This window comes from Lagenorhynchus albirostris, chromosome 8 (assembly GCF_949774975.1).
Source record: "Lagenorhynchus albirostris chromosome 8, mLagAlb1.1, whole genome shotgun sequence".
NCBI lineage: Eukaryota > Metazoa > Chordata > Mammalia > Artiodactyla > Delphinidae > Lagenorhynchus > Lagenorhynchus albirostris.
In genome coordinates, this window is record NC_083102.1 from 49,200,556 (window position 1) to 49,344,734 (window position 144,179).

The window sequence follows — 144,179 nt, forward strand, 5'->3', positions numbered from 1 at the left end:
TCAATGAATTTGATAGAGTAGCAGGATACAAAATTAATGCACAGAAATTTCTTGCATTCCTATACACTAATGATGAAAACTCTGCAAGAGAAATTAAGGAAACACTCCCATTTACCACTGCAACAAAAAGAATAAAATACCTAGGAATAAACCTACCAAAGGAGACAAAAGACCTGTATGCAGAAAACTATAAAACACTGAAGAAAGAAATTAAAGATGATACTAACAGATGGAGAGATATACCATGTTCTTGGATTGGAAGAATCAACATTGTGAAAATGACTATACTACCCAAAGCAATCTACAGATTCAGTGCAATCCCTATCAAACTACCAATGGCATTTTTCACAGATCTAGAAAAAATTTCAATTTGTATGGAAACACAAAAGACCCCGAATAGCCAAAGCAATATTGAGAAAGAAAAATGGAGCTGGAGGAATCAGGTTCCGGACTTCAGACTATACTACAAAGCTACAGTAATCAAGACAGAATGGTACTGGCACAAAAACAGAAATACAGATCAATGGAACAGGATAGAAAGCCCAGAGATAAACCCACGCATATATAGTCATCTTATTTTTGATAAAGGAAGCAAGAATATATGGTGGAGAAAAGACAGCCTCTTCAACAAGTGGTGCTGGGAAAACTGGACAGCTACATGTAAAAGAATGAAATTAGAACACTCCCTAACGCCATACACAAAAATAAGCTCAAAATGGATTAAACACCTAAATGTAAGGCCAGACACTATAAAACTCTTAGAGGAAAACACAGGCAGAACACTCTATGACATAAATCACAGCAAGATCCTTTTTACCCACCTGCTAAAGAAATGGAAATAAAAACAAAAATAAACAAATGGGACCTAATGAAACATCAAAGCCTTTGCACAGCAAAGGAAAACATAAACAAGACGAAAAGACAACCCTCAGAATGGGAGAAAATATTTGCAAATGAAGCAACTGACAAAGGATTAATCTCCAAAATTTACAAGCAGCTCATGAAGCTCAATATCAAAAAAAACCAAACAACCCAATCCAGAAATGGGCAGAAGACCTAAATACACATTTCTCCAATGAAGATATACAGATTGCCAACAAACACATGAAAGGATGCTCAACATCACTAATCATTAGAGAAATGCAAATCAAAACTACAATGAGGTATCACCTCACACCAGTCAGAATGGCCATCATCAAAAAATCTAGAAACAATAAATGCTGGAGAGGGTATGGAGAAAAGGGAACCCTCTTGCACTGTTGGTGGGAATGTAAATCGATACAGCCACTATGGAGAACAGTATGGAGGTTCCTTAAAAAACTAAAAACAGAACTACCATACGACCCAGCAATCCCACTACTGGGCATATACCCTGAGAAAACCATAATTCAAAAAGAGTCATGTACCACAATGTTCATTACAGCTCTATTTACAATTGCCAGGACATGGAAGCAACCTAAGTGTCCATCAACAGATGAATGGATAAAGAAGATGTGGCACATATATACAATGGAATATTGCTCAGCGAGAAAAAGAAACAGAATTGAGTTACTGTAGTGAGGTGGATGGTGGACCTAGAAACTGTCATACAGAGTGAAGTAAGTCATAAAGAGAAAAACAAATACTGTATGCAAAAAAAAAAATGATTCTGAAGAACCTAGGGGCAGGACAGGTATAAAGACGCAGAAGCAGAGAATGGACTTGAGGACATGGGGAGGGGGAAGGGTAAGCTGGGACGAAGTAAGAGAGTGGCATGGACATATATACACTACCTAATGTAAAATAGACAGCTAGTGGGAAGCAGCTGCATGGCACAGGGAGATCAGCTCGGTCCTTTGTAACCACCTAGAGGGGTGGGATAGGGAGGATGGGAGGGAGACACAAGAGGGAGGAGATATGGGGATATATGTATGTGTATAGCTGATTCACTTTGTTATAAAGCAGAAACTAACACACCATTGTAAAGGGATTATACTCCAATAAAGGTGTAACAAACAAATAAATAAATAAAATTAATTAAAAAAAAAAAAAGAAGGGGCCTACGTAGGACAGTAATTCATCCCTGACTCTGGAACTGCTCCTTATTAAACTGTGGCTGGCGCTGGGAGGGCGGGGCGGGTCAGAGATAAAATGCAGTCCTCGCCCTCCGGGGACTACTGCCTGAAGAGAAGATGGGTGGACAACGATGCAGCACAGGGGGATGGGTGCTTCCAGAAAGGCATGTGCGAATATGAGGCAGGTCCTGCCCAGAAAACACTGCAAGTGTCCCTGCCCTGTAGAGGGTGTTGTCAGAGTGGACATCTGCACTGGGAGGCATTTCATCAGAGTCCTGAAAAGGAGAAATTAGCCAAGCAAGAAGGCATAGGAGGGGAAATGAAAAGACCCTTCCAAGTACCGGGAACACGCAGTGATTTCATCAGCACCTCACACCTGCCCTCAGGTTGTATTATTATCTTCATGTGGTAAATGAAGAAACAAACTCCAAAAGTTAAGGGACCTGCCCCAAGTCACTCATCTTTAGGCAGTAAGCCTAAGATTTAAACTTAGCACCATACTCCCTGACTCTTTACAGAACCTAGTCTCAGAAGGGGATTCCTTCTCATTTGGTGATGTCCACACATCCCTCACACCTTGGCCTCAGGAACACTTAGGATGAACACAAGTGTCCCTTAACCATTCTGGGAAGGAATCCAAAGTATTATAGATTCAAAAGATCATAAAATTTTTATTGTCTTCTTGGATACGGTTTTAAAAAACAGTATCTCACACACACACACACACACACACACACACACACACACACTCTCTCTCTCTCTCTCTCTCTCTCTCTCTCTCTCTCACTCACTGTATATCAACATATGAAAGGCACTGAGAAGTCCTGCAGAAATAATGTAATAGACCATGAAAACCTCCGCCCTCTCTTTCTTCTTTCCTTCCTTCTTCCTTCCTTTCTTTCTTTCTTTCTCTTTCTTTCTTTCTTTCTTTCTTTCTTTCTTTCTTTCTTTCTTTCTTTCTTTCTTTCTTTCTTTCTTTCTTTCTTTCTTCTTTCTTTCTTTCCTTTCTTTCTTTCTTTCTATAACCCTTATTAACACCTTTAAAGACATTCTGTATTGTCTTCTTATTGTAGTGGTGAGGAAACTGCAGTCTACAGAGGGTGGGAGCTGCCTTTGGGTATATGTTAGTGGCATAGACAGAACCCCGTTCACTAGACTTCCCTCCTGTCAACACCCTCTAGGCTAAATCACACTTCAAAGTGTCCATTCCATACCTCCAATATATAAACAGTACATACAGCAATAAGCTGATAACCTTGTAATTGTCAACTTACAAATTACCCTTTTAAAAAAATACAAAGAAATCCCTAGGTGAGAGCTGAGATAGTGTATACAAATTTGAAGTGTGTTTATATACACTATTAATCGCCCTTGTCAAGGTTTATACTAGTTATCCAAGTCTTGCTGATATCAATTGTTTATCTTCACAGACTTCCCACTGAAATAATAATACCAATAACAACTACTAGCTCTTTTTTTGCTCTCAACGTGAAGGAAAACATTAATATACTGATGCAAATTTCCAGTGTTTATGCATGCGCTTAAATGGAACCAAAGCTGAAGAAATCACACCTTAACAAGATAATCACAAAACAAACCTTTGTACCAAGCACTTCATTGCTAGATCATATTCCATTATCACTAAAAAAAAAAAAAAAAAATTCTTTACTTTGGAATTTGGTTGGAATCAAGACAGCAAAAAAAGTGGGAGAGGAGATTGGAAATCCTTTCGTTTTTGCAAAGATTCACATTGTAACAATATTTCTTATATTAAAATTAAAGTTGTTTGGAAAATTTTTAAAGTAATATACAAATTTAAAAACACATTTCAAGAGCAGTCAGTATCCAACTTTGAATAGTATTTATGAATATTCTAGTATGAATAACATACTAGAAAAGGTCAACTGGGCTTTATGTCTAAAAAGTTAAATATGCAGTGCTTGTATTCTGCATTAGCAGATGGAGGCAAATGATACCCTGAAAATGCTTTAAACGTGCAACTTTGCTTATCTTCCTGTATTAATGATCCTTATGGCAGTTGTTATATTAACCTTATCACGTTGCACAGTAATTGGGGAAACCTATTGTGAAAGAAAGGAAAAGAAAAAGCATTTAGTTTAATCTTCGAACTTTTTTCCAACCTAGCATTTTTCTGATTATCAAAGAGGGTGAAAATGAAAGTTAGATTTTTAATGGATTTTCTTAAAATCTCAAAGAAGAAACTAGAGAGTTCCAAATGGGTGATTCATTAAACATCGTATTCTGTGAAAAGGACACAAATTAGATTATCGACGAACTGCTCATTATGTGAATTCTGGGTTTCATGAGGTCCACGAAGGGGCTCTGACTAGGAGACAGTCAGTGGCTCCTGAGAAAGCCAGTTTCTCCTTCAGGGCTCTGAATCGCTCATTTGTGGATATGATATTCAGAAAATGCCATTTGCCCCTCATAAGACTTCTATGTCCTTCTGCATCCATTTCTGTGTGCACACAGAGGAAATTCAAAGGCTCCATCTTTTAATCCCTTCTAACTTTGACAACTATACTAAACCTGACCCTGAGACCCTTCTACCTTCACCTGCTCTCAAGGTGCTTGAGAAACCAGCTAACTTTATGATTGAAATTAATGTTTTCATTCAACTGCAGATGCTTGTGCTCAGTACACATGCCAGCAGTGTGAGCACCAGCCCCTTCCGCTCCTTCAGCCAGGTAATATGCTTTTGCCTTTTTTTTTTTTCTTACTTTTTTTTTTTTTCCCATTATCCTTTTAATACAGAGCAGGGCTACTGATTACAAAGAGGCAGTTTGACTCCAGCAATAGGTCTTCTTCACTAATCCTCACTGTCATGGAAATTCCAGCTGCTACAAGAATAAGAGGCTCAATCCATATTTGCCAGCTCTAATATGAAATCTGTCAGAACCCAAATTAATGAGTTCCAAATTCCTTACATCACGATAACAGGTTAAGACTGGTCAATTAATTACATAAATCCTTCCCGATTCATTGTGCATTTGCAGCCCAGATTGTGTCTTACATTACTCCATGACACAAGGCCTTTTGGCTCCTGTTGTTCTGCAGAAAGGCCCCATTTAAGTGGAGGCTGCCTGCCACAGCAAAATGTTAAATGTCACACGTTAAATTTGCACTTTTCTGTAATTGCTTTTGTTAAAAAAAAAAAAAAATTAAACTACAGCACAGGGCTCCCAGTACACCACTATGCAGAGGGCTGGGATTGTACTGAATGGATCCCAGGGCAGGCAAGCTATCTTTTACAGTTTACACAGGTCTGAGAGTTTACAGTCTCCTTTGTACCTGGTGCCCAGTAGGCAGCGGAGCCCAGAACGTGCACGTTTGTGCAAATAAACCAAAGCTTCCCTAAGATCTGCGGCAACAAAAGCATATATTCAGAAGATTCTTTTCCTTATGAAAGGATTGCAATAGGATTCTTTAGCCAGTTTCCCTTTTGTTTACCAGTAAAAGTATTAGATATATAAAACACTGTTGATCTACTCACCTTTTCAGGACCATATATTGTACAAATATATACTTGTGCAGGTCTTTGTGTAGGCTTTGCTATTTGTATTTGTAACTGGCACACACCTACAGAGGGAGAATAATTGAGGATTAAGATCTCAAAGGACTTCAAAAATTATCCGGGCCTTATCCTTCTTAAAACATCAAAATGCACCTGGAATCACAACTAGTTAGATTTAGACCTAGAACTATAGGCGTCCAGTGCCATCTCTCTTCACCACACTACATTTCCTGATGGAGTGGACTTTTTAAGTACCTAGGTACTCTGTATCCAATGGAACCTGTTCCGGTTGTGTTTCCTGCATCATCCTTTTGAGGGCTGGGTGTTCGGCGAATACACAAGCGAGCAGATGATGCTCCCAAGCACCGACGGAAAGCTGTGTGAAGCGTGGGTTCGTTCCACTTGGGAGCCCTAACACCACGCCACCACACAGACAGCTAGCCAGACCCCAGGCGACGCGTTCTGCCGCGGACCGCCGGGCCACCATGCTGGCCCAGCAGCGCCCCCCTCTGTCCTCCCGCAGCCTTGCATCGGGTCGCCACTGGCCGCGCGCTTTTTTCCTGGGTAAAGGAAGCTCGGCCTCTGGGCTCCAGGCCTGATGGGGTGAGGGACTTCTCCCTCCCTATACGTCCCCCACCCTCCCACATACACACATTAAACCCTGACCCAGGGCCGTTTCTGGACCCAGAGGCACGCGCTTCTTCCCCGGCGAGCAAGTCCCGACACCAAGCGTCGTCGGTCCCCTCCCTTCCCAGACAGATTAACGGGTTAACGCGACGGCGCGCCCACCCGCAGGTTTTATTTAGGGTTCTGGGGAGACTAGAGAAGAAAGGGGTCGACTAATGTGTGCGGTGCGTGCGCAGATAAAACCTTCGCAACGCGTGGGCTTGGCCCCAGCCCCGCCGCGACCCCGGGACGCTCCGGGGCCGCTCTAGGCCTGAACCACACCCACGCCGGCGGCGCGTCGTCGCCCCTTCTCGGGCCGGGCGGCGGGGCGGAGGCCGCAGTGCCGCGCGAGCATCTGCAGAACAAAGACTCGGGTCCAGCCCTAGACTGAGAACGGCCGCCGCCGTCTCCCCGGCCCGGCCGCCCTGACCCAGCCAAGCCCGAAACCCACCCGAGCGGCGGGGGCCGGCTCCACGCGCGCTGCCAAACCAGCGGGGACCCGGAGACGACTGAACCCGGAGGCCCCAGGGGGTCATCGGTATTCAAAGCTCCCTCCTGCACCAAACCCACCACCCCAGGCCCCTCTGCATTATTTTATTTATTTTTTTCAAGCCGCCAAGCTGTCACTCTAACCCTGGGAAGGGGGCCTCGCGGTGCCCACGTTCGAGGCAGGTGGGCAGGGGAGGGAGCGCTGCAGGTCGGTGCTGTAAATCCTGTCTCTTTGCGGTTGTTGTTCCCACTCACCACCCGCTGCCCCCCTCCACCCGGGTTTCCCCCCCGTTTCTTTCCGCCGCGCAGTTGCTATGGGTTACCAGGGCGGTTGCCATGGGTTACCGGACCGAGGCCGACTGGCTCGCTACCTGCCACGCAGTCGCCGCCGCCGCCGGAGGCTGAGCGGCCAGGGCGGGAGGCAGCGGGAGCGCGCGTGTGCGGGCCGCATCGCGGGGAGTGTGCGCGAGCCGGCCGGGCGCTGCAGCCAACAGGCGGCCCGGGTGCAGCCGCGGGAGCGCCGCCGCCGGTGGGGTGGGGGGCAGAGCTATAAAGAAGGCCCAGAGGTAAGAAACAAGCAAAAACAACCGCAAGTTATGCCCGTGCTGTGCCTCTAGCGGCAAAGACAAGCGGTGTGGGGCTTTGGATGCGTCTACACTTCTCGTCGGGGGAGAAAGGGTATTTTCCTCTTTGGCATAAACCATTTGCATAGTCTCTTTAGACCAGAGTTTAAATTCCTTAGAAAACTGTAGCTTAATTTTTTTTCTCGTTTCCTATCTTTTGAAAACCAGTCTTTGGAATTTTGAAGAAAGAGAAAAGGGTCACTACCAGAGTTTGCGCAGCTAAAATAGTGTCCAATGCACTGTTCATAACAATGATCTAGAAAAGTTTCCAGCAAGAGTGAAGAGCAATTGTGCCTGACTTAAAGGAACAATGGTGACTCGTTTGTGAGCTGCATATGGCAAAGAATAGAGCCAAAATCCTTTGTAAATACTTCAAACTTAAAGAAATTGTTGCTTATTTACGTCCTAAACTTTTTGAACTCCATTCTACTAAAATGTATTAATTTCTTATGACCTTTATGTGCAAAGGAAATTGTATCTATGCTTTGACTGTCAAACTGCAATAACTAATTTCAGACAGCTTTGTGTATTTGAAAATATGTGTATATATTATATATACAATAAAGATCTATATTCCAAACAAAAGCAGAAAATTGTATTGAAATAAATTGTTCCTACACTGAAAAGATGCTGCATTGTATTCATAGGATACCAACTAAGTGATTTAAATATTAAGAGGAAAACTATTTAGAAATAGAATAAACTTTTGTTATTTTTATCTTAAAATTTTAGAGGCCTTTCATGGAAAAGGGTCTTCAATTATAGCTGAAATACTGAAAACCTTATTTGTACCACAGTAGCTCAATAATGATGACTCCTTAAGGCACCAAAAAACATAAACTGAGTTCAAAACAACATTCAGTTTACTGTTGGGATATAATGGTAATTGTGGCTAGGATAAATGAATTTGTTTAAATTCTTAAGAGCCATGAAAGAAATTTTATTTTTTTTACCAGACTATAGTAAGGTTATTGCGTATCACTTGTTTGTATTTAATTACTTAGTAAAATGTGAACTAGGCTTAAAAAGCTCCTGCAAGATATTTAATATCTTAAGGGACATAACTAAAGATTAACATTCCTGTTTTTCCTTAGTAATTTTTAAAACTTGAAATTTTAATTTTAAGAAAGAATTTAAATCACTTTCTTCCAAGTGAGACTTTAAAAGAAGCCCTAAGTAACAGGTATTGACTTTCATTGTTGACACCTTTGGGTTATATATAAAACCAGTTCTCAAACAGAACACATAAACTATCTTTATAGGTGAATAAGTGTGCCCTTTAAGAATTAGCCAGGGAAATACAGTTTTTTGTATGTAAATCATAAAGCAACCAGGATTAGAATTCTTTAAATTTGTTACATTTAAAATAGTTTTAAATAAACGTCTATGCTATTTAGTTATTTAAGTAATTGTTTTCTTTTTCTAAAGAAAGCTTTATAAAAATATGGCGGAGAAAAATAAGAGACTTGAACAAAACAAGAAAGCCATTGGGGGCTGAAGTTCATTTAAATATTTCAGCTGCAGGAAATCAGTTTAAAGAAGCCAGTGCTTAGATATCAAAACAACCAAACCAAGGCTAAACCTTAAATGTACACAACTACGGTGAATATGAAACCAAATTTTACCAAAATTATTCATTAAAAATTACTAATCATTCAAAACACACTGAATTTAGATCTAAGACAGAAGAAATATATTCTCTTGTATAAAATAAGCGATCCAACAAACTGAAGTTGATTTTTTTCATGTTTAATGTGAAAATGAAGATCTCATGAAGTTTACATATCACAGTATTAGGCATTACTTAATATCAATTTTGATAGCTATAGTTACATCATCTGAAAATCACATGACGATTGGTGGCACGTTATATGCTTTTCAAAACTGCAGTAAAACAGAAATAACGTGAATGCAAATACGTATTGCCAAGGACCTAGGGATCACACTCAAATGACTGGATGGCTAACTTTACATGTTAGCGAGATAAAAAGAAACTGCTAAATCTTTTTTTCCCCCGTATTAAAATAATGAGTCTTAGATGACAAAGTAACAAGATCCAAGATACCTTAAATCAAAATATTTACGAAAAGTTCAATAATGTTTTAGAGCAAACAAAAAACAAAAAGGCGAAATTAAGGAGATCATTCGTATTCTAAATTTAATTTTTTCTGTTGGTTCTTAGTTACAAGCATTTCAAAGACTCTTTAAATAATACTTTTAAACTCCTAGTTAAAATAAAATGAGGTGAGGTAATATTTAATTAAAGCAACAAGTTATACCAGTTATGTAAAAATATCTTCCTGTTAATTTCAGAGACATTTTGTACCATTCAACCAGGAAGAAACTTGAACAATTATCTCAAGAAAATGCTGCTTTATCTGAAATTTGAAGTTCAATGTACTTTATCTAAGACATTTAATCTTTGGGCCACTAAAAAAAGAAAAAAAAAGACATTTAATTACTGCTTCATAAAATAAGCATTTATAGATGCTCAGGCAAATGCCTTTAAAGAAAGGACTTTTTAAAAATGAATAATTAATTCTGAAATTAGCAAGTTCATATCCTTTTCTAAATTATGGGAATATTTGTTGGCAAAATTTATTAATTTTTATAAGATCCTACTTTTAACTTAAAAAAGTAACAAGCAACTGTCACTGACACTGAAAGGTATCTAGTGATAAGAAATTGCACATTAAGTCAGAAAATAAATCATGAACCTATAATTCTAATTACACACAGATAATGAAAACAAATGGTTTGTTTCCAGAAACCATGTGTTAAAGCTGATTTTGGACAATGAAAATGTATTTCTGAATCTATATATTGCAAATATAAGCAAAATGACTAGTGCTATTTCTGGGCTTTTTCTCTAAGATGTAAACATAATTTTAATGTCTCTCTATTCATAAGATACATTTTCCATTTACGTGTGAAATAGAATACTGGAAAGGTTAAACACTCTTAAAACATTTCAATCAACCACCCCAAAAGTAAGTGTTTTCCCAGTGCAGGGGAGGTACCCACAGAATTCCAGCCGCCTGTCTGAGAGAGGCATTCTGGTCTGTGCCGAAAGTCTTCCTAGCGGCTAAGACCATACCTGCTGGGTTTATGCTAACACTGCCCCAGTGGTACAAGAAGGAATGCTCTATCTGGATTTCAAATGCTACCTATTTACCTATCTTTTAAAATACAATAAAGCCAACTAGGTTTTTTTAAACATATAAATCATTTCATTTGAGGGCAGGATCTTGTTTTACCAATAGCGTGCGCCTATCAAGGAGAAGACTGCATTCACTGGCTTTTAGCTTTTTACAGAAGCTTAGCCAAAATAGGACAACATAAAAATACCACTAATAAACAACACAACATCTTTACGAATTTAAATACTTAATATGACAGTGAGCTTTAGTTAAGAATATATTATTAGCAAGCTTTCTGCTCTACGACTAGACACAGTTTGCTATTCCTAAAATGGTAACATTAGAATTATTTTTCAGGATTCCTGCAGAGCTGTGCTCATTTTACATCCGTGTGAACTGCTGTCATCACTACTATGTCCAACCCCGGAGGATGAACTGGAAAAGAAGAGAGGGGGAAAATAATAAAAAGAGGAAATTGGTTTTCACAACACACTCAAAGCCTGAGTAACAGAGGAGAACTTTAATTATCTCCAGTCACAGAGAGAGACAGGAAATTTGGACTTTTAATTAGCCATTTGGAGTGCAGTTGGATATTTTTTTAGCTAGATAATTTAAACGCGAATAATTCAAGTCTGACTAAATGAAAGTCACATAATCAGAATGCAGATAATTGAATTTCTACTGCATTCATTAATTCAGTGTGGAGGTGTGTGTGAAGACTACTATGATGAGCTGTCACAGCTCAATAAAATCTCAGTCAATTAATTTTTTCATTATCTTAGTATTACATCAACAAAAAAGTGGAGTGTGTGTATATATCTATACACACGCATATGTGCACAAGGTGTTATATAAATACGTATACATTAAATCAAAATGCAAGGAAATACCTTTCTGAATCATAATCTATATCATTTTCTTTTTTTCCTTCTTCTTCTTCTTCAGGGAAACGTCTGTTCATCAAGGCAAACTTGTGAATTGCTTCTTCTACGGAGTACTTAGTCTGCCCGGAAACACATGCCTCGATGTCTTCTGAATTCAGATGGCTTTGCAGGAAGAGGTGAAGGCTGCTATCTGAAAGCAGAAGTGCATTCTGTAGGACCCTACGTAAAAGAAAAAAGGAGACATGACCAGTGGACGGGGATGGACAATTATAGGGTGGGAAAGAGAAAAACATTAGAAATATGCCACTGAAGTAATTTCTCTACTATGGCAAACTTGGCATCAATTACGACTCTGCCTATTAAAGGGATGAAAGCATATGTTAACTTTTATTCGATGATTTGGAAATTTAGGTGAGTAAAAACATGAAGCTAATAGTTAAGAACATCTGTTAAAAGAATAACTTCAAGGACATTTCTTCAATTTAACCATCTGTTATGACCATGTGGATTAATTATGGAAATATTTTGCTTAGATAGTCACAGGAATTTATTCTGCTTTTAAAAAATTTACTGCCAACCAGCATGTCAATTCTGTGATCTTTATTGGCTAGGCTGTCATAAAACATCAAAACTTTCAACAACTATTAAAAACTATATTGAAAAGTCAATAGATTTCTCAGCATGTCTTACATTTTCAGACTTTACAAGGATGCTTATATACACGTTCACAAGGGCTCAGTTGAGAGGTGGCTTTTTTGAATACTTAAGATTGACTAGAAATTTCTACAAAATCTTCAGCAGCACTACGTATCTATTTTAAAATGAGTCCCTAAATAAAATTGCTCCCAGCCAATTTTACCATATATGTAATTAAAGTATGATAATTTTGTAATAAGTACATACTAGCCTTCCCACACGCAAGATCAAAGTTTACAAAGAGAATACAAATTTCAGCAGGTGCATCAGAACTGCATGGAGAATGAAAAACTGCCCTGTAGCAGAATCTGCACGTGCTCAAATTCATATTAGCGGTGAATGTGTCTTTTTCTGAAATGCATGTCAAAGAATACCCTTATATTTAAATAAAAACTGGTTTTCTCTTTTTAGCAAAGATTTTGATGTAGGATAATTTAGTCTCTATTAATAGCTCGATAATGATATAACACAGACACTAAGACCAGATATAGGGGACAAAACTGAAACACTGAAACCGAAGTATAATTCTGTCCAACATGGGATTTTTTTCATATAGAGATCTACAAAAAACAGAGTATGTATTTCATACCAAACGAAACTTACTTTATATTCTGCATTTTTTAAACAAGTAATTAGATAAGTAAATCTCTTTTGGCCATTCATATTAATTTACTTAAAATCCAAGGTCACTGGAGTATTTCCTTCTCTTCCATATAAAACAGAATTATTTCTTCAAGAAGGCAAGCGTCTAAAAATGCACAGGATCAAAACCAAAATCTAGCTGTCCTCTTTGCTTCAAATAGGCTTACAAATGTAGTTTGAGAAATACTCTTTACTGACCTACTAAAAGGAAAAGGAAAACCTTCGTGCCTTTTTAAAAGGCAAAGTCTCAAGCAAAGCAGTTAAATATTTACACTCCCTCCATGTCCTCTGCCCTGGGTGCCCTCAGAAGATGACCATATCACATGATAAAGATTAATTTACCAAGTATAAGGAGTAAAGTAATAAATCCCTTTTATTACTCTTTGAGATTTATTTTCTACCTTTATAAATGTTTACGACTCTTGTTTTGAATGCTTCAAATCAAGAGAAGATTTATATAGCAACGAGCCATTAATATTACCTTGCATTTGCTGTGAAGTTTGAACGGAGTGTTTCCTGTGTCCTTTGTCAGTGGTTTCCTGCCAGCGATGTTACAAGTAACTGTTCATAGGATTATACTTACTGCTTTGTTTCTGCTGGAAATGTATTTTCTTTATAAAATAATGGGTAATCTTTAAAACTGATTTTAGATGGTTTGAGGCATTACACCACAAAAGTAATGAGCGCTAATGCCAATGATATTGGACACAAATTCATTTTAGCTTTATTTCATGTCTAAAGCAATTCTACTGAGCCTTGAACTGGTCACACACTGTTATTAACTTGCTAGTAACCTAACACATGGGTACAGCAAACAAAAGTGATCAGAGTCGAGGTTGATCTGCACCTCAAGGCTACTGTCCTTTTTCTTGAGCTATAATTCAATTTCCAATTTTACTGTGCATCAGACTCATTTCCCAGTGTTTTCTTTTCTGCTTAATACTGCCATCTGGAGGACACACAGGTGAACAGCCAGAGGGAGCCCGGCACACCCAGCTCACAATTCTGAACTGGGAGAAGGATGTTCAGGGAACATCTGAACACCCACACAGGCCCTGAGTTCAAAAACATGTGCCAGGCACAGTTTAGGTTTTTTGAATGGCTTCTGTCTGATTGGCTAAATTTATGTCACCGTACTCCATGGGTATGAGTTTTAAATAAGCAAAAGTACTTTTTTATTGTATTTAGGATTTTTATTTGCAGTCCAGTATTTCATTCCAAAATTAAAAATACAAAATTTTTAGAGTGTTTTCCCATCTGGTTCAGTGAGCATAATTAGTTCATTAGTAATTAGTTCATAAGTAATATCTGGTTTAGTATATATCAGAGAGTGTTGTGACTGCCATCATAATATTAAACCTTATTTTACCTTAGTCATACTTGTGCCACATTTTCCACCAACAAATCTAACAGCAGAAAATCAACTTCAAACTTAATATAAAGAGTATTTAGTAAAACAGTCAATAAAATGTCATCTTTATAAGCCTCCATAAAAATAAATGTATACAATTTTCAGGTCTTTATAAAAGGAACAATAAATAGCCTCTAGAATTTTAAAGGAATTTCTGAAAGGATATTTACAACACAAGTCAAAAGTTATTCCTTTCTCCATACCAACTTTTAAAACAGGTTTTTAAAGCAAAACCTGTTTTTCCTTGAGCTGAAAATCTGGTTTTCCTCAACGTGATTTTATTAGGTGTATTATATATTGGTTCAGCTGAGAATATATATAGCTATGCAAAACCTAACTAAGGATGCCCTGAGTCTACTGAACCCAATATAATGATATGTATACACATCTGTATAGCGTGTGGAAGGTTAGCAGTTTGATGTAGGAAAAAAAAATTAATTCAGCCTGTTTACCTCTTACCATGAGAAAAAAATAAAACCTACAAATCTTCATTGAAGACACTCATGATCTGTGCTGTGGTGCCCTCTATTGAACACAAAGACTTATAAAAATTGTGTGTGTGTGTGTGTGTGTGTGTGTGTGTGTGTGTGTGTGTGTAAAACTAGCTGTAGTGTTTGCATGGTATCCTTTTGCAAAAAAAATTTTTTATTCAATTCCTTAATTTTTTAAGAAATACAAAACTGTAATACAAAAGTCTACATTGTAAGGTACATGTAGTTATATTAATGGGGTGGATTCAGTAAAGAAGGAAAGCTGGCTCCCATCTGTGATAGCAATCAAATGTAAAAAGTTAGTAGGAATGCCAATTTCATAGTTAGAAACTTACCAACAGAATTTATCATTTAGTCTATAACTTCTTTTTTCACAACTATTAGTAAAAGTGATTTACAATTTAAAAGTAACCGGGGGGCGGGGGGAGACCCAAAAGGGAGAGTATAGCCAAGATTGAGGAAAAATGAATATATTTGAAAAATCTCACAATCAATACTGACCAAATTTAGCTAGCATTTAAGAGTTCTAATTATAAACCTGCCAGTTCCTGGGATTAATATAGTGCCTCTACCTTTCTTATAATTTCCTTGTCTATAAAACTGAGATGAAACCTGACTCCTAACATGGTAAGTATTGAGATAAAATATGTAAAAAGCTAAACATAGCCAGTGTTCAATAAAATAGTATAAATTACTCTTATTTGATATCCTGGCAAAGAAACAACTTTCTAATTCCTCTATGAAGAGTGGCCTGGATATGTACTTTGCTATTAATTATGCATTACTTCACAAATGACCTTAAAATGGAAAAATATATATTTGTATTACAGACATACATGTATGCACAGTGACAGCAGCATTTTGGTTTCAAAGGGTTTGAACATATATAGCGCTCTTAGTTCATAACTTCAAAACTTACCTAAAAACCAAGTTTTAAAAGTACCTGCTAAAAATCTACAACACAGGCATGTTTCACATTTTAATGCTGTGGTGTTTCCCTCTCAAGTTCCGAAAGCGCTCTACAAGCAAGGTACAGGCTACTAACGGTGGCCCTACTTAATGGGTAACCATCAGGGCCTCAGAGGACAGCAAGGTGGAGTCAGGACACAGATGGCTGGCTGAGTTGCACGTCACATCCAGTTTGCCAAAGTGGGCTTAGGCTGGGGTGACAGAGGGGGTGTACCCGGGGCAAAGACATGCGAGGTTGCTATTTCTACACAAACTAGACAAAGAACATGAAGACTATGCATCAGAATCTGAGGGGCACAAAAAGGAAGGTGGCGAGGATTGGAAGGGTCACAGTAGTCAGGGCATTTAGGTCAGGACTGAATCCAACCGTGTGGTATTAGACTCCTTACTTCTTTCAGGTTCAAACCACGTGGAAGCACCAGCTTTCATTTTTAACGTGAAACTCATCACTTGGAGACTAATGTTCACAGACCATAATGGAACAAATAACATCACAAGAGAACTTGGTGTCCGTTTCATGATTTGACTTCTGCATGGTAATCCAGATCCAATTTTAATGAATCTAGCCATCCCTGGTACATAGATAGTTGCTTCCCACTAGAATGGAAGCTTCAAGAGGTCAAGGATATGTGTCCATCTTGTGCAGTCCTATATCCCCAGTACCCAGCCTGGTCCAAAGCAGTCACTTAATAAATAGGTTTGCAGAGTCCTTTCCAAGCCATCCTCTGAATGACTTAACTACCCACGAGGTCGGCAATACATATGTTACATTATTGCATTCTTTCTAGCAAACCAAGGCTCACAGGAATGAGGTGACTTTTCCAAGGTCGAAGAGTCAGAAAACACTCAGGAGCCAAGATTCACAGGAGACCTGGAACCCAGTTCCTCAAGCCCCTGACCCACGACACTTTCCATTATGACCTCTGCATCAGATTCAACCAGCTAACTGCGAAACGACACAGCACGCCCAAACAACCTAGAGTAACTAAGCACAACCTCTCTGCAGCCCAGTGACTCTCACTCTGGCATGAATCTGGTTGACCAACTGTGCAAGGAAAGGTCATGTTTAAAACAATGAAGTGATTCCTGGTCGAAAAACACATGCCCTGCACTTAACCAGCAACATAAATATAGAGACACAGACTGTCCTTTGATCTCAAATAAGGAGATTTCTCTACCAAAAACATGTAGCTCCCCAACGCTTCTGGAAACTGCAGGATCTGACTAGCTCTGTCCAGGTCTCACTGGCGATGGCCAGTCTGCAGCTTCCCTGAGCAGCATCTGGAGTGACAAGCCACTCTGCAAACTTGGCTGCGGGGACCACGTCTTAAGGGAGAGGCCATTAGCCACCTGGGTCCCATACAGACAATTAAAATTGGAGCTATCCCCAAAGGGAAAGGGCAGAAGAAATTTGACTGGGTCTTTGTCATGCCTATGATACCCCAAAGAACACCAGTGTGAGGTTTTCTGAGAACTTGGCTCGGTTAATCCATTCTTCTGGTCTCTTGTCATTTTTATTCCTCTGCCTTCTTTTTCTCTTCCGACCCTCCCTCAATTTATAATCTTGGATGTTTCTGTATGTCTCCATGACCCCCTCAAAGGAAAAGCATGATATCAATCTAATAGAAATAAATGTTAATATTCATGTGGATACTTAATACCCAAACCCTTGATGAGTGAGCCATGTGGGGAGAGGGCAGTATATTATTTCAGGCTAGCTCAAAGTTACTGTGTAGGAAACTCAAAAGGAGACGGCTTCAGATCCTGAAGCTAGTAGAAAAAGACAGTTCAGGAGACTGGGCCCCGCCACTAACTAGTGGTCATAGGACTCATCCTCATCCTATTTCCTTATCTACAAAATAGCAAAATAGCAAAATTAGCTCAAAGCTATTTCATTTAAGTGCATTAAAATAATGGCCGATACTTGGCTACCACACATTATATGTCAGTCTGTTGTGAGTGCTTTACATTCGTTAACTGATTTAATCCTCTCGACAACCTTATGAAGTAGATACTATTATTACCCCATTTTATAGATGGGCAAACACAGGCACAGAGGAGGTAAAAGACTTGCCCAAGTCCCCAGCTAATAAGTAGCAGAAGCAGGATTTGAACCCAGGCAGTCTGGCCATAGGGTCTGTGTGCAAACCACTGTGTTGTCCCGTGGGATAGGTAGGTATTCCAGCATTCCAAAAAGAGGGGAATTATAGCAGTGTGAATTCAAGTCACTTTCACTGCAGTACCAACCATCACCAAGTACCCCAGAGTTAATAACCCACTGAGACTATTCAAACACCAATTAATACTCCCTTATAAACATTCTCTCCAAAGAGTATCATTAAGCTATTCATTTAGAGGAGCTCAGAAGGGTATTAGCAGCCCATCGTACAGCTGACTTTGGTCTGTTGATCCTAAATGTTGTAAATAAAGAGAATTTCTAAGAAGTGCCTTTTTAATAAGGCACATTTGTTTCCTGGCAAATTTTACTCTTGTCAGCTAAACTCCCAAGCAATTTGGCTCTGCTTTATAGCTTAAGGGAGTATATATTTATTATCTGATTCAATTAGTTTATTGTTTTCTTTCTGGAAAGTTTGGTCCCGGATATGCACTGTGTGATGTGAGCCACAAGATGGTGCTCTAATATAGGAGATGAACTACTGAGCGTCCCTCCAGAGCAGATCACTAGCATTTTAGAAACAGAAACATTCTCCCCGACTTGATCACAGGACACTCAACTCTTGCAAAGCACTGTGCTCATATCTCCCGTCTGGCTGCAAACGTTTCTGCACACTTACTTTCGGAGGAAATCTTCCAAACCCTGACGGCGTTGATCTACATGCTGGCGATTGTTCATGTTGAAAAATAGGTTTTTAGATGGAAGTTCTGGCAGTTGTCTTATGAGAAAGAAAAAAAAATGCTTTTAATCATCCAATTAAGGTGGTTTCGTTACAGAAATCCCTCAAGATGAAAGCAAACTGTGCATGATAATTATCACACAACTATTATATACATGTTATATGGTTACATTATATAATAAGGGTGTGAGAAAATCAATTAACTTAAACAAAAAAAAACATTTTTGAGGACTTCCATGGTCAATACTCATACAAGTCGGTATAATTCAAGTGACAAATTTTGAATTCAGATGCAGTAGTCAAAAAAAACTAACTAAAGCTATATATTGCGATCAAGAAGAAAGCCTACGAAATCCTTCGTATTTTATATATCTTAATACACGTCAAATTTTTAATTGAAGTATAGTTGATTTACAATACTGTGTTAGTTTCAGGTGTTTTCCATTGTTTTTCAGATTGTTTTCCATTATAGGTTATTACAAGATATTGAATATATTTCCCTGTGCTATACAGTAAACCACTGTTGTTTATTTTATATATAGCGGCATGTCAAATTTTAAAATATTGAATATAATAATAAGGTCCCTCAATATACTCTTTAAATCACTTACACCAGTAATGCATTACTTTGGAGTCTCTGCCTCAGCCACACAAATTCTCTATATCTTCTTCGTACACAGGATGTTTTCATTGTAAAACACATGCTATTGGTCTGTTTAAAGAAAACAAAAAATATAAGCCTCACTTGAGGAAAAAATGCTTTTCTTATATCTATAACTCCCTATATGCCCCCCAATATTCATCTAAAGTAGGATTTTAAAAATCAAAAATACATTTGCATTTATGCAAGACTCAAATAGTGCACATAACCCACCAATATAGCATCCATGAAGACAGCTGGGGTGACATAAATGAGCAGTGTTGTCCTGGGGCAAGGCATGACCCTGCCCTTCCCTGAGTCCTGAAGTAGCTTCCTGCTCACCTATTAGCACTCCCTTCAGAGACAAATCATAAACATTAAACAAATCCTGAAGAATAAATGACCAATAAGAGCTCAGGGTCATCCACTGCATTCAACCCCATCCATCCATCCGTGGAGAAGCCTTTGGGGATTAGAAACACCTTCTCTTGGTCCTTCACATGACATCGCAGAAGCTGTTGTGTCCTTGATATGGCCATCGCCGCAGATCACACAAATCACCCAGAATCCTGAAATCACTTTTAAACAAGAGTTCAGCATTTCCCTTCTCTACTTAGATGTGCAAGGAAGCGTGATCAAGTAAAAAGAGACATGTGGTGCACAGGACGAGTATGTGCATGGAGGACCCAAATTCTAGTCCTGGCTCTGCTGTAAGGCAAGTCACTTCAACTCCAGTTCCCTGAATGGTAAAATGGGGATGAAATAGTACATCCCAATTTCACAGGGTTGTTGTTATTAGGATTGATAATATGCACATGGCAAATGTTATCTCTTAATAGTATTATTAGTTACTGGACATTGGTTTCCTTCCAGCTACCTTAAGGCAAACTTAGAAAAAGCCACCCTCAGAGTCCCTACCCAAAGCAAAACAGCAATGCTTCTCCTTTGGGTAAACACAAGGCTGGTAAATATGTGTGTTTCTCCTTTCTGTAAAACCAGAGACTGGCTTATTTGTCTGTTGGTTTTGTAAGAAGATCTCTATTCTACCTATTAATTTCAAAATTCTATTTTATAATCTTTACACTGCCAAATGGGAAATTGTTTTGCCCCCAAGATTTATATCATTTCAAAAACTGTTATCGGGCTTCCCTGGTGGCGCAGTGGTTGAGAGTCCGCCTGCCGATGCAGGGGATGCGGGTTCATGTCCCAGTCCGGGAAGATCCCACATGCCGCGGAGCGGCTGGGCCCGTGGGCCATGGCTGCTGAGCCTGTGCGTCCGGAGCCTGTGCTCCGCAACGGGAGAGGCCACAACAGTGAGAGAGGCCCACATACCGCAAAAAAAAAAAAAAAAAAAAAAAAAACAACAAAAAAAAAACTGTTATCAACCTACCACTTAATAAGCACCCAGCCACTGTTTTCCTTGGAAAGTGTCAGGGATGGTGTACATTAGTTCCTAACCGTTCCCATGAAATGTATGGCACAGTTCCTGGTATTCCTGAACTTCCTAAAATTCAAAGAACCTCAGGATGCAGAGAGGTTAAGAGACTTGCCCCCAAAAAACTTATTGGCCTAAATCCTGTCATGGACGATATGGCAGAAAAAGCACTGGATGGAGTCTGTGGCACAATACTAACGTTGTGGGACTGGTGGCGCAGTGGTTGAGAATCCGCCTGCCAGTGCAGGGGACACAGGTTCGAGCCCTGGTCCGGGAAGATCCCACATGCCGCGGAGCAACTAAGCCCGTGTGCCACAACTACTGAGCCTGTGGTCTAGAGCTCACGAGCCACAACTACTGAGCCCGCGTGCCACAGCTACCAAAGCCCGCGTGCCTAGAGCCTGTGCTCTGCAACAAGAGAAGCCACCGCAATGAGAAACCTGCACACTGCAACGAAGAGTAGGCCCCGTTCCCCGCAACCAGAGAAAGCCTGCACACAGCAACAAAGACCCAACACAGCCATAAATAAATAAGTAAAATAAATTTATTAAAAAAATAATAATAATGTTGTGTGTGTGGATTTCAAAGCACACCAGGGCCTCCCTCTAACGTGACCCTTAGGGACTCAGGCAGCAGGCCGTTTACTCCAGAATTCGTGCCCTAACAAGGCCTGGGTGAGTATCCTCTCAGTGCTCTCTCCCCAGAGAGGACCAGGCCACTGCAGGGCCTCTTGAACCTCAGGCAGAGGTGGAGTTCAGTTCAACTGCCTTTCATTTCTCTGCTCAGAATCACTGTGCATGCAATAACTGGAGATCCATCTGGTGCTTACACCAGACAAAGGTCTATCTATAAGTCCTTCATTTGCAGGACAAGCTCAGGAGAGGATATATGAAGGACCACCCACCTTGACAGTCCACTAGTTTAAAATTCCAAGTAAATGCTACAACTTCGGAGTTGCCTGGTATCATTTCCCTTGAGGTTAATTTAAGTGCGTTAAACACCAGCTTCTCTACCTGCAAAGCTCTATGGGTACAGCATCTAAATGAGGGTAACAAGAACTCTCCAGTCTCCCCACCCATTCCTAATCGTACAACAATAGGTAGAAGCCTCTTCAGGATCAGGCTACACTGAGATCACTAATTTATCAAGTTCCTCTACTAGTTGCTTGCTTCTGCTATCTATCAAGCCAAGAACATTTATTCCTTGTCAATTTATAAGCATCTCAGAGAAACACCAGAGCCGCCACCAAATAACATGTGTGGAACCCATTATTTCTGGTTTTAGATGGACATTTCTGAATTCACATCATATTATTTATGTAGAAGAGAAGGATCTATACTTTCATTAACTCCCTGAAGATAATTAAATTTCATACCTACTATAAAGTGTGTCATAAGGACCCACAAATTTTTTAGAGGGAGTCAAAAGGCAACTAAAGAATTTCATTTCATTTTCAAATGCTTAGTCTTACATACTTGTGTTATAATTTTCCACATAGAATGCATATCTGGTGTGACCTCAGGAGTAAAACGAAAACAAAATCCAAATACAAGGCGTACCCTGGCCATGGGCTTCAACACAATCATCAAAGAAAACAGTTCTGAGTTTTTACTTTATTTTCCAAGTTGGGGAACTTTGAAAGAAAAAAGGGAAGAAAGGAGAAAAAAGAGAAGTTTTGTGGGTAGTATCTGGGTACCCAATATACCAATGTAGCTATTAACAATGTGAAGATCAAAGGATGGCTAAATTTTATCTCACCTGTTCTATACAGAGTCACAGATAAAATCTGAGCCCAGTTCTATGCTCTCAAGAAAAGTCTGGACTAAATTACACAAAAGAAGTGACTATCTTCATGATCAAGGGCCAATAAACTATATACACCTGTGGGCCAAATCCAGCCGCCACCTGTCTTCACTAATAAATTTTTATTGGAACACAATTACACTCATTCATTTATGTATTGTTTATGGCTACTTTCACCCTACAACAACAGAGCTGAGTAATTTTGAGAGTCTGTATGGCCCACAAAGCCAAAGATATTTACTACCTGGCCTTTTACAGAAAAAGATTGCTGACCCTCATTCAAGATAATCAGAGGAGGCGACACACCACACAACACTGTTCAAGAGATTATGATACAGTACTATTTCCAAGTAAAGTAAATCATTTCTAGTTATTTACTTATCTTAATTACTCAGAATTGAGACTAAGGCAAAATAATTCCATATATTCATTTCCTACTTTCCTGTTCTACATATAAAACACTGCACATCTCTTTTCCAGAGAACACTACGTCCTCTCAAAACCTAAGATTTATCAGGCAATATAGTCTCCAGAAATATGCTATAACAGATCATAAAGAAATACCATTAATGAGCTATAAAAACTCTTTCTGAATTTTAGATGTATTCACATCTTCATACATGAAGGCAATAAATATTAAAATATTAACAAAGGTACAATAAGGAATTCAAATAAACAACTTTAGGAACCATCGTACTACTTCATTTAAGAGACAAGCACTAATTGTAATCATTCAAATTCAGTTCTTTGAATTAGAAAATTTTTTATAAATTTCAATTATAAGTATATCACAGTATCCCATCAAATGTATACTACCTAAAAATTACTGTGATTTCTATGGACTACTGACGGCATACTTACATGAATACATATCTCATAGTCAATATAAGAATGCCAGAAGTCCTCCTTCTGAATCCTAGGATCTCGAACCCAAACACTTACAAATTCCTGTAAAGGCATCACAAGCAAAGAAATAGGTTTCAGAATGGCAAGTAGGGCTAAGAAGGGCTGAGAGAGATGACTGTACAAGAACAAAACTGAAATAAACTTTAACCGATGTGGTTGTAATCCTTTAAAAAACAAGAAGTTAATGAATCAAGCACCACAGGAAGTCTAAAAAAGCGCTGTTACCACAAATGGAATTTTTACAATAACGCAAAACCGAGCTGGGTGCACTTTTGGATAGTTTTACAGGTTATGTGAAGACAATAAGAACAGATACTCTAAAACTGATTTTTAATTTTGCATCATGAAAAATAGGTTCACATTTTTATCCAGTTGTAAAAGTGGTCATTTCTTACTTTCTTCATTTCTCTGAATTAAAACTATAGGCCCTGCCTGCTAAATCACTTGCTAGAACACAAGAAAGAGTGACAAAGGCCATGCGAAAAGCAAGCAAGGAGAGCTGAAAATGACGTTGTGTGTGCACCCCAACTTCCTGAGAATAAGCACTACTAACTTAGTAACAGAAAGATGAGCGCCTTTGACACCCTCTTCTATTTTTAAAATATACCTTCCCGTGTAGTTAATCATTTCATCTTCATAACAACCTCATGTTATAGATAAGAGTTAGAAAAGTTAAAAAAAATACAAAGTAGATCATTTTGTTCCTTTTTAAAGATAGTAAGAACAGGAAATGGGGGTAAAATTTCAAATACAATATTTTTTAAAGTGCTCTTCATTAAATCAGCTTAATTTTAAAATATGAAAACGTACAACAAAAAAAGTGTTATGTTTGGCACAACAATTCATTGCTAACTGAATTTCATTTTAAATATTTTAACTTTTTGTTTTGAAAAAAGACTTCAGGGCTGAAATTTTAGGCATTCCTTACTGCTTTGCTTTGGCACATCTGAAAAGCAGGCCGTCAGCGCTCTACAGCAGCAGAAGAAAAAAGATCATGAGGTTTTCTGGACAGAGCACCTCCATTCTGTTATGCAGATAATAAAATGAGAATTTTTCAGGACAGAGGATTAAGAGAGAAGGAGAAAAATAGTCCACATTCCCTTAAATCGCTTTTGCCACCTATCAAGTTCACCTTCTAAAGTAATGCTTTGCTCTTGCATTGGACACTTCTGCCCCACTGCTTGCCCTCAGTATATATACAGGGATGATGAGTTAATGTTCCAAAAAGTCTTATCTTAAAATCTTTTCATTATGTATTTTTAAAGTCATTTAGAAGACAGACAATAAAAACAAGACAACAATATAACAATACTCTAAACGTTTTGGCCATTTTTTCTTAAAAGCGTATTCTAAATTATGAGAGGGACTGTAAAGACAATTGTTAGTAAGAAGCCCTCTTACATATAGTGTGATTGGGTCAGGGTAAAGTAGATCCTGCCCAGAGGTGGAAATGAAACAGAACCCAGGCACCCTGCCCTTAGTGCGTGTGTGTGCGTGTGTGTGCGTGTGTGTGTGTGTCTGTGTGTAACTCATTTTCCCAGAGTGCTTTTCACACATCCATAGTTCTTAGAAAGAGTGAATCAATCACCAATGAATCAATGACAAATAGGTCAGGAATAGGAGAGAAGACCAGAATCCAGGGTAGACCACATCTAACCCTCCAAATGCCCCCAGCACACTCAGGGCAAGGGAGAATGTTGACAAGGGCTGACAAGGTTATCCTACCCCCGTTAAGCCAGCCTAAGGGAGAAGGCTGCTAGTCATCAGGTCACATGTAAGCCACACTCCCTCCCAGGGTGCTGGCAGTTCCACTTTTCCACTGGAGAGGCAGAAGTTCTTGAATATCCCACAGGGGAAATTAAATATTTCCAACAGCTCAATGTTCCATATTAACAGTAGAAGATATGCACCTGTTACTGAAATAGTGGGCCTCCACTCAGGTAAAACAAAAATGAAAAGACAAAGAAATGCATTTGTCAATTTTCTACAAACCTGTCATTTAAAAAAAGGTTTCTGAACTAAAATTATAAAGTCCACAATTACCACAGCATCACAGACCCCTTGAACACTCAACATATTACTAATTGAAGATGGTAGTAATGACAAATAGTTCTCAAAAAAATCAGGACTTTTTCCCCTGTATCTGTTCGCTACTGTCTAACTACTGACATCTACACTTTGAGTAACATGTCCCTTTTCATGGAAAGAGCACTGAAATTGTGGTCACAAGACCAGGGGTAAATTCTGATTCACTTACTTCCTAAATTATGAACTTATCCACTGAGCCTCCGCTTCTACATCAGGAAAATAGGAATGATGCCTGTCTGGCCCATCTCAACTGCTGGTTAGGAGGATCAAATTAAAAAATACCTGTGAGAGCACTGGGAAAATGTTCATTAAGTGCTACATGAAAGTCAACTATTATTACGTAGAAAGGAAAATGCTTATAAACCCAGAGCACAGAGGTCTTCCCATAGACCTTGGCAATAAGCAATTCAGAAAAGCTAATCCAGATGTCTACCTTTTTTTAAGTAAAAATTGATTAATTTAAGAACCTAGTTGCAAACACTTTAATACTGTCATTTCTCAGTGAAAGGCAGAGTGACCTAAAGATTTCACAGAAATTGCTTGGAGCAGGCCCCTCATGATATGTGTAAAAGGAATGAACATCCTAATGAACACTGTAGATTCTACAGTAAAGAATCTACTTTCCTCATCTTAGTGGATTGTAATTCTTGGATTGTACCATTCTTATTACTCATTATGACTAATCTTTATGTAGGAAAGATATGTTGAAAACATATTCTAAAGCCATGCTGGAAAAAGAATCCCCTAAGAACACAGCAATGCACTTTAAATGAACGCTCAACATTAACTGTGGAGCTAAGGCTGCAAACGCTTTTTCAATCCTGAAAATCTTTAACTTGGTTGAAGTGCGAAATGGTGAACTTTCTTCCTTCTCGTTCCCTTCAACGTTGCTGTTGCCTTGAGAGCCATCCCAGGCTGCTGTTCTTCACACCCTGTTAGGATTCCAGGATGACCTCATCCGAACATATGGTTTCAAGTGCTCAGCGTGAGCTGATGATTCTCTCTCCATCCCAGTCCAGGCATCTCCCCACGTATACAGGCTTCTGCCTAGACAGCTCACTGGGAAATCCCACAAGCACAAAGAATCCACGCCCTTCCCACATCCTCCTCTTCATCTCATCCCCAGCAACCCCAGCCAGAAACCCAGAGTCCCCAGACTTCTCTATCTGACTCACTGACCACGTCCTCGAGATTCACCCTTCTTTGACCCACCCACAACTCTATTCCCTCTGTGAGTGCTTTGACCCAAGGACTGCTTGCCCAACATTAATGCATGGGCTGCTAATTGATCCCTGGGCCCGTAATTCAGCCCCCACACTAAAACAAGAATGGCTCCAAAGCACACATCTGATGGTGTCATTTTCCTGCTGAAAATCCTACAAAACCTGCCCCATAACCTTCAAGACCAAGTTCAAACTCTGTAGTTAGCACAATATAGCCTTCCATGATTTTTCACTCTCCTAATCGCCAAAGGCGAAGCTTACATCTCCATACACAGCATGCAATTTCACACCTGCACGCCTTTGAACATGCTGTTCTCTCTGCCTGCACTGCTGTCCTCACCCCAGTTTCTGCTTTTTCCTTCATCGCCATCATCTGGTTCTTTCTTTTATTTTCTGCTAACTCCAATCCATTTTCAAAAGGCAACTCAGTCTCTAGAAATCCTTCTGGAATTCCTCTGGAAATCCTCAGATTCACCCAGTCTGATTAATCTGACTCTACTCCAAGCCCCTACTGTCTCTGGGCAGACCTTGGGCATCCTCCCTCTTCACCATGCCTTACTGCACTGTAATGACCTGCAGGCCTCCTCCACTAGATGCTAAGCTCCTTTAGAGTAGCTTAGGCTGTCCAGCATGACTTGAGTGCCTGGCACACCCAATGCAGTCCATTAATATCATTTAATGAATAAATGCATGTCTGCAGGAATAAATGAACTGGCTTCAGGGAAAAAAAAAGATGAGATCAAACTTCAACTGAAATAAAAACCTCATCCACTTGGGTTCTTGGACTCCATGAATTAATGATGTTATTTAGCAGCTGGTCTAAAGTTTATCTTAATTTAACAAACCCCTTCCTCTAAGGGTGTGCCAATTAACAGCATGTGGCTACAAGAGCAATGTTTAAGGTCTGTGAGAATCAACTGTTTTCAAGCACCCTAAAGAACTCCAGAAGCACCTATTTACGTAGAAATAATTGAAAATCATTCTGAGAGCACCAATAACTTGAGTCCCCTAAGACTTGTACCAGACAACGATTTGTTTGCGTAGTTGGAGTTAAAATATATACTTGAAAGTAATAAAAGTACATTTATTTTAAAATATTCTATAATTCAGATGGGCCTCCCTCCCCCAATCTGCAATTAGTAGGAATTAGTGAAGTTTCACGATACTTCCAGCTACGAATAGCACACCCAGGAAGCCAAGGTTCACCTGTAATCTCTTAATTAGACGCATCCCTCATGATGCTGCCCACCATCCTTCAAAGGAATGTTGACAGCCTGTCAGCCACAAAGGACAGCTCCAAGTTCCATAACTAGAATCGTATGGATTTCCTATGAAAATTGCTTCAGTAGCAGCAGTTAGTCAATTTAATAACCTTATTAAATACTTTAATGACTTCTTGGGCCTAATGATTATATCTAGTATGAAGGAAGAAATCAGGCAGAGTAGAATTAAAAATTTAAGCTAACTGATCCCTACTGTTCTCCATGTGAAAACAAACTTCTGAAGAAAGAGAACTGTACTCTTTGAAAGTCTAGTTCCTGTGTTGTCTTATAATAATCACTCTTCAATTTCAGTGTACCCCCTTCCCTCCCCAACTCCCACCCCAGGTTCAACCTTTATCCATCTACCTCATCTTTTTTTCCTTAGCCCTGATATATGAGAATAAATCAACAATAAAATTAACCATACTGAACAAGGCATGTGCATGTGCCAGGCACTGTGGTAAGTGTTTTATACATGTTTTCCTTTAATCTTTATGACAATCCTAAGAGGTCAGTAATATTATCACCCCCCTTTTTACAGATAAGAAAAATAAGGCTTCTTAAGCTTAAGCAACTGGCCCAAAGTCAAATGGCCAACAGACTGAGCTAGGTTTCAAACTCTGGTCTGCCTTGCTCCAAAGCCTGTGCTCTCAAACATGTTCTACTGGGTGCTTCTTTAACAATAAATAATAAATCTCTGATTTCACTATATTTCCAATTTCACCAAAGTGCATTATTTTGGAGGGGAAAAAATTATTCTCTTGCTATTAGCTAAAACATCAATTCAAACAACATGTTCTTCTGAAACTCTGTCCCACTAGCTTCTCAAAGGCCTTGTATTTCATTTTTATCTCTCTAGCACCAAGCACAGTACTGGCGCTCATTAGTAAGTGCTCATGAAATGTCTTAGAATTAACCAACTGATTATAAGAAGATTCAAAACCAAAGGATGTACAGGTTCTGTATGCTGAAAACTATAAGATGCTATTGAAAGAAATCGAAGAAGTATACACTTCTTTGTATATATCTGTGTAAGTATATTCTATACTGTGTTCATGTATTGGAAGAGTCAACATAGTAAAGAGATAAATTCTCCCCAAATTGATCTATAAGTTTAATGCAATTCCTGTAAAAATCCCAGCCAGGTTTTTGAAGACACAGCTGATCTTATTCTAAAATTTACATGGAAAGGAAAAGACCCTAGAATAGTCAAAATAATTCTGAAAGAGAATAAAGTGGGAGGAATCCTTCTTCCTTATGTTAAGGCTTACTATACAGCTATAGTAATCAGGATAGTGTGGTACGGGTAGAGGGGCACAGGTCAATGGAACAGAACAGAAAACCCAGAAATAGACTTATGCAAATATGTCCAACTGATTTTAGACAAGGGTGTAAAAACAACTCAATGGAGGAGAGATAGCCTTTTCAACAAGTGGTTCAGGACCAACTGGACATCCCCAGGCCAAAAGAGGAATCCCGACCTGAACTTTGCCCCTTACGTAAAAATTAACTCAAAATGGACCGTAGATTTAAATGGAAACATAAAACCTTTAGAAAAAAACATAGGAGAAAATCTTTGCGACCTATGATTAGAGAGAGTTCTTAGACTTGACACCGAAATGATAATCCAGGTAAGGAAAGAGAGCTAAATTAGATCTCGCCAAACCTAAAAAGCTTTGCTCTGCACCTCCTGTGAAGAGGCTGAAAAGAAAAATTACAGGCTGGAAAATATCTGCAAATCACTCATCCCTCAAAGGACTTGTAGCTAGAATACATAAAGAACTCTCAAAACTCAACATGTAAAAAAAACAAAGAATTCAATTAGAAAATAGGCAAAACACATGAAAAGGCATTTCACCAAGGAAGACATACAGATAGCAAACAAGCACATGAAAAGATGTTCAAGATCATTACCCATTAGGGGAAATGCAAATTAACACCACAGTGATATGTCACTACATACCTATCACAGTTTCTTCTATTTTTATAGTACAGTAAACATAACTGTGTGCTAACTGTAAAAATATTTATTCTTATTACAAAAAGATGAGTACAGACAAAAGCTAACAAACAAAGAATCTCTAGGTGTTAGTATTAGTTTTTCATAGCCTTGATGAGAATCTTCTACCACAAAAATGAAAACTTGTTTCATTTTATGCTCACTTTCTCAGGCCGTTTTTATCTATTCCAAAGTATATACCCATTTTATATGTTTATGTATTTGAACTGGAGACTCATTCATTCAATTAAAATGCATTGAGTCCTGGTTCTGAGCGAGGCACTGACATTTAACCAATGTCTTATTCACCAGGGTTCTATCCAGGGCTCCCACATAACAATCTCAAAACTAAAATTTAGCCCCTTTCACACACACTACATTCTCTACAAATAACATGCTTGAAAGGCAGAAGGAATGTATCAAGCAACCTTCCTTTATTTCCTAATAATATTTATGACAAATAACCTAAAAGACATCCTCCAAGGAATGTTTCTTGTCACTTTATAGCTTGGAGTGTGTTTAAATGCCGTTCCCTGGCAGTTTTGAACGATGACTTTTAAGAAAGCTTTTATTACGTCGGGATAAATAGCTGTGAGTGAAATTCAACTAGGCCTGCCTTTTACACGACTTATAATAATTCATGATGTTATGAGTTTCTTTACACAAGCAGTGTCCAGAATTAAGGAGAGTTACCTTTTTGTATTTCATAATACATTAGTGGAAAAAACTCATGTTTTACAACAAGAAATAATTACCAACCTGTGCTAAACTACACCACAAGGACACGATCAGCAAAATCCAGAATGTGAAAACATCTATAGGTCAAAAGACGCAGTTTCTTCAACAAATAAATTGCACAAGGGGGAAAATGAGAGGTTTTAAGCAATATATTACCCAAATGCAATGTGTAGTTCCTATTTGGATCAAGATTAGAACAACCAAATATACAATTTTTTTTTCAACGTAATCAGGGAGACTTGAACACTGACTATTTGATGATATGAAGGAATTAATGTTAATTATTTAAGGTATGATAATGTGGTTTGTTTCTAAGAAGGGTCATTTGTTATAAATGCATACTAAAATATTGACAGATGAAATTACACTATGCCTAAAATTCGTTTCAGATAATTCACTGTGTGGTAGCAGGAGGGAATGGGTGGCGGTGGGGCGATAGCTTGGTCATGAATTAATAATGTGTTAACTCTTGAACCCCCAGGTACATAAGGGCTCATTATATTAGTCTCTCTACTTTGTGTATGTTTAAAATTTATAATGAAAAGTTAAAACCAGTAAAGGAAGAGAAGGAAGGGAGGAAGGGAAGAAGGGAAGAGGTCATCTCAAGGGGACTGCTTTATGAAAAGAGACACATGTGGCACTTGAAAGCGAAAGTAAGTCAGAAACGTGAATCTGAAAGCATTAACCATGAGTTCAACTGTTACTGACACCGTTAACATAATGACGTCCCAATACTTATCTACCTTTGAAAAATAAGATTTTTTCATTATTATAAAAATAAAATATGTATGTGGTTAAAGAGAGAGAGATCATTTCAAGTACAGATGAGAACACCCTGAAAATGAAGTCCCCCTCCTACTGGACTTCCAGTTTCTTTTCAGCCTATCTAGGACTTTTACATACTTCTTCTATTATACACATAATTGGCACATATATGTATATATATGTGTGTGTATATACATGTATATATAATTTTTAATGCAAATGGGAGCACACTGTAAATACTGTTTTGTACCTTGATTTATTCATTGCACAGTCTTTTAGAAATCTTTATGTGTGAGCACGTATAATTCAATGTTATCTGTTTTAAAACTAACTGTTTTAGAGCAGTTTTAAATATACAGAAAAATTGTTCCAAGACAGTAGAGAATTCCCATGTATCCCATACCCAGTTTTCCCTATTATTACATCACGTCACATAGGCAGGGAGGAAAGGAGGAAGGAAGAACAAATTGAGTTTTGGGGATTGGGAAAGGGTCTTGTCTTGTCACTTCCCTTCAAAGTCCCCAGCATCGCAGGACACCAGGTGGAGGTGTTGCTTATGGGATATCCTTTGATGTTACTCACTGGTCCCAGCTCAGTCAGTTTCCAATCAGAAATCAATATTAAAACCATGCTTTCCTAGAGCAAGCCCAAAATGTTACCATCAATCAGTGTAAGTGTATCTTGAACACTTAAATGTTAAGCTTAGAGCCAACACGTCCAAAACAGCAGCACATCCTTCCCATCTCTCCCTGTAGGGCCCTGTGTGGCAGGGTCCTCACGGTGCCTGGAACCATCCTGGGTCCAATTGGTTCTGCTCCACTCAAGGTATCTCCTGCCACGGAGCTGTAGATTTACTGTCACTCAAGTGTCAATAAATGCTAATTGCCATTATATCCAATATAAAGTATGTACATTTTGAAGGAGAAAAAACTCTTATACAAAAGTTATGAATCTCTAAAGGTAGAATTCAGCCATCATGATCCAGGAGAGTTGGGGAGACACACACACACACACACACACACACACACACACACACACACACACAAAGAGGTTTCAGCCCACCCTTCCAGTCACATCACATATGTAGGACTATCCCACTTACACCAAGCAAGCCCTGGGCAGAGACACAAACACAGTTCCTTGGAGGGGCCAGAATGTCAGACTCCATGAAAGAGTGTAAACTGCTTATTTACATATCACATAAGATGAGCTCAATGTGGCTGAAGCCAAGGGTCCTTAGTGACGCAGGAAGATCAACCTGTTCATTCCGGGTGTTAGAATACAAAGAGAACGAAAACGCCTGGCTCCACACAAGACGCCGTCTGAAACACGTTTCCTGTCACAGCCACCTGCCTTTTCATTAGGGTTCCGGGTTCTGTCTCATTAAACAGAAGAGTTGATTCAGTTGGGTCCACCTAATTATTCTTATTAAAATATGTAACCATAATATTTTAATTGTAAATTAAAGCGGCATGCGTGAATGAATCTGAATTCATTTTAATTTTACAATGGCCTGATGCCAAGGCCTTTTTACGGGGAAGATCCATCAGCACGGATACTGCTCTCGTGGGAATTCAAACCTATGTGCAAATGGAACATGTTTAGCTAACAAGGGAGCCTCTCCCTCCCTGTTCTCCTCTCTCTAGATTTATTGCGGTAATAAAGCTATTTTAACGAGAGAGACTGCAATCGACTCCCCACCCTACCCCCCCATCTTAAAAAAAAAATTTTTACCAAACTTCTACACTGGCACTACCAGCTTAGGTAGAACCAAGATGTCAGTCCTGGGCCATTTGCATCTTGAACAAGGATGGTAACTGGGTGTCAATTCACATGTCAACCTTACGATTAATTAGCAATGTCTCCTGTGGGCACCAAGTGCAAAGGGCTTACACACACACTGCCCCCCTGGTCTAGATTCTAGAACAATCAGGGATATTGCATTCAGCCTTGATATATGCAGTTAGGTGGGACTTGAATTATTTTCCACTAAACCACCACCAGCCACTAGGATATTTAAAGGCTCAACCAAAACCTCCTCCACTTCTAACTGGCATTAACTACAGGGTGCTGATGGGGCAGCTGCTGAGATAAAAGTATCTTGATAATTGAGGCTTTAGGAAAGCCCCTCCTTGACTTCTAAGCTGAGGCCTGAAAGATAAGGAGTCGTCAGCCTGTCAAGGTGGTGTGAAGGCTGGGGAGAGAGATTATTCCAGGCAGTGGGAAAAACATCTGTGAAAGCCCAGGGGCCCAGGGCACACAGAGCAATCAACTTTCCAGAATAAGGCGTGAGAAGGGCACTGGGTGGAGGGACAAGCGGGAGGAGCCTGGGGAAAGAAGCAGGGTCAGATCACACAGGGCCTTGGAAACCACACTGAGGAGTGTGGACTTTGTTCTAAGAGCAACGTAAGAGAAACCAAGAAATTCTGGCCACACGTAGAAAATGAATTGATATGTGATGGACAGTAGTATGTTACGGTACATCCAGAATCTGGTCTTGCTGTGCTTATTCCTTGCTGACAGAGACTCAAGTATATTTCTGGGCATTATACCCCTTTCTCAACTTAACGGCATTTTCCTTTTCAATTGAAGGACTTTCCTGTTTAAAACTGCTTAATGTTATATTATTATTATATAATTAGTTATAATAAAGGACTTGTAAGGTCAATATAATGCTTTCTTTATGCAGTTGGTTAAAGTCTGTGTCTAGTTTTTATTAACTGAAATGAACTTTAAAAATCGTGATTAAACCAGCCAAAAAAAAAAGCTTCTCATTGGAAAAACGTCTTTGTTGCTTTCATGGGGAGCTTTCTCCCCCCAAGAACAATTTTTAAAATGTGCCTCTGGAATAGTGCCGGCTGTCAGCACAGCTCCGCTCTCAGGCCAATACAGGTGTGTAGTGAAGCATTCAGCTTTCCTGAAAGGAGGTCTGTCCTCTGCCCTTGGCTTCTGGGAGGTGATCTCTAGGCCCCTGGAATGTCTTGCCTGACAAGAGTATCTTTGTTTGCCTGGGTTTGGCCACTGGACAGTCTAACAATGTGAATATGATGGAGGCTTAGGGCCACGCTGTATCAGCTGTGACCTCTGGAGGAACTAGAGGCTAAAGGTATTAGCCTGATCCCAGGAGGAGCGGACAAAAAGGTCGGCCATGCAGGCAGGATGAGCCCCAATAAAAACTCTGGACACCAAAGGCACAGGGGAGCTTCCCTGTGGAAATTATCACACACCGACTCCTTGTGGAGAGAATAAGCAGTAGCTCTGCATTTGGGCCCCTTCCCAACCTGGCCCTCTGCATCTCTCCCTTCAGCTGGTTCTAACTGGTATCCTTTCCCTGTAATAAACCATAACAGTGAGTATAACTGCTCTCAGTGAGTTCTGTGAGTCTTTCTTGTGAATTATCAAAACTGAAGGTGGTCTGGGGAACCTCCAAATTTGAAACTGGGATCAGAAGTGAGGGCAGTGTGGAGGCTTGCAGTTTGGCCACCTTCACAGAGAAGGTATTTCCTGAAGCAAGCACCTTGGTCCCAGTACTGTTTAACACAGGGACAAGGAAGAAGCATGCCTGGTCTTCTTACTGGGTAGGCCCAAGAAGACTGCACGGATGCTGGGGAGTGGGGGTCAGGAGGTTCAGGAGGGCAGCTGCTTTGTTCTTTCATTAGCCCCCTTCTATGACGTCCTGTGGTATCTTGACTCTCCTCTACAGATTTATGGTCAGAGAATGAAGAACTAACCTGTAGTGAGTTAAAGGACGTGGATTATCTATTTGGGGATTTCTGATGACATACCTCTTTCTGCTGTTCTGGAAACATCTTCAACACAGGACACGATCGATCTGAAAAATAAGATACCAACACTCAGTGATTTGGAACCTCCATACAGGAGCAGATATGCCTCTCAGGGCCTCCCACCCAGATCCCCCCTGAGAGCCTGCCCTCCCACAGTCTCTGAAAAGTATACCTGTGCTTCTCCCCTAACCCTGTCTCCTGCTGACCCAACCAAGGGGAACATCGGTCCACCTGGGAATTGGGAGTTTAGGATACGGCAAGGCCAAGACAGCCAGATGATGACCGGCCCTCAAACTGAAGGCCAGGCAGGGTCAGGCTGGAGTTGGAGCCTTGGGGAAATCAGAGGAGGCTGGAGATGTTGGGGAGCAGAGGGCCATGAGGGGCAGCAGGGGATGCTGGTTGGCAGTGAGGTGAAGAGACTGGAAAGGTGCCCAGCGATCCACCACTGAGAACAGCCCTGATGGTTTCACCAGCAACCCAAGCTTTCAAGGAACAAGTCACTCCTGTGACATTTAAACTACTCCAGAGTTCAGATAAGAGATGGTGTGGCCCCAAGAGGGATGAAGATGGGAAACCTGATTCTGAGCCTCCAGTCAGTGCAGTCAGCCACTCGGCTGATTCCAGGCCCTGCATGTTCCTAAGACTGTCTATTGTTCCTTAAAACCCCAATTAGCTAGTTGGACTTAATACCTACTCCCTGCCAAAAAAAAAAAAAAAAAAAGAATCCCCTCACTATATGCACATGTATTTTACAACAGAAAGGTGGCTATGGCTGCACGGTCACGATTTGCCTTTATTTTTATCATGTAAGTCTGACCCCACTTTCCAGATGATTATTATCCTCCACAAGTATTTCCTGAGTCTCCACGAACATCCCTGGCACTGTAGGGAATACGAGGAAGTACGTGGGTGCTTCCCACATGGTGGGTGTCGGGGAGGAGAACCCAGAGCAGGCAGAGGAAAGAGCTCCCGAAGGAGGTGAGCGAGCTGTGCTGCCAAGGGGAAGGAAGGTCCTTTCAGCCAGAGTGAGTGAGCGAGCAAGAGGACCCACAGGGGAATTTCAAGGTTCACGGAAAGAGGAGGAAGAGGTGTGACAGTGGCATACACAGAGGATGGGGGAAAAGCGTGATGGACAATCCAGAGATGGGGACCAGGCCGGTTCAGCTGAGGGAAAGGCTTCATGGGAGGTGGGAAGCTGCCAAAAAGGTAGGTCTGCATCCTAACCTCCGGAACCTGTGAAGGTGATCTTATTTGGAAAAGGTGTCTTTGCAGGTGGGTGGGCCCCAAATCCAATGACAAGTGTCCTTCTTATAAGAGACAGAAGAGAAGAAATCATCCACACACAGAGGAGAAGGCCATGTGAAGATGGAGGCAGAGACTGGAGTGATGCAGCCACAAGCCAAGGACACCTGGGGTCACCAGAAGCTGGAAGAACAAGAAAGCCTTCTCTCCTAGAGCCAACGGAGGCAGCACAGTCCTGCCAACACCTTGATTTCAAATTTCTGGCCTCAGGAATGGTGAAGAGAATAAATTTCTGTTGTTTTAAGCCACAAAGTTTGTGGTAATTTCTTATGGCAGCCACAGGAAACTAATACGGAGAGGCTCTCTGGGGATTAGACTAGAAAGGTAGGCTGGGGACGTAGCTGGGGAAGGGGGAATTCATTCATTCACTCACTCACTCACTCGGTATTTATGTGCCATGTGCTGGAGTAGGAGTGGGACACACAGTGGAGGGCAGAGCAGACTCAGAGCTTACGAGATGACTTCATAAATATAGTATAGAAATGACAGAAAGGAAAGGAAAGGACAGCCTCTTGAAAGAACGGAAAGACTAAATGGGGAAGTGGGGGAGTGTCGCCTGGGAAGGCTGTACTGAGAAAGTGGCACTTAAGCTGAGGCCTAAAGGGTGGTGTCATTTAGCCAGGAAGGCTACAGGAGAAAGGCATTTTAAGCAGAGGGACTGGCGTGTGCAAAGGGGCGGAGGCTGGAAGGAGGAGCAGCTCGAGAGTTCAGGTTATTGAAGGAATCCCTGCATCGGCTGAAGGCTAGGCCATGGGTGACATCCATCTTGGGATTCTGCCGAAACACTGATCGGGTGGGTCCTTGACCCCAAGCCTCCACCCCTTCCAGATGGTCCTGCCAACTCCCATCCCTCTTCCCCGCTCCTGCCCCAGCTCTTCACCCCCATTACACAGCGTGTTGTGCAAGTCCCTGCTGGCATGAACCTCACTTGCATCATAATATTTGTATATTCTCCTTCTCCCAGTTGACTGAATGTCTCCAACAAAGCACATCTGCGTTTTCTTGTGTAAACTTCACAACCATTCTGTGAGGGAGATTTGAGTGTCCTCACTTTACAGGTAAGAAAACAGAAGGCTGGAGGGAGCAGGTTGCCCCAGGTCACACAGGGAGGGAGAGAGCTCAATTAGTCCAGTGTGAACTCAAGTCAGTCTGCTTCCCAGCCCAGGTCTTCCCATTGCCTGAGGCTGCCTCCATGACTGTGTGGCTGGACAAATGGTTCACATTTGGGGTCTTTAATTTAATTCTCCCCAAGGGACTTGAGCTTTTCACCCACCCCCACCCAAGGCAGGAGGATTCAACAGTTCTCACAGGGCATTGGCCACCTGAGATGCTAGAGACCAAGTCAAACTGTACAAATAGGAAGCTGAAAGTTTAAACTGGCTCCAAAACATCACAGAGAACACACAGTCAAGCTTTAATATTTTAAAGCTGGATAGAGGGATGGGGGTGTGGTTAGAGGGGAGAAGACTTTCATTTTCCACTCCATCCACTTCCACATTGTTTGAATTTTTCCAGTGAACACAAATTAATTTTACACTTTTTCAGGTAACAATCATTTAAAAATAAACACAATAATTCTATCAGAAGTATTAAAAAAGAAATGACAGGCCCAAAATGGAGACACCTGTGCCAAAACCAAGACTTAATACCTAACCAAACTGCCATTACAACCTTCCCCAGGAATGTAATCCCAACTAGAAAATGTGAAATTTTCAAGTCAGCACCGATTAGGTCACTCTTTTGATCCCCCCCAAAGGAAGATGAGGTAACTCCTTCTGTCCCCCATAGGGAGGTTACCTAAGCCAGAAATAATCTTTTTGTTTGTTTATGGCTTGCCTTGCCTTTGAAAACCTCTCCCTCTCTGCAGCCCTCTGAAGCTCCTCTCTACTTGCTAGATGGGATGCTGCCCAATTCATGAATCGTTCAATAATGTTAATTAGATCTTTAAATCTACTTGGTTGAATTTTTGTTATTCAACAGGAGAAATAATGACTCAAACATAAATTATGGAAGATTTTTACTTGGTTGAATTTTTGTTATTCAACAGAAGAAATAATGACTCAAACATAAATTATGGAAGATTTTTACTTCATTATGGAAGATTTTCCTATGCAGATTCAAACATAGGAAAAGATGCTAGCTTTATAACTCAATAGAAAATGTCATCAGGTACTGGACCTTGCCATGGCATTTACTGATGGGGGGAAGGAAATTAAATGATAGCACCATAGAACGGTTTGAGAGAAAAGGTTAGATGTCTATAATTTAGCAAACAGAAGCCGCTAGTCAGAAACTGCTCCCTGATAAACTATGCCCTCCTGGTGGGTTGTAAAATTTTTCATTTGTTTAGATTTCCAAATTCCCCAGGCTAGCCCCTATGCCTGTCAAAATAATGGATATGGAGAATTCTTGCCTCACTGAAAGACTTACAGGAACCAGTGTGGAGATCTGACCCCAGCTAACCTTGAAACAGAAAGTAGAACGGTTGTTGCCAGGGCTGGGAGGAAGGGGAAATGGCGAGTTCTTGTTTAATGAGTATAGGGTTTCAGTTTTGCCAGATGAAAAAGGTCTGGAGACTTGTTACACAACAATGTGAATACACTCAACACTATTGAACTGTATGCTTAAAACAGGCAAAATGGTAAATTTTATGTTTCTGACCACAATTAAAAGTAACATTTTTTTTATAAAAAGGTCAATAATCTATTTCGAATGTTTAACCTTGCTGTAAGTGCAAATAAAAATGAGATGCCATATTTCTGTCTATCAAATTAGAATATTTCTTCAATGAAATCCATTGCTGGCAAGCATCACAGGAAATGAGACTGAATGCTGCTGGTAGGAATGTGAGCTATTTCAATATTTCTCAAAGACAATTTGGCCATATGTTTCAAAAGCATTTTTTGTTTATTTATTTATTTTGCAGTACGCGGGCCTCTCACTGTTGTGGCCTCTCCCGTTGCGGAGCACAGGCTCCGGACGCGCAGGCTCAGCGGCCATGGCTCACGGGCCCAGCCACTCCGTGGCATGTGGGATCTTCCCGGACCGGGGCACGAACCCGTGTGCCCTGCATCGGCAGGCAGACTCTCAGCCACTGCGCCACCAGGGAAGCCCCGAAAGCATTTTAAAATTACTTATGTTCTTTGACTCAATTATTCCACATCTGGAATCTCAATGTAAAAAAACTGGTCAGACATGTGCAAATAATTTTTATATGAATGTTCACAATGCAGTATTTTTCATTTAAAAAATCAAATAAAATAGAAACCTAAATGTCCATAAGTAGTACACTAGGAAAAGTGAATTATGGTCGGGCTGCATAAGAGACCACCTCGTAGCCATTCCAAATTATGTTACAGAAGAATACTAAATGATAGGGACTGTTCAAGAAGTATTAAGTGATCTTTTTACATATGTTTTTATTTCTTTATTATTTATTTAAGAACCGAAGCCTACATGTGACAAGTCAACAGTGGTCATTTCTGTTTTATTTCCTTCTTTTCTGTATTTTTCCAAAAGTTTACAATGCGTTTGTTAAAGTAATAAAACCATGATGATATCACTTATATTCAGAATCTTAAAAGATGATACAAACGAACTTATTTACAAAACAGAAATAGACTCACATAGAAAGCAAACTTACAGTTACCAAAGCGGGGGGAGGGATAAATTGGGAATTTGGTATTAACAGATACACACTACTATATATGAAATAGGTAGACAACAAGGATACTGTATAGCACAGGAAACTATATCAATATCTTGTAATAACCTATAATGGAAAAGAATCTGAAAATGTCTCTGTGTGTGTGTGTGTGTGTGTGTGTGTGTATGTGTGTGTGTGTGTATATATATATATATATATATATATATGACTGAATCACTTTGTACACCTGAAACATTGTAAATCAACTACATCCCAATAAGAAAGTGAGAAAAGAAAAAGGAAACTATATATATATGGGTTTTTTGCCATATGGCTCGGCATGCAGGATCTTAGTTCCCCAACCAGGCCTACAGCAGTGGAAGCACCAAGTCCTAACCACTGGACCACCAGGGAACTCCCAGAAAACCATATATTTTTAAAAAGATAGTAAACAATGTATTCAATTACTTTTATTATTCCCCCCTCCAAAAAAACCAAACAATAGTTAATTTCACTTTCAGTGTTTGTTTCATTTCCTCCTAAATGTTCAGCAATTTTTCTACTTAAATTTAAAAAATCACTGGCTTCTTACTTTCATCTGTACAAGGATATGACATCAGTGGGGTTATTTAAAATTCAAAGTTTAATTTAGTGCCAGTTTTTCCCAGACCTGCTCTCGGTGCTACCTATGTCCTTTGCAGGTCTGTAGTGGGGATAGGGGCAGGGCAGGGGGGGCCGGTATAGCCCTCCCAAATCTCCCCTAGGGGGAAGTTCTTGGCCAGGGTCTTGCTGGAGGGGTAGTTCTACAGGTAGCCCTGTTTTCTAGCACCTGGGGGGCCCTCCTCGGACACAGGAACCAGCATCAGCGATGGGCATCAGACTCCAGGGAGGCCCATGCCCAGGTTAGCCAGGTGCCTGAGGCATGGCCTGGCATGGAAAGCAGGGATGGCTGGGCACCAGCTCCCTCCCAGCATTTAGACTAGGAAGCACCAAGACTAGGCAGTTCTCTGGGTCCTGAAGCTGGGAAATGATGATGAGAAAAGGGAGAGATAACGACGTCTTAACTGGAGTTCTAAGGGACCAGAGCTTATACTTAAACAGAAGCCATGACGTAAATAAAGGATCTCTTGAGATACTAAAGAAACTGGCCACCAGAAAAGTTGAATTACAGAAGCCCGCTTCAGCTGCTGATGTCCGCAGGGCTGCCTGGTGCCAGAGCCGTAACCCAGAGTTCTTACTTCCCCAGTGGCTTAAGTGCCCAGAGTCTCCTGGGTCCCCATGCACAGTGTCCTTACAATAAGCAACCCCGTACTCGAGGCAGCTTGAGGGAGATCCCAATTTGTGCAATCAAAAGAGCTCAACCAAAAAGAAAAAGAAAAAAGAGCTACACCAAAGCATAAGAACGGATTGAAGTGGGGCAGCCATGCACTTTTGAGGAGGGCCGGCAAGGTGTGCAGAACCATGTGTAAATCAGGCCCAAGCTGTTCTTCCTCAGTCTGATCTTAGAACTTTAAAAAGGCAAAACCAAAATGGAAAAAAAAAGCAGAAATCTGAAATTCAGTTAATGTTGGAAAGACAAATAAAATTACCATTAAATTTTTCCAGCATTTATCACACATACACAAAAATATATTAAAGAGGGTTAGCAGTCTAAAACAATACTGGTTCATAACACATAAAATAATGAACCACTAACTTGCTAATCTCTATGATATAATCTCTACAATGGGTTCCATTTATGGTCATGAATATGATGCTAGGACAAATTCAGGGTTTGAAATCCAGAGACAAGAAAAAGAAAAAAAATGTGTACGTGTGTGTGTGTGTGTGTATATATGTATATATATAAATATAAATATATATATAATTTTAGCATCACAACCATTTTGGTGGCATTTAGGAAAAATGCTACCTTAGATTTACAGATGCTCCGGACACAGGCATGTGCATGTTGGGCCTGACTTCCACCTCCCTTCATACACACGCTAAGGAGAGCCACTGAGGGGAGAGCAAAACACAACTAGGATAAACAGAGGAAGGAAAAAAACCATAAAAAGCAGATGTAAGAGAGAGGAGCAGACCGCTAGAGCAGACAGGCAGGTAACGATGGACTTTCTAACTTGTGCTGTGACATCCTCTTTCCTCACAAGAACCTTAACCTCCCAGATCAAATCCAAAAATATTTTTCACACTTCCCAAACGGTCTCCTTCCTTTTTTTATGCTACTAAGTTTCTCCTATTACTGATGCGTCTGGGCTACTCATTTTCCCCTTTTAGAAAAGCAGACAAATCTCAGAAGTTGGCGGAGGGGTATTAGTAACTTAAATATTAATGTGAATTAGTCCAATCGGATTGCATTCCTATTAACCAAGAGTGATCAATCTTCAGCTACTCACTCTCCTCCCCCACCACACAAAACCATCGGCTTTTGGGGTTATGGAGTTCTTTGCAGGCTGATGTATCCCTCAGTGCCCTGCCACAGGACCGTGAAAGACCTAAACACACAGCCTCCTAAAGAATGACAGAAAATGCCCTGCTCCTCTCTCCAGCCAACAGTTGGAGAGACATTTTTTTTTAACTCTCCACTCACCCTACCCCTTCACCTGATAAGAAGACTTTGCAAAAGTATTACCACAAAAGTTCCCATCAAAACACTACCTGAAGAATAGCATCAAAAGAATAAAATACCTAGGATTAAATTTACCAAAAGTGCAAAACGTATACTCTGAAAACTACAAAACACTGTTGAAAGAAATTAAAGAAGATCTAAATAAATGGAAAAACATCCCGTGTTCATGGATTGGAAAACTCAACATTATTAAGATGGCAATTCTCCCCAAAATGATCTATAGATTCAGTGCAATCGATCAGAATCCCAGCTGAATTCTTTGTACAAATTGATAAACCGATTCTAAAATTCACATCTAATTGCAAGGGACCCAAAACAGCCAAAACAACCCTGAAAAAGAAGAACAAAGTAGGAGGACTCTCACTTCCTGATTTTAAAACTCACTACAAAGCAACAGTACTCAAGACAGTGTGGGACCGGCACAAGGATAAACAAATAGACCGACAGAAGAGAAATGACAGACCAGAAATAAACCCATATTTCTATGATCAACTGTTTTCATCAAGGGTACCAAAACCATTCAACAGGGAAAGAACAGTCTTTTTAATAAATGGTGCTGGATTTGATAAAGGAGGCTGGAATGTACAGTGGAGAAAGGACAGCCTCTTCAATAAGTGGTGCTGGGAAAACTGAACAGCTACACATAAAAGAATGAAATTAGAACACTCCCTACCACCATACACAAAAATAAGCTCAAAATGGATTAAAGATCTAAATGTAAGGCCAGAAACTATCAAACTCTTAGAGGAAAACATAGGCAGAACACTCTATGACATAAATCACAGCAAGATCCTTTTTGACCCACCTCCTAGAGAAATGGAAATAAAAACAAAAATAAACAAATGGGACCTAGAAACTTCAAAGCCTTTGCACAGCAAAGGAAACCATAAACAAGACCAAAAGACAACCCTCAGAATGGGAGAAAATATTTGCAAATGAAGCAACTGACAAAGGATTAATCTCCAAAATTTATAAGCAGCTCATGCAGCTCAATAACAAAAAAACAAACAACCCAATCCAAAAATGGGTAGAAGACCTAAATACACATTTCTCCAAAGAAGATATACAGACTGCCAACAAACACATGAAAGATGCTCAACATCATTAATCATTAGGGAAATGCAAATCAAAACTACAATGAGATATCATGTCACACCAGTCAGAATGGCCATCATCAAAAAATCTAGAAACAATAAATGCTGGAGAGGGTGTGGAGAAAAGGGAACACTCTTGCACTGCTGGTGGGAATGTGAATTGACACAGCCACTATGGAGAACAGTATGGAGGTTCCTTAAAAAACTACAAATAGAACTACCATATGACCCAGCAATCCCACTACTGGGCATATACCCTGAGAAAACCATAATTCAAAAAGAGTCATGTACCAAAATGTTCATTGCAGCTCTATTTACAATAGCCCGGAGATGGAAACAACCTAAGTGTCCATCATCGGATGAATGGATAAAGAAGATGTGGCACATATATACAATGGAATATTACTCAGCCATAAAAAGAAACGAAATTGAGCTATTTGTAATGAGGTGGATGGACCTAGAGTCTGTCATACAGAGTGAAGTAAGTCAGAAAGAGAAAGACAGATACTGTATGCTAACATATATATGGAATTTAAGAAAAAAAAATGTCATGAAGAACCTAGGGGTAAGACAGGAATAAAGACACAGACCTACTAGAGAATGGACTTGAGGATATGGGGAGGGGGAAGGGTAAGCTGTGACAAAGTAAGAGAGTGGTATGGACATATATACACTACCAAACGTAAAATAGATAGCTAGTGGGAAGCAGCTGCATAGCACAGGGAGATCAGCTCAGTGCTTTGTGACCGAGGGAGCACCTCGGAGGGAGACGCAAGAGGGAAGAGATATGGGAACATGTGTATATGTATAACTGATACACTTTGTTATAAAGCAGAAACTAACACACCATTTTAAAGCAATTATACTCCAATAAAGATGTAAAAAAAAAAAATGGTGCTGGGACAAGAAGATAGCCAAGAATTAAGTTGGACCCCTACATTATGCCATATATAAAAATTAACTCAAAATGGATCAAAGACCTAAATGTTAAGAGCAAAAACTATTAAGACTTAGGAGAAAACAGGTAAATCTTCATGGCCTTGGATTTAGCAAAGGATTCTTAGATATAATAAAAGCATGAGCAATAAAAGAAAAAATAGATAAATTCGACTACACAAAAATTAAAAACTTTTGAGCTTCAAAGGATACCATCAATAAAGTGAAAATTCAACGCACAGAATGGGAGAAAATATCTGCAAATCATTTATATAATAAGGAACTTGTACTATCCAAAATATATAAAGAACTCTTACAACTCAGTAATAAAAAGACTTAAGGATCTAATGTATAACATGGTGACTACAGTTGATAACACTGTATTGTATAACTGAAATTTTCTAAGAGAGTAGAATTTAAATGTTCTTACCAAAAAAAAAAAAAAAGGTAAATAAGTGAGGTGGTGGATGTGTTAATCAACTCCGTGGGGGAATCCTTTCACAACGTATACACATATTATCAAGTTGTACACTTTAAATATCTCACAAATTTGTCAACTGTACCTCAATAAAGCTGGAAAAAGTAATAAAAAGACTAACAACTCAATTCAAAAATGGGCAAAGGATGCTGAATAGACATTCTTCCAAGGAAGATATACAAACGGACAATAGGGACATAAAAAGATGCTTGATGTCATTAGCTATTGGGGAAAGCCAATCAAAACCACAATGAGATACCACTTCACTTCCACTAGGCTGGCTAGAATCAAAAAGTCAGATAATAACAAATGTTGGCAAGAATGTAGAGAAATTGGAACTGTCACGTATTGCTGGTGGATATATAAAATGGTGCGGCCACTTTGGAAAACACTCACATTTTCTCAACCAATTAAACATAGTTTACCATTTGACCCGGCAATTCTATCTTAGGTATATACACATATGTCCACAGAGGAACTGGTATATAAATAGCAGCATTATTCATAATAGTCAAAAAGTGGAAACAACCCAAATGTCCAGTAATGGGCGAATGGATAGACAAAGTGTGGTATATCTATACAATGGAGTATTATCCGACAATAAAAAAGAATGAAATACTGACACATCCTACAAGAGATAAACCTTGAAAACACCATGGTAAGTGAGAGAAGCCAGTCACAAAAGTCCACATATTATATGACTTCCATTCACGTGAAAAGTCCAGAATAGGGAACTCTATAGACAGAAAAGAGATTCGGGTTGCTTGGGGCTTGGGTGGAGTGGGTGGAAGGGTGGAGATTGGGGGTACAGAGGGTGATAGCGAAAGGACAGTGAAATGAGGTAGTGAAATATTCTAAAATTGGCTGTGATGACGGTTGCACGTATCTGTGAATATGCTAAGAACCACTGAATTGTACACTGCAATTGGGAAATTGTATAGTAAGCAGATATCACAACAAAGGCACTTAAAAAAAAAAAGTAAAGTACTATCTGAAACCCTTCATTCGCGGCCCTAGTGTCACTCCTCCTGCAACCACAATGTCTGCCAAGCTGAAGGCCCTCCAGGCATCATCCCTCCCCTGGGGTTCTCTCATCCCTACCTGGCTCCTGTCCCTCTGCCATCTCTCCTAACCCTGCCTTCCAGTATGCCCCTGGAGCCCTCAGTCTAGAGCCAGCAAATGTCCCACATTTGCACTTATCTCAGCAGCTTTATCTTAGCTGGGTCCTGGTTCTTCCACCTTCCCCTTCCATGGTAACCCTCCAAGTCAAAGCTGCTCATTTCCTCAGCACTCCTGTTTTTCAGGACCAGGAGAAACCAAATTTCCCTGGTCACTGTTATCTCCAGACAATAACCTACCAAGAAGTACCCAGAACCTAGGCATGGGACCAACTAACTCCCTTCTCCTCACTTCCTAGCATCAATTCCTTCTCTCCAGGCTCCTGCTCTTCATTTCTACATTTTTAGGGACCTCCTCTGTGTGTTCCTCCCCACTTTTTCGTGATCCCTCCAAGGAGGACCTCATTCACAGAATGACCTAACATTCCCTGGTCTCACCTTAGCCTGTTCTCCTTCATTCCTGTGACCTAACACTTTGTTTACCAACAATGTATTTATCATGTGGCTACATCCCAACCAGGAACTGTTCTTTGAAATGGAAAACTAAAAAGTCCCCTCTGACCACCACCTGCCCACCCTTCGTTTTCTCACTTCCTCATTCTCACCCAATTTGCTCTTCCACTTGAATGAAAAGCCACCAGAACTTTTGATCCTGCCCTTCTTATTCTCCCTCTGGACTTCACTTCCTTCTACCATTCAAATATCCTCCCCCCTCCAGCATCCTTTTTTTCCTGCTCCATTGACACATAGTTCCTTCTACCTGCCAGTCCCCCAAACACGGATCAACATAGCCTCTGCCTCCTCCACTTTCTCTCTTGTCCTGTCCAATACTGAAGAAAAATCCAGTCGTTCTGTGACAGGTTCCATCACCAGGTTCTGAGTTCCAGCCTAAGGGCGGCCCTCCAGGGTTCAGGGGTCTTTCCACTCATCCAGCAGCTTCAGACCATTATCTCTCATACCCAGCCTCCTTCCTCCTCCCAGTCTACTCCTCTATCATCTGATAACTGTATCTCCCACTTCATCAGATAGTAAGACCATCAGGTTTACAATCTTCATCTTGATCCTCTGCCGCCTTGAAATCTACCCATATATTCACCCACTTCCCTTAGTCTCAAAGAAAAGCATCAAGCTCTCTCCCGTGTTCATGATCTTATCTCCCTGACCTCCTCCAAGACCTCAGCCCATCAATTATTCCACCCCCTTAATAACTACAGCTTCTTTCTTTTCATTAGTCCCTTCTCCTTCCCCAACAAGCAAGCTCAGGTTCTTCTCATCCCAGTGTAGATGGGCAGCCCTGCCTAATTCATCAACCTATGAAAGACCAGGCGCTGCTGCAGACATTGGAGATGGGGCAACAAACAAGACAACCCCAGGTCCCGGGTTTCACTTACATCAGAGTGGGAGGAGAAGGAAAGTTCTCCAATAAATGTACAACTCAGCCATAAAAAAAGAATGAAATTTTGCCATTTGTAATAACATGGATGGACTCAGAAGGTATTATGCTTAGTGAAATAAGTCAGACGGAGAGACAAATACTATATGATATCACTTATATGTGGAATCGAAAAAATCAACAAAACTAGTGAATATAACAAAAAAGAAACAGAATCACAGATATAAAGAACAAATTAGTGGTTACCATTGGGGAGAGGGAAGGGAGAGGGGCAATATAGGGGTAGGGGATTAAGAGGTACAAAGTATTAGGTATAAAATAAATAAGGTACAAGGATATATTGTATAACACGGGCAATATAATCAATGTTTTATAATTAAAAATGGAGGATGACCTTTAAAAATTGTGAATCACTATATTGTACACCTGTAACATATAATATTGTACATCAACAGTACTTCAATTTTTAAAAAGATAATAAACAAGCTTAATGACAAAAATGGAATAGGATGATGTGATCAAGAGTCATTATGGGGACTTGGTGGGGACGACTTCACATTCGGGTCATCAGGGAAGGCTTCTCTGAGGAGGTGACATTTGAGCCGAAACCTGAAAGGCAGGAGGGAGCCAGTGCAAGGCAGTCTGGGGAAAGAGCACTCCAGGAGGAGCAATCACCTCGTGCCAAAGCCCCAAGGCGGAACAAGCTTGGCCTACCTGGGGAGCCAAGGAAGCCATGTGGTCAGACGGAGTGTGATGGATGAGACAGAGGAGCTCAGAGAGGGAGGCAGGTGCCCTGTGGACCACAGTGAAGAATCTGGAAGCCACGGGAGCATCTCCAGCAGGTGAGTGACATAGTCTGACTTATGCGTTAGCAGGATCCCTCTGGCTGCTGGGTGGGGAATAGATTATCAGGGGCCAGAGCCGAAGCAGGGAGGCCCGTTGGGAGGCTACTGACATGGTGCAGACCAGAGGTGATGGTGGCTCAGACACAGGAATAGCAGCAGAGGTGTGTATGAGGGGAAGTAGCTATTGGTGTGCTTCCTCATCTGTGCATATCCAATTGGACAAGAGAGAAAGTGACGTGCCACAGTTGCTAAGAGAGAGGGACCACAGCATCTATTCAAGAAGGGTCCTATGAGACATGCTGCAGGGGAAGGAGACAGACACTCGCTGCAGCTTAGGGCCTGCAGGTGATGCAGTGAGGCCCCCGTGGGGAAGAAGGCATTCTCCCCACCTCCGCACTGACACCCCAAAGGCTGGTCTCGACCTGCAGACTGTGAGCGGTGTGTGGTTGGAGGAGGACATGAGCAGTTTCTGTGGTGAGGAACCACACATGGCTTCCCAGGAGAAGCCACAGACTCACTGTCACCTTCCACTTTAATCAGGGCAATGCCCCAAAGGGCCACTGGCAGCCCTCTTCTCTTCCACTCTACACTCGTTCTCCGTCTTGGCCACCACCCCCATCTCACATGCAGAGGAGTCCACAATCAGAACCTCCTAGTGGACATCCTTCAGGCACCTCAAACTGACTGTGTCCAATCCAGGCTGGTTGTCACATGACACCTCTTCCTGGCCCTTCCAAAATGCAGCCAATTTACCACCTCCTATGCCGTCCATTTTAGTTAGTGGTGTCAGTATCCACACGTTGACTCAGTGAGATCCCAGAGGCTGTCTTTGATTGCTTCCTTTCCCTTACTTTCCAAATCCAGCTGGTCAGCAAGCCCTGACCATCCTCTCTCTAACTGCCTGCTAAGTCCATTCCCTTCTCACAGGCCCCAATGTCACTGGCCTAATTCAGCCTCTTGTCATTTTTCTCCTGGACCCGAGCTGGAACCATGGTAGATTCCTGGGCCCAACACACTTAGCAATTGCTCATAAATGATTTTTGAACAAATGAGAGAGAATGCATGAATAAAGAAAATGACTGAGCGGACAGATGAATGAGGAAATCAAACAAAAGAATCAATGAATGCTGTGTAGAAACAAAGAAAACTAAGGAATATATAGTCTAATGGAGGAGATGCAGCCAAGCAGGTACAAGGCATCAGGTGATAAACAGAGTGCTATGGGGGGAGGGGAACGGAAAAGAACACATATAGATTGTCTTCCAGTTGTCAAGTACTAAGCCAGACACTTCACACATGGTTCACACATGACTCACCCAGAAACCATGTGATATATTGTGCTCCAGATGGGGAAACCGACATTCAAAGAAGTTAAGTAACCATCCAAGGCCACCCAACACATAAGGGGCAGTGTTCAGACGTGAACTTAGGTCCGCAGTCCCTAAATCCCACGTTGGTTAGTGGACACAGGCTTATAGGACAGGCCAGACTTCAAGAGATAATAATAATAACCAACACCCAGAGAGTCCTTCTGACCAACAGTCACTGTGCTAAGCACTTTACAGATATCCTCATAAAAATCCTATGAAGCAGATACGAATATTATCCCCCTTTTAGAGTTAAGAAAACAGAAGTACCAAGAAGGTAACAAGTCATTTGTCAAAGGTCATACAGCTACTAAGCGACAGAACTGAGATTTGAGCCCAGGCGGTCTTGCTGCAGTGCCCATGCTGGTCATCCCTTTAAGCTTCTGTTGTGTTGCCCTAAGGATGGAGGTAAGATGGCAGAGGTGGGTTCGAGGTGAAGGGGACAGTCTGCTTACCCCCAGGGAGGCAAGAAGTTGCAAGCCACTTTGGGGAACAGGAAGTGGCTCGCTGTGGCTGGGCTCCAGGGAGTGGTGGAAAGTGAGACTCCAGGCAAAGGTGGGATGGGACATGCGGCTTCCTGTCACCTGGCCCAGGTCCTTGGCCTGTCTTGTTTGATATATAAAGTTCCTCCCTCTTTCACAAGGTAGTGAACAGTTGGAGGAGCACGTTTGCTCTGTTTTCTTAACAAAGTATTTCATTCTCTTGCCTCTGAAGGTGGAAAAGCTAAAAGGCAAAGGAATCACTGATTTGTTGGTCTTACCGTTAACTAGACGGTACGACCTTCTCCCCCACAGTCCATGCAGATAAATATCAGTGCCATGATCCCTTGGCATTGATCCTTTTTTTTTGGCTGCATTGGGTCTTCATTGCTGCGTGCGGGCTTCTCATTGCGGTGGCTTCTCTTGTGGCAGAGCATGGGCTCTAGGCACGCGGGCTTCAGTAGCTGTGGCACGCGGGCTCAGTAGTTGTGGCTCGCAGACCCTAGAGCACAGGCTCAGTAGTTGTGGCTCACGGGCTTACTTGCTCCACAGCATGTGGGAACTTCCCGGACCAGGGCTTGAACCCGTGTCCCCAGCATTGGCGGGCGGACTCCTATCCACTACACCACCAGGGAAGTCCCGGCACTGATTCTTGATACAGATTTAGTTTGAAAAGGTTACACATACTTTAAAAATCTGTCTCTGATTTTATTTCCTGGTACTATAAGTGTGAGCCGATACACTGCCATCTTTACAGCTCACTACTACAAGGTTATATAAAAGTCAGTCAAATATAAATTTATATTAGGAACACTTTAGGAGAAGCAATTAAAAGGCAGATCCCCAAAACTAACATTTAATTTGAAAACTGCTTTGGGAAATTAAAAAAAAAGAAAAGAAAAGAAGACCAGGTCTGCCAAGTAATCTAAGCAAGCCCTTGGGTCATTTTGAACATACTGGGGTCATAATCTCATCAGTCACAGGAAAAGGTCATCTTGGAATCTGCAAGTGCTATTCTAGTTCCTTCCTGCATGAAAATCTAGGGGGGGAAAATGATCACAACTGGGAAGCCTCCCAGCTTGAAGGAGACCAACATAGTCATTCCACATGGTCAGGAGGACGGACTAAGTAAAAGAACCCAAAGAAATAGTCTCTGACCTCCGAGAGTAAATATTCTAAAGCAAAATAATTATTTTTACATATTACAGTTCAAATTAAATTTAAAGTAGTATAATTCAGGAAGTTTGAAAAACAGAGGAGTAAAATTACCACCCATAATTAGGGTGACCACATACCCTGGGTTAGTCAGGACAGTCCTGGTTTATACTCATCACACTGTAATTATTAATAGCACACACACACATACACACACATTTTAAGAGTGCTCAAAAGTACTGTGGTTTAAATGGTAAGTTATTTCTGGTCACCCTAGCATAATCCACTGCTATAAACAATCGTCACCACGGTTTGGGTATATTTCTTTGCTGTCTTTTTCTCACATGCATATTTTTTATCATCATAATCAAGTGTTTTCACAAACCTATATATTCTTTTCTTCAATTTTCATTGCAACAAAAATAGCATTCTATGTTCCTAGATAATAAGTCATAGCATTCCACTGGGTAGATGCTACCTTTCCTCTACTGTTGAACATTTAGGTGGCTTCAAGATAGTTTTAAAGGAAATGAATTTGTGGGGTACTTACAAGACCAGTGTATAGGTGAGGAAGAGTCAAAAAAATAGTAATTAGGAGGAAATTTCACAAATTCTATTTTTTATGAACAAGGGAGTCCCCTGTTCCCTTCTAGACCAATGAATTTCTTCATTCTTCCCTGATCAAGGGTTCCCAGACCCATTCCAGTATGCGTGTGGCCTTTGCATTCTTGCCCATACAATCCATGTGCCACACATGCAGTGATCCTCTCAATACAAAATTCAGATCAAACGCCTCTCCTGCCTGAAGTGCCCCCACGGCTGCCCACTGCAATAAGAATAAACTCCAAAGTCCTTGCCATGTCTTATACGCCCCATGTGGTCTGATCCCAGCCTACATTCCTGCTTCACCGGCTTCCCCTCTCTTCTTTACTCTCTGCCCCTCTGGACTTCTCTTCATCCCTCATATATACCAACTTCATTCCATCCCAGGGCCTCTGCACTTACTAGTCCCTCTTTCTAGAATGTTATTCTCTATACCTTCTCTGACTATGTCTTCAACTCAGATGTCGCCAGAGTCATCTTTGCTGCAATACCTTAACTAAAATTTCCTCCCAAAGTCATTCTCTTTCCAGTTACACTGTTTTATTTTCCTTATGGCACTCAACGCAATCTGAATCTATGTTATTTGTTTATATGTACTTTTTTTCCCCTGTGATGTGGACTCCAAGAGGGCAGAGACTCTACCCAGTTCACTGTTGCACCCCAGTGCCCAGCCCGTAATAGCAGATGGAAAGCAAGTAACTAGAATGAGAGAACGACTCTGGACAGGAGAGTTGCCGTGAGAACAGATCCTTATTCAATCAGCAAAGTACTACAAACCCCTTTTTGTTATTCTGCAAAACGATCAACCAGTACTATTATGTGGAAATAATGAAATTAATGAAACAAAATATTCACCCAAGAACACATCATCAACACCAATAAACAATATCACCTGGATTAAAGGAATTAAATTTTTGCTTTGTAGGACCCCCCCACCAAAATATAAAGAAAAAACTTCTAGCAGTCTGAAATATATAACAGGGGTCCCTATATGGCATTTAGGTCTATGACCAAGTTTTTAACGGTCCACAGTAAAATGGGGAAAAGAAGACAATGCATTGAATTTTTAGAAAGCTAAAATCTTTCAATTTAAAGGACTCTCCATTATTCTTAGATTATGCCTTTCCTACTTTTGGGGTATCAAAATATTCTTTTATACAACAACAGGGATTGTATCCAACAGGTGTGAGGAGGTTTTTATGCCCTTTATATGGAAAGCAAAAGGTGAGCAATCCTGGGGCTTCCCTGATGGCTCAGTGGTTAAGAATCTGCCTGCCAATGCAGGGGACACGGGTTCGAGCCCTTGTCTGGGAAGATCCCACATGCCGTGGAGCAACTAAGCCCGTGAGCCACAGCTACTGAGCCTGTGCTCTAGAGCCCGCGAGCCACAACTATTGAGCTTGCGTGCCGCAACTACTGAAGCCCACGTGCCTAGAGCCCATGCTCCGCAACAAAAGAAGCCACTGCAATGAGAAGCCCGTGCACCGCAACGGAGTAGCTCCCACTTACCGCAACTAGAGAAAGCCCTCGTGCAGCTATGAAGACCCAAAGTAGCCAAAAATAAAATAAATAAATTTATTTAAAAAAAAAAAAGGTTAGTGATCCTGTGCTAGGCCTCAACCTTCTTTTATCATTTTAAAAATCCAAGAATTCCACAGATCTGGGTACCATTCATCTCTGCATTCCCCTCACTTCTTCTTCTCAGCTGTGGCCCTTGGAAGTTTTACTAAGCCCGCAGTTGTACCAACTCTAATCCTAGAGTGCCAGGCCCTCTGGCTCTATGGGAAAGAGGCAGGATCAATCAATAATTCAATCAATTAGTGATGCCTGCCATGATGAGGAGGAGGGTGGGCAGGAGATGGGAGATGCAGTGGAGGGAGAGTGGCATGAGCGATGCGTCTAGAAAAATAACCCCTCCCCTAAGACATGTCAGAGCCCAATATTAAAACCACTTGGAAAATTATAAGTGAGAAATCTAAGTGACTTGTTCAGCCCCTTAACGTAAGTCGTTGCTGAACACAGAGAAGTGAGGACAATGAAGTCACGAGGGTGCCCAGCAGTCAGCCAGCCTCCCTCGCTACCTCCTGGTGCGTGACTCATTGCCTGCCTCACCAAAACCGTGGGAAGCTGTCGGTGCGGAACCCATGAGCTCACCGGGCTGCGGTGCACCTGGGAAGGAGCCTTGGCCAAGGCAGTCTGGCCAGGAAAGGGCTCAGGGGGAAAGGGGTCACAAAACTGACCAAATTAAACTAAGCCAGTGGGAGTCATTTTCAAAGAAGGCTAATCTTGTGATCTTGTCAGCAATTTTAAAGTCCAACGGTTAACAAAATACCAAGAAGGAAAACAAATGCAGGTGGCTGGGGAGTGGGAAAGAAAACCAAGACCAGCCTTGTTCTAGGAGCAGACCTGGCATACTGGAGTTCTCTGTGAATTCATCTGGAGTGAGGCGGAAGCCAAGATTTGAAACTTGTCACCTTCGTAAATTGGAAAAGGGTGAAACAGCTGGGACAAGCATCATGCCCATTAACTAGCTCTGTCCAGGCCCAGGGCTCCGGGTGCCGCTGCTTTGTCCACCTCATGGAAACCAAGACAGGATTCCATCCAAGTCAGGCCAGAGCTCGCACCTCCACCCTGACCGGAACACAGGGTCACTGGCTCCGAAGTCTAGAGCTCACACACCCTTCGACCTGGCAGCCCCACCTCTGGGAAGGGACCCTCTAGAAAGACCAGCACCCAGGCGCCAAGCCACACATGTGAGGCTGCACCCTGTGGCCGTGTTTATAACTAAAAAGGTTGAGACAACCGAATGCCCATTCCTAAGGGAGTGATTAAATAAAGTGAGCCGCATTCACAGAATAACTTGCCGTTGTTCAAAAAAGAGGGAAATCTGGAAGTGCTGAGGTGGGGGGATGCCCATGATGCATTAAGTGGAAACAACAAATTGCAGAACAACATGCAGTGTGATTCCATTGTTTCAGTGTGTACGTACACTTGTATACACTGATATGCTTGGAGATGCATAGAAAAAGATTCCAAAAGAATTTAAAAAGACACATGCACCCCAATGTTCATTGCAGCACTATTTACAATAGCCAGGACATGGAAGCAACCTAAATGTCCATCAACAGAGGAATGGATAAAGAAGATGTGGTACACAGTCAGAATGGGCATCATCAGAAAATCTACAAACAACAAGTGCTGGAAAGGGTGTGGAGAAAAGGGAACCCTCTTGCACTGTTGGTGGGAATGTAAATTCATACAGCCACTATGGAGAACAGTATGGAGGTCCCTTAAAAACTAAAAATAGAATTATCATATGACCCAGCAAGCCCACTACTGGGCATATACCCAGAGAAAACCATAATTCAAAAAGATACATGCACCCCAATGTTCACTGCAGCACTATTTACAATAGCCAGGTCATGGAAGCAATCTAAATGCCCATTGACAGCCGAATGGATAAAGAAGATGTGGTACATATATACAATGGAATATTACTCAGCCATAGAAAGGAATGAAATTGGGTCATTTGTAGAGACGTGGATGAATCTAGAGACTGTCATACAGAGTGAAGTAAGTCAGAAAGAGAAAAACAAATATCGTATATTAACGCATATATGTGAAACCTAGAAAAATGGTACAGATGAACTGGTTTGCAGGACAGAAACTGAGACACAGATGTAGAGAACAAACATATGGACACTAAGGGGGGAAGCGGCGGGGGGTGTGTGTGATGAATTGGGTGACTGGGATTGACATGTATACACTGATGTGTATAAAATTGATGACTAGTAAGAACCTGCTGTATAAAAAAATAAAAATTAAATTCAAAAAATAAAGTATTTTAGAATTTAAATTCAAAAACATAAAAGATGTGGTACATATATACAATGGAATATTACTCAGTCATAAAAAGGAACGAAATTGGGTCATTTGTAGAGACATGGATGGACCTAGAGACTGCCATACAGAGTGAAGTAAATCAGAAAGAGAAAAATGAATATTGTATATTAACGCATATATGTGAAACCCAGAAAAATGGTACAGATGAACCGGTTTGCAGGGCAGAAATAGAGACACAGATGTAGAGAACAAACATATGGACACTAAGGGGGGAAAGTGGCAGGGGGTGGGTGGTGGTGTGATGAATTGGGAGACTGGGATTGACATATATACACTAATATGTATAAAATGGATAACTGGACTTCCCTGGCAGCGCAGTGGTTAAGAATCCACCTGCCAATGCAGGGGACATGGGTTTGAGCCCTGGTCCGGGAAGATCTCACATGCCATGGAGCAACTAAGCCCGTGTGCCACAACTACTGAGCCTGCACTCTAGAGCCCTTGAGCCACAACTACTGAGCCCGTGTGCCGCAACTATTGAAGCCCACGCACCTAGAGCCCATGCTCCACAACAAGAGAAGCCACCGCAATGAGAAGGCTGTGCACCGCAACAAAGAGTAGCCCCCGCTCACCGCAACTAGAGAAAGCCCACACTCAGCAACAAAGACCCAACACAGCCAAAAATAAATGAATAAAATTTAAAAAATAAAAAAATTTTAAAATTAAAAAAAATAAAATGGATAACTAATAAGAACCTGCCGTATAAAAAATGAATAAAATAAAATTCAAAAAAATAAAAGATGTGGTACATATATACAATGGAATATTACTCAGCCATAAAAAGGAACGAAGTTGGGTCATTTGTAGAGACAGAGATGGACCTAGAGACTGCCATACAGAGTGAAGTAAGTCAGAAAGAGAAAAACAAATATCATATAATAACACATATATGTGGAATCTGAAAACACTGGTATAGACGACCTTATTTATAAAGCAGAAATAGAGACACAGACGTAGAGGACAAACGTGTGGATACCAAGGGGGAAAGGGGGGGGGGTGGGATGAATTGGGAGATTGGGATTGACATATATACGCTATTGATACTATGTATAAAATAGATAACTAATGAGAACCTACTGTATGGCACAGGGAACTCTACTCAATGCTCTGTGGTGACCTAAATGGGAAGGAAATCCAAAAAGGAGGGAATATATGTATACATATGTATACATATAGCTGATTCACTTTGTTGTACAGTATAAATTAACACAATATTGTAAAGCAACTATACTCCAATAAAAAAAAATCTTTAACTTAAAAAAAAATGAATGCAATTGGAGCAGGGGAGGGGAACTTCCTTTTTTTTTTTTTTTTACTTTATACACTCCTGGATTGTTAACTTCTTTTTCTTTTAACATATTACCTTTGTGATTTGAAAATACAGATCAAATAAATATGTAAGTACATATAACATATATAAAATAAACAAGAGCCCCCCCCCCAAGTCATCTTTATTCCTCTTGCTGAATCAGGAAAAACCAATTACTAGGACAGAAAGCAAGGCTGGAGAAGGGACCACTCAAGCCCTCTCTCCAGCAGCTGTTTGATATTTCTCCCTCCCTTAGCTGACATGTCAGGTTGGATTTTTATTTAGTTCTGATCAAGAACACTTACTTTTTGAAGCAGGATTTGAATTAGCAGAAAAGAAAACAAGAAGTGCAGAGCACATCGGTTTAGAAGTGAGCTCTGCCAGTCTGCCGCAGTATCAGGCACTGACAGCCAACAGCTCTTTTGGCCGAAGGTCTCATTGATATACCTTTCCAACTCCACCCACAGAGCCTGCACCCATCTCTGAATATACTATTTATTTATAATGCATCCTCCCCTTGCTTCCAAATGAATGTGAAGTAGTTCCCCAATAGATTCAAGGCAGCGAACAGTGGTTGACCTGAAGATGGTAAAGCTATTAATATAGGAATTGAGGTAAGAATAAGGAAAAAACTAAAATGTTATTTTAAGTTTAAACCCTTAACACACATAAGCATATTTAATTTTTGCTTGATATACACTAATGCTCCTTAAGGTCTGTATTGCAAAACCAAGGTTTATAACAATCAGGAAAATCATCTAGAAGACATTGCTACAGTGTCCACTTCCGATTCACTGAATAAATCTAAATTCCATAAGCTTTCTCATGCTCTTCAGAGGCACCAACATTTTTCATAAGCCTTTCTCATGACCATATAAAAAGTATAATAAATCTTTGGACACATACCTTGCTGACACAGGGGTTTGATAATCTTCAAAAATTAGCTTGAAAGGCAGCATCAGAGTGTTTGGAGCTCAGGTTTGGAGCCATTCACATCTGGGTTCAATCCCAACTATGCCACTCATGGCTGTGTGACCTTGAACAAGTTATTTAACCTCTGTGAGCTTCCATTTTCTTGTAGGGGGGGAAAGCATCCTTAATAGTGCCTATTTCATAAGGTTACTGTGAGAACTAAATCAGGTAAGTAATTAAAGCACTTAGCAAGCATGCAATAAAAATTAAGTTTGACCACTGGTACCTTTCTTTTCAAAATGTAAGGACAATGGAAAATGCATAAAATTACATATCCAATCCAGTAAAAAGCTGGACTGGATATATGCATATACATGTATATCTCCACAGATCAAAGAGAGAAAAGCAAGACTTGCCTTTCCCAAAGGATGCACAGGGACCCCTGCACATTTAGCTATAAGAAATATCCATACATAACTACAAACACTGCAGCAAAAATCACTCGGCAAATAGAATATGGTGTTAGAACAGAAAATACACATTAGCCTAGCTACGTATGATTGACTTGCCATGAGAAATGTAGGAGATGTGATCTAATAATACTCGTGTCTTAAAATCCTAGTATATTTCAATTGCTTCCAAGGCAGCCCCATCATGAATGTGACTTCACACCAAAGGCTCTATAAGACCCTTTCCCACATCTTAGATGCTGAGGACACTTGGCCTATTTGAAGACCATCATTAAATCTCCCTTTAGCTTCCATTTTCCAAGTAAACTATTCTCAGTTATTTAGTGACTCCTGCTACCAGAACAAGGAAAGATTTAAGTAAGTATCTTTTCAAAGTTTCCAGCAAAATAAACAGAAAGCACAGACAGTAATAAAAACAGCTACCATTTACAAGCGTCAACTGTACGTTGGCACCATGCTGAGTATATGCTGTGCACTGTGTCATTTAATTCGCACAACCATCCAGTTCACAGGTGAAGACACTAAGGCTTAGAGAGGGCAAGTAACTTGCTCAAGGTCACCACCACAAGGTCACCAACTTGCTCAAGGGCAATGCTGGAATTCAGACCCATCTGTCACTAGATAACTGCTACTCACTTTTCAGATCTCGGTTCCATTCTCACTAACTCAGGGGGGCTTGCCCTAACTTCCTCCAGCACAGGCAAATCCCCTTCGTTACACTTCCGCTGTACCATGGTCTAACTCTAGTTGGGATCTCAGCGATAGTCTTACCCTTATTCATTTAAGTATTGAATTAATGTCTGTCTCCCCACCAAACTGCAGGCTTGGGGACAACACAACTCTCACTGTTCTTTATCTAGGGCCTCTGGCCTCTGTCATAGCACCAGGCACTTAATGGGTCCTCTGCACACATTAACACTGATTGAACAAATAAATGGGAAAAAACAGTGCTCAGAAATCACCCAGCCACTTGGGCAACGCACTAAGGAAGCACAGGCAGCCCAGTGTTCGTCAGTGTACAGGCACCACACGCCAGCTGCTCACTCGGAGGGTCAAGATGAAGCTGAGGCAGAGGTCTTTTTCGGAACGGGAAAAGGATCTCAGGTACAAAGCGCTGCAGTGGTGAGACGGACACAGCAGCATCTTGGCATTTGAAGGAGGGCAGTGCGAGGTATGGACTCTTCATCAATCCAATTAATACACTGTTAACAATAAATCGCTTTTCTGATTCATTTTGGTTGATTCTTTTCACTACATATGGCTCATTTCTGTTTTGATTACTTTTCCCGCTATTGTAATCTGCTTTCTAGTCCCTTCCTTGAATATCTTTTTTCTTAAAATATTTTAAGCAGAAACACATGCCATTCACAGGCTAGGTTCTTAACACGCAACTAGAAAACTGAAATCAACTGAAATAAAGGAAGCTATATACACAACAAAAAACAGTTATCAAGGGGACTTCCCTGGTGGTGCAGTGGTTAGGAATAAGCCTGCCAATGTAGGGGACACAGGTTCGATCCCTGGTCCAGGAAGATCCCACGTGCCGTGGAGCAACTAAGCCCATGCGCCACAACTACTGAGCCAACCTGCGCAACTACTGAAGCCCGCGCGCCTAGAGCCCATGCTCCACAAGAGAAGCCACTGCAATGAGATGCCCGTGCACCACAAGGAAGAGCCAACGCAGCAAAAACAAAAACAAAAACCATTATCAAATCTCAGCACTTCTTCACAAGTCACTATCATAAGGAAAAGCCCAAGGGTTTCAGAACACTATATTTTAAGCAAGTCACATAGCACCATCCCACATTATACTCGCTCCTAGTATAAAAATATTAAACCAGAAGAAGGATTAAGTCCTTTACGAGAATAGACTACCCTTTGAAAACACATCCACAGGCAACTTATTTTAGTCTAAAAAGATTTTTTTAATAAAAGGAAACAGGAGGCTTCCCTGGTGGCGCAGTGGTTGAGAGTCCGCCTGCCGATGCAGGGGACACGGGTTCGTGCCCCGGTCCGGGAAGATCTCACATGCCGCAGAGCGGCTGGGCCCGTGAGCCATGGCCTCTGCGCCTGCGCGTCCGGAGCCTGTGCTCCGCAATGGGAGAGGCCACAACAGTGAGAGGCCCGCGTACCGCAAAAAAAAAAAAAAAAAGAAAAAGAAAATTATATGTGTTGCCTGTCAAAAAGTGAGGTTCTTAGGGTCTCAGAATTTGATTATCACGATGACAGGCTCGATTTCATAATGTTTTTATTTTTATGCCACAAGTGAACAGCGAACTTTAAGAGGAGAGAGAAAGTAGAGACAAGCAGGAGGTGGGGCTTTGCTACATGAATGTTCAGGAAAAACAGGGAAATAACAAACTTAGCTGCACTGGTTTGGCAGAGCCTCAAACTCACGTAAGGCCTAAACTATTTGTCCCTTTTTACTAGGTAGATAATTCCTCTGCATAGTCTTTTCAGAGAGTTACGGATAAAGCAGGTCCTACCAGACAAGCAAAACCACCTTGAAAAGCCCAGTTAAGCAACTTCCTGACCAAGAAAAGTGCCTCAGGTGAGTGACACTTTGCGGAGGCCTTGGGGAGGAAAGAATTCCATTTATGAGTTCTAACAAGGTCAAGTATCTGCTAGATGAATACATTCTAGAGATCTGCTATACAACCTTGTACCTATCGTTAATGATACTGTATTGTTCACTTAAAATTTTACTAAGAGGGTAGATCTCGTGCTAAATGTTCTTACCACGATAAAATTATTATTATTTTTTAATAATCAGGTATCTGCTAATTGGTTTTCTAGTGAGCCCTTCAGGAAGGACTAAGGGAGAGAAACACCAATATCCCTAAAATGCCGCTGACACAAACACCCCTTCATGCCTCTTTGACACACACACACACACACACCCTAGCTTCTCTCTCCTTTTCCTTGCTAACTTCACATTTTTGTTTCATGTGACCCCTCGGTTCTTTCCTGAGAGGCAGCACGGTGCAGGATGTACCATGTGATACCTTGTGCTCCAGGTGGGGAAACCGGCTGAGGGAAAGGAAAAGCACAGCGCTCTCAGCCGTCTCCCCACCACCGCCCAGGACCAAGGAGACCACCAGCCAGGCCGCTGCGTCACGGGGAGGCCTCGGTCCTGGTCAACCAAAGGCCACCATTTCAAATCACAACTCGGCCTTGTCATAGACATTACCGTGTACCTGTAAGCCGACATCACATAACGCTTTTATTTGCTGTTTGTTATCTGTCCCCATAAGAGCAGGGCCGGCGCTGTGTCTGTCTCATCACTAGCTGTAACCAGCTGCTTGGCACAGAACCAGCCACTAGGTAGGTGCCCTATTTCGGGACGGATCCCTGACCTCTGGGCCCTGGGCAGCCCAGAGTCAGCAAGAGGAATCTGAGCAGCTGTGGCAGAAGAGGAATTTCCACAAGGCAGAGGGAGAACACACAGGGAAGAGGCCCTGGATCTGGGAAATCCAGATTCCCATTTCTGCTTAAAGTGCCCCTCCCCCAGGGCCATTCTCTCCAAGAAAACCCCGAAGAGCCTGGTGGCTCAGCAGCTCTACGTGCTGAGAGGCAAAGCCCAGAATGGCCGAGGCCGGAAGGAAGCCAGCTTCTGAAAGACAACACGGCAGGCCCAGCCGTCAGCCCCTGGGGACCTGCCAAAGCCACAGGGCTGGGGTTTCTGCTCCTCTCTCTGCGGGGACACAGCAGAGGCAGAAAACTGGCTTTGAAGTAGCAGGTAACCATGAGTGTCCGTGCAGGAGAGCCATTATAGACCCCAGAGTGTTCTCTCTCTAGAAACACTGAGCCCTGGGGTCTAGTACCAGGTACTAGGTGGTGGCCCCTGATCCGGACATACCTCCAGGGTGGCTCGGGGAGCAGAGAGGGAGGATGAGATGTGATCATCTTGGTTAGAGGTCAGGCCACTCAGGGTAAGGAGACAGAGAAGACAAGGGCAGGGGGAAGCAGATTCTGGAGTCAGGGCTCAGAAACTAAGCCTGCCTCCCCACTTAAAGAAACCTGATCAGCACCCTAACTGCACTCATTGTCATCCTACCTGCTGAACCCCCTCAGGCACTAAGTGGACGCGCCTCAGCCCAGTTTCCAAGGCCACCATCGTCTGGCTCCATGTTCCTCACCAGTGCTCCCACCACTGGGATGAGCGCCCCCCTCCTCCTCTCCCCGGCAGGAGGCCTGGCATCCCTGGATGCCCCCCTTCCCCTCTCTGCCTGCCCCTGCCTTACCCACCCCAGTTGAGGGCAAAACATCAACTGCAAACACTCCCACATCCCTTAGGGAGGCCAGGAACTACTCCAGGCACTTTACACACATCCACTCCTTTCCTCTGCACAACAGCCCCTCAGGAGGCATCATTAGTATCCCCACTTTACAGATTAGAAAACTGAGGCACAGAGAGATTACATGACTGTCTCAAGGCCCCATAGCTAGCAGGAGGCAGAGCCAGCAGGCAGCACCAGAGTCCCTGCCCCCAAGCAGGGAGCTACAGTGCCTCTCACAGCACAACTCAACTGCCACCTTCTCCCCAGCCCTCCCCTGACCCCTTGCAAATCTCCATGCCACTTTCCACACTGGCTGGGCGTGAGGACTGGCTAGGTTCTTGTCTTCTCTCCCCTTCTAGATTAGAAAGCTCACGAGTAAAGCTTCGGGGTATTTCTACATCATCTTCGTATTAGTTTCCTGTTGCTGCTGTTACAAACTGCCATTGACTTAGTGGCTTAAAAACCACACAAATTTATGATCTTACAGTTTCATGGGTCAGAAATCCAACACAGATCTCTTTTGGTTAAAATCAAGGCGTCTGCAGCGTTGTGTTCTTTCTGGCAACTTTAAGGGAGAACCTGTTTCCTGGCTTTTTCTAGGTTCCAGAGGCTTGGCTCATGGCCCCTTCCTCCATCTTCAAAGCCAGCAACACATCATCTCTTTGACCCTCCTGTGGTCACATCTCCCTGAGCACAGCCAGGAAAGGTTCTCTGCTTTTAAGGACTCTCGTGATCAGATTGGGCTCACCTGCACAACCCAGAATAATCTCCCCATCAATCGAGGTCCTTAACTTAATTACACCTACAAAGTTTCTTTTGCCATGCAAGGAAAAATATTCACAGGTTCCAGGGGTTAGGACGTGAACATCTTCGGAGGCCGTTATTCTACCTACCACAATCGTTGTACATAAACCTGAACACCATGGTCCCCATCATACTTCAGCAGCACCAGCCCCTGAAGGCTTGATTATATGGTCCTCTCACTGGCCTCTGATTGAGGTGGACATTAGTTCTGTGCCCCCAAGTCAACTGAGAATTCTTTGAAGGAGTATCCCCAAACAATGATAGTGATAGTGCATGGTGGACACATAAAGATGTTTGATAATCTGAGGATCAAATACAATGCTAGGGCTTCCCTGGTGGCGCAGTGGTTGAGAGTCCGCCTGCCGATACAGGGGACACGGGCTCGTGCCCCGGTCTGGGAGGATCCCACATGCCACGGAGCGGCTGGGCCCGTGAGCCGTGGCCGCTGAGCCTGCTTGTCCGGAGCCTGTGCTCCACAACAAGAGAGGCCACAACAGTGAGAGGCCCGCGTACAGCAAAAAAAAACAAAAACAAAAAAAAACAACAATGCTAATGAAGCTACTGAATTCGGTTCAATTCCTACCTCATCACTACTTTCTGCTTGCTTTGTATTTTACTTTTATTATTATTATTATTTTATTTATTTATTTTTTTTTTGCGGTACGCGGGCCTCTCACTGTTGGGGCCTCTCCCATTGCGGAGCACAGGTTCCGGACGCGCAGGCTCAGCAGCCATGGCTCACGGGCCCAGCCGCTCCGCAGCATGTGGGATCCTTCCGGCGGGGAGCACGAACCCGCATCCCCTGCATCGGCAGGCAAACTCTCAACCACTGAGCCACCAGGGAAGCCCCTACTTTTATTATTTTTGAAAACAACCTTTGTTTCAAAATGTAAAAAAAATGCAAAAGGGTCAAGAATAAACGTTCTCACTCTCTCTCTTCTGCCTCTTAGTCATCTTTGGTATCCTTCCAGGGAAATTTTATGCATCTGCAAGTAGAATATACTCCTATTTATTACCTCCCCCACCTTCTTTTCTGTAAATGGTAGCATCACATACAGTCCTTCCCATGCCTCCCTCTTTACTTAACAGCATAGACTGCTCCACAGCTATCCACAGAGCATCCTGGTTCTCTTTTTGTGTACTATTCCACCGTGCAGCCACAGCATAATTCATTTCACCAGCCCCCACGGATAGATACTCTTTTGCTATTAGAAACAGTGCTCAGCGAATACCTGTGAATTTGTCTGAGGGATACATTTCTATAAGTGGAATGTCTGAGTCAAGCAAGGCCATGTGAATTATTAACTCTGATACTGGCAACATGCCCTCTGTGGGGAACTAATACACATTCGCCAAGTGTGTATATATGAGTTCTGTTTTCCCACATCTTCCCTAACACGGATGGTTATCAAGATCCTTTATTTTTGCCAACCCCAGATAGGTGAAATGTAGTATATTTCAATGCACTTCAGCTGGTATTTTTTAAATTGTGTGTGAAGTCAAGCATTCTTCATGTGTTTAGGAGCCACTAATTTATTTTATATGGATTATTTGTTCATATCCTTTGACCATTTTCCTATAGAGTTCTGTTCTTTTCCTCATTGATTTGTAATTCTTTACGTATTAGGGAAATTAATCCCTAAATGCATAACATGAAGTGCAAATATATTCTTCCATTTGTAATCTGTCTTTTGTTTTGCTTACAGGGCTTTTGCTATGCCAACTGTTTTGAAGCAATGAATTTTATCAATCTTTTCCTTATGTCTTCTAAGTTTTGTACCATACTTAGAAAGCCCATTCCTACTGCAAAGTTATAAAAATATGCTCCTTTAGATTATTCTAGAGACCAGTCAACTATGAGCAGTGAAAAGTTATTTTCTATGGTCTTGGATTACATCCTGGTTATAATGTGCTACTGGCCATAACATATGCAAACAAATTTTAATTTTTATACAGAAACTTTTATTTTCTGATACTTCGCAGTTTATAAAACATTGTCCCATGACAATCAGTGAGACAGGCAGCACAGGACTTATCTGTCTTATTTTACAGAAGAGAACTTCCCAAGCCAATACCCAGAGAGGGTAAACGACCACCCAAAGCTGCACTGTGTGGTCCAGACTCACACTGAGGACTCCTGAAGCTGTTCTCTCCTCTCTGCTCCACTGCCTCTCTCCACAAAAGGACAACAGCCACATGCATTAAAATCTTAAAGGACATCTCCAAAGGCATTTCCGAATAATGGCCAAAGAACGTGAATAACTTTTCTTTTCAAAAAACAGTATTTATTTATTTAAATGGGCCACACAGTGATCCAATTAAACAGTGACTCATCCTCAAACGTCCGTGCCAATGTTCTCAGCAACAGACAGAATTCCGTGTTTCTACAGTGTGCCTATGTAACCCTGCAAAATTTAATTGAAAAGTAAGAGATGTAAATGTGCCCAGATCCCAAGGCTTCTGAGTGGGTCATCAAGAGCAGTACTTCTCAATTTATGGAGGGGGAGAAGGTGAGTTATATTTAAATTATGGAGGGCTCTTTTCAAATCACACATACCCCAGCATTCCCCATCACCCACCCCCCAACAGTGCCACCCCAGGAGTGCATAGCATGCCCCTTCAAGTGTATTGATGGTAGAAAATTTTTGAAAATCACTGTCCAGAGGACAGGGTCTGTGTCTGCACAATCCCTATACACCACACCCTTTGGTTCTCCAACCAACCCCAGCTCTTCTGCACCATCACACTTTGAATTCACCCTAACCAGGTAATTTCTGAAACTCCCCCCTCAGGCCCTTTGCACCTCTTGTTCGCTCTGACATCCCCCCACCTCCCCGGCCCAACCCACCAAGGTGGCTACTTGGTTTAAATGACATCTCCTCAGAGGAGCCTTGCCTGACCACCCACTAAAGTAAATTTCCCCAGTAATGCCCTATCCTTTTATTTTTTTTTCCCTAGAATGCATCATAGTCTGTATTATTTTTATCTATTAATTTACCTTCTTGTTTATTGCCTGTCCTCTCAGAAGTGCCATGAGATCAGGGACTTGTCTAAATCATTCACACTTTATAACCTTAGCACTAAGCAGAATGATTGGCATATAGTAAGTGCCCAATAAAAAATGGGTTAATTGAGAATCACAACTAGCTGCTGGACAATCATCGACAGGAAGACACTGGAACTCACCAAAAAAGATACCCCACATCCAAAGACAAAGGAGAAACCACAATGAGATGGTAGGAGGGGCGCAATCACAGTAAAATCAAATCCCGTAACCACTGGGAGGGTGACTCACAATCTGGAGAACACTTATACCACAGAAGTCCACCTGCTGGAGTGAAGGTTCTGAGCCCCACGTCAGGCTTCCCAAGCTGGGGGTCCAGCAACGGGAGGAGGAATTCCTAGAGAATCAGACTTTAAAGCCTACTGGGATTTGACTGCAGGACTTCGAAAAAACTAGGAGAAACAGAGACTCCACTCTTGGAGGGCACACACAAAGTAGGGTGCACACCAGGACCCAGGGGGAAGGAGCAGTGATACCATAAGAGACTGAACCAGACCTACCTGCTAGTGTTGGAGGGTCTCCTGCAGAGGCGGGGGGTGACTGTGTCTCACCGTGGGGACAAGGACACTGGCAGCAGAATTTCTGGGAAGTACTCCTTGGCATGAGCCCTCCCAGAGTCCGCCATTAGCCCCACCAAAGAGCCCAGGTAGGCTCCACTGTTGGGTTGCCTAAGGCCAAACAACCAACAGGGAGAGAACCCAGCCCCACTCATCAGCAGTCAAGCGGATTAAAGTTTTACTGAGCTCTGCCCACCAGAGCAACAGTCACCTCTACCCACCACCAGTCCCTCCCATCAGGAAACTTGCACAAGTCTCTTAGGTAGCCTCAACCACCAGAGGGCACAGAGCAGAAGCAAGAAGAACTACAATCCTGCAGCCTGTGGAACAAAAACCACATTCACAGAAAGATAGACAAGATGAAAAGGCAGAGGGCTATGTACCAGATAAAGGAACAAGATAAAACCCCAGAAAAACAACTAAATGAAGTGGAGATAGGCAACCTTCCAGAAAAAGAATTCAGAATAATGATAGTGAAGATGATCCAGGACCTCCGAAAAAGAATGGAGGCGAAGTTCGAGAAGATGCAAGAAATCTTTAACAAGACCTACAAGAATTAAAGAACAAACAAACAGAGATGAACAATACAATAACTGAAATGAAAACTCCACTAGAAGGAATCAATAGCAGAATAACTGAGGCAGAAGACCAGATAAGTGACCTGGAAGACAGAATGGTGAAATTCACTGCTGCAGAAAAGAATAAAGAAAAAAAAAGGCAAAGAAACGAAGACAGCCCTAAGAGACCTCTGGGACAACATTAAACACAACAACATTCACATTATAGGGGTCCCGGAAGGAGAAGAGAGAGAGAAAGGACCCAAGAAAATATTTGAAGAAATTATAGTCGAAAACTTCCCTAACATGGGAAAGGAAATAGCCACCCAAGTCCAGGAAGCACAGAGAGTCCCATACAGGATAAACCCAAGAAGAAACATGCCAAGACAGATAGTAATCAAATTGGCAAAAATTAACGACAAAGAAAAATTATTAAAAGCAGCAAGGGAAAAACGACAAATACAAGGGAACTCCCATAAGGTCAACAGCTGATTTCTCAGCAGAAACTCTACAAGCCAGAAGGGAGTGGTATGATATACTTAAGGTGATGAAAGGGAAGTACCTACAACCAACATTACTCTACCCGTCAAGGATCTCATTCAGATTCGATGGAGGAATCAAAAGCTTTACAGACAAGCAAAAGCTAAGAGAATTCAGCACCATGAAACCAGCTCTACAACAAATGCTAAAGGAACTTCTCTAAGTGGGAAACACAAGAGAAGAAAAGGACCTACAAAAATAAACCCAAAACAATTAAGAAAATAGTCATAGGAACATACATATCGATAATTACCTTAAACGTGAATGGATTAAATGCTCCAACCAAAAGACACAGGCTTGCTGAATGGACACAAAAACAAGACCCATATATACGCTGTCTACAAGACACCCACTTCAGACCTAGGGACACACTCAGATTGAAAGTGAGAGGATGGAAAAAGATATTCCATGCAAATGGAATTCGAAAGAAAGCTGGAGCAGAAAAACTCATATCAGATAAAATAGACTTTAAAATAAAGAATGTTACAAGAGACAAGGAAGGACACTGCATAATGATCAAGGGATCAATCCAAGAAGAAGATATCACAATTATAAATATATATGCACCCAACATAGGAGCACCTCAATACGTAAGGCAACTGCTAACAGCTGTAAAAGAGGAAATCGACAGTAACACAATAATAGTAAACAGCTGTAAAAGTAAATAGTAACAGCTGTAAAAGAGGAAATCGACAGTAACACAATAACACCTCACTTATACCAATGGACAGATCATCCAAAATGAAAATAAATAAGGAAATAGAAGCTATAAATGACACAATAAACCAGATAGATTTACTTGATATTTATAGGACATTCCATCCAAAAACAGCAGATTACACTTTCTTCTCAAGTGTGCATGGAACATTCTCCAGGATAGATCACATCTTGGGTCATAAATCAAGCCTCAGTAAATTTAAGAAAGTTGAAATCATATCAAGCATCTTTTCTGACCACAATGCTATGAGATTAGAAATGAATTACAGGGGAAAAAATGTAAAAAACACAAACACTTGGAGGCTAAACACTACATTACTAAATAACCAAGAGATCACTGAAGAAATCAAAGAGGAAATAAGGGCTTTCCTGGTGGCGCAGTGGTTGAGAATCTCCCTGCCAATGCAGGGGACACAGGTTCGAGCCCTGGTCTGGGAAGATACCACGTGCCGCAGAGCAACTGGGCCTGTGGGCCGCAACTGCTGAACCTGCGCGTCTGGAGCCTGTGCTCCACAACAAGAGAGGCCACGATAGTGAGAGGCCCGCGCACCGTGATGAAGAGTGGCCCCCGCTTGCCGCAACTAGAGAAAGCCCTCGCACAGAAACAAAGACCCAACACAGCCAAAAATAAATAAATAATTTAAAAAGTATATTAAAAAAAAAAAAAGAGGAAATAAAAAAATACCTAGAGACAAATGACAAAACACGACAATCCAAAACCGGTGGGATGCAGCAAAAGCAGTTCTAAGAGGGAAGTTTATAGCTATACAACAAACCTCAAGAAACAAGAAAAATCTCAAATAAACAATCTAACCTTACACCTAAAGGAACTAAAGAAAGAAGAACAAACAAAACCCAAAGTTAGCAGAAGGAAAGAAATCATAAAGATCAGAGCAGAAATAAATGAAATAGAAACAAAGAAAACAATAGCAAAGATCAATAAAACTAAAAGCTGGTTCTTTGAGAAGATAAACAAAATTGATAAAGCATTAGCCAGACTCATCAAGAAAAAGAGGGACAGGACTCAAATCAATAAAATTAGAAATGAAAAAGGAGAAGTTACAACAGACGCTGCAGAAATACAAAGCATCCTAAGAGACTACTACAAGCAACTCTATGCCAATAAAATCGACAACCTGGAAGAAATAGACAAATTCTTAGAAAGGTATAACCTTCCAAGACTGAACCAGGAAGAAACAGAAAATATGAACACTAATCACAAGTAATGAATTTGAAATCATGATTAAAAATCTTTCAAAAAAAAAAAAACAAAAAACAAAAAAACAAAAAAAAACAAAAAAACAAAACAAAAAAAAATCTTTCAAGAGGGCTTCCCTGGTGGCGCAGTGGTTGAGAGTCCACCTGCCGATGCAGGGGACACTGGTTCGTGCCCCAGTCCGGGAAGATCCCACATGCTGTGGAGCGGCCGGGCCCGTGAGCCATGGCCGCTGAGCCTGCACGTCCGGAGCCTGTGCTCCGCAACAGTAGAGGCCACAACAGTGAGAGGGCCACGTACCGCAAAATAACAAACAAACAAACAAACAAAATCTTCCAAGAAACAAAAGTCCAGGCCCAGATGGCTTCACAGGTGAATTCTATCAAACTTTTAGAAAACAGCTAACACCGATCGTTCTCAAACTCTTCCAAAAAATTGCAGAGGAAGGAACACTCCCAAACTCATTCTATAAGGCCACCATCACCTGATACCAAAACCAGACAAATACACTACAAAAAAAGAAAATTACAGACCAATATCACTGATGAATATAGATGCAAAAATCCTCAACAAAATACTAGCAAACAGAATCCAACAACACATTAAAAGCATCATACACCATGATCAAGTGGGATTTATCCCAGGGATGCAAGGATTCTTCAACATATGCAAATCAATCAATGTGATAAACCATATTAACAAATTGAAGAATAAAAACCATATGATCATCTCAATAGATGCAGAAAAAGCTTTCAACAAAATTCAACACCCATTTATGATAAAAACTCTCCAGAAAGTGGGCATAGGGGGAACCTACCTCAACATAATAAAGTCCATATATGACAAACCATAGCAAACATCATTCTCAATGGTGAAAAAGTAAAAGCATTTCCTCTAAGATCAGGAACAAGATAAGGATGTCCACTCTCGCCACTATTATTCAACAGTTTTGGAAGTCCTAGCCACGGCAATCAGAGAAGAAAAAGAAATTAAAGGAGTACAAATTGGAAAAGAAGAAGTAAAACTGTCACTGTTTGCAGATGACATGATACTATATATCGAGAATCCTAAAGGTGCCACCAGAAAACTACTAGAGCTAATCAATGAATTTAGTAAAGTTGCAGGATACAAAATTAATGCACAGAAGTATCTTGCATTCCTATACACTAATAATGAAAAATCTGCAAGAGAAATTAAGGAAACACTCCCATTTACCACTGCAACAAAAAGAATAAAATACCTAGGAATAAACCTACCTAGGGAGACAAAAGACCTGTACGCAGAAAACTATAAGACACTGATGAAAGAAATTAAAGATGATACCAATAGATGGAGAGATATACCATGTTCTTGGATTGGAAGAATCAATATTGTGAAAATGACTATACTACCCAAAGCAATCTACAGATTCAATGCAATCCCTATCAAATTACCAATGGCATTTATTACGGAACTAGAACAAAAAATCTTAAAATTTGAAGGGAGACACAAAAGACCCCGAATAGGCAAAGCAGTCTTGAGGGAAAAAACGGAGCTGGAGGAATTAGACTCCCTGACTTCAGACTATACTATAAAGCTACAGTAATCAAGACAATATGGTACTGGCACAAAAACAGAAACATAGATCAATGGAACAGGATAGAAAGCCCAGAGAGAAACCCACGCACCTATGGTCAACTAATCTATGACTAAGGAGGCAAGGATATACAATGGAGAAAAGACAGTCTCTTCGATAAGTGGTGTTAGGAAAACTAGACAGCTACATGTAAAAGAATGAAATTAGGGGCTTCCCTGGTGACGCAGTAGTTGAGAGTCCGCCTGCTGATGCAGGGGACACAGGTTCATGCTCCGGTCCAGGAAGACCCCACATGCCGTGGAGCGGCTAGGCCCGTGGCCATGGCTGCTGAGCCTGTGCAACTGGAGCCTGTGCTCCGCAACGGGAGAGGCCACAACAGTGAGAGGCCTGCGTACCGCAAAAAAAAAAAAAAAAAAAGAATGAAATTAGAACACTCCCTAACACCATACACAAAAATAAACTCAAAATGGATTAGAGATCTAAATGTAAGACTGGACACTATAAAACCCTTAGAGGAAAACATAGGAAGAACACTCTTTGACATAAATCACAGCAAGATCTTTTTTGATCCACCTCCTAGAGTAATGGAAATAAAAACAAAAAAAAACAAATGGGACCTAATGAAACTTCAAAGCTTTTGCACAGCAAAGGAGACTATAAACAAGACGAAAAGACAACTCTCAGAATGGGAGAAAATATTTGCAAACAAATCAGCGGACAAAGGATTAATCTCCAAAATATATAAACAGCTCATACAGCTCAATATTAAAAAAACAAACAACCCAATCCAAAAATGGGCAGAAGACCTAAATAGACATTTCTCCAAAGAAGACATACAGATGGCCAAGAAGCACATGAAAAGCTGCTCAACATCACTAATTATTAGAGAAATGCAAATTAAAACTACAATGAGGTATCACCTCACACCAGTTAGAATGGGCATCACTGGAAAATCTACAACCAACAAATGCTGGAAAGGGTGTGGATAAAAGGGAACCCTCTTGCACTGTTGGTGGGAATGTAAACTGATACAGCCACTATGGAGAACAGTATGGATGTTCCTTAAAAAATGAAAAATAGAATTACCATATGACCCAGCAATCCCACTACTGGGCATATACCCAGAGAAAACCATAATTCAAAAAGACAATTGCACCCCAATGTTCATTGCAGCACTATTTACAATAGCCAGCTCATGGAAGCAACCTAAATGCCCATAGACAGACGAATGGATTAAGAAGATGTTGTACATATATACAATGGAATATTAGTCAGTCATAAAAAGGAACGAAATTGGGTCATTTGCTGAGACATGGATGGATCTAGAGACTGTCATACAGAGTGAAGTAAGTCAGAAAGAGAAAAACAAATATCGTATATTAACGCATATATGTGGAATTTAGAAAAATGGTACAGATGAACCAGTTTGCAGGGCAGAAATAGAGACACAGATGTAGAGAACAAACGTATGGACACTAAGGGGGAAAGCGGCGGAGTGGTGGGGGTCGTGGTGGGATGAATTGGGAGATTGGTATTGACATGTGTACACTGATGTGTATTAAATTGATAATGAATAAGAACCTGCTGTATAAAAAAATTAAATTAAAAAAATTTTTTTAAATAGGGTCAATTAAGTTTGACTGAATTAGTCCCAGCTAATTCTCTCCCTTTCTGCATCTCCATCAAGTTTCTCAGCAGTCCAACCACGTGGGCTGGGAGGATGGACAGACAACACATTCCCCGCCCCTCCTGCAGCCCACCTCTGCTCATGGTTACTCATTCACCTTGGGAGAAAAGAAAGTATTTATCCAGCAACACTCCAGGATGGAATGTCTTGAAGGCCATGTGCCGTCCTCTATTGTTTTCTCTCTTTCCTCCTGACCTAACTCCACTAGACTGTGGAGGATGAGACTGGAGAATGATGTTAAAGATACACCATTCATAATCAAAAACAGCAACCCAACAAAAAATAACTGATTGTTAACTATGGCACCAGACACTGTACAAAGACTATAACATGAAAGATCTCATCTCATCCTCAAGATAGCCCCAACATGGAAATAGCGTCCAAGGTCACGCAGCTCGTAAGTGAAGGAGCCAGGGTCCAAACCCAGCTAGGTACCACACGGTACCTGCGTACATCTAACACGGCATCCAAGCTACATGCTTAGAGATAAATGCTTAAAAGATAGCAATGAGTGGAGAATATCATCCAACACATTGAGTTATTAATGTCTCAAATGCTTTAGGGATGTCAGATTGGGGGCAGGGTTCTGTCTATACATGAACTGGGAAAGCCAACAACCAAACATCTGGAAATGACTTTTTCATCCTCAGAAAGGAGGTAATGTTGAGAGAAGTGTAGTGCCTTCATATGACCTCTTTAGGGTCATTTAGCTATAAAGGAGGACCCCCAAGAATAACTAGAGGACAACAAAAATCCAATTCAATGAGCAATCACTGAGAGCCCACTGTGTGATGGTTCTAGGATTGGTCCTGGCGAGGGTTAAGTCACACTCCCTGAGTTCTAAGACCTAAAGATGTCCAGACACAGATATGAAACAGTTTGCTTCTAATGCAAAGTTCACTGTATGTGCCAAAAAAAAATAGCACTGGTAACAGGATTACAGGAAGGAGGACAGTGGAGAGAGAGAAGCTTCACGAAGAACGTAGCACTTGATGAGGCCTCGATGCTTGCATGAGGACAAGAAGAGAAAACAGGACCAGCCTGGGGTGATTAGGAAGCAGCACCACATGGGACTTCCCTGGCGGTCCGGTGGTTAGGACGCCGAGCTTCCATTGCAGGGGGCACGGGTTCGATCCCCGGTTGGGGAACTAAGATCCCGCAAGCCACATGGCATGTCCAAAAATTAAAAAAAGCAGCAGCACCACCACTTTCAGTATACCTAGGGGTCCAGTCAACCAAGAGTGAAGGGACTGTGTTGGCAGAACATCACAAGGAGGTAAGTCTGGAAGAGCTTCAGTGGGCATCCTAGGATGGGGAAGTCCTGAATGATGAGAGGAGGAATGCTGACCTCTGTTAGAAGGCAGGGGTGTAGTACACGGAAGCCTGCCACGATGGTGATGACTCATCTGGGGACGGGGTGGAAGATGGATTGATAGGCCGTGAGCTTCATCACAGGGCTGCTGGAATGCACCGGCCAGCAGAAGAGATCATGAACTCAAGGTGGGAGGGGGGATGGCCAAGCGCATTTGAAAATAACAAGAAGCAGAGCCCAGAGGATTTGGAGGGCAGTGAAATCATTCCCTGTGATACTATAATGGTGGACATATCATATACTTGTCAAAATCCAGAGTGTACAACACTATGAGTTAAATGAACCTCAATGTAAAGTGTGGACTTTGGGTGACAATGATGTGTCAGTACAGGTTCATTGACTGTAATGACATATGTACACTCTGATGCTGAAGTTGATAATGGGAGAGGGGAGGTAGGCAGGACATAGGATGTCTCTGTATTTTCCCTCAGTTTTGCTGTGAACCTAAAACTGCTCTCAAAAATCAAGTCTAGGGACTTCCCTGGTGGCGCAGTGGTTAAGAATCCGCCTGCCAATGCAACGGACTTGGGTTCGAGCCCTGGTCCAGGAAGATCCCACATGCCGCGTAACAGCTAAGCCCATGCGCCACAACTACTAACCCTGTGCTCTAGAGCCCACGGGCCGCAACTACTGAGCCCACATGCCACAACTACTGAAGCCCGTGCGCCTAGAGCCCACGCTCCGTAACAAGAGAAGCCACCGCAATGAGAAGCCCGTGCACTGCAACGAAGAGTAGCCCCCTCTCGCAGCAACTAGAGGAAGCCCGCGCGCAGCAACGAAGACCCAACGCAGCCATAAATAAATAAATACGAAATGGTCACTTAAAAATAAATAAATAAATAACAACCAAAAAAAAAATCAAGTCTGTTAGGGACTTCCCTGGTGGTCCAGTGGTTAGGACTCTGTGCTTCCACTGCAGGGGGCCCCAGTTCAATCCCTGGTCGGGGAACTAAGATCCCACAAGCTGTGCAGCCAAAAAAAAAATCAAGTTTATTGAAAAAGATGTACGTAACAAGAATAACTTGAAGACAGAGCATGATGGAAGAAAGGGAGTCAAGGATGACTCACCAGCCAGGTGACTGGAAGAAGGCTGGGGTCGTAGGCAATGGCGAAGTTGGAAAGGAGGTCTGTTTTTAGAGGTAAGAGAGAAAGAAGCTGAGTTCAGTTGGGAACAAGCTAGGATGATGATGGACATCCACATGGAACAGTCTTCAGGCACCTGGAGAACAGTTTGGGGCTGAGATAAGAAAAGGGTACAGGCATGCAAATTGGAGACAAAAGTCAGCATTAAATGTTCCCCTTTTAAACTGAGTGATAAATTATCTTTCAAAAAGGAAATCACTGCAACACACTGGAAATAGCCTTCCCACCAAGCTCGCCACCTCTGTCACAAAGAACTGCCACTGGAGAGGCAAGTTCAATTACATGGGAAGACAGCAGCACCAGGGGTAGTGATCTACTGGTCAAGTCAACTCTGCCCAACGTGACATCAGTCCAGATAGGAAGAACTGGCAAGTCATCTGAGGGGCCAGCAAGAAGGGAGATTTCACTTTTGAGCAAGAGTGTCCCCCTAACTGGAGTAGGAAGGGCACAGTGAATGCCAAAAAGCCTGGCTGCGAATTCTTATTCTGCCTCTTGCCCAGGGAAATTCTTTCACGTCTCTGTGCCTTAGCTTCCTCATCTGTAAAATGAGGATAAGAGCCTGCTTCATGGATCCACTGTAAAGATAGATCACATGAGCGAATGTGGAGGTACGCACCTGGAGCTCACTGTGTCAGCTACTGTCACTGCTCATTATTGTCTAGATTCTTCCAAGACCCTTGAAGGGGGAAATGCTGAGGTCTCTTCCTGATGATCACAGAGCACTGTGCCTTTTTAAAAATGTCCCCTTCAAGTATCTGATTTGTCAGGTGGGACAGTAATATTTACAGGAGCAGAATATTTTAAATCTATATGCTCTGAAACAGCCCACGCAGTGAAGCACACACCTTGGCCATTCCCTGCGGCACACACTTACCCAGGGGTGTCCAATGCCTGGCCTTGACCCAAGAAGGCTGAGATAAGACATAGAGAAAGTCCTTTTAAAAGTGAGTAAAATGCCAAACTTATTATTCCTTAAACTATCTGCCCGAAGCACTGACTGCAATCCTAGGCATCTGACTCATATCTGTCCACAGACTCAGTTCGGCAAAGTTCTCAAAACAGAGGTCACATTTTTTCAAGGTTTCCCAACCGTCAGGGAAATGAGCTGGCTACAAAAAGCCAGCAACCAGTCTGTGCCTCCCTGTAAAAGGTTAAGTTGATTTCCTGGTGTAGGAATTTTCACGTGCAACTGGGCAGAAGGAGTCCCGATTCTCGGGGTCTGATCACCCAGGGATAGCCCACAGAAAGGCTCCACACGTCTCCTGCTCTGAGACACCAGAACCCAGGGCTGTGGGAACACCTGCATTCTCCTCAGCTGTCCCAAATGCCACTCTACAGCAAACAGAGCCACTGTGTCAGTGAGAAAGGGGAGGATAATTATCAGTAATAGAAACCTCCTTCCTGCGTATTGTGTTTATAATTTCTAAGCAGCATAGTTTCCCTACGTACAATGCCCCCTGCTCTGTTCCGCACTTGGAACCATTTGGGTTTGTAAGTCTGAGAGGAACTGGGGAGCATCCATAGTCATCAAAATAAAGAGAAAAGACCCTGGAGCTCATGGGAAAGGGAGGAGGGGGAGGGGCAGGGCTGAGAGACCGAGAGAGGGACCCAGGAGAAAGTGGAAGGTCAGGAGCCCCGCAAGGTGATTGCTCCACTAGCTTAGTAAAGTCCTCTGAACCAGCAAAGCACGTGGTGGGGTGGATTTCTCCATCAACATGTCAGGGCTGTCACCAAGGTAAACCAGGAAGAACACGTGAGCCCTCCCCCAACACACAGCCCAGGGAATTAGCAGCAAACCTGGGAGGCCTTTGGAATTCCCTGGGCCATGGGCTCCTGGGTTCTCACCAAGGTTAATTGGTTCTCTAAGGAACAAGGACTGGCAGGCCCTCAGATGACACCTAGGTTAGAAGAGAATGTGTCTTTCTTCTCCAAAACTAAAGATAGTCTAATTTTACTATTTAACATCTAAGCACCAGAGGAATGTATTGAAAAGACTGAAGGGACATCCACCCCAGCTTGCTTGGTTCAGCAGGGACAGGTGCCCTACACTGATGACAGCCCTTTAAGGTTCTGGGCCCCCGAGGCTTGAGTTGCGTGCGTCCTTCCATGTTTTCTCTGATGCCCAGGGAACTTTGGCCAAATGCTGCAGGAGCCTCAGTGGAATCAGGGAAGCATAAAAAGGCCAAAAAAAAAAAAGATTTATTACTTTTGGTCATTGTTCTGTAAGGTTAAAATCATTTCAAAATTAGAAGTTTTTTTTTTTTTTTTTGGCGGTACACGGGCCTCTCACTGTTGTGGCCTCTCCCGTTGCGGAGCACAGGCTCCGGACGCGCAGGCTCAGAGGCCATGGCTCACGGGCCCAGCCGCTCTGTGGCATGTGGGATCTTCCCGGACCGGGGCACGAACCCATGTCCCCTGCATCGGCAGGGGGACTCCCAACCACTGCGCCACCAAGGAAGCCCCAGAATTTATAAGATTTTTAAAAATAGGAATCTACTGATGAAATCCTCCATACTACCAACCCCTTTCAATTCCACTGCCCAGACATAATCACGGTCTACAGATTAGGGGCATATCCTTATAGACTATTTTTTCCCCAAAAAAATGAGATCATAATATACCTACGGCTCTGTACTTTGCTTCCATTACTTAATATATAATAGACATTCTCCATATCAGCTCATTTATAGCAATTTCCTCCTTTGTTCAAGGAGGCAAGTATTTCTGAGGGATAAAGTCCTAGAAGGGGAACTGATGCATCAGAAAGTATGCAAAGTTTTAAATGTTATAAATACTGCCAAAGTGCCTTTCCAAAAAGTTGTACCAATTTACACTCCCCAGAGAAGTATATGGTGACAATCTATTTTCCCATGCCCTCACCATGGTTGCTTTTTTCTTTTTTTAAAAAAAATTTTTAAAATTTATTTGGCTGAGCCAGATCTTAGTTGCAGCACACAAGATCTTCATTGCCAGGTGCGGGATCTTTAGTTGTGGCATGCAGGATCTAGTTCCCTAACCAGGGATCGAACCCAGGCCCCTGCACTGGAAGCGCGGAGTCTTAACTTCTGCGCCACCAGGGGAGTCCCACCATGGCTGCTTTTAATCCACACTTACCTGATATTAATGAGGTTTAGGACTAAACCTTTGTAATAAGACTAAATATTAGTCCTATTTAGTCACTGGGGCATCAAGCTTTGGCTAAGAGGTGGCCTGGCTTCCCAGTGATTCACACCCTACCCTTAATCTCAGACTTAGTGGAATTTTGCTTGAATTTACAAATCTCTCAGCAAAAACTTTCCAACACTACAATTCTACCAAGAGGCCTAACCGGCCTCCTTGTGCCTCAACCAATGCATGTTCTGACTCTTTCCAAGTCTTTTCCCCAAATTTTATCCTCTTGGCTTGTATTTTTCAGCATTGTAGATTCCCATCCTAAATCCCTGTAGAGTGGTTCAGCTAACAAGATGGCATGCCAAGGATGATATATTTTGATAGCGCTTCCAGGAAGCTTTGCTGGTCTCTCCCACAGTGGGGAAGCCTAGTGGGAGAGTTGGGCGTCTTTTGGCATTTCGTAATTTATTCACCTGGCACCACTCATTCCAAAAGGAGGTATTGGGGTGTGATGGAAAGAATATGAGACTGGAAGTCAGGAGACCTGAGTTTTAGTCCCCTTCCTACTTCTAATTAGCTGCATAGTTCAGATTAAACTATGCTGCCTCTCCACTGGGCCTCGGCTGCCTCATTTGTAAAACGAGATTATTGGACTAGAATAGTCATTACTAACCTTTCTTTCTACCATGGGTGACCCTTTAAGAATCTAAAGTAAGTTGTGCATTCTCACCCCCAGAATAATATACTCTTGCACAAGAGTATGAAATCATACATTTTCAGGGAGTTCACAGACTCCCTAAAGCCTATCTCTGTATTCCCAGGGTCAAGATCACTGAGACCTAAGCTTTTTAAAAATAACAGAGAATACAACAGAAATGTATGCAGAATCACAAAACCTTAAGTGAAGTTGAATCATTTCCAGAACTAAAAGCATCTCCTCCGCAGAGACTGGGAGGAGGAAGTGGTTAACTTAGGGAAAAATAAATGAAAATGCCAATTAAGAGCTGCCCTTGATTGAGGTCTGGCTAAGCCCTTTACCTACATTCACAGAGGAGTGGCTGAGGGAGAGTACCCATTCCAGAGCCAGGCTGCCTCATTCAAATCATGGCTCCATCATTTACTAATTGACTTAGGCTCTGTGCCTGTTCCTTCTTCTGTTATTAAAAAAAAAAAAAAAAAAAGGAAAGAAAGAAAAGAAAAAAGGAGGCGAGGATTAAAACAATACCTATCTGAAGGATTGTTAATATACATATGGTATTTTAAACCAGGCCTGGCACACACTAAGCCCTAAATAACTATTCCATATTATAGAAATCTGGGACACATTTGCTGGGTGGTTAAGATTGTGAGCTGAAGAGTTTAGGAAAGCCATAGATATCTTGATAACTCATTTTCTCCCAGATGTAAACAGAATCTGCTTCAGAAGTCTGTTGTAAGGATTCAAATGTATAGACACCAAGGGGGGAGAGCGGCGGGGGTGGGGGGGGATGAATTGGGAGATTGGGATTGACATGTATACACTAATATGTATAAAATAGATAACTAATAAGAACCTGCTGTATAAAAAAATAAATAAATTTCAAACATTCACAAAAAAAAAAAGAAGTTTGTTGTAAGGATTAATGAGCCTGCCACATAAAAACTCTTTTCACAATGCCAAGCACATAATCAGTGCTCATTAAATGTCAACTAATGTTATGAACAATTCTGGGAGGCAAGGATTATCAGTTCCTTTTTTTTTTAATCTCTGAATAAAGGATAAATCAGACTTTGAGAGTTAAGTGCCCTGCTGACAGTACCTCAGTTAGCAAATGATTATCCCAGATTTCAACAGTAATGAGTCTGAAACCAGAAGCTGTAACCACTACCACATATAACCTCTTAGTTTGAACAGGGCTTAGAGAACATAAAAGCTGATTCATACCTACTAGATTCTAAGAGAAAAAAAAAAGATGTTGGTGATAACAGTTCAAAATGCGGGGTATTCTCCATGGAGGTCAACCATGACTTTGGCCGAAAGCCCTCCCTTGCCACTCTTAGAAATGGAAGACTGCAAAGGCTGGACCCTGGTCTCAGTCAATTCTAAACCCCTCGCAAGTGGTTCTTAAACCACAGCCCTGACACCAAAAGAGGAAAAAGAAGCCATTTCCCATAAGAGCTGAACTAACAAACTGAGCTCTCTAAAATGAAAGTAGAGACCCTAAGGCTGAGAGGAGCTATTATTAGGAATGTTCCAAGGGAGGGTGGGAGGGAGACGCAAGAGGGAGGAGATATGGGGATATATGTATACGTATAGCTGATTCACTTTGTTATAAAGCAGAAACTAACACACCATTGTAAAGCAATTATACTCCAGTAAAGATGTTTAAAAAAAAAGAAAAAAGAATGCTCCAAAATCAAGTAGAAATGCTGCAGTAGAACACATTAGTCTTTAAACAACAAACTTCTATGTGGGAAAGAATGAAGGTGTTTATTTCTATGTTTGGATACCAAGATCTGGGAGGCCTTCCCTTAAGTAAAACAAGAGGAAGTTACCACAGTCCAGTATGGTGGGGGGAGAAGCAGAATGCCAGTCAGTCAAGAGACATCTGGTGAGAAGCAGTGTCACCTGAGCAAGAAGTCTCCACTGTCAACACCAATTTCCTCCCTAGTGCAATAGTCACCTCAGAAATGAGAATAAAATAGACCGGCAGGTGAAACAGGGTGATCCAGTGAAATACAGGTCAGTGCTAATCACCTTACTTCACATCTTATATATATTTACTTCTGGATGTATTTTATTTTGTATCTTTATTCAAAACAGTCCCATTAGGCAACCTTAAATCTCCCATGCCTTAAAAAAAAAAAAAAAGGCCTTAGGACTAGGCATCACTGGAAGGGATGGTAGAAGCAGGAGAAGCACCTCACTCCATTCTCAGACTGAGGCACCCCAGCTGAGTTTGGTCCAAGGATGCAGCAGCCAGTTCTCCCCAGTGGCTTCACTCACCCAGCCCACTCCCAGGGGAGAAGAGGTTGTTTATGTATTCCAAGCCTACACCCACCTCAGGCCCCCAGGGGTGGGGAGAACGCTGGAGTCGGGAGAACGCTGGAGTCAGAAGTCCGCCAGAATCTAGGCCTGTTTCTTCTCCCCCCCCCCCCCGCCCCCGCTGAAGAGCTGAACGACTCTCCTCCCTGAGGCCTTAGTTTCCCATCCCTCAAATGAAAGGTTTGAAGATCACATGAAAGCCTCCTTCCTGCTTTCTAATTCCATTATTCTTACACGTAAACGTGCCTTGCAGAAATAGAAGCCCTTCCTTTCAAGCAGGACGTGTGGCTCTACGTCCCCGTGACCATTCCCCTCAATCACCCGCAGACCGTCTTACAGAAGTATAACGCATCAGAGAACAAACGTATGGACACCAAGGGGGGAAAGCGGCGGGGTGGGGGGGTGGGATGAATTGGGAGATTTTGACTGACATATATACAGTAATATGTATAAAATAGATAATGAACAAGAATCTGCTGTATAAAAATTAATTAAATTAAATTTTTAAAAAAAAGGAGTATGATGCATCAGAACTGAAAAACAGGCTGTTGCTTACCCGTGGCACCAGACCTAGTAATCAGTCAACGTGGATTTTCTCTCGGGCCTTTTCCCGCAATCCCACAATCCCACGAAAACCCTCTGCGTACCCCTCCCAATTTCTAAACTCAAAGCTACCCTTTCGTGAATTAAAAAATAACCCACCCACAACCCGGCCTGGTGTAAGGTGCCTCAACACTTTTCCTAGCATCCAGGATTCCACCTCTGCCCCACCCTCTCCCCGGGGTGTCTTTTTAGCCGGATCGATCCGATCCTTGCCCTCCCCTGGCAAACAGGCCGACCAATTTCTCCTCCCCGGCAGGAAAGAAGGCAGCGCCCGGCTCCAATCCCAGGAGACCCAAACCTCTTCCCAGCCCGCAGGGAGTGGCACCTGGTCGCAGCAGGAAGGGCCCCACGCCTCGGGAAAGGAAAGGAAAGGGCGGCCGGCTCGCTCCCAGCAGCGATCCTCCCCCCGGCGGCGCAGGGGAGGCCTCCTTAGCAGGTCTCCTGTCACTTACAGGCTGCACCTCCGGGCGGAGCCTGGCACAGCAGGACCGGCGGGCAGGCGGGCGGCGGAGTTTGCTGACTCAAAGGCGCGTCGGAGGCGGCGGCGAGCGCACAAGAGCGCAGCCCCGCGCTCCCAGCGCACGTAGCGGCCCCGCGCCCGCGCCCGCGCTCCGCGCCCGCCTCCCGCTTCCCTGGCCACCGCACTGCCCAGCCCAGGTGCTGCCGGGCGCCGGCCGCCCCGCCCCCTGCCGCGGACCTGGAGGCGGCCCCTCGGCCCCAGGGGCTAGGGAGAGCCGAGCGGCCGCCGGGGGGCGCAGCGCGCTCGGAGCCCGCTTCCCCTTCCCGCGTCCGCGAAACGGGGCTGCGGAGGAGGCACCCGTGTTTGGCCCCAAGCTGAGGCTGAAGGGGTGCGAGTCGCGCCCTTGGAATGGCCACTGGAAAGCCACCTTCAGCTCGCTAACCCCGCCCCGCCCCCTTAGATAAGGGGAGGATTGATGAATGAGGAAGAGGGATGGTAGATAACGGTAGACTGTCAATGATAGAATGTAGGTGGTGGGCGTATGGATGTTTACTGAAAAATTCTTTCAACTTTTCAGTATGTTTGAAATTTTTCACAAGGAAACTTTGGGGGGAAAGAAATGAGGTCTGGCAAGGAGCCTGAATCAGTAAACCATTTTCCAGGTGGCACCTTGGGCTGCATCTGACCCACCTGTTTGCATGGAAAACCGCAATAATCACTTAAACCGCTAATGGGTGACTACATGGCAGAATAATGTAGTGTTTTAAAAAAAAAAATTCCACTGAGTACATTTTAAAGATTTTATTGGCTTTATTCAGTGATTCGTGATAGGGCAGCATCCAATCCAGCAGATAGGAGGGAGCTCTAAGGAGCTGTACAAAATGAAAGACTTTTAAAGACATAAGGAAGCAAGACAAGGAAGTTATCACAGCAAAAAGCAGATTGGTCATGGCAAGGTCATGTCGTTTCTCTAGGAAAAGACAGGGGTCTATCAAGGGGATTCACCTTGCCAGTGCTGACCAGGGAATTGCAGATTGACTGCATTCCTTTACTGGGAGAGGCTGAAACTACTTATTAAGTTAGGTACTAAGTTCCCATTCGGTGATGTCTTCGCATAAGTGCTTAGCATAAGTAACTCCATTTGGGACCTATAGTCTCTTTTTTTAACAGGAGCCTAACATTTCATTATTTAAGCATGAATTTTCCCATTAGACACAGCCAGCTCTGATGACCATTCAGGGCCATTACAGGCCCACCTGAAAATGTACACGTCTATCCTCCATACCCCAATTGGCTTAACAACAAAACTTCTAAATCTACAACGTTGTGTCTTAATATCTTGGATCCTGACATTGCATCGCTGAATCTTGAATCACCTGTGTTTAATTTCCTAAAATTGCACCCCAGTTATAACACACAAGTGACTGTAAACATGATCACTTCTGAAAATTGAATTAAAGTGTATTTTTCAAATTCTTTTCCCTATGCTCCACAAAGAAAAGCATTGACTGGAAAACAAAATGCAATATGTGTCTAAGATCCTAAGAGCTTCTGCAAAATTAAAATCTTTCTGGATTACTATCATCAAGAGCACACCCTTACAAATGTGGGCAGAGCAGCAAAAAAAAAAAAAACCTTTAGAGAGCCTATAGGAGGTCGTTTAAGTATCTGTTAGAATTATGGCCCTAAAAGAAAGGAAGAATATGAAAAGAATTCAGAATAGAATGACGCAATGGATTTTAATCCACTCCATCAGGGTAGCTGCTAGGTGGTGCTTCTAGTTTAAGAATTGTACTGTGCAACCTGAATCCAGGGGACTGAGCTAAGTGACCACCAATTTTTTTAGATTGTGACTTTTTGTTATACTATCAGTGGGCAGGTAAAAAACTGGGACTCTCTTGTGCTTAAGAAATCCTAGCATGCTAATAAAACCACCATAAAATTGCTTTTAAGAAGAAATTCCCTTACCTGCCCCAATCCTGCCTCTGCAGTAGCTCCTAGGGTCAGGTTAACTGATTCAAACCCCAGCTTTACTACCTCTCACTATGTGATCCTGGGGAAATAACTCTGTGGGCCTCATTTTATCATCTGAAAAGGGGAGATGATAATAATAATAATAGATGATAATAAAGAGGAGATGTTAATAATGATGATAATAGAACCACCCTCATAGGGCTGTTGTGAGGGTTGAGTGAAATAATCCGGTAAAGCTCCTGAACTGTGCTAGATACATTGTAAGTGCTCGATAAATTTTATTTATTATTATTGAAACCAAGCGGGGCCCTATGGGGCTCCCAGGCACGGAGGCCTTTTTGTCCCCCATTTCTTGTAGGCAAGACTCCAGCCTCCATGATCTTCCCTGAGGTCCAAAGGGCAGATTCAACAGTTGCAAATCAAGGGAGGAGCAGCCAGGAAACCACATGAGACAAGATCAAAGGGACCAGAGAAGCTCATCAAGATTAGGAGACTGGGGGCTTCCCTGGTGGCACAGTGCTTAAGAATCCACCTGTCAATGCAGGAGACATGGGTTCGAGCCCTAGTCCCCTGGTTCGGGAAGATCCCACATACCGTGGAGCAACTAAGCCTGTGTGCCACAACTACTGAAGGCCGCACCCCTAGAGCCCGTGCTCCGCAACAAGAGAAGCCACCACAATGAGAAGTCCACACACTGCATGGAAGAGTAGCCACCGCTCGCTGCAACTAGAGAAAGCCCGCACACAGCAACAAAGACCCAATGCAGCCAAAAATAATTAATTAATTAATTTTTAAAAAAAGATTAGGAGACCACCTGAGACCCTGCACACCCCCTAATCTTGTTAGCAACCTCACCCTTTTGAAACTCTGCAGAAGAAAGAAGAATGCAGGACTGTTACTGCCTTGATCCTTATCCCATACCCCTGACCACAAGCCCTGACTATAAGACCTCTCCCTATTCCCCAGGGAGGGGAGCACAGTTCTTGACATGCCAGCCTGCTGGGTTCCCCTCTTTGCCTGGCAAAGAATGAAGCCACCCTTTCTTTCTCCTCCAAAACTCTGTCTCCATATCTCATTTCTGCATCTGTGTACAGGGAGCCAAGATTCTGACAGCATTATAATGCTGTTATTATAACGTGATCCTCTTCTTGAATTTCTTCCATCTCCAGGTAAAGTGCCCTTAGTTAGACCTACTAGGGAAAGCCAGCTTTGTGCCCTGCCTCTAACTCAGGAGTCAATAAAAAGACACTGAGTTCTTCGTCCATCTCCTGGGAAAACTGCAAAATCCACAGACAATAAAAATGGAAGCTGCCTGAACTTGGTGTTCAAAAGTTATAATTAACTGATACTATACTATCTAAAACTCTATCTTTAAATTTACATAAATTGTCCCGCCTTCTTGAGAAACACTGTCATGGTACATACGCATACTGTACAAAAGATGGTTTTATCGTCAAACAACTAATAATGGGATGGGAGCAAAAATTTTAAACAAATAATTTGGATTTTGATTTCTCATTTTACATCATAATCTTTTTCCAATAGTATGAAGGCATATAGATTAATGTGAATAAAAATAATCACTCGACTATTGTTGACGAAAAATTAATCACTCAATGTAAGAAAGAAATGGAAAATTTTATTCATGCCAAATTGAGGATTATAACCCAGGAACAGCCTCTCAGAAAGCTCAGAGAACTGTTCTGCCCGTTAGAGGTCAAAGCACTGTTATATAGGTTTCTGAGACAGAGGGCTGTATATTAAATGACATAGTCTTCACCATCCGGATCTGCAGGTACACAGTGGTGGGTCACTGTGACTCCTTACGAAATCAAGAAGGAATGTTATCTTTAAGGAGTTGTCTTGTTGGTGCTAGGAGAATGTTGTTCTTTATGGTTGAGCAGGCATTTCTGCTGGTGGGTAGGTCTGGTAGATGCATAATGCAGATACACAATGCACAGTAGAGCAGGGAGAGGAGGCCAAGGGGCAGACAAAGATTTTTATGTTTAAATTTTCCTTGACTTACCTTAGAATATGAATGTCATGCATGTCATCATATGCTTCCTCTCCTGCTCCAACAATCCCATATTACTGTCCACTGCCCATAAATCTACTTCAAGGAATTTCCCCTTGGTTGCTGTGATGGAGGCAAATTGGGAGAAAAACTTTGTCTCTTTCCTCTCGTGTGAACTTCAGCCCTGACCTTGCCCAGATGTTCTCCCACATTGCTCTCCAGTGCGTGAGACACACCGCCCCAATCAAGTCCGCCTATTGCTATGTCACTGTGCAGGAGAAGACATTTAGCTCTTTCCTCAAGGCAAGGCAGCTTTGAGGAGCATTTCAGGGACTCAGACAACCTGACAACTTCAGAATGGTTTCCTGCCAGCTATGGTTTCCCTTCCTACCCTGGCTGGCACTGGCTCTACTCTACAAGCCTCCCAGCAGCAGCTGGTCTCTGTCTCCATGGCAACAGACAGGCCTGAAGGAGCACACTCTCCAGCTTCCCTCCACAGGACAAAATTAGGGTGCCCACAAGTAGTTCATTAACGAAACAAACACAGTGGATTAAGAGAAAATGGGAGAAAGAAAGGAGCAACTGAACAATGATCTGAACAATGAACAAAATAAAAGAATAAAAAGAATAAAAAGAACATATGGACCTAGAGATTACCATACTAAGTGAAGTAAGTCAGAGAAAGACAAATACCATATGATATCAGTATATGTGAAATCTAAACAAATGGTACAAATAAGCTTTTTTACAAAACAGAAACAGATTCACAGACATAGGAAACAAATTTATGGTTGCCAAAGGGGAAAGTCGGGGGAGGGGTAAATTAGGAGTTTGGGATTAGCAGATACAAACTACTATATATAAAATAGATAAACATCAAGGACCTACTGTATAACACAAAGAACTATATTCAATATCTTGTAATAACCTATAATGGAAAAGAATCTGAAAAAGAATATATATATCTGAGTTGCTTTGCTATACACCAGAAACTAACACAACATTGTAAGTCAACTCTATTTCAATTTTAAAAAGTTAACAAAAGCAAGAGAAAATATGTAAGGATGGAAAGAAGCAGTGGAAAATGGCAGGTTATAAAAGGTGTGTAAATTACCCTTTCATTTTTGTTTTCTTAGAGAAGGCACATATAGTAAGTACAAAGTGGTAACCATAATCTCATTTTTTCAGCATATGACCCATTTCTCTATTTTGTTTATGAAAATAAATCAGACTCTAAACCCTACTGCACTGGATTAGTGGGAAAGTCAATCTTAGGCGCTACTAAAGGCCTCTTAATGCCTTCCCCACAATCCAATTCCTGCTTCCGTGCCCTGCTAAAAAAGGAGCCAGAGATTTTACTCAGAGCTAAATATATGAGGAAGTTTCAGATCTCTAGTCTCCACTGGTTCTCACTGAGATACCCATTGTCCAAAGTCTCATGGTCCTTTTATGTTATTTTTGTGCCATGGAATTTGATGAAGCTGCATGGAAAAAAAACACTGAATGTTCTAAGGATGTTAAAAGAGACAAACAAATGAGCAATTCCATTAAAGGAAAAAGAAATTATAAATCCATAATAGGCAGATGAAAAACAAGAATAATTGGATATAAAAAATTGCCAGCTGAAACTCTGAGGAAAACTGTAGTCAATGAAATTTGGAAGCCAATGCATGAGATAAACTCTAGGCTGGACACAGGTGAAGAAAGAATTATTAAACTGGAAAACATAACTGCAGCATTTGCCCAGAATGTATCACAGAGACAGTTAAGAGATGTGGATAATAACATTGAGAGAATCCAAAATAAATACAAGTAGTGCTCAAAAAGAAGACATTGGATTAAATGGTAGTGAAGTGATGTTTAAGGTGATGACAGTTGAGAATTATCCAGAATTGTTAAAAGGCATGATTCTTCAGATAGAAAATTCACTCTAAAATCCAAGAAGGAAAAATAAGAATAAAACTACACTTAGAGCAGTAAAAGTGCTATTCTAGAACATCAGGGATAAACGGGTATCCATGAAGCTACCAGAGAGAAAAAGCAGATTATAAAAATTATTTAGGGCTTCCCTGGTGGCGCAGTGGTTGAGAGTCCGCCTGCCGATGCAGGGGACACGGGTTTGTGCCCCGGTCCGGAAGGATCCCACATGCCGTGGAGCGGCTGGGCCCGTGAGCCATGGCCGCTGAGCCTGCACGTCCGGAGCCTGTGCTCCACAACACAAGAGGCCACAACAGTGAGAAGCCCGCGTACCGCAAAAAAAAAAAAAAAAAAAAAATTATTTACACTGGCCATAGAATTCTCAGCGGTAGCAAGATATCAGAAATGCTTAGCAAAAACAACTGACAACCTAGAACTTTTTATCCAGCTAAGTGATCATGCAAGAGTGAAATCAAAATTTGAGATACACATAGATGAAGGGAATTTCCTACCGACAAACAAACAAAATCAGGGCTCTTGAAGCAGCCACAGCTCTGGCCCACAGTGAGATCAGGTGTTGCCAAGAAAATGCACTGGCTCTGAAAACAGTTGCCATGAATTGGTGTCCCATGTGCCAGGCATTCTTATGCACCATCTTACTTTATCCTTCAATGCCCCTGCCACGGGAGTGGTCAAAGTACATAAATGTCAAATGGGGGAAATACAGGTATTCCCTGCTATGCGTTACTCTGTCTCTGCCATAACTCATTTGTTTGACATCCTTGGGGAATAGTGTTACACATTTTCCAGATGAGATGAAATAGAAAATAATACCTCCATTCACTAGAGAATTCTGGCCAGAACAATTGCTTGCAACAAAACTCCACAATTATTGCAAAGAAGGTAAAAGCCCCATTCCTAAGGCCCAACATCTCACAGGTAGGAGACCCTTAAAACTCAGCCAGACCTCTTTTCCTTTTATTTACTGCAATTCTTCACTATCAGGTAGCCCAGAAAGCAGAAGTGGACAGGAAATGTTAGAGGTAGATATGACAACACCAGCAAAGAGGGACAAAAACTTTTTGAAAGCAAGTCTGAAAAGATTCTTGAAGTTCCAACCCTACCACAAGGCTGATGTCCACCCTCCCCACAAGACTATGAGCTTCCTGAGGGCAAGAACTGTGCCTGCAGACATCTGTAGCTCCAGACACAGTGCCTGACACACAGATAGTAGGGCCTCAATAAATAGTCGCTAGGATGGAACGGGGAGGAGATGAGGGGAGGAAAGGAAAGGAAAAAGGAAGCGAGCTAAAAGGAATGCTCTGAAAAAAAAACCCAAACAAACCCGCTGAGAAAGCCTCAGTCAGCTTATCCTAAGGTGTATTGATTTGTTTTCTCTATATTTGATGCTCTGGTATTTGGGGTCTTGATCCTGGAGAGACTGTTCCCCATCCCATCCCCAGGGCCAGCCAATTCCTAGAAAAAACAAACGACTCCCCTGCAAGTACGCTTCTGATATACAAACAAACGAACCAACCCAGACAATCCAGCGGTCTCACCCCAGCCCTCTCCTTATCAAACTGTCACACATCAAGCCAGTATTCTCCCTGCCCTAAAATGCCCCAGGGCCAGGTGCTGGCAAGTAGGGACCACCCAAATAGCCCAGAACCTGCTGAAATTATTCAAACCATCCAGTCCTAAATCTCTTCAGTGTACCTACTCTGCCTGGCCATCCCTTTCCAAAAGAATCTCGATAAGGCTCTGGGCCATGCTCTGCCCTCTCCCACTCTTGTGCCTCCTGACTGTCACTGGTCCTTCCCCATGTGGCCCTGTGTGGACGGCGTGGGATGCCTCCTGTATCTAGGGTTTAGGGAGGATAAACATCTTCCTTCATGACAATCATGTCCACGTCTGTGGTCTTACCACATCTGATTAAAACGAATTCTAGGTGCATTTTTAACACATAAAGGTAACCTTTCTTTCCTTAGAAATACATTTCCTACTAAATAACAGAATTGTGTGGAGAATAGAGAAAGCATTTGTGAATTTTTCCTGTAATATCTATTTCATAAAGCAAGGGGAACCTTGAAAAAAAAACCACAAATTTTCTGAGAAGAAAACAAACAGCCCATATCTTTTCATCAAGCCAAAGATATGACTTATTGAAAGACAAGGTCTCTTCTAACTCAGGTTACACCTTGGTCAAGCCCTAAAAAGATTATAGCTTGGTTCTGGAATTTTTCTAAGTGTTACTATCTAGAAAGCCTATTTCAATTTCCAGTTGAGAGAAAATGAAATTAACAGTAGAAATGTTCAGTTCCTTTTGTAATCAATATAAGTAGCATTGAATTGAGTGAGGCAGCATTGAGACAAAGCTAATCACAGTCTGTCCTTTTCCAGTGCCTTATTTGGAATATTTCTCTTTCTTCGGTTTCACTGTGATTCACTTTTCCTGGAAATTAGTGTGGACCAGATGAAGCCAGTCACACGCTGTTCTGGAGTATTTTTCCTGTACAGAAATTAATATACTTCAGCTGTATATCAATGCCCTAGTTAGAAAACATCACCTCCATACCTACTTATTTTTTAAAAAATATTGAAATCTCTGTTCTCCACAATTCCCTCTGTGTAAGAAAGACCATCAAAGCAAACTCAGAACCATAGATGATTCCCACCCTTTCCTTTGCCCCTGCTTTGGTTTATATTTATCTTCTTAAAGTTTATTCATTCATTCAATATGTATTTACTGAGCACCCACTAGGTGTCAGTCCACAAGCTAGCTGGCTCACTAGATATTGTCCCTCTCCTCATGGAGCTAACAGTCTAATAAGAGAGACAGATGTTAATCTAATAACCAAAAAGTTAATAATTAAGTATCATCTGTATTAAGTGCTGTGAAGAAAAAGTATCGAACGTTATGAAGGTAAAAACCAAAAGACCTGACCTGGGGGAATCAAGTGAAGTTTCACTGAGAAAATGGGATTTGACACAAGATCTGGAAAGATAGGGAAAGAACACAGGAGAGTGTTTGAGGCATTTGGAACAGCATGTGCAAAGGTCCTGTGGCTGAAGCCCAGAGCTGGGGGATGACAGCAGGAGATGAAGCTGCTAAGGTGGTTATAGGATAGATAATCACCAGGTTAGAGATTTGGGGCTAAATTCTAAAGCATCATGAAGCCGGTGAAGTATTTTACATAGGACAGGAATATGATCAGCTTTCTTTTGGAGGAAGATCACTCCAGATTTTGTGGAAATGCGGAAGGGAGTGGGATGGAGAAGAGTGAATACAAGGAGACTAGTTAGGAAGCTATTGTAAATGTGTAGGTAGGAGATGATGGCCTAGGGTGTTGACAATGAATGTGGAGAACATGCAAAGTTTTGAGAAACATTCAGAAAGCAAAATTGACAGTCTTGATTAACTTCAAGTGGTTTGGTTGGCAGTAATTTCAGAAAAGAGTGCCATTCTCATAATGCCTGAGAGGTAGCAAGTTAGAATGGGAAAAGCCTGGATTGTGGAAGGAAAAGTACATTCAATTTTTAACTCTGCTGCTTATTAGCTGTGTAGTCTGGGATGTGTTATTTAAACTCTCTGAGCTTTAATTTCTTTGTTTATAAGTAACCCATATTAATGTCACTCTATAAATTCAGGTGTACAAGAAACACCTTGACTTTCTTTATATCAACCACCTGGCTCTGGTTCCCCATTTCACTTGACCTGTTAGAAATTCAATCTTAGTTATTCTTGGTGCTACCTCTGCTGTGGTTGGGCAAATGTCTTGGGGTCTTACACAGTGCCAAGGGACCAAGGAGCCCTTGGGTCATCAGATAACAACCTATGCTAGTTACCATCAAGTCACCCACAGTTTTAGAGCCCAGGCTCTGCCTCTTTCATGCCTTGCAGGAGGAAAGGATCTGGGGTAAAACCCAGAGGTCATTTGTCAGAGGTCAGACTTCTAAAGGTACCACCAAGCCCATAGGCCTCCCAGGGCCCTGGACCTGCCAGAAAATGAAATGCAGCTACCCAGTCCTTCCAGGCAGGGTTCAGAAAGAGGCATTGTGTGTAGTTAAGACAAACTACCCAGCCTGAAGTCTGGAAGAGGGTCTAGGACCCAAATATAAACTCATGTAAAGATTTTAGGCTGGGGCACCCTTGCAGGAGGGCCTCCAGTTTTTTCTACCAGGCAGAACAAACTTTTGGTTGTCCTTCTTGGAGGACTCACATACCTTCCATCCAGGGAATCTTTCCATCACATGACATCTCAAAGGCACCCCCTTCTTTCAATCCCTCCGAGACACCTTGAAAAATGATCTCCATCAATGATCTATTCACAACGGGTAGAACGACACCTTGTCAAGGTGGCAGGGAGAGTAACATATGAATAAATCTAGCTAAGGTTCTGACATGTTGTCATTCCCCTTCCCTTAAGATTCTGGAAAGGTGATAAGTTTGGGAAAAAAAAAATATGAAAAAAAAAAGTTCAGGACAGAACAATACACTGAAGATAGTATCTAGAAGGGTAGAAGGCAGGTATAAATCTGCCAGCCTCAGCTGGACACGGTAGCCATGTGGACACAGTACTGTGGGACAGAACCACAAGAAGCAAGGGAATAGGATCCTGTTAAGGCTGAGGTTAATTTCTACCAGTCACTGAAGGAGCAGCTTTTAAAAGAGGAAGTTCAGCCACCGAATGCAGGCAACCATAAAGTTAATCCTGACAGAGAAACACAAGAGGCCAAGATAGCCTGAGGAAGAAGAGTAGGCTGTGTAATTTCTCCCCAGAAAGTATCACTCTTTCCTTGTGACTCTAAGTAGTCTCTTTCCACACTCCAACATCCGGTCAGATTTTTCTCCACATCAGTTTAAATCCAACATGTATGGTCAGGGAAACAAATTACATACTTAGATTGTTCTCAGACTTTTTCAGAATTGTTTTGAATTCTTGATGTTCTAGTCAGTTCTCAGGTCTCTACCTGAGAGTGGGACAAAGAACTGCAAGGGACAAGAGGACTACACACTGAGGTGAGAGCTGGGCCTGGGGTGTTAACCTAGATGCAGGTCTGGCCTCCACATGCTAAGCTCTAGCCATCATGAACCACTGTGGCAGGATAATATTTTAAAGATATTATCTCATATTCTTCCTTCTCCTCTCCCCACCTCTTGCTCATCCACAGTGCTTTCCTTTTTTTTTCTCTCCATTCAAGCAAAAACCAGAAATATCATTAAGTCTCCTGGCTGTTTTCCAAAATCCTAACCCCACTGAGATTAACCTAAGTGTCCCTGAGTGACACATCAAGAAAAATCAATATGACTATTAAGAATGCATTTAATCCAACAAACAGTGGTTTAATCAAGAGGAGTTTCTTTTTTCCTTATACAACAGATAGTCCTGAGGTAGGACTTTGCTCTTTGGGTTCAGACACTCTTCCATACCAGAATTCTGGGTTTGCATCTCTTGAGTTCTATCTACCTTCCCATCATGGCTGCAAGATGGCTGCAGTAGCTCTCACAACCATTTCAACAGGGCAAGCAAGGTGTGTGTAGCAGATGCGATCACCCCATATTCCTATGGCCTGTTCCATTTTCAGGGGTGCTGGCCCAGCTTCCAACTGCCAGCATCCCTCACCCTGCTGAGGTCTCTCTCTGGCCACCAAAACCTCCTTGAGCAGCACTCAAGCAAGAGTTGATGAGAGTTGGTGAGTAAATCCTTCTCCTTCGCCCCTAGAAGGGGGATCACATTAAAGTTATGTTCTACATTGCTCCCCCCAGGGGGAATATGTCTCAGCCACACTGGGTGACTTGCCTTGATAACTCATCTTTTATTGGCTTCATGACCTTCCTGGTCTCTCTTCCCCACTTCCCTACCAATGTTTCTTGGGAACACCTTCCAAATAAACCACTGATGCTCAAATCATTGCTTCAGAGTTTGCTTATAAGGGGACAGGAAGTGAGTGACAGCAGCACCAGAAGCCCTATTGCCCTGGTGCTCTCCCCTTTGGGGGGAGGGGGAATTTCCCAGAAGCCCTCGGGGGACTCCTCTTACAGCCTATTGGTCAAACTGGGTCACGTGGGCTCCCTCAGCGGTTGAGAAGCTGGGAGAACAGCTCTGGTGGAAGAGGGAGGAGAGAGCAGGGCTTGGTCATGGCGCTTGAGTTGGCCAGTATATTAGTTAGGATAAAGCTCAGGGGTAAGGGACGGAAAACCCCAAAGAAGAGAGACTTAAGATAGAAGTGTATTGCTAACATAAGAACTGAGAGGCCAGTACACATTGGTTAGGGAATACGCCTGGCTTCGACCCCAAGTTCACCATGTGTTCTGGAAGTTTTCCTACGTGACAGGTACTGTTCTAAACCTCTCATATGCATTACTACCTGTAATCCTCTTAATCTTATGACGTAAGTGCTATTATTACGGAGATACTGGAGGGCTTAAGTAACTTGCCTGCTGCAAAGTGTCAAAGCCAAATGCAATCTGCATCTTGAGCCGCGTTTTAAAGATAATATCTTCCTGTCCAGGGACATGGATATATCTGCGTTTAAGTGTTCTTTAATGTCTTGTATACTTTTACTAAATTTATTACCAAGTCCAAGACCTGGGTTCTTGGACTCTTTAATCAAAAGCAATTAATAGGGCTTCCCTGGTGGCGAGGTGGTTGAGAGTCCGCCTTCCGATTCAGGGGACGCGGGTTCGTGCCCCGGTCCGGGAGGATCCCACATGCCGCGGAGCGGCTGGGCCCGTGAGCCATGGCCGCTGAGCCTGCGCGTCCGGAGCCTGCGCATGCGGAGCGTGTGCTCTGCAACCGGAGAGGCCAAAGCAGTGAGAGGCCCGCGTGCCGCAAAAAAAAAAAAAAAAAAAAAAAAAAAAAAAAGCAATTGTTAAGAGGCCGGATGAGGAATTCAGGCAAGGCTTTATTGGGACTGGTGGATCAGGAGTGAGTGGGAGAGAGAACAAGTAACAGGCGCCCTTGCTTGTTCCCTGAGGCGGAGGCGGGGGGTGGGGAGCTGGTCCTTTAAATGCAACAAGGGTTGAGGGCGGACCTGTGGGTTGGGCGGGAGGGGCGGCTTAGGTGGTCTGCCCACCCCTTTGGTGGTGCTGTGTGCAGGGATCATGTGGTAGTACCTTGCTTTTGCTCCCTGCACCTCAGAAGTGGCAGTTGGGTTTTGGCTTTTGTGTATCTCTTTCATAATGTGCCCCAACTGTGCATGCCTGCAGTTATTTTTATTAATTAATTAATTAATTTTTGCTGTGTTGGGTCTTCGTTTCTGTGCGAGGGCTTTCTCCAGTTGCGGCAAGCGGGGGCCACTCTTCATCGCGGTGCGCGGGCCTCTCACTATCGCGGCCTCTCTTGTTTTAGAGCACAGGCTCCAGATGCGCAGGCTCAGTAGTTGTGGCTCACGGGCCTAGTTGCTCCGCGGCATGTGGGATCCTCCCAGACCAGGGCTCGAACCCGTGTCCCCTACATTAGCAGGCAGATTCTCAACCACTGCGCCACCAGGGAAGCCCTGCATTTATTTTTAGTCTCTTATAATTTCTTTGTATTCTGCTGCTGGAGGAGACGTGTGTCCAGGTGCAAGCATGACACTAAAAGGCCCCAGGTCCCAGCCTGTCTCATTACTAGGGTCTTTATTTTGCTATTGTTAATGGTATTTTGGAAATTAAGTTATCTTTGTGGCTGGTGAATCTAAATATAATGGATTTTTTGTATATTGGCTTTATATCCAGCCATCTTACTAAATGTATTCATTTGTCTGAATAATCTTGGGTTTTCTGTGTAGGTATTTATCATCTGTGAATAAAATCAATTTTGTTTCTTCATTTCTGACCCTAATGTTTGCCTTCCTTTCTTACCTCCTTCCTTCCTACCTTCGCTTCCTCCCTCCTTCCCTCTTTCCCTTCCTTAATGCACTGGCTAAAACTCTAGTACAGTGTAGAATAGAAGTGATAATAGTGAGTATCTTTTTCTTGTTCCTGGGTTTTAAGGAGAAAGTTTCTAATGTTTTATTACTAAGAATTATTTTGATTGTAGGTTTTTTGTAGATACTCTTTATCTGGCTAAAGAAATTTCACTCTATTTCCTGGTTTGCCAAGGTTTTTTCCACAAATGCTTTCTCAACAACTATTGAGAATATAGGGTTTTTCTTCTTTAACCTATTAATACAATGAATTGCATTTATTAAACGTATAATGCTAGATTAGACTTGTATTCCAGGAATACAGTGAATTTGGTATAGGTGTATTATCTTTTCTGCACATTGCTGGGTTCAGTTTACCGATATTTTGTTTAGGGTTTCTCAGCTATGTTCGTGCATGAGATAGGTCTGTAATTTCCCCTTCTTCCAGAATGAATTGAGGAGTGTTTCTTCCTTTTGTTTTTTTGTTTTGGTTTGGTTTGGTTTCTGGTCACACCTCTCGGCTTGTGGTATCTTAGTTCCCTGACCAGGTACCGAACCCACGCCCCTTGCAGTGGAAGTGCATATTCTTAACCACCGGGGACCGCCAGGAAAGTCCCCCTTTTGTATTCTTTGGAAGGCTTTTATTAAATTGGAAATGGTCTATTCCTTGAAAGCTCAGCAGAATTTTCTTGTAGGCGTGGTGATTTGTTTTATTTTTTGAACATTGTCTTAACGTTTTGTTTTTGAGTAATTTCAGCTTACTGGAAAGTTGCAAATACACTACAAAGAATTCCCGTATATCCTTTACCCAGATTCCCCCAATTGTTAACATTTGATCGTATTTGCCTTATTTTTATCTTTATGTTGCAAATGTATTTTCCTGAGAGATTTAAGAATAAGTTGCAGACATGAAGTTTTATTACCTCTTAATTCCTCAGGGTGTATTTCCTAAAAACAAAAATGCTCTTCTACATAACCACATACAACCAACAAAATTAACATAGATATTGTATGTCCATCTATCCACAGACCCCATTCAGATTTCACTGTTAGTTCCAATAATGTCCTTTAAGGTCTGAGATCCAGTCCAAGGTCAAAATTGCACTTATTGTTATGCTTCTGTAGTCTTTTCATTCTGGAACAGTTTGTCTTTCATGTCTTCCATGACCTTCACATATTTTAAAAGAACAGTTCGGTTACTTTGTAGATCGCACTGAAATTTGGGTTTGCCCGATGATTCCTCGTGATTATGTTCAAGCTATGCACTGTTGGCAAAAAAAACCACACAAGTGATGCTGTGTTCTTCTCAGTATAACATATCAGAAGGCCCATCATGTCTATTCATTCCACTACTGGAGATGTTAACTCTTATCACTTGGTTAAGTTAATGTCTCCCATGTTTTCCCACTGTAAAGTTAATTAGTAAGTATTTTGTACTATTAATAAGTAATCAATGACTATTTTTGTGAAGAGATACTTTATATAAATATCCTTTCAACATCCACCTTTCAACCATAAACTTTAGGATTTATTGATGATTCATTTATTACTATTACAGTGGTTGCCAATTGGTGTTTTTCTAATTTTGTCATTCCTTCTACATTTATTTGTTGGCATATTACTAAAAGGTAGAAATTACTTTCTCCATTTGTTTATCTATTCATTTATTTTTGTGACAACCGACTCAAGGATTCCTATTTTATTCAATAGGTTATAATCGGATGCAATGGCTTATATAAATCAAAATTATTTTTATAGCACAAATTATTACATATTGTACAGTGGGAGCCCCTCAGTACTGGTTTTATGTCCTTTTGACATGCCCCCATAATTCTTTGAGCACTTCCTTACATTTCAGCACAATAAGACGTTCCAGGCCCATTTGTAGTTTCTCTGCCCTGGCCCTGAATCAGTCATTTCTCAAGGAGCATTGATTCCTTTTCAGGGAGAATGATGTTTAGTTAATGTAGAAATGAAGACCTGGGTGCTAGGTGTGCTCATTGCTTCTGATATGTCTTGCTTCTAGTCCCTCTCAATGGACAGAGCTGGGAAATGTAAGTATGTATACACATATATACACTTATATCTATCTCAACTTCTAATATATGTATATGTATTCAAAATCATGAGATACATCAGTGCCTCCAATTCGATACCACAAGGTTTATTCTTGTCTGCCTGCGTTTCCCCAAGGGAAATCAGAGAGATTTAAAATAACTCACAAGGTATTGGGGAGATTCCCAAGAGACTTACAACTCGAGGCTTGATTAGGACTATTAGGGCAATAAATAGTAAGTGCTCAATAGCACATATTCTATGACATATATAATACCTGCTCAAGCAGTGGTCATGGATATTAATATACGCAGGGTTGAGGATGGGATAGTAGGAATTTTTCTTCCATGTTATTAGTCCCAGTAGCATAGTCTAACTGCCTTATGCATTTCTTGTAGATGAAATAGGCAATTCTGGCCCTAGTTCCAAACAGCTGGCTGATAAATGAACTATTAGAAAATAGCCTCTTCATAAGTTAAAGGCTGCTGGTGCTTTTTTACTTGTTATTGTCAATTTTGATTACCAGATACCTCAAATTTCAAGTGTATATATAGTCCAGATTGGTGAGAAATGGGAATTTTCTCTTCATTTTATAGCCAGAAACAGAATATAATTGTTCCTTTGTTAGCTCACCAGCACATAAGAATGACTGGAAGAGGACTTTGCTTCTCAATGGCTTCTCAATGACTGCCTGCTCTTCAGAGCCGTGCTCCATAAGGTGCATCCCAGAACCAAAAGAAGCCAACAGTAATTAAGCAAAATTTCAAAGAGATTGTGCCTTTGCATGACCAAGATATCTTTCCATTTTCACTCTAAGGCAGGTGCAAATAAGACTTGTTACTGTAGATTGAGTTAAGCTGCCTTTAAATTCTCTGTACTGGGTTTTAAATGACCTGAAGCCAGACCGGAGCTACCAACCTAAGCAGTGCTGTTTCTTCATAACAACAACAACAACAATAATAAGTAATATGTAATATATAATATGTGATAAATCGCAACAATAGTGATATAATATGTACATTGTAAATGTAAAATAGTAGTAAAATGTCATCTGTCAAGCCTTTTCACAGGTGCCCTAATACTCTTAAAATACAAACTAATTCTTCTGGACAGATTTTTAAAAAGACATCTCTCTGAGTTTCAGATGTCTCTTCTTTAAAATGGGGATCGAGGCTTCCCTGGTGGCGCAGTGGTTAAGAATCTGCCTGCCAATGCAGGGGACATGGGTTTGAGCCCTGGTCCAGGAAGATCCCACATGCCGTGGAGCAACTAAGCCCATGTGCCACGACTACTGACCCTGTGCTCTAGAGCCCACGGGCCGCAACTACTGAGCCCACATGCCACAACTACTGAAGCCTGTGCGCCTAGAGCCCATGCTCCACAACAAGAGAAGCCACAGCAATGAGAAGCCCGCGCACTGAAACGAAGAGTAGACCCCTCTCGCAGCAACTAGAGAAAGCCCACGCATGGCAACGAAGACCAATGCAGCCAAAAATAAATAAATAAATTTATAAAAAATAATAAATAAAATGGGAATCAGAAGTCCTTATCTGCCCATTGCAAAGGTTTGTTTAAAGAACCAAATGAAATCATGCATGCATAAGAAGTTTGTGAATAGTAACAGTTGTACAGATATAAAGCTTTGGTTTTGACTTGAGAAATATTTCCAGATCCATCAGCATTCATCTCTATAGCCATGATGAGCTCCCACCAGCTATTTGTGTCAAGCCAAAAATTAATGTTTTGGTTATAATAAGAATTATAATGACTTAAATAGAGAATAATAATAGCAACAAACACTACATACAGACATTATTTTGAGTGCTTTGTATATATGAACTTATTTAAGTTTTATAAAACTTTATAAGGTAGTACCATTATTTTCCCCATTTTATTAATGAGAATTTTGAATCATAGAGTGTTTAAGTAACTTGCTCAAGGTGACACAGCTAGACCCTTGTGTAAACAGAATTAAAATAAGGGGATCTTCTGATGTGATGCAATCAGAAATACACAATATCACCTATGCAGTGTTCTTTCTAAACGATTATGAACAAAGTATTGCCTTTCTTTATTTTCTCTAAATCAGTCTAATTATTATCGAGTCTTCATCCCACCACACTGGTGAGAAATTCAATCTCAGTCATTATTGGGGCTCCCTTACCTTCCACACAAGAGACTGGAGGGCTCCAGGGCATCTAGAAAACAGAGGACCTCAGATTTCTAGGTCATATCCATTCCATCAGTCACCACTCATATAATCATTTCCAAGCCACATGGTCCCTGTTAAGTCTGGCCACCCTGCGAAGTGCGAGTGGGGGACCAGGAATGCCTGCAGAGGCTAGGATCCCTTTGTCTGGGTCTAGCTTGCCTGCCCCCTGCTGGGGACACTACCAAGTTTGTGGCCTGTTGCCCACCTCTCCCAGGATCTATTCCTGATCCACTGTCCTCCACGCCCACTCCTGGATTCCTAGCATAATCTCTTCACAAAAGGCAGGAATAGCCATTTTCAAGAAGTTTCTTTCTTCAAGTCCTGTAAAAAAGACATAAGACAAGGACATTTAAAGAGCCTAACTACCTCCTTGGAGCGCAGAAATCAAGGAGAACAAAGCATAGAAAGTATCCAACCACAAATCTAAGTTGTCCTGCTGATACCTGAAGACCAGATCCTTGCTGGTCCTAACAGAACAGTGGTGAAATTCCCTGTAAGATGGTGCATCGTCCCTATCTGCTTATGTGGAGCAGATCCAGCCACAGCCACGCCATATAACGTAAGCACCAAATCTAAAAGATGATACTGCATATAAAATCTTGATTGATTTATTTTCTGACTTGAAAGAACAGCTAAGTAGAGGGCTTCTAAATGTGACAGCAACTAACCAAGTTCTCACAAAACCCCTTTGGAGGACCAGTGAGAAAAGGATAATTCTACTGCATTTTTTCCCCTTAAAGATCTTCCTCTGATGGCAATCCTTCAATAGTTTCCCATTACAGAGTAAAAGCCAAAGTCCTTTCAGTGATCTACAAGGTTCTACATGTTCTACCACCTCTACCCCCAGTAATGTTAACTTTAAAACTTATTATCAAGGGACTTCCTTGGTGTCACAGTGGTTAAGACTTCACGCTCCCAATGCAGGGGGTCCGGGTTCAGTCCCTGGTCCGGGAACTAGATCCTGTATGCATGCTGCAACTAAGAGTTTGCATGCTACAACTAAGGAGCTGGTGAGCCGCAACTAAGGAGCCTGCTTACTGCAACTAAGACCCAATGCAACCAAATAAATCAATATTTTTTTTAAAAAGACAACTGGAGGGCTTCCCTTGTGGCGCAGTGGGTGAGAGTCCGCCTGCCGATGCAGGGGACACGGGTTCGTGCCCCGGTCCGGGAAGATCCCACATGCCGCGGAGCGGCTGGGCCCGTGAGCCATGGCCGCTGAGCCTGTGCATCCGGAGCCTGGGCTCCACAACAGGAGAGGCCACAACAGTGAGAGGCCCGCGTACCACAAAAAAAAAAAAAAAAAAAAAGACAACTAGAGTCATATCTGACTTAAGAAAAACAAACAAACAAACATCATCAAAAGCATAAGGCCCCAACTGTGATGACCAGTGCCTTGATGTTGTCACAGCATTTTGGGGTCTCATGCATAGATTTGTGGCTCTAGAAATTTGCTTTTGTCCATAAGCCACAGTTAAGCAGACAGACTTAGGTCAACCATACCATGTCTATTTGTTAATTTTACAATGAAGAGCACATAAGTATCCAGTGAAGAGAATAGGCATGTCCTCTATCAACTGTATTCCTCTTCTGCCCAGGGGGCAGAATTACTGACCAAAAGGCTTCCTGGAAGCATGGAATCAGCGTATGGATTTATGGAGGTGAGGGTGGGGACGGTCTGACAGAGGTATATTTACCTTGAACCACAAGGGTTTGAACTGTGCTGTCTACTTATACCAGATTTTGTTTTCCACTAAATACCTACTGTAGTTCTACATGATCCACATTTCTTTGAATCCCAGGATGCAGAACCACTTATATGGGGGGCCGACTGTAAAGTTATATGTGGATTTTGACTTCGTGGAAGTTGGCGCCCCTAACCTCCGAGTTGTTCAAGAGTCAACTGTATTTAATCCACGAAGTGGATGCTCTCATACACTTTGATGGCAATGCAGATTGGTATATCTTGGGGGGCAATTAAGTACAATCTGTTAAACTTTAAAATGCATATACCTTTTGGTATAATGATTTCACAACTAGGAATATAGTGTGGCTTTCACTTATGGAAAGGACTTCTACCCAAAGATATTCATTGCGGCATTGTTTAGAAACAATCTAAATATCTATTACCAGAGGATTGGTTAAATAAGGAAATGGAATATCAGTTGATAAAAAAGAATAAGTTAGGGGGCTTCCCTGGTGGCGCAGTGGTTGAGAGTCCGCCTGCCGATGCAGGGGACACGGGTTCGTGCCCCGGTCCGGGAAGATCCCACATGCCACAGAGCAGCTAGGCCCGTGAGCCATGGCCGCTGAGCCTGCGCGTCCGGAGCCTGTGCTCCGCGACGGGAGAGGCCACAACAGTGAGAGGCCCGCGTACCGGAAAAAAAAAAAAAAAAAAAAAAAAGAATGTTAGTTATGGATTGAAAAATAATGTCCAAGATGAATTTGTAACCACTTTGTTAAAAGTTATGTAGAGACACTATCCCTATACTTATATAACCCAGGAAGGACAGATGAGAAATGGTAATAATGTGCAGCTATGGACAAACCACTTGGGTCCACCCCTACCAGTCAGGGGGCCACACCAGCTTTGAAGTCAGGTAGATGAAATCTGCTTAGCATCCCTGTGATAGGAAATAATGTAAAGCCCTTTTAGTGGCCCTTGTCTCTTTGTGTCCAGAAATGTCCATCCCTCTATCTTGAAAATAACTTTTGGGCAGTGTGATTAGATTATAAACAAACGGGCTGTGAAGCCAGACCATCTGGGTTTGAATTCCAGCTCCACGGCTCATAAATCCTGCGACCTTGCTCAAGTTACTGAACTTTCTGTGATACAGTGTTCTCAGCTGAAAAATGAGATCATAATCTCAACATATTCTGAGAGTTGGGGGGGAGTTGAATGAGTTAATATTTGTAGGAAGTTTAGTTTCTGGCACGTAGTAACCACTAAAAAAAATGTGAGCTATTATCATTACTATACCTAGAGAGGGAAGGAAAGCAATGTCTAACTCTGGCAATCTTAAGACAAGGACACTTGCTTTTTGCTGTATAAATATTAGTAATGTTTGATTTTTTTTCCTTTGTGAGCATGATTTCCTTCAGGAGAAAAAATTATTCTGCTAAATTGAAAAAAAAATCCAGGTCATGGAAGGTTTGAATGAACTATCTAGCTCTCCCCCCAGGGTACCCTAGGGCAGGTCATTTATTCATTCATGAGCATTAGGGCCAGGTTCCCTCTCCCCTCCATACAACTGGCTAAATGCACCCAAATTTGTCATGCATATCGTCCTCTTTTTGTTAATTCTTTCTTAAACCACAATATAAATGATTCAGTTTGATCTTTCTTAGTCATAACCACATCAGTCCACACTGTCCTGATATTTCATCCAGATGATTTTAATTGGATTTTGACTACCCTGAAGTGCCAATCCCACCTTCACAGCCTGCTTCACACCTCAGTACTTCACATCAGGTCTCCCTGCCTCTAGGCCTCCTCCTGAAACTCCAGCCCTCACATTGATGAGCAAAGTCCTTCCTTCCCTGCTCAGAAGTTTCACTGGCTCCCTCAACTGCATATAGAAATAAGTACTAATTAAAACCAAGATAGAATAGCAAGCTGAGGTTTTTATTTTGTTTGTTTGACTATCTGGTTGGCAAAAATTAAGAAGACAAGGAGTGCCCATTTTGGTAAAGATGTTGAGAAACAAGAATTCTCATACCCTACTGGTGAGGTTAACCATCTCTTGGGATAAATCTGGGTATATGTATTAACGTTTTTAATGTGCCTGTCCATTGCCTCAGCATTTCCCCTTCTGGAAATTTAATTTAAGAAAATAATCCAAAAATACAAAGGTGGTTGTACAAGAATTAAATGTAGCTTTAAATGATAATAGTAGAGAATTTGTTAATTACTTATGGTGTATTATAGCATGGAATACTATGCTCCCATTGAAATGATTATACAGGTTTATATTTATTGACATGGAAAAATAGTATATAGAACAATGTTTTATATACTATTGTAGATATTCAGTAATATTTATTACATGAATTCATTTATAATATATTAGGTTTAAAAAGTTATAAAACAATATGTATGTTTCCATTTTTTGTTTTTTAAAAACATACATATCTCTGTGTTACATTATATTATATATATTATATATGTCTCTGTCTCTCTGTCTGTTTCTGTCTCTCTGACCCCCCACTTTCTCTATCTATCATCTATCTATCTCTACCTTACTATCTGAAAAAATCCTGGAAAGATATTGATAAAACAGTGGAGAGTAGAGTTGGGAGAAGCAGGGTTTTCACTTTCTGCTGATTGGTCTTTGGTACTGCTTAATTTTTTAAATTAACATATATCAATTTTATGATTTATTTCAATTCTGAAAGATCAAAACCATATTGTGTGGAATGTACAAATAAATAGAAATTCATAGTATGATGGAAGGGTAAATTCCTACAATCAAAGATAATTTGACATTTTGTTTCAAAATCCTTAAACATTAGCATATCACATGATGCAGCAATCTCAGTTGAAGGAACTTGTGTTAAGGAAGCAAATAAAATTCCCACTAAAATATCTAATAATAGAAGGTAGTTAAATAAATTATAATATCCATATGAGGGAATAAGTTGCAGCTGAACAAAATGTAATTATGTTTTGGGGAGATTAAGAAAGGATCCCCCACATTTCCTAGAACCATTTGCTCTCTCCCCATTCAATATGTGGTAGTCATCTCAGTGGAAGAGATGAAGATTTTTAAGATTCAAAAGTTGAGGAAGCCAGTGTAGATAGATGAAAATGAGCTCAGACCTGACATTAGCCTTCTCTTCCCTCCCCCCAGCCTTGGGCAGAGAAAGGGGAAGGATATTAACTCTACTGAGAGTCAATTTCTACTCCTAGATGGAAGGGGGCTTGAAAAAAATATTAAGTTCATTTATATAGAAGAGTTTCAAAAATTACAGTCCTTGCACAGCTGAGTTTATATCTAATATGATTCTAAGATTTTTTAAAGTATGCATGAAAAAGATTGAAGAATATATATCAAAATACATAGTGAATTTTTCTCAATTTTAGCATTTCTTTTTTAGAATGAATAAGAATTACCTTTGGAATTGAAAAATAAAACAATGCTATTAGAAATGCTTCTAAGCACAACTTCTCCTGCTTTGCCTTTAATAATATACTGTAAATACTCAGTTTCCACTTTGCTCTTACCATCAAGGTGTTTTACTAATAGTTCTTCCTTTGCCAAGCTTGCCTTTTTTACTTTGTATTAAATCCAGTTTTCTGGGGATTTTACTCTCAATTATGCTTGTGTTTTTCCATGTTCCCATGGTGAAGGCAGAAGTAGGCACTGGAAGCTGTTGTCATGGATATAGATGATACCATGTTGGCTCAGAAGTATGTGATGATATGGAAGCAATGTAAATGCCCATCGACAGATGAATGGATAAAGAAGATGTGGTACATATATACAATGGATTATTAGTCAACCATAAAAAGGAACGAAATTGGGTCATTTGTTGAGACATGGATGGATCTAGATACTGTCATACAGAGTTAAGTTAGTCAGAAATAGAAAAACAAGGATTGTATATTAACGCATATATGTGGAACCTAGAAAAATGGTACAGATGAACCAGTTTGCTGGGCAGAAATAGAGACACAGATGTAGAGGACAAACGTATGGTCACCAAGGGGGGAAAGCCGTGGGGGGGTGGTGGTGTGATGAACTGGGAGATTGGGATTGACATGTATTCACTGTTGTGTATAAAATGGATAACTAATAAAAAACCTGCTGTATAAAAAAATAAATAAAATAAAATTCAAAAAAAAACGCAAGAAGAGATGGTGAGCATAGAAAGTGATTGACTTTTAGGTAAATCCAAACAAATATTTCCTTATAAAAAGAATACTGTTTAGGGACAAGGGTACTACTTCTTCGTAGCTTTTTCAGTTTCATCACTGGAGATAAGAGATCATGGAGCTGTACATATTTTCTGTCAACCACCACCTCCCACACCAGCATGTATGCTCCCTGAGAATAGGGTCTCTGTCTGGTTTGTTCACTGCTTGTGTCCAGTGCCCAGAACAGTGCCTGGCACATAGAAGGACTCAATAAGCGTATGTGATGACAAGATAACAAAAAGTAATTATGTAGTCCCTGAGACAAAATAGTCCTGTTTTAAAAAAAATTGTCAGTGAAAAATTTGACTGGTTTCCCTAGAGTATTTTATGCTTTCATTGTTCTTTTTAAATTATATGGCTATGAAGAGAGATGTCTGGTGGTGTGAAGGTCAAACCTGGACATGACACAAAGCTGATCTTACTTCCGTCACCTGGACATGACACAAAGCTGATCTTACTTCCGTCACTAATCCACTGTGTTCAAGGTCCTCTGAGCCCATTTCCAAAAGGGTTTAAAAAAATAACCTGGGAAAGCCTCGCAGTGTTCAGAATAGTGCCCTAGCTCCAGTTTTCAAAATCTTTTTGTGTGCAGATTTTTGTGCCTTTCTCTGTATGTTATATATTCTGAAAACAATAAGGTATTTAATTTACAGATGATGAAATTGCGAAAGAGATAGATTAAAAGTTGACCGAGGTTGCTCAGCTGGGTTGGGAGACAACAGAGATCCAAACCCAGGACTTCAGCCCCTGGAACACTAATCACTACAGGAAAAATACACAAGCAACAAACGTTTGTGAAGTGCATCCCGTGAGCAGGCATCGCAACAGGACTCATTCATGGTGCTTTAAATTTCCCCACAGCCACGAAGGCCATGGGAGAATTATCATTCCCATTAAACAGATGAGGAATGGGAGGCACAAAAAGCATTTGTGACTTCCCCATGGGAAAGGGCAGATCTCAGGCATGAACCCAGGACTTCAGGTTCCATGTCAAATGACCTTGAATGGATTTTTGAATAACCTTTTCCCCGCGGCTTGTGGGATCTTAGTTCCCTGACCAGGGACTGAACCTGGACCCTCAGCAGTGAGAGCACAGAGTCCCTGGACTGCCAGGAAATTCCTGACCAACCTTTAAATATTAACATTATGGTTAAAATGAAGGTCAGATGACCTCTGGGGTGGGGGTGAGGATTGACTGGAGATGACCGTGAATGAACTCTGTGGGAAGAAGGAAACGTTCTCTACCTCGATCTGGGTGAGTGTCCAATAGTTGTAACCCTATGAAAAAGTCATTGAGCTGTAAACTTAAGATTTAGGCATTTTATTGTATGTAAATTATGTCTCAATAAAATACTGTAAAAATATTACTCACTGTTCTACCACAACACCTGTTTTATATCAGTGTCATCAGTGTGTATGTGCAAGGATGTGATATTTTCTTTTTTACTTATTTTGAAAACATTTTCCCACGTTGTTTCATAATGTCCATATTTGTCATTTTGAAATGATGATGTTGACATGCTTAGAAATATTTTCCTGTTCTTTCACTTGATTCTTAAAGCCCCTCTGCAAGATAGGAGAGACTGGCATTATTTTCTCATTTGGTAAACAGAGAAATAAGACTCGGAATTTATTTTCAATCTGCTTTCAAAAAATATTAGAAGTGGCAGTTAAGGGACTTGTCCAAAGCGCTGAAGAAGTAGGGGTAGAACTAAGACTAACTCTGGGATTGCTACTCATTCCCCTGGACCACAGGTTCCCATAGCTGCTTCCATCTGTGCATCTGACAGGGGTGTGTACTAGGGCTCAACACCACTGTCCACATGCCACCTGGACACCAAACTAGCCTCTGATTGTTTCAGGCAAGAAGATAAGAAAGAATATGCAGCACAGTTGTATGCCTAAGTTTCTCCCCCTTTTTAAAATTACATAAGATGTACATTTTAATTGTAGAAGAATTGGAAATCCAGATTAGGCAAAAATTCAAATAATCACTGAAACAGCAATGCTCAGACATAACCACTATTAATATTTCGGACTGCATCCTTTCAAACTTTGTGTTGGTATATGCATAGCTGTATTCGCTTTAGGTTAGCATCATATCAGCAACATTTATCCATATTTATAAACATAAATCTGCATCATCTCAATAACTATACAGGTCTCAGGATGTCACCACACAGTTCTCTTGATGTAACTGACCCTATTTTTAGCAGCATAGGTTACTTCTAATATTTCTCTATGATAAATAATGCTTATTTTGAATAATCTTAAATGTATATTTTTTCTATTTTATTTTTTTAGACTACATTTCTAGAAATAGAATTGCTGAGTCAAATTTCTAGGTTTAAAAATATTAATATATTTTAAAATTACTTACACAAGCATATTTTATCAATAAAGGCAATTCATGAAATAAAGTCATTTTAATTCTACCACCTGAACAAACTTTTCTGATCTTTTTGTTTTTCTTTTTATTTATTTATTTTTAACTTAAAAAAAAATTTATTTATTTATTTATTTTTGACGGCATTGGGTCTTCGTTGCTGTGCGCGGGCTTTCTCTAGTTGCGGCGAGCAGGGGCTACTCTTCGTTGTGGTGCGCAGGCTTCTCATTGTGGTGGCTTCTCTTGTTGTGGAGCATGAGCCTTAGGCGTGCGGGCTTCAGTAGTTGTGGCATGCGGGCTCAGCAGTTGTGGCTCGTGGGCTCTAGAGTGCAGGCTCAGTAGTTGTGGCATACGGGCTTAGTTGCTCTGCGGCATGTGGGATCTTCCTGGACCAGGGCTCAAAACCGTGTCCCCTGCATTGGCAGGTGGATTCTTAACCACTGAGCCACCAGGGAAACCATGTTTTTCTTTTTAAACCTTGTCCATAAACATAAATGATTTGTATAGTTACAGTTTACTTACTTTTCTCTCTTTTTTTATTATAACTTTACTATAAACTTATTAGCACCTACTCTTTCTAATTTTCGTTTTTAACGACTGTATACTAGTTTATCAGGTTGAAACACTTTTTATTTAACAGTCCCTTATTGTTGGACATTCAGATTGTTTTCAAACTTTCAATTTTATGCTATTTTCGTTGCTGTGGATGCAGGCCTAATAACATTTTGGCTAGTTTTTGAAGTCCAGGATTAGCCTAAAAGGCATGTTCTTGGGTTAGTCCGGTGACCAACCACAGCTTCATGATGACATGGAACATACCAGATGACCTTGCAAAGCAGGGCCTTTAACACCTGGAGCTGTAGCTGGTCCCAGTATCAGCACAATTAGGAGAGGCTAGCAAGGGCCTAGGTTGGGCTCACGTAGTCCCTGCATCTCTTGATTTACCTCTGCCACAAGAAATGGTCTTAAAACCCACTGCCTCTAAGACCCTCTCTAAAGACTCCCCATCATGTAGAGTTACCCATTAATACCACCAACCCCAGCCCTACCCCACCATGCTTGGTTGTACAGATTTTGCTCTGCACAACCCTAGGGGGTGCAATACAATGGGATACTCCCATTCTTACCACAAATCCAATCCCAAACTAAAATATATAGTTATGAACTCAACTGTTAAATTATCTGTGTGGCCCCTACCTTGCAAGGAAATTAAAATCACTTAGAAATTTTTTAAAAAGCAGTCATGAGTAGGGGTTATGTAATAGGTGTTATCTATTTACTAATACAGACGGTCCCCGACTTAACGGTGGTTTGACTTATAATTCTTCAACTTTAAGATGGTGCAAAAGTGATACGATTCAGTAGAAACCATACTTTGAATTTTTTTTATTGAAGTATCGTTGATTTACAATGTTGTGTTAATTACTGCTGTACAGCAAAGTGATTCAGTTATACACGTACATACATATTATACATTCTATTTTTTTTAAGTTACTGAATTTTTAAAAAAATTAATTTATTTTTGGCTGTGTTAGGTCTTCATTGCTGTGTGCGGGCTTTCTCTAGTTGTGGCGAGCAGGGGCTACTCTTCATTGCGGTGCGTGGGCTTCTCATTGCAGTGGCTTCTCTTGTTGCAGAGCACGGGCTCTAGGCGTGCGGGCTTCAGTAGTTGTGGCACGTCGGGCTCTAGAGTGCAGGCTCAGTAGTTGTGGCGTGTGGACTTAGTTGCTTCGTGGCATGTGGGATCTTCCTGGACCAGGGCTCGAACCCGTGTCCCCTGCATTGGCAGGCGGATTCTTAACCACTGCACCACCAGGGAAGCCCTAAATGCATTTTTGACTTAAGATATGTTCAATTTATGATAGATTTATTAGGACATAACCCCGTAAGTTGAAGATCGGTACTTTATATCTTTGGTGTGTCACAGACATCTTTCTGTCAGTTATCTGTGATTTGCCATGGTGATAGTTTAGTGGGCAAGGAAAGGTGTCTTATTTTGTTTCTTTTTATTATGAAAATGATATGTGTCATGCAGAAAACACAGTGAAGAGAATATGGTTGCTAACTCGTTGCTTGTTTAATATATAACATGCCCTTGTGCTAAATACATTACCTGTATTTTTTCATTTAATCTTCACATCAATCTTATGAAGTAGGCACCTACATTATTAACATTATCCCCATTTCATAGATTAGGAAACTACAGCATAGAGAGGTAAAGATTAACTAGCAGGCCAAAAGTTATATAGTTGTTAAGTGGCACAGCTAGAATTTTTAACTCCAGACCTACTGGTTATATTATCCTATGAGGAAACACCTCCTGCTCTACCTGCCCTACCAAAAAATTCTCCTATAATCTCACTCCCAGTGACAATCACAATTAAAACTTCATGCATACCCCTTTTCTTCTTTAATGTATATTACTTAGTATTACGTTACGTATTCTATATATATATAGTGTAATACTCTATAGGTATAGTTCTATATTAGCAGTAGATCCATAACGTTTCTCAATTTCAATGTTCTTCATCGAAATTCTTTCAAATGGTTCCATTAAAAGTCCATAATATATCTGTGTCATAATTTACCATTCCTCTGGTGTTTGACATTTTGCTCTTCATGTGCCACTTGAATTTTATTTTTATACCTCATTTAATAGTTTTATAGAAGTAGAAGTTCAATGTACAATTATTGAGTGAGTCGCCAACCCCCTGAAGACAAATGAGGGGAAGTACATAAGTGTTTTCTCCTTTATCTCAGTAGACATGCTCAACCTAGCATAGTTTCATGGGTGTAATGAAAAATTTTTGAAGATTATACAGATGTTAATACTTCATTAATAAAGAATAAACACTATAGGAGCCATCTAATGAGGTAGTATTCCTCCTTAAAGGATTATTCACTTGCTTGATTTTTTTGTCCTAGGTTTATTTATTTTTTCCCATGCTGGTGTTCTGCTAGATTAGCAAAACTAACTTCATCCAGTTTTCTTAGAGTTCTCTCTGTGAAAGACAAGGAAGTCATCTGTATTAGTTATCTATTGCTGCATAACAAATTATTCCAAAACTTAGCAGTGTAAAACAGCAATCATTTATTATCTCATACTAGTTTCTGAGAGTCAAGGATCTGGGAATGGCTTAGCACAGTGGTTCTGAGAGTATCTCCAGAAGGTTGCAGTAAAGGTGTTGGCTGGAGCTGCATTTATCTCCAGGCTCATCAGTCCAGTCAGAGAATCTGCTTCCAAGCTCACTCACGAGGTTGTTGGCAGCCCTCAATTCCTCACTGGCTGTCGGCTAGAAGCTTCAGCTCCTGGCCAGGAGGACCACTCCGTAGGACTGCTCACCACAGAGCAAGTGATCTGAGGGGGCAAGGGAGAGGGGTAATTTGAGAGCACCCAGACAGAAGCTTCAATCTTTTATAACCTAATCTTGGAGGTGGCATACCATCTTTTCTGCTGTATGCTCTTGGTCACACAGACCAAGGCTGGTACAATTTGAGAGAGAACTACCTAAGGGTGTGAATGCCAGGAGGCAGATTCCTTGGGGGCCATCTTGGAGGCTGGCTACCACAGCACCTAACCAACGCTTCCTGTCTCTGCAACCTGCCTATGCCTCATGAAGATCAGTAGAAACAGGGGAATATAATTTCACTTTTAAACAATGAGCTTCCTACTCAGTCACCCTGGGAATTGTAAGCTTACCCATGGTTCACCAGGCCCTATCTGGTTTGTAGAGGCGTATGTTGCTGGGAGTGGAAATTTCCTTGCTGTCTTGGTGGTATTTAATTGGCATTTTGTGCTTATCTGACACCCGGACGTTGTATACAATGTACTGTTGGTATTCGTTATTTTATCGTAGGTCTCTATTTCCTTACTGGAGAAACTAGCTTTATATAACATTTTACCAGTTCTTGACTTATAAGATTACTGGTGTTTTTTTTTTTTCCCCAGAAGCTTTCTACCTTTATTTTAATAATTATGACATCTTTTCATAGAGTCTTTGTTTTACTGTGAGCTCAAATTCACATATTCCAGCATGTTTTAGAAAAGAAACACACATACCATTGTGGACATTGTGGGCATGCAGCTATATAATTTACTCTTAAAGTTTCCTATACCTAAATAAAAGCTTCTATTAGTTAACCTACAATTTAACTTAAAAATCTGTGGATGAGGACTTCCCTGGTGGCGCAGTGGTTAAGAATCCGCCTGCCAATGCAGGGCACACGGGTTCAAGCCCTGGTCCTGGAAGATCCCACATGCCGCGGAGCAACTAAACCTGTGTGCCACAACTACTGAGCCTGCGCTCTAGAGCCTGAGCGCCACAACTACTGAGCCCACATGCCCCAACTACTGAAGCCTGCGTGCCTAGAGCCCGTGCTCCACAACAAAAGAAGCCACTGCAATGAGAAGCCTGCACACCGCAACAAAGAGTAGCCCCTGCTCACCGCAAGTAGAGAAAGCCCACACGCAGCAACGAAGACCCAATGCAGCCATAAATAAATAAATAAATAAATGTTTTAAAAAATCTGTGGATGAAAGGTATTTACAACTAACATTCTACAAAAAGGGATGAGAGATCATGGAAAAAATACTAATACTTTTGCTTTCTCCTTGTGTCATAGGGTAATAGGCATTCTGTTTCTCAATAAAGGATACAAATGCCCAATAAAGGATATTAACTGTGATGGTAATGGTGTAATCTTAGGTAACTGCTCTTTACAGTTAAAAAGGAATTATAGATAGAAATCCACATTTTATTTGTTTTATGGCTTAGTTTTCTTTTGCTTACTAGATTTTTGCACAATTCAAGTATTTCTGCACACTGTCCAAGGACATACACCCACTGTTGCAGGACTGAGGGGATTCCTTTCTGGGCCGTTACGCAAATTGGAGGAATGACGACTTCTGACTTCTTTTCAAACAATAAGCTGTCCTCATTCCGGAGTCCTGGCTCACAGCTAGAAGTGTGCTGCTTTCTGCTCTGGGGTGCCGAGTAAGATAGCCCACTCCTCAGAAACAGCCACACTCATCACTGACTTTTGGCCTTTCTGCCTCTCTCCCATTCCTACTTTGCGCAATAACATTAACAACTTCATCGCCCCTCTGCTCCACCAAATCCTCCAGCTGCGGGTGCCTGCTTTGGTCTTTTGCTTTGGTCTCTTGCTTTGGTCTCCTTCGTCCTCCACATCCAGCCTCAGCAGGCCCCACCATTCTAACCCACCTGAGTCTAACTCGGATCTTCATTCCCTCTTCCCGAAGCCTCCATTGAAATGCAACTGCCTGCAATAGTGTTCTCACCAATATAACGTTCCTCTGACTCCAAACTCAGTCTGACCCCTCATTATGGCACAGCTGACACAGTTCATGCCTGTCTTCCTGCCACCACAGCGCTCATGTCCTCACTTACTACGATGGACACACAGCTTGGTGCTGTGTTTCTTGTATGTCCTCTCCCGTAAACTAAACCAGTCTCTTCAAAGCAAGAAGCATTAGGGAATAATGGTGGCCAGGGACTGTGGCAGACACTTTATATAACACCAGTAGTCCTCAACCAGGGGTTGTTTGTGCCCCCCAGGGGAGAATTGACAACATCTGGAGACATTTTTGGCTGTCATAGCAGGAGGGGGTGTTACTGGCATCTAGTGGGTAGAGGCAAGGGATGTTATTTAACATCCTACAATGCACGGAACGGCACCCACAAGAAGAATTATCCAGCCCCAAATGTCAATAGTGGCAAGGTTGAGAAACCGTGCTATACACTGTCTCGTTTAGTCCTCACAGAAGCCCCACAAGGATATTATCCTCTTCTTCCAGATAAGGAGGTTTTCCGCTCCTCAGTTTCCTTTTCCAAGAAACTGAGGCTGAGAAGTTTTTGCCCTAGTTTCACCCTGTGGTGGGAGGAGAATTTGCATTCACGTCTTAGAAAAGCTATGGTCTTTTTTCTGCTACCTCCTGCCTGGAGCAGGGCTCTCCTGACTGCCAGTCAGGAACAGCTGGGCAGGACTGAGCATGATCTATGGCAGCATTATTCAAACTGCAGGCTCCCATCTATTAGTGGGTTGTACGTGAAATTCGTGGTGGTCTGGGACCAGCAAAATAATAATTATAATAATAAAAATTAGAAAACGTATTGTTTTGTGAAACTTTAATTTCAGGTATGTGTGTGGGTGGGTGTGTATACTTATTCTCCTGTGACATTTATATCTTACTAAGATTTACCATTAAAATGTTTCAGAAACCTGCTCCATATAGTTGCTGAGTTGTGGGTGTAACCCCTTAAGGAATCCTTAGCTGTGATCCCTGAGGATCATGAAGCCAATTGGATCTAATCCATGGAGGATAGGAAGGGAAAGGTAAAGTTGGGTTAATTACATACTGGAGACACTATCTCCCCAGTAATCATTCGTTCATCAAATATTTACTAAGCATCTGCTCTACCTGGGCTTATTCTAGGTGGTAAAGATACAGTGGAGAACAAAACAGTTATGCTCTAATAGAGCTTACCTTCTGGTGGGGGAAGTCAGGCAACAGGTAGACAAAAAGTAGAAATGACCCACCTAGTACAGACTGCAGTCACTTTCAGAGCTGCTATCTTCCTGGGAACTTCCCCGCTCCCCCAACTCTCCAGTTAGCCATTCCATTCACAGGCTCTACCCTGGTTTCTAGTGATTCCAGTTCCTATCTCCCTTCAGAATCAATGCAGTGATCAGCCTCAGCACACACAGAATTTAGAGACAGGAAAAATTAAAAGAAAAGGGCTGAAAATGAGTGAGAGATCGGATAGTGTAATCCCCAAACCTTATTATTTACTATAGCCTTTAAAATACTGTTAGGATGCTTCAGAGTTGCCATCAGGAGATGACAATAAATTGTAGAGCTTTTAGCCCTCTAGTTAAAAATATTATAAATTCAAGCAATTTGTCCTCCCTCCCAATTTGTTTTTTGAAGAGTGGATTTCTTTACAGCTTTTTGGGCATCTATTTCATGCTTATAGATAATGAACAATGGATTCTGTACATAGGAGCAAGTGAGCTATGAATTATTGATATGGAGTCAATAAATAATCAGACTAGTGCTTCCCTTGTTGCTGTGATACAGTAACAACTGTGTGATATAGATGTACTGTTACAATATGTTGGACATATTTGGAATTTTATAAGATGTTGTGTACATACATGAACTGCATCTGTCTAGGGCTGGAAGTGTCTGGTTTGTGAAGTGAGTTGAATTGTTTTGGTCAAAGGAGGGTAAGGACATTATGAAGAATAAACCTGTAAGTTTAGACAGAAATGGTCTTTAGGCTCTGGGAGCATGTGGATGTGTGTGGTGCTTGAACAGGGGTAACTGGTTGAGATTTTATTCACATCTTTGTCAAATGGTTAATAAGAACCAGTTGTGTGTGTGCTAGACTGAGGCTCAAACAGTGACCAGGACACAGTCCCTGTCGCCTAGGAGCTTGTCATAGGAAAACAGGCAAATGAACTAGCAATTACAATACCATGAGAGGTAAGAGGTGTGATGGGGTAGAGACAGGAAGCTCATGGCAGGAAGTCTAACTCATAAATTTCTTTTTAGGGGAAAAGTGTAAATTAGTAGGTAGAGGGTAACTGAAGGCAGAAAGAATCTGGTAAGAAATGGAGGAGGTAAGTAAAAGAAGGGAGAGATCACAGAATGGCAGGGCATGTCTAAGTCTATATGAGCCTTCAAAGGGGCACTTTGAGTCCTCTAGCCTACCAGTAATTCCAACTTTGTGTTTGGGTATCGTTTTTAGGACACTGTTAAAGTGCACACATATTTAAAGGATGAGGAAGGAGGGCCAAAGTATTTCCTTAGTTTGCCTAAATACTGTGGAAAAACAGTATTTTTGGAGGAGGGGAGTGGGGAATATATAACTCTTTTTAACATAGTAATTGAATTCCACCACAGAAGACAGTGCAAGATTATTTCCCTCTTTTCCATTTAACAAATACAATTGAATAAAAATACTTTCTTTTGCAAGGAGACTTCCTTTCTTCCTTCTACGGATTTCATGGAAGCCCCCTGCGCCCACTCTGATGTAGCTGCAGCACCCACAGCTCCAGCTCCAGCTGTGTCCATATCCTCCCACACAAACCACCTTTCCCCTTTATGCAGAGGGCTGCATCTCATTTAACATGCCTGCAAATGTTACTTAGACATGGTTCTGAAAGATAGGAAACAGGATCTGTGGGTTTGCAAAATGCCACAGAAAAGAACTGAAACAGTAGTCTTGAACCAACTTTTGGTTGTAGAATTAATTGAGAATATGTTCCAATTATGGGCCACTTCCCCAGACACACACACGTGTGCACGCGCACACACACACACCACACACACACACACACACACACACACACAGAGTTTTGAATTAAATTCATGGGGTCTCTGGCATCAGGTTAAAAAGGTCCAGCTTAAAGCACAGGTGTGGATAGTCCCCAGTGGAGGAGAGCCGGGGCAGCTGTGGAGGAACCAGTGAGGGCACGGGGAATCTCGGGAAGTGACGAGGAGGGACTCAAATAGAAATCTCACGATTTTCCAGACACTGGCCCTGGAAGGTAATAGTGTACGATGATTAAATAAAAGCTATGCCACGCTGATAATGTAGGGTAAAGATTCTTAGCCATTCTTTTAGAGAGAAGGTTTATCCACACGCTTAATGCTGTAGAACAAGCATTGGCAAACTACAGCCTTCAGGCCAAATCCGCCCGTTTTTCTGTGACCCAAAAGCAAAGAACGGGTTTTACATTTTTAAATGGTTGGGAAAATATCAACAAAAGAATATTTTATGACTTGTGAAAAATATATGAAATTCAAATTTCAGTGTCAATAAAGCGTTTTATTGGAACACAGCCACCCTCGTTCATCTATGGCTGCTTTCCTGCTACAGTGGCAGAGTTGGTAGTTACCACAGAAATCCTATGGCCCACAAAAGCCTGAACTATGTACTATGTGGTCCTTGATAGGCAAAGTTTGCCATCCTCTGCTTTAAATAAAGCTAGTAGGCGTCGGAAGACCTAAGCGATGATGTGAATTATTTGGGGCTAATATCAATGAAATAATTATTCTCATAAAAACAGATCATTGCACTTCTTATACACCAGTTGGACTAGAGAGATATTTTACAAAGACCTTTCTCATGTACTCACATTCATATTAATCCTTAGGGAACATATCACTAAAGCTGAGACAATTTAAAATATTCAATAAATCTACATATGAACTATTAATCTAGGGTGATTCCTTATTTAAAATATAGGGGAAAATCAAGGGATATAAAATCAAGGTATAATTTTAGAGTTAACTCACTTCACCTTCTACCCCCTTACTGGAATTGTCTGTTCACTGATTGGTATGGGTAGCCATTCTGCCAGCCTGCAGTGCGGTCCTATTTATTTTAGCATCTCTAGCAACTCTCTATGCTACAAATACAAGTACTATGACAATCACAACTTAAAAAAATTCTTCTAAAATTTAGTTGACCACTTTAGTACAAGAATCCTTTCAATGAGCATGAAATGTGACACCTCTCAGGAGAATTTCAATCAAGGACTCTTCTATGGTCTGCAAACTTCTAGAGCCTTTATCCTAAAGAGATTTATTTCTTGTGTTTGAGAATTAAACTCCTGGCTTATTGCTGCATAGGAGCAAATTGGTAATAATAGTTAACTTGACACATTAGGAGAAATTATTCCAAAAATTCACCAGCTTTTTTTAGTACTTTATTGTAGGGTTTTTCTTTGGGTTACTTTAGAAATTGCTTTGCATGTTGATTTTGGAATTTGGTTTGGGGGAGGGGGTCAAGGAGAAATCAGTAAAAATCAATCAGTAAACAAACAGTAAAAAATGGGATATTTTTTAACTTTCTGTTGAAAACCTGCCAAAGCTCAAGAATTGTCAAGCCTACCTCAGCCTTTTCTTTAAAAGAAAAATAAACTATTGAGATATAATTTATATACCATAAGGTTCACCTGCTTAAATTGTACAATTCAATGGCTTTGAATATATTCAACTGGAGGCATGACTCTTAAATGTGGCATATTCTTTCTTTCGGCTGGCTGAACATGGTGTCACAATTGCATGTCTTTTATTCAATGCTTTATTTTCAGGCCAACCTGATTGGGTATTCTCACCAGTGTTCATCTTAAAATGTAAATGCCAGCAGGAAGAGAAGTATGTCTGTCTAAAATAGACCTGGGTCCAACACCTAGGACAGTACCAAGCAAGAACAGAGCAAATGGACAACACTTATTTCATAATAATTATACCATTTTTAACTGGAACCTGTTTGTTGGAAGGGATGATACCGATTTCTGTGGTGTGCTCCAAGGACAAAGAACAAGATAAACTCAAAAGGTCGGAACAAAGAGTTACAGGACTCCTATTGCTCTTTCACAGTGAGACCATTGCAATGTCCCAGAGCCCTCCGAAGCAGCATGCCTTGCTCCTTTCCCATCCCATATAAAGGTATTCATCCCACTGGAAACATGCAGACCCTACCCAATCGGCAGGTGACTCACAAGTCCCTTTGTTCCCTGGCTATAAAAAGACAAGCAACCCATGCTCATCATCGACTTTGCCTGGCTACCAGGAAGGTGACCCGCTGTTCTTGCAGCGACCGTTCTCTTTAATAAACTCTATCTTCCTTACATTCTGCCTTGTGTCTGGAAATTCTTTTCCAACCTGCGCTCAGACCATGACAGTTTCCACCATTGATTTAATTCATCCATGAAAATGAACATGTACTCACAATCTCTAAGTTCTTCTCACTTCTCCTCCTTCCTCTTACTTCTTTCAGGTCAAAATAGGACGATTTGAATCCAGTTTTCTTGGAATATATATGCTGAATGGGGAATGCATATTTGCTACGGAAGACAAATACGCTTTAGTTACACAAATGAGAAGTAATAGAAGGAGAAATTATAAACAGTTTAAAAACACTGATAAGCACAAGGAAGGCCATTACAAATTACATGGGAGTAAATTCAAGTAGGCTTCATGATTCTGTAAAAAAAAAGTGAACATTCCCAGATGTATTTTATTAATTCAGGCACTTGACTCACCCAAACGACAGCACTTTAAATTTTAAAATATATAATTTTGCCCTTTTCAGCCTTAATATGAGGTCCGTATACTGAGCTTGCTCTATTTTAGGGATTTACTTTATTTTTGCCTTTTTAAAATTTATTTATTTTTGGCTGCGTTGGGTGTTAGTTGCTGCGTGCAGGCTTTCTCTAGTTGCGGTGAGCGGGGGCTACTCTTTGTTGCGGTGCGCGGGCTTCTCATTGCGGTGGCTTCTCCTGTTGAGGAGCACGGGCTCTAGGCACGCGGGCTTCAGTAGTTGTGCCACATGGGCTTCAGCAGTTGTGGCTCACGGGCTCAGAAGTTGTGGTACACGGGCTTAGTTGCTCCGTGGCGTGTGGGATCTTCCCAGACCAAGGCTCGAACCTGTGTCCCCTGCATTGGCAGGTGGATTCTTAACCACTGCACCACCAGGGAAGTCCCTGCCTTTTTAAAATTAAATTAAATTAAATTAAATTTCTTTACTGAAGTATAGTTAATTCACAATGTTGTGCTAATTTTTGTCATACAGCAAAGTGACTCAGTTATACACATACATACATTCTTTTTTTATATTCTTTTCCATTATTCCAGGAGATTGGGTATAGTTCCCTATGCTATACAGTAGGACCTTGTGGTTTATCCATTCTAAATGTAATAGTTTGCATCTCCTAACCCAAACTCCCAGTCCATCCCTCTCCCTCCCCTGCCTCCCACTTGGCAACCACAAGTCTTTTCTCTACGTCTGTGAGTCTGTTTCTGTTTCATAGATAGGTTCATTTGTGCCATATTTTAGATTCCATATATAAGTGGTATCATATGGTATTTGTCTTTCTCTTTCTGACTTACTTCACTTAGTATGGTAATCTCTAGTTGCATCCATGCTGCTGCAAATGGCATTATTTCATTATTTTTTATGGCTGAGTAGTATTCCATTGTATATATATGCTGCATCTTCTTTATTCATCTGTCAATGGACATTTAGGTTGCTTCCATGTCTTGGCTATTGTGAATAGTGCTGCTATGAACATAGGGGTGCATGTATCTTTTTGAATTATAACTTTGTCTGGGTATATGCCAGATTGCTGGATCATATGGTAGTTCTATTTTCAGTTTTCTGAGGAACCTCCATACTGTTTTCCATACTGGCTGCACCAACTTACATTCCCACCAACAGCGTAGGAGGGTTCCCTTTTCTCCACACCTAGTTTACGGGTTTACTCTTTTGGCAGATCCATTTTCAGTTTTTGAATGGTAAAAACACTATATTACAAGCCCAAATTTAAATCCAGGGCCCTCTCTCTCTCCATCACTCCCTTCCTCAAATTGATGCCAGGCCCTCTTGTAGATACTAGGCACACTACAGTGAAAAAAAACCAAGTACTTGCTCCCATAGCACTTACATTCTAGAAGGGAGAAAGTAAAAGTTCAGAGTCCTCCTCTGCCCTCAGTTGCATAACACCCACCTGTAGAGAGATCAATATTCTATTTATCTATGATAGTATGAGAGAAGTGTAATTTAAGAATCCTCTCCTGTTAGGTGTAATGTTCTGGTGCTAGAAGGTTGCTGAGAGTGGCTTTCTCTGGAGAACAACTGAGATTTCAGAGTAAAACTGAGTTTTTCATTGTGTTACCACTCTGTATAGCAAACTGCAAGAAAGCTACAGCACTCGCTCTGCAAAATTTACAAACACTTATCCCTTTCAGCACATCAGAGATAAGTTTCTAGTACTCCGAAAGTTTTCCTGGTGTAGAGGAATCAGATATCCATGAAAGCTAAATAGAGAGACCATAGGAGTGAGGAGGTATAATAGGAGCCTCATTGTGACACTATTTGCTAGAAAGATGAATTCACTTTAAAGTGAGTCCACCTTGGGATCTATCCAAAGGTATTCAGTTTCTGAAATACCGAAAAAGCCTTGTTAAGTGCTAGCCTGGATCCTGAATGTAATATGAATCTTCTTTGGCTTACCAATCTCATTCTCAAATTTCTCCATGCCCATTCTCACCTAGATTTTTCCCCTGGATATCTGCCCCTCGTTTCTCTTCCCACTTGATTCTCTCCTACTGCTTATCAAAATGGCTAAGAGCTTTGAGATACTAAAAGTGACCTTGGAGCTCTAAAAATATAAGCTTAACTTATACAACAACCTCTTCAGGACATTGTTTTAGGGTGTTATCAGTATCCAATAAAGGCGTCAGGGGAAGAGGTAGGTAGGAGTTGGTGGATACCAATGAGCTTGATCTGTATAGTCACACTGAAATATCACAATAATGAAAAAGGTTGCTGTGCAAGGTCACAATATTAGTTTCAGTGTCATTATTTTCTCCTTTAAGAAGGTAAAATGCAGGACTTCTGAATAAGGATAAAATGTTGAATGTATGGTTTTATTTTTAAAAAGTGAGGAATGACGTCACCAATATGGCAGAATAGGTCATTCCTGACTTTGGTCCCCTTCACGAGAAGAACGACTAACAACCATTCAAGAACAAGACATCACTGAGAGAATCCTAGAACATAAGGGTGAGGCCCCTGCACCAGAGGGCCATGCTGAGAGGTCTCCCTTAAACCTCTAGTTCCTGCAGTGGAAAAAAAGAACCCAGGGAGCTAGTGGAGGGAGCTAACCCCTCTAGCCTTGGGTTGCTTTGTGGGACCCCCAACTCTGATTCACTCCACGAGGAGTGCTCAACAACTGTGAGACTCAACCACTGGGAATCTGTGATGGAGAAGAGGGAAGGGCTTGCAATAACCAGTACACAGATCTTGGCAGACCAAGTTCAAACCTGAAGTGCCCAAGTAGTAATCCCAACCAGCAGCTTTGCTCATATGCAGAACCAAGTCTAGGGTGCACTCTGACCAGGGAACTCAGCAGGGTGCAGCTCTGCCTGATTTGGATCCTCAAATGAGGAGTTTTGCTGGCCGTAGAGCTTGGTTTGCCCATGCCCAGGCAAAGAGCCTCATGCACTGTGAAGAGAGTCTTCCAGCTGCATCTGACCAGAGGGGCTGGTGACAATTTCCGGAAACTGTGTCCCAGTGCTGTTGGAGCTGAGAGGTGGGGGAGCACAGTCAGTTGCCTCCAGAGCAAAAGCCAGTACAGGAAGGGTTCCCATGCTATGAGTAGGCAGGGAGATTAATCTGTAGCCAAGGCTAAGGGTAGCTCCTGGCCCCTTCCAACCAGAGAGCTGGTTTGGGAAATTGAGAATAGCCTGGAGCAACCCCTCCCCCTCACACCCAGGAAAGGAAGCTGAGACATAGTCCCACTCACTGTGGAGAGTGTCTTCTGGCCCCCTGACCAGAAGGGCTGGTGACAACTCCTGGAAGCTGTGTGGCCCAGCAGTGCTTGAGCCCAGAGAAGGGCAGGCAGAACAGATAGTTTGCCAAGTAAAGCCAGTGGCCTTATCCCGCCAGGGAACTTGGGATTTGGGTTGGCTTAAGTTAAGACAACAGACAAAACTCTTCCTCAGCTTTAGAGCTACTTCTCCTGTTGCACTGGGCAGGGAATCTAATTCACAGCCCCACTCATTGCTGAATACAGCCTTCAGCCTGTTTGACCAGGGAACCTAACACAGTTAGCTGCATAGGCCATTCAGCAGCCCTGTGTACTGTGGCACTTGAACAGAAAGCACAGCCTATGGCTTCCCTTGTCTGCAGAACAAAACCGGTAGCCTCACCCAACCAGGGAATTCAGTGCACACTTTGGCCTGATTGAGGTCCCCAAACAATGAGCTGGACCCTATCCTGTTGCCCTGCAAGGGCAAGGAAGCTAATTCATAGCCCATCTACTACTGAATATAGTGCCCAGTCCCAACCATGTAGTAAGCCTGACCAGAGAATCCAGGCAGCCACAGAGCTCATGCTGCAGCATCTCTTGGGTATGGAACCAAGCCAGCAGCCCTATTCAACTGTTCTCACCAGAGACACCCCACCCCCATCCTCAGAGCTTGAACAGTTGCCTTGCCCCAAAACAGACCATAATAGCAGGTCCCACCTGCCGAAGGACATTACCAGCAGGCATACCCAGAAACCCATACTGAGCTGACTGGTGTAGAACGGTCTCTGCCAGAGCAAACCAGTAAAGTCTAAAAGAGGAGGCTGATCATGAAAAATTAGGTAAATAGGACACCTCCAAAGAAATCTAATGAAACTCCAATAACTGACCCTGAAGAAATGAAGATCTATGAACTGTAGGACAAATAATTCAGAATAATCCTCTTAAGAATGTTTAGTGGGGGCTTCCCTGGTGGTGCAGTGGTTAAGAATCCACCTGCCAATGCAGGAGACATGGGTTCGAGCCCTGGTCTGGGAAGATCCCACATGCCACGGAGCAACTAAGCCCGTGCGCCACAGCTACTGAGCCTGTGCTCTAGAGCCCATGGACCACAACTACTGAGCCTGTGTGCCACAACTACTGAAGCCCACATGCCTAGGGCCCGTGCTCCTCAACAAGAGAAGCCACCGCAATGAGAAGCCTGCGCACCACAACGAAGAGTAGCCCCTGCTCGCAGCAACTAGAGAAAGCCCACGCACAGCAATGAAGACCCAACACAGCCAAAAATAAATAAATGAAATAAATAAATTTTAAAAATAAAAAACTAAAAAAAAAAGAAAGTTTAGTGAACTACAAGAAAATACAGACAACAAAATTAGGAAAACAAGGCATGAACAAAACAAGAAGGTAAACCAAGAAATAGCAACCATAAAACAAACAAACAAAAACAGAAAACAAAAAAACAGAAGTCCTAGAGTTAAAAAATACAATTACTAAACTGAAGAATTCAATAGAGAGTTTCAAAAGCAGACTCAATCAGGCAGAAGAAAGAATCAGTGACCTTGAGGATAGGACATTAGAAATCACCCAGTCAGAGGAGCAGAAAGAAAAAAGAATGAAAAAGCGTGAAGAAAGGGCTATGGGGATTATGGAACACAATAAGAAGAAACAATAGTCACATTATAGGAATTCCAGAAGGAGAAGAGAAAGAGAAGGGGACAGAAAGTATATTTGAAGCAATAATGGCTGAAAACTTCCCCAACCTAGGGAGAAATGGACATTCAGATCCATGAGGCCCAAAGAACCACAAGTAGGTTGAACCTCTATAGGGCTACACCAAGACACATTGTAATTATCAAAAAATTGCCCAAAGTCAGAGATAAAGAAGATGTCCTTCAGATACACAATATAAAAGACATGTAAATTGTAACAGCAATAACCTAAAATGTGAGGGGAAGGAGGAGTAAGAGTGCAAAGCTTATGAATTCTAGTGAAGTTAAGTTTTTATCAGTTTAAAATAGGATGCTATCAGTTTAAGATGTTTTATGTAAGCCTCATGGTAACCACAGGGAAAATCCTGTAGTAATTATCCAAAAGAACATAATAAACAAGTCAAAGCATACTTATGCCAAAAGAAATCAAAACATACAAAGAAAGACAACTGGATAGGAAACAAAGAACAGTGGATCTACAAAATGACAATAAATCAATTAATAAAATGGCAATACAGGTTGTCCCTCAGTATCATGGGGAGTTGGTTCCAGGACCTACTGCAGATATGAAAATCTGCAGATGCTTAAGTCCCTTTTAAAAAGTGGCATAGTATTTGCATGTAATGTAAACACATACTCCTGTATACTTTAAATCAGCTCTAGATTACTTAACACAATGTAAAAGCTATGTCAGTAGTTGCAGTCCACTGTCAAGTTTTGCTTTTTGGAACTTTATGGAAAAATTTTTTCCAAATATTTTTGATCCACATTGGTTGAATCTGTGGATGTGGAACCTGTGGATATAGAAGGCTGACTGTAGTAAGTCCTTGCATATCAATAATTAAACATAAATGGATTAACTTCTCCAATTAAAAGACAGAGAATGGCTGATGTATATTAAAAACAAGATCCAACAATATGCTGCCTATAAGAGACTCACTTTAGCCTTAAAGACACATGCATTCTGGGAGTGAAGGGATGCAAAAACACATTTCAAGTAAATGGTAACAAAAAAAACAGACAAACAAAAAAACACAGCTATACTTATGTCAGAAAAAATAGACTTTAAAAATAGTAAAAAAGAAACAAAGAAGGTCATTATGTAATGATAAAGGTGTCAATCCATCAAGAAGATATAACAATAGTAAATATTTGTATGCCCAACTTTGGAACACATAAACATATGTAAAAACTAACAGAACCAACAGGAGAAATAAACAGTAATACAATAATAATTGGGGACTTTAATCCCCACTCTCAACAATGGATAGCTCATTCAGAGTATCAATAAGGAAACAGAGGATTCAAATAACATTATAGACCAAATGGACTTAACAGACATATACAGAATGTTTTATCGAACAACAGCAGACTACACATTCTTCTCAAGTGCACATGAAACATTTTCTAGGATAGACCATATGTTAGGCCACAAAACAAGTCTTACGTAGCAAATTCAAGAAGATTGAAATCATACCAAGTATCTTCTCTGACCACAATGGCATTAAAATAGAAATCAACTACAAGAGGTAAACTAGAAAATTCACAAATACATAGAAATTAAATAACACTCTTCTGAAGAACCAAAGGATCAAAGAAGAAATTAAAGGGGAAATAAAAAGTTTGAGACAAAGAGAAATGGAAACAGCACATCAGAACAGAATGTGTTGAAGCAAAAGCAGTTCTAAGAGGGAAGTTCATAGCAATAAATGCCTACATTAAGCAGGAAGAAAGATCCCAAATAAACAACCCAACTCTACACCTTAAAGAACTAGAAAAAGAAGAACAAACTGAGTCCAAAGTTAGCAGAAGAAATGAAATTATAAAGATTAGAGCAGAAATAAATAAAACAGAGAACAGAAAAACAGTAAAAAAGATTAACTAAGCTAACAGTTGTTTCTTTGAAAAGATAAACATTATTGACAAACTCTTAGCTAGACTAGCCAAGGGAAAAAGAGAAAGAACCCAAGTCAACAAAAGTATAAATGAAAAAGGAGACATTACAAGTGATAACACAAATATTCAAAGATTCATAAGAGGCTACCATAAACAGCTATACACCAAAAAACTGGAAGACTACCAAGACTGAATCAGGAAGAAATAGAAAATCTGAAAAGACCAATTACTAGTAAGGAGACTGAATCAGTAATCAAAAATCTCTCAACAAAGAAAAGCCCAGGACCAGATGACTTCACTGGTGAATTTTACCAACCATTCAAAGAAGAATTAACACCAGTCCTTCTCAAACTCTTCCAAAAAATCTAAGGGGAGGAAGCACTCCCAAACTCATTTTATGAGACCAGCATTATCCTGATACCAAACTCAGAAAAGAACACTATAACACTATTAGAAAAGAAAACTAGAGGCCAATATGCCTGATGAATATTGATGCAAAAATTCTCAATAAAATACTAGCAAACTGACTTCAGCAGTATTTTAAAAGGATCATTCATCATGGTCAAGTGGGATTTATCCCTGGGATGCAAGGATGGTTCAACATATGCAAATTAATTAATGTGATCCATCACAGTAATGGAGTGAAAGAAAAGAATGATATGATCATCTCAACTGATGCAGAAAAAACATCTGACAAAAATCCAACATACATTCATGATAAAAACTCTTAACAAATTAGGCATAGAAGGAACATATCTCAACATAATAAAGGTCATATATGACAAGCCTACAGCTAACATCATACTCAATGGTGCAAGGTGGAAAGAGTTTCCTCTAAGATCAGGAACAACACAAGGGTGCTCACTCCCACCACTCCTATTCAACATAGTACTGGAAGTCCTAGTTAGAGCAATCAGGTAAGAAAAAGGAAATGAAAGGTATCAGAATTAGAGAGGAAGAAGTAAAATTGTCTCTGTTTTTCTTTTTTTTAAATATATTTATTTTATTTATTCATTTTTGGTTGCACTGGGTCTTTGTTGCTGCGCATGGGCTTTCTCTAGTTGCGGCGAGTGGGGGCTACTCTTCGTTGCGGTGCACGGGCTTCTTATTGCGGTGGCTTCTCTTGTTGCAGAGCACCGGCTCTAGGCGCATGGGCTTCGGTAGTTGTGGCACGTGGGCTCAGAAGTTGTGGCTCGTGGGCTCTAGAGCACAGGCTCAGTAGTTGTGGCGCACGGGCTTAGTTGCTCCGCCGCATGTGGGATCTTCCCAGACCAGGGCTTGAACCCATGTCTCCTGCATTGGCAGGTGGATTCTTAACCACTGCACCACCAAGGAAGCCCAAAATTGTCTCTATTTGCAGATGACATGATTTCATGTATAGAAAATCTTAAAGACTCGACCAAAAAACTTTAATCAATGAATTCAGTAAAGTTGCAGGATATAAAATTAACATAAAAAATCAGTAGCATTTCTATACACTAACAATGAATTTTCTGAAGAAGAAAGAAATTGATCCCATTTACAGTAGCATCAAAAACAATAAAATACCAAGAATAAATTTAACTAAGGAAGTGAAAGATCTCTACTCTGAAAACTAAAGGACACTGATGAAAGAAATGGAAGAAGACACAAAGAAATGGAAAGGTATCCTGTGTTTATGAATGAGAGGGATTAATATTTTTTAAAATTTATTTAAATATAATTTATATGAAGTATAGTTGATTTACAATGTTGCATTAATTTCTGTTGTACAGCAAAGTGATTCAGTTATACATATATATATTCTTTCTCATATTCTTTTCCATTATGGTTTATCACAGGATATTGAATATAGTTCACTGGGCTATACAGTAGGACCTTGTCGTTTATCCATTTTATACATAATAGTGTGCATCTGCTGATCCCAAACTCACAATCCATCCTGTAATACCTGAAACCGTAAGACTCCTAGAAGAAGACATAGGAGTAAAGCTCCTTGACATGGTGTTTGTAGTGATTTTTTGGATATAACATCTAAAGCACAAGCAACAAAATAAAAAATAAGTGAGATTACCTAAAACTAAAACCTTTCTGCACAGCAAAAGAAACCATCAACAAAGTGAAAAGACAACCTATGGAATGAATAAAAATATTTGCAAACTATATATCTGATAAGGGGTTAATATCCAAAATATATAAAGAACTCGTAGAGCTCAATAGCAAAACCCCACAAATAACCCAATTAAAAACTGGGCAAAGGACCTGAATAGACACTTCTCCAAAGAAGATATATGAAAGACCAACAGGTACATGAAAAGATGTTTAATATCACTAGTGATTAGGGAAATGCAAATTAAAACCACAATGACCTATCACCTCACACCTGTTAGAATGGCTATCATCAAAAAGACAAGAGATAACAAAAATACTGTTGTAGATGTGGAAAAAAGAGAACCCATGTGCACTGTTGGTGAGATTGTAAGTAGGTGCAGCCACTATGGAAAACAATATGAAGGATCCTCAAAAAATTAAAAATAGAACTACAATATGATCTAGCACTTCCACTTCTGGGAATATATCCAAAGGAAACAAAAACACTACACTAACTCAAAAAGTAATCTGGGGGACTTCCCTGGTGGCACAGTGTTAAGAATCCACCTGCCAATGCAGGGGACATGGGTTCGAGCACTGGTCTGGGAAGATCCCACATGCTGTGGAGCAACTAAGCCTGTGTGCCACAACTACTGAAGCCCTTGCACCTAGAGCCCGTGCTCCGCAACATGAGAAGCCACCACAATGAGAAGCCCGCGCACCACAATGAAGAGTAGCCCCCACTCACCGCAACTAGAGAAAGCCCGCACCCAGCAATGAAGACCCAACACAGCCAAAAATAAAATAAAATAAAATAAAATAAATTTTTAAAAAAAGTAATCTGCATCCCCATAGCAGCATTATTTATAATAGCCAAGATATGGAAACAGTTTGTGTCCATTGATGGATGAATGGATAAAGAAGTTGTGATACATATGTGATACCTATATCTATATCTATCTACAGTACTCACACACAGGAATATTATTTAGCCATAAAAAATGCGGAAGTCCTACCATTTGCAACAATATGGATAGACCTGAAGGCATTATGATAAGTGAAATGTCAGTGAAATACTGTATGATCTTATGTAAATGTGGAATCTTAAAACACAAAAACAAAAAACTCATAGAAAAAGAAATCAGACTTGTGGTTTCCAGAGGTGGAGGGTGGGTGAGGGGGAATTGGAGGAAGGGGGTCAGAAGGTACAAACTTCCAGTTATAAGATAAATAAGTACTAGGGATGTAATGTACGACATGATGGCTATAGCTAACACTGCTGTAGGATATATAGGTTAGTTACTAAGAGAATAAATCTTAAAAAATTCTCATCACAAGGAGAAAAATTTTTTTCTTCTTTCTTTTCTTTTTATTGTGCCTGTATGAGAAGATGGATTTTAGCTGAACCTATTGTGGTAATGATTTCACAATATATGTAAATCAAACCATCATGCTGTATGCCTTAAACAAGTAATGTATGGTAAGTACTTCTCAATAGAGCTGGAAAAAAAAAGTGAAAATTCTCTATGCACTCATAGAGCTACAAGAGCAGTTTTTTTTTTCCCATTTTAACATCTTTATTGGAGTATAATTGCTTTACAATGGTATGTTAGTTTCAGCTTCACAACAAAATGAATCAGTTATATATATACATATGTTCCCATATCTCTTCCCGCTTGCGTCTCCCTCCCTCCCACCCTCCCTATCCCACCCCTCCAGGTGGTCACAAAGCACCGAGCTGATCTCCCTGTGCTATGCGGCTGCTTCCCACTAGCTATCTACCTTACGTTTGGTAGTGTATATATGTCCATGCCTCTTTATCGCTTTGTCACCGTTTACCCTTCCCCCTCCCCATAGCCTCAAGTCCATTCTCTAGTAAGTCTGTGTCTTTATTCCTGTTTCACCCCTAGGTTTTTCATGACATTTTTTTTCTTAAATTCCATATATATGTGTTAGCATACGGTATTTGTCTCTCTCTTTCTGACTTACTTCACTCTGTATGACAGACTCTAGGTCTATCCACCTCGTTACAAATAGCTCAATTTCGTTTCTTTTTATGGCTGAGTAATATTCCATTGTATATATGTGCCACATCTTCTTTATCCATTCATCCGATGATGGACACTTAGGTTGTTTCCATCTCCGGGCTATTGTAAATAGAGCTGCAATGAACATTTTGGTACATGACTCTTTCTGAATTATGGTTTTCTCAGGGTATATGCCCAGTAATGGGATTGCTGGGTCATATGGTAGTTCTATTTGTAGTTTTTTAAGGAACCTCCATACTGTTCTCCACAGTGGCTGTATCAATTTACATTCCCACCAACAGTGCAAGAGGGTTCCCTTTTCTCCACACCCTCTCCAGCATTTATTGTTTCTAGATTTTTTGATGATGGCCATTCTGACTGGTGTGAGATGATACCTCATTGTAGTTTTGATTTGCATTTCTCTAATGATTAGTGATGTTGAGCATTCTTTCATGTGTTTGTTGGCCATCTGTATGTCTTCTTTGGAGAAATGTCTATTTAGGTCTTCTGCCCATTTTTGGATTGGGTTGTTTGTTTTTTTGTTATTAAGCTGCATGAGCTGCTTATACATTTTGGAGATTAATCCTTTGTCAGTTGTTTCATTTGCAAATATTTTCTCCCATTCTGAGGGTTGTCTTTTGGTCTTCTTTATGGTTTCCTTTGCTGCGCAAAAGCTTTGAAGTTTCATTAGGTCCCATTTGTTTACTTTTGTTTTTATTTCCATTTCTCTAGGAGGTGGGTCAAAAAGGACCTTGCTGTGATTTATGTCATAGAGTGTCCTGCCTATGTTTTCCTCTAAGAGTTTGATAGTTTCTGGCCTTACATTTAGGTCTTTAATCCATTTTGAGCTTATTTTTGTGTATGGTGTTAGGGAGTGATCTAATCTCATACTTTTAAATGTAGCTGTTCAGTTTTCCCAGCACCACTTATTGAATAGGCTGTCCTTTCTCCACTGTACATTCCTGCCTCCTTTGTCAAATATAAGGTGACCATATGTGCATGGGTTTATCTCTGGGCTTTCTATCCTTTTCCATTGATCTATATTTCTGTTTTTGTGCCAGTACCATACTGTCTTGATTACTGTAGCTTTGTAGTATAGTCTGAAGTCAGGAAGCCTGATTCCTCCAGCTCTGTTTTTCGTTCTCAAGATTGCTTTGGCTATTCGGGGTCTTTTGTGTTTCCATACAAATTGTGAAATTTTTTGTTCTAGTTCTGTGAAACATGCCAGTGGTAGTTTGATAGGGATTGCATTGAATCTGTAGATTGCTTTGGGTAGTAGGGTCATTTTCACAATGTTGATTCTTCCAATCCAAGAACATGGTATATCTCTCCATCTATTTGTATCATCTTTAATTTCTTTCATCAGTGTCTTATAATTTTCTGCATACAGGTCTTTTGTCTCCTTAGGTAGGTTTATTCCTAGATATTTTATTCTTTTTGTTGCAATGGTAAATGGGAGTGTTTTCTTGATTTCACTTTCAGATTTTTCATCATTAGTGTATAGGAATGCAAGAGATTTCTGTGCATTAATTTTGTATCCTGCTACTTTACCAAATTCATTGATTAGCTCTAGTAGTTTTCTGGTAGCATCTTTAGGATTCTCTATGTATAGTATCATGTCATCTGCAAACAGTGACAGCTTTACTTCTTCTTTTCCGATTTGGATTCCTTTTATTTCCTTTTCTTCTCTGATTGCTGTGGCTAAAACTTCCAAAACTATGTTGAATAAGAGTGGTGAGAGTGGGCAACCTTGTCTTGTTCCTGATCTTAGTGGAAATGCTTTCAGTTTTTCACCATTGAGAACGATGTTTGCTGTGGGTTTGTCATATATGGCCTTTATTATGTTGAGGAAAGTTCCCTCTATGCCCACTTTCTGCAGGGTTTTATCATAAATGGGTGCTGAATTTTGTCAAAAGCTTTTTCTGCATCTATTGAGATGATCATATGGTTTTCTCCTTCAATTTGTTAATATGGTATATCACATTGATTGATTTGCGTATATTGAAGAATCCTTGCATTCCTGGAATAAACCCCACTTGATCATGGTGTATGATCCGTTTAATGTGCTGTTGGATTCTGTTTGCTAGTATTTTGTTGAGGATTTTTGCATCTATGTTCATCAGTGATATTGGCCTGTAGTTTTCTTTCTTTGTGACGTCCTTGTCTGGTTTTGGTAACAGGGTGATGGTGGCCTCGTAGAATGAGTTTGTGAGTGTTCCTCCCTCTGCTATATTTTGGAAGAGTTTGAGAAGGATAGGTGTTAGCTCTTCTCTAAATGTTTGATAGAATTCGCCTGTGAAGCCATCTGGTCCTGGGCTTTTGCTTGTTGGAAGATTTTTAATCACAGTTTCAATTTCAGTGCTTGTGATTGGTCTGTTCATATTTTCTATTTCTTCCTGATTCAGTCTTGGCAGGTTGTGCCTTTCTAAGAATTTGTCCATTTCTTCCAGGTTGTCCATTTTATTGGCATAGAGTTGCTTGTAGTAATCTCTCATGATCTTTTGTATTTCTGCAGTGTCAGTTGTTACTTCTCTCTTTTCATTTCTAATTCTATTGATTTGAGTCTTCTCCCTTTTTTTCTTGATGAGTCTGGCTAATGGTTTATCAATTTTGTTTATCCTTTCAAAGAACCAGCTTTTAGTTCTATTGATCTTCGCTATCATTTCCTTCATTTCTTTTTCATTTATTTCTGATCTGATTTTTATGATTTCTTTCCTTCTGCTAACTTTGGGTTTTTTTGGTTCTTCTTTCTCTAATTGCTTTAGGTGCAAGGTTAGGTTGTTTATTTGAGATGTTTCCTGTTTCTTAAGGTAGGATTGTATTGCTATAAACTTCCCTCTTAGAACTGCTTTTGCTTCATCCCATAGATTTTGAGTCGTCGTGTCTCCATTGTCATTTGTTTCTAGGTATTTTTTGATTTCCTTTGATTTCTTCAGTGATCACTTCGTTATTAAGTAGTGTATTGTTTAGCCTCCATGTGTTTGTATTTTTTACAGATCTTTTTCTGTAATTGATATCTAGTCTCATAGCGTTGTGGTCGGAAAAGATACTTGATACAATTTCAATTTTCTTAAATTTACCAAGGCTTGATTTGTGACCCAAGATATGATCTATCCTGGAGAATGTTCCATAAGCACTTGAGAAAAATGTGTATTCTGTTGTTTTTGGATGGAATGTCCTATAAATATCAATTAACTCCATCTCGTTTAATGTATCATTTAAAGCTTGTGTTTCCTTATTTATTTTCATTTTGGATGATCTGTCCATTGGTGAAAGTGGGGTGTTAAAGTCCCCTACTATGAATGTGTTACTGTCGATTTCCCCTTTTATGGCTGTCAGTATTTGCCTTATGTATTGAGGTGCTCCTATGTTGGGTGCATAAATATTTACAATTGTTATATCTTCTTCTTGGATCGATCCCTTGATCATTATGTAGTGTCCTTCTTTGTCTCTTCTAATAGTCTTTGTTTTAAAGTCTATTTTGTCTGATATGAGAATTGCTACTCCAGCTTTCTTTTGGTTTCCATTTGCATGAAATACCTTTTTCCATCCCCTTACTTTCAGTCTGTATGTGTCTCTAGGTCTGAAGTGGGTCTCTTGTAGACAGCAAATATATGCGTCTTGTTTTTGTATCCATTCAGCCAATCTGTGTCTTTTGGTGGGAGCATTTAGTCCATTTACATTTAAGGTAATTATCGATATGTGTGTTCCCATTCCCATTTTCTTAATTGTTTTGGGTTCGTTATTGTAGGTCTTTTCCTTCTTTTGTGTTTCTTGCCTAGAGAAGTTCCTTTAGCAGTTGTTGTAGAGCTGGTTTGGTGGTGCTGAACTCTCTCAGCTTTTGCTTGTCTGTAAAGGTTTTAATTTCTCCATCAAATCTGAATGAGATCCTTGCTGGGTAGAGTAATTTTGGTTGCAGGGTTTTCTCCTTCAACACTTTCAATATGTCCTGCCACTCCCTTCTGGCTTGCAGAGTTTCTGCTGAAAGATCAGCTGTTAACCTTATGGGGATTCCCTTGTGTGTTATTTGTTGTTTTTCCCTTGCTGCTTTTAATATGTTTTCTTTGTATTTAATTTTTGACAGTTTGATTAATATGTGTCTTGGCATATTTCTCCTTGGATTTATCCTGTATGGGACTCTCTGTGCTTCCTGGACTTGATTAACTATTTCCTTTCCCATATTAGGGAAGTTTTCAACTATAATCTCTTCAAATATTTTCTCAGTCCCTTTCTTTTTCTCTTCTTCTTCTGGAACCCCTATAATTCGAATGTTGGTGCGTTTAATGTTGTCCCAGAGGTCTCTGAGACTGACCTCAGTTCTTTTCATTCTTTTTTCTTTATTCTGCTCTGCAGTAGTTATTTCCACTATTTTATCTTCCAGGTCACTTATCCGTTCTTCTGCCTCAGTTATTCTGCTATTGATCCCATCTAGAGTATTTTTCATTTCATTTATTGTGTTGTTCATCATTGTTTGTTTCATCTTTAGTTTTCTAGGTCCTTGTTAACTGATTCTTGCATTTTGTCTATTCTATTTCCAAGATTTTGGATCATCTTTACTATCATTATTCTGAATTCTTTTTCAGGTAGACTGCCTATTTCCTCTTCATTTGTTAGGTCTGGTGGGTTTTTATCTTGCTCCTTCATCTGCTGTGTGTTTTTCTGTCTTCTCATTTTGCTTATCTTACTGTGTTTGGGGTCTCCTTTTTGCAGGCTGAAGGTTCGTAGTTCCTGTTGTTTTTTGTGTCTGTCCCCAGTGGCTAAGGTTGGTTCAGTGGGTTGTGTAGGCTTCCTGGTGGAGGGGACTAGTGCCTGTGTTCTGGTGGATGAGGCTGGATCTTGTCTTTCTGGTGGGCAGGTCCACGTCTGGTGGTGTGTTTTGGGGTGTCTGTAGACTTATTATGATTTTGGGCAGCCTCTCTGCTAATGGGTGGGGTTGTGTTCCTGTCTTGCTAGTTGTTTGGCATAGGATGTCCAGCACTGTAGCTTGCTGGTCGTTGAGTGAAGCTGGGTGCTGGCTTTGAGATGGAGATCTCTGGGAGATTTTTGCTGTTTGATATTATGTGTAGCTGGGAGGTCTCTTGTGGACCAGTGTCCTGAAGTTGGCTCTCCTACCTCAGAGCCCCAGCACTGACTCCTGGCTGCAGCACCAAAAGCCTTTCATCCACAGGGCTCCTTAATTTGGGATGATTCGTTGTCTATTCATGTATTCCACAGATGCAGGGTACATGAAGTTGATTGTGGAGCTTTAATCCGCTGCTTCTGAGGCTGCTGGGAGAGATTTCCCTTTCTCTTCTTTGTTCTCACAGCTCCCAGGGGCTCAGCTTTGGATTTGGCCCCGCCTGTGCGTGTAGGTCGCCGGAGGGCGTCTGTTCTTTGCTCAGACAGGATGGGGTTAAAGGAGCCGCTGATTCGGAGGCTCTGGCTCACTCAGGCCGGGGGGGTAGGGAGGGTCACGGAGTGTGGGGCGGGCCTGCGGCGGCAGAGGCCGGCGTGACGTTGCACCAGCCTGAGGCGCGCCGTGCATTCTCCCGGGGGAGTTGTCCCTGGATCCCGGGACCCTGGCAGTGGCGGGCTGCACAGGCTCCATGGAAGGGGGTGTGGATAGTGACCTGTGTTCGCACACAGGCTTCTTGGTGGCGGCAGCAAAGGCCTTAGCGTCTCATGTCTGTCTCTGGGCTCCGCACTTTTAGCCGCGGCTCGCGCCCGTCTCTGGAGCTCTCTTAAGCAGCGTTCTTAATCCCCTCTCCTCGTGCACCAGGAAACAAAGAGGGAAGGAAAAGTCTCTTGCCTCTTCGGCAGGTCCAGACTTTTCCCCGGACTCCCTCCCGGCTAGCCGCGGTGCACTAACGCCCTGCAGGATGTGTTCACGCCGCCAACCTCAGTCCTCTACCGGCGCTCCGCCAGAAGCCGGAGCCTCAGCTCCCAGCCCCGCCCGCCCCGGTGGGCGAGCAGACAAGCCTCTCCGCTGGTGAGTGCCGGTCGGCCCGACCCTCTGCGCTGGAATCACTCCGCTTTGCCCTCCGCACCCCTGTTGCTGTGCTCTCCACCGCGGCTCCCAAGTTCCCCCACTCCGCCACCCGCAGTCTCCGCCACCCGCAGTCTCCGCCACCCGCAGTCTCCGCCTCCGAAGCTCCCCCACTCCGCCACCCGAAGTCTCCGCCCGCGAAGGGGCTTCCTAGTGTGTGGACACTTTTCCTCCTTCACAGCTCTCTCCCGCTAGTGCAGGACCCGTCCCTATCCTTTTGTCTGTGTTTATTTTTTTCTTTTGTCCTAACCAGGTACGTGGGGGGTTCCTTGCCTTTTGGGAGGTCTGAGGTCTTCTGCCAGCGTTCAGTAGGTGCTCCGTAGGAGTTGTTCCACGCGTAGATGTATTTCTGGTGTATCTGTGGGGAGAAAGGTGATCTCTGCGTCTTAGTCTTCCGCCATCTTCCCGGAAGTCTCTACAAGAGCAGTTTTAAATATCAATGCTCTTGTCCTACTCTCTCAGGTCAATTCTTCCCCCAATACTTAAATTTAAGTAAAAGGGCAGATTTCAACCTTCATTTGAAAAGTAGAGTTGGTAGGAAGTTCCAGGGTGTTCTAAGACACTGAAAATATTCACATTAGAAGTTTTCTAAAAGGCAAGGACAGAGGGTATTTTAAGAAGGTGTTTTCAAATTGGCTGAAATCCTTTGCATTAGTTATACATTTTGTTTATATAAAATATCCACCTTTTTTCTGGAAAGCACTCTTCCGGTGATTGATCCAATTATATTTCTCCACACATTTGGTTATAGTTGATAGTTCCAGGGAGGACATCTGACCCAAGCCTAACAGACCTCTTAAAGGATTTTTGAATTGGACGTCAGAGAAAGAAAAACTCATCGTTTCTTTAGAGGCAGATTTGGAGATCTGGGAGCTGTCAGCACTTCTGTTTTTGATTTGCAGAGATCAGTTCCAGAGAAGAGAGCCAATAAACCAGAGATGGCAAGTCTTGGGGTTGTGCCAGTCCAGGGTTGCAGTCATCCTGAGGTTTACAGTGGAGACTGGTAATAATATTTATCTGGTCCTTATTAAGTACTGGAGATTCAGCTCTGGGTGTTTTTTATTTAACCTTGAAAATCCCATGAGATAAATACCATCAAGATCATCCTCCTAGTTTTATAGATGCAAATATTGAGGCATAGGGGTTAAGTAACTACAATAAATAGCTGAGCTGGGATGCAAACCCATGGGGTCAAACTCTGAACCAGTTATTATTTTTTAAATAAATTTATTTATTTTTGGCTGCATTGTGTCTTCATTGCTGTGCACAGGCTTTCTCTAGTTGTATCGGGTGGGGGCTATTCTTCGTTGCAGTGCATGGGCTTCTCATTGCAGTGGCTTCTCTTGTTGTGGAGCACGGGCTCTAGGCACGCGGGCTTCAGTAGTTGCGGCGCACGGGCTTAGCTGCTCCGCGGCATGTGGGATCTTCCCAGACCAGGGCTCGAACCTGTGTCCCCTGCATTGGCAGGCGGATTCTTAACGCTGTGCTACCAGGGAAGTCCTGAACCACTGTTATTTTGTCTCTAGGCCAGCAGTAATTTCCCTTATCAAAGCAGGTTTGAGTTGGGTATCTCCTACTTCTGGCCAAATTATGTAATGTGTTGTAAGCATACTAAGTAATATACTAATCAAAGGAATACCTCAGTATATGTCCAAAGCCACTTTAATATCCTCCCCTTCAAGGTTTCTCCTAGGTTCCCTTTCTCACTAAATCACATTTTCATCCATCCCAGAAAAAATGAATACTTGGGAGTCATTCTGGATCCCTTTCTTCCTGACCTCCACATCACCTCATTTTATATCCAAAACCACTTTATTCTACAAGCACATATTTGGGACTTACTATGGACAAAACCCTATCCTCAAACGAGTCCCCTTCTCTTTATTCCCGTAGTTAATGTTCTTGTTCATACAACTGACCTTGACCTTCTTCAGCCTTTTTGTGCCCTAGTTTCCTCACCTGTAAAATGGGGTCAATCATGCCTACTCTAGAAGGCTATTTTGAGGATAAATGAAATAAAATATAAAAAAGTATTCATCAACTGTTATTTATTCTACGAATGAAACAATTCTTATGTGTGATCATGGAGATTTTCATACTGTTTGCTTTTACAGTAAAAACATGGGCTGTAATGGGAAAATAAAGATTCCAAATGAAGTTTCATATTTTTGTATTTTCCAGCTGACATGATTGCCTGCAGAAATCTTTTAACGTAATATAAATTCTTAAAACCCCACCAAAAAACCCAACAGCCCTAAATCCCCCCTCCTTATTCGCTATTAGCAGATATGCTGATGACTGTCATGTATCTGAATAGTGCAACACATTTAGAGGAGATACTACATCCATAAGAAGAATCAAGCTATGAAGATTGGCATCTACTACAATTTCCTTGATTATACCAAATCACCTACTGGAGCTTTAAGCTGTTAACACTGCTCTCCTTGATCAGTGAATACTCAAAGGTACAAATTCATTTTTTCAACAAAAGATGAAAGGGTCTATGTATCATATAGGTTACATACAAATATACTATTCATATTCAGCTTTATGTTAGAGATTTTTATCTTTTGCTCGATGCCAATATTTGTCCAGGTATTGAACACATTTCAGGCCTTTTACGAAAAAGAAAAACTTCAGTTTTATATGTTGGCCAAGTCTTTTTGTAGTGGCATAATGATTATCTTTGATCCATGAGATTAGGGAAACTGCTACCTACACATCTACTTCTTCAGAGGCACTGATGTCCATCTCGGGAAACAAAAGTCAGAAGCCTTCACAAACATATTCAACAAAATCTCAGATTAAAGACCTGACTATAAAAATGAAATGAAGAAAATGAAAATAGAAGAAATTTAAAAAGACTATCCATGTAACTTCAAAATGGGAGAGGTATTTTGAAACAAGACATGAAATCCAGAAGACATAAAGACTGACAAGGGTTGACCACATAAAATTTGGTACGACAAAATGGTTGTCATAAATCATGTCAAAAAACATTGGCAGAAAATATTTGCAACACAAAAAATTAATAATTACATAAGGAACTGCTACAAATTAAAAAATCTGTAAAATTGGCAATTCATTTATAGATGAGGAAATGCAAATAGTAAGCATGAAAAGAATGTTTAATAAAAATATCACAGACATGCAAATTAAAACAAGATGCCATTGAATTGGCAACAAAATCAGTCTTAGTATTATTAATCTGCAGTACAACTAAGGATATGGGGTAATGACTACTGATGGAAGAATCGTACACCAGTACAAGGCCGACTTCATTAATTTCTGGAAATCCATCTGTATCTACTTAAGTTTCACTATGTATTATGTAAAAGAATGTTCACCACCTTGCTTCCCTGGAGTCCAGTGGTTAAGAGTCTGTGCTAGCAACGCAAGGGGCACCAGCTCAATCCCTGATCTAAGATCCTTGGAACTAAGATCCCACATGCCTCATGGCATGGCCAAAAAAATAAAAATACCTAGTAATAAATCTAACCAAGGAGATGAAAGACCTGTACTCTGAAAACTATATGCCACTGGAGAAAGAAATTGAAAAGACACAAAGAAATGGATGTTCACCACATTAATCTAACAGCAAAAAACTACAAACAACTTAAGTGTTCATACCCAGCAACTGATTAAGGTGGGGAACCTCCATACAACAGCCTACGGTGTCCCTACTAAAAATAGGTAACACATTGTTATTACCACATACAAGGCATTGTTTTAAGTGTCTCATATGCTTTTATTTCATCTTGATTTACCTCTATTTTATAGATGAGGAAACTGAGGTAGAGAGAGGTGAAGTAATTTGTTGAGAGACTGTGCTATACTGGTTTTGAAGATGGAAGGGGCCAGGAACCATGGAATATAGATGGCCTCTAGGAACCAGCCCTAATACCTTGACTTTTTAAAATTTTTAGGCCATGCCGCATGGCGTACGGGATCTTAGTTCCCTGACCAGGGACCAAACCTGTGCTCCCTGCAGTGGAAGTGTGGAGTCAACCACTGGACTGCCAGGGAAGCCCCAATACCTTGACTTTGTATTTTGGACTCCAGAAATAAATTTGTTGTTTTAAGCCATTCAAGTTTGTGACAACTTTTTATAGCACCAGTAAGAAACAGATACAACATAAGGGGTATTAAAATACATGGACAACAGTTTCCAGAAATGCTCTCACTAAGCTAAAATTCAAGGTACAGTCATCAATTTCTGATCTGAACAAAAGGTTCTGTATTATTTACAAACCCACTGTTGAGAGCAGTGCTAGGTCTACAAAAAATTGATAAACAGCTTAGTATAGATGATTTCCTTTTTTCTGTATAGATTTTGGAAATTAGAAGAAATATATCACAACAGGATCAGTTCTATCAGAATACCTGTTTTTTTTTAAGATGGCAGCTTCAACAAACTAGAGTCTGGGTATCAAAATTTCACTTTAATGAAACAAGTTCCTCTTAGGCATCACCTGAAACTTATTTTTTTAAATAAATTTATTTATTTTTGGCTGCGTTGGGTCTTCATTGCTGCACACGGGCTTTCTCTAGTTGCGGTGAGCAGGGGCTACTCTTCGTAGCAGTGCGTGGGCTTCTCATTGCAGTGGCTTCTCTTGTTGAGGAGCACAGGCTCTAGGCACACGGGCTCAGTAGTTGTGGCACACGGGCTTATGTGCTCCGCAGCATGGGGGATCTTCCTGGACCAGGGCCCAAACCCGTGTCCCCTGCATTGGCAGGTAGATTCTTAACCACTGAGCCACCAGGGAAGTCCCCTGAAACTCATTTTAACAAGAAAACCTTTTTGTGTTAATACATGTTCTACTTGAAATTCCTAAACTCAAAGGATCTAAAACAGGTACTCTAATGCCTTAGTGATATCACACTATTTACAAATATGAAGTTAATACAGTGAATGTGTTTCTACTCCCACTATAAAGTCATCAGATTAAAAAAAAAGTCTAATCAATCACATAAAGGAATATAAAACTATTTATTGACCACTGTTCACCAGTATTTACAATAAAGTAAACAATATACAGTTGAATAACATTCTGATTACTACAAAGTTATTGTTTTTCCTGGCTTCTGCTGAACCAGTAACCCAAAATACTGAGAAGACTGAGCCTACATGTAAGGAATGGGTTGGGGTAAAGTTTGAAAAAACATGCAGGTCAAGTTTAGATTAGAAAACTTTGTTCACTCATTTATTCCTGCAGATCCTAAACTGCCAACATCTCTAACCATCTGATTAGGTTTCCATTAACAAGTCTGAGACATTGCATGTATTAGTCTTTCATTAAATACAGCACACGGATTTCAACTTCTTAGAATAGTTTGCCAAGAGGAAGCTTTAAATGTCCATTTAACTAAGTCTTGCTTGGCTAATGAAAACATACCAGAATTTTTCTATTTTTTTCATTTGGGTTGACAGATAAAATTTTCCTTTCAGGGAGGTTTTACATATAAAACTGCATTTATATGATGGTAGATATGGATGCAGATTCTGATAGGGCTGCTTTAAAAAATTATCCAATTTAAATTGTTTAATTTGTCTCATTAATTACAAAATTATTTAATTTGAAAGGTTAAGACTTAAATTTTCAATTTAAGCTGAAGTGATTTCTTATATTGCTCAAAATGATAGAACCCCAGAAACATGGGCTCATCCATGGTTGTGAAAGGCTGTTTTTGTTTTGGTAAATGTGTTTAAACAATAACCAAAAAAACCCCAAACCATTTACATATGTATTTTATGTATACACATACAGAAAACCCAGAATGGTCCTTAGGCATATATGAGTTAAATGCAAATTCTAAATTCTGATTGAGTAATGACTATGGAGATTTTCCCCAACATTTAGAAAAGCTGTTCTCTAATGCAGAGGAAATAATATACCATGGTATATTATTCTTTTCTGCTAAAGGAAGCAACTTTAGCTTGCTTTTCTTTTCTGCTAAAGGAAGCAACTACAGAAAGCTTTTATTTGTTCAAAGTAACCAGTGCTACAGATGCAAAAAAACCAAAAACAAAACCCCCAAAAAACCCCCCCAAAACCCAACAACTTCCCCAATACTACTTCAAAACGAACATATCAAACTTGACTTTCATTAGAATGTAGTTATTTCTTCACACTAATAAATCAAAAAACCAAGAACCAGATTTTATATATATATATAAATATATATAAAAAGCAATGCAAACAATTATTGAGCTTCATCTTCTGGACAAGAATGCCAAGTTAGTCTCTCCTCATAAAAAGCAATTACAATTTGAGGACACCTCATATT

At 41.3% G+C, this 144,179-nt stretch overlaps 2 protein-coding genes across 4 annotated transcripts in view; both read right to left on the reverse strand.

Moving 5' to 3' along the window:
- Window positions 1–10,005: 10,005 nt before the first annotated feature.
- On the reverse strand, window positions 10,006–83,580 carry SNX10 (sorting nexin 10). Its single transcript, XM_060156052.1, has 7 exons — window positions 83,443–83,580; window positions 35,100–35,146; window positions 23,195–23,281; window positions 19,067–19,167; window positions 18,396–18,494; window positions 11,398–11,610; window positions 10,006–10,942 (listed from the first exon to the last, which is right to left on the reverse strand). The coding sequence occupies exons 2-7, from the start codon at window positions 35,121–35,123 to the stop codon at window positions 10,861–10,863; spliced, it is 606 nt and encodes a 201-aa protein (XP_060012035.1). The 5' UTR covers window positions 35,124–35,146; window positions 83,443–83,580; the 3' UTR covers window positions 10,006–10,860.
- Window positions 83,581–142,862: 59,282 nt separating this feature from the next.
- CBX3 (chromobox 3) overlaps window positions 142,863–144,179 on the reverse strand; it is a 10,655-nt gene continuing 9,338 nt past the window's right edge. For all 3 annotated transcript variants that reach the window (XM_060156974.1, XM_060156973.1, XM_060156975.1), the window contains one exon: window positions 142,863–144,179. This exon is cut by the window's right edge and continues 43 nt beyond it. In XM_060156974.1, coding sequence (XP_060012957.1) covers window positions 144,096–144,179 — 84 coding nt within the window. In that variant the 3' untranslated portion in view covers window positions 142,863–144,095.

What these genes read in the sequence shown, in the direction of transcription:
- SNX10 (XM_060156052.1), bottom strand. Translation starts at nt 35,123, where the DNA reads ATGTTTCCAGAACAGCAGAAAGAG. An exon ending in ACTATGAGATATGTATTCAT is followed by an intron (nt 19,168 to 23,194) that starts GTAAGTATGCCG and finishes TTCTTTAAACAG; the next exon opens with ACCAATAGCATGTGTTTTAC. An exon ending in ATAGATTATGATTCAGAAAG is followed by an intron (nt 10,943 to 11,397) that starts GTATTTCCTTGC and finishes CTTCTTTTCCAG; the next exon opens with TTCATCCTCCGGGGTTGGAC.